At 38.2% G+C, this 144,179-nt stretch overlaps 1 protein-coding gene and 2 long non-coding RNA genes across 10 annotated transcripts; 2 read left to right on the forward strand and 1 right to left on the reverse strand.

Moving 5' to 3' along the window:
- Positions 1 to 5,923: 5,923 nt before the first annotated feature.
- LOC105492590 (uncharacterized) lies at positions 5,924 to 85,271 on the reverse strand. Of its 2 annotated transcripts, none has more exons than XR_011609719.1 (5): positions 85,169 to 85,271; positions 79,580 to 79,638; positions 71,107 to 71,154; positions 68,909 to 69,435; positions 5,924 to 11,374 (listed from the first exon to the last, which is right to left on the reverse strand). It is a non-coding gene; the product is annotated as an uncharacterized lncRNA (long non-coding RNA). The 2 variants fall into 2 exon arrangements; XR_011609720.1 differs by having other exon boundaries at positions 68,909 to 69,438.
- On the forward strand, positions 69,706 to 120,600 carry LOC105492589 (histamine N-methyltransferase). 4 transcript variants are annotated; one of them, XM_071072675.1, is made up of 7 exons: positions 72,469 to 72,735; positions 74,109 to 74,195; positions 75,509 to 75,561; positions 105,666 to 105,773; positions 106,799 to 106,929; positions 109,571 to 109,664; positions 118,098 to 120,600. In XM_071072675.1, the coding sequence occupies exons 1-7, from the start codon at positions 72,701 to 72,703 to the stop codon at positions 118,451 to 118,453; spliced, it is 864 nt and encodes a 287-aa protein (XP_070928776.1). In that variant the 5' UTR covers positions 72,469 to 72,700; the 3' UTR covers positions 118,454 to 120,600. The 4 variants fall into 4 exon arrangements, with proteins under 4 accessions (XP_070928775.1, XP_070928776.1, XP_070928777.1 ...); XM_071072676.1 differs by having other exon boundaries at positions 72,471 to 72,889; XM_071072674.1 differs by lacking the exons at positions 72,469 to 72,735; positions 74,109 to 74,195 and adding an exon at positions 69,706 to 69,927.
- An 18,658-nt stretch (positions 120,601 to 139,258) lies between these two features.
- On the forward strand, positions 139,259 to 142,319 carry LOC105492591 (uncharacterized). Of its 4 annotated transcripts, none has more exons than XR_011609526.1 (4): positions 139,259 to 139,288; positions 139,534 to 139,839; positions 139,931 to 140,097; positions 141,179 to 142,319. It is a non-coding gene; the product is annotated as an uncharacterized lncRNA (long non-coding RNA). The 4 variants fall into 4 exon arrangements; XR_011609527.1 differs by having other exon boundaries at positions 139,264 to 139,288; positions 139,534 to 139,562; XR_011609528.1 differs by lacking the exon at positions 139,259 to 139,288 and having other exon boundaries at positions 139,300 to 139,562; positions 141,179 to 141,321; positions 141,711 to 142,319.
- Positions 142,320 to 144,179: the final 1,860 nt, after the last annotated feature.

Raw genomic sequence — 144,179 nt, forward strand, 5'->3', positions numbered from 1 at the left:
AGAAATATGTTGCTGTCCTGCCTGAAATAAAACTGGGCACCCAAGGTGTCAGAGAGTTGTCTGATATGCTGTGAAATGAATGTCCCATATATATACATTTCAGCCTTTGTTAAATAAGGTAGAATTTTTTCTGGAAGATTAAAATCTCTCTTTCCAAATCATTGAATTAAAATATTTAGTCAATAAGTAAATCATTGCTATTTTAATCAATATTGGAGTTGTTTCTTCAAGTTTGTGCATTTTCTCAATTAGAAAAAAAGCCTAATTTGTTTAAATAATGAGAAGTCAACATTGAACTGTTGTCTACTCAATAGCCACAATTCCTTATTTCTTGTTTACAATGATCATAGATTGTTTATGTTTGTATTGTTGCAACAATTTCACAGAATATGGATTCCTCTCCCAATCTGAGAGGATGAGCCATGACTGGTCTAGGCCATGAATATTGTGGTAGATTGTATTGTGTGTTCATAATTCTTTGTTCTCCGGCCAGGTGCAGTGTCTCACACCTGTACTCCTAGCACTTCGGGAAACTGAGGCAGACAGATTGCCAGAGCTCAGGAGTTCAAGAATGGCCTGGGCAATATGACGAAACCCCTCTCTACTAAAAATACAAAGAATTAGCTGGGTATACTGCTGCACACCTGTAATCCCAGCTACTTGGGAGGCTGGGGTGTGAGAATCGCTTGAATCTGGGAGGTGAATGATGCAGTGAGCCAAGATTGCGCCACTGCACTCCAGCCTAGATGACAGAGGAGCAAGACTGTGTCTCGGGAAAAAAAAAAAATTAAAAAAGAGGATTCTTGTTCCCTCCCCATCCTTACCATGCTTTTATGAGGAAAGATAATATTTCCCTGTATCATTGACTTTGGGCTTGACTATGAGATTGCTCTACCCAGTAGAATTTGGGTAGGTTAATAGTAATAGAAGTAACTGAGCAGAACTTTAAAGAAGCTTCTCCTCTTCAACTCTTGCTCAGCATTATAAAAATCAAATGCCCTAAGTAGTCTGTGTCCTTCAACATGGGTCCAGGAATGAGAGTCTCCTGGAGCACACCTGAATCTCATCTGTAGTCTAAGGTAGAAGTGCTGCAACCAATTCACAAAATTCATGAGCAAGGAGTAAACGCTTGCTATTATAGGTCATTAGCTTCTGATCATGTTTCTTAAGCATCATGGGAGCAAAAGCAAACTAATGCAAACGTTAATGTAATTCCCTTTGCTTGTGATTGATTTAGAGATGAACATTTGTCCTGTTTCCAGCTAATAGAATGTGTTTAGGAAGAATGCCAAAGGAGGGAGCTAATTAGTAGGATTTTGACCTCTAATGAAAATGATGGCCAAATATATGAAATTTTTCTTTCTTTGGTTTTATTGTTTAAAGACATAATTATTTAAGTTCTGTTAGTTGTGTGTGATCTTATAACTGTGAGGAATTACATAGAATGAAAATGGAATGTGTTGTGGTGGCAGAACAGAAAGAAGTTGGGTGATTGAAATTGTTGAGCTGCTGCAGGAAATCTGGTAGTCTCCATTTCCAGAGGTATTGTAATGTAGAAAAGTTGAATAACTTTATTGCTTAAGTCACTATAAGAATGTCTTCTGTTACTTGCAACGCAATGCACTCAACTAATAAAATATGTTTCTAGAAATACACTTGCCTGCACTCTTTTTAAGACACACAGACCACATACACACAGATATTTTTAAAGGTCTCATACTACATAAATTATACTATTTTTTAATTTAAAAAGATAATATGGGCCAGGCACAGTGGCTCACACCTGTAATCCCAGCACTTTGGGAGTCCAAGGCAGGTGGATAATGAGGTCAGGACATCAAGACCATCCTGGCTAACATGGTGAAACCCCATCTCTACTAAAATACAAAAAACTAGCTGGGCATGGTGGTGCACACCTGTAGTCCCAGCTACTTGGGAAGCTGAGGCAGGGGAATTGCTTGAACCTGGGAGGCAGAGGTTGCAGTGAGCTGAGATCGCACCACTGCACTCCAGCCTGGTGACTGGAGCAAGACTCCGTTTCAAAAAAATAAAATAAAATAAAATATAAATAGATAAATAGAATAGAATATGATATTTTTTACATTGTAACACCTGTAGATTATAAGACTAAAATCTATCTCATATTTTAAAGTAACTGCCTAGTACTTTGTGCATGAACACCCTATGCCTTCAAATTGAATTTGAGGATCAACCTCAGTTAGCTATTTTCATAAAATAAATTTAAAAATACACAAAAAGATGAAAAATGTGAGAGAAACATTAAGTGAAATGGAATTTGAATTCATAAGTTGTGATATCCACCTAAATGAGTCACCAAGAGATAAAACATGAAAAATGAAAAACAAATACAGAAATAATAGAAGAAAACTTTAAAAGGTGAAGAATAAAGAAACACATAGTATAATGTCACTACCCACTCAGTGCTAAGTTAAATGGATTTCTTGAGAAGACTCCAAAAGCAGGTACAAATTTTGAGTATGTGTGTGCACGTGTGTATGTATGCGTGCACACATATGTTAAATGTGTACAAAATGTTTTAAAAATCACTTTTATTGAAATATTGCATAAGCACATCTAAGAACAAATTTTAAGCTTGATGAATTTTTACATTTTTAACACAGCCATTTAACTATCAGCTAAGACAGGAAATAAAACATAACCGGCAACTATCACCTTGTTTTATATTCACTATCAATCCTTACTCTTTTTTAAATTTGAGACAGAGTCTCATTCTGTTGCTCAGGCTGGAGTGCAGTGGCATGATCTTGGCTCATTGCAACATCCACCCCCTGGGTTCAAGCAATTCTCATGCCTCAGCCTACCAAGTAGCTAGGATTACAGGCACCCACCACAATGCCCAGCTAATTTTTTAAAATTCGGTAGAGACAGCATTTTGCCATATTGGCCAGGCTGACCTCTAACTCCTGGCTTCAAGCAATTTGCCCACTTCAGCCTCCTAAAGTGCGGGGATTACAGGCATGAGTTAACCAAGCCTGGCCCATTACTCTCTTTTTAATACCCCAAAGGCAACTAATATCCTAATTTCTCACACAAGAGATTGGTTTTGCCTGGGTGTTGAACTTTCTGTAAAGGGAATATCAGTATATTGTTTGCCATATTGATCTATGTTGTTTTATGTAACAATAATGCGTATTTATTCATTGTTCCATAGTATTCAATGTAGAAATAGATCACAATTTATTTCCTATTTCTTCTCCTAATGGATATATTTGGGTTGGTTTCAGTTATTATTATGAATATGATGCTTTAAATATTCTTGGATTTTTAAGTAAAAATATGTGCAGATTTATAGCTCAACAGAAAAAGCTCTTTTTACCTGGATATCTGGATTTTTTACTCTTGGTGAAGATAACCGCAATGAGATTTATCATGTATGATTTAAAGTCAGGAAATGCCTCCTGGTAACCTGCAGGGTCAGTTTTTCACTGATGGTTTACAACTGGCCTAATTGGTTTGACAAACCTAGCTTGATTATATGGACAAGGAGATACAGAAGGCTTGTTGAGAACTTCTCTTCCAAGCCCTCCTGAAAGCAAGACTGCTAGCACAGAATCTTGGTGTTTCACACTGGAGACAGAATGCACACTCTGTGTCTGTGAATACTTGTAGCCTTGGGTAGCTTTCAACATGGGATGTCTTTGAGACTCCCAGTCCATGCCTGCGCTCTCTTTCACTTGCTGCACCATATCTTTGCCTTTAAATAAAAGCCCCACGTAAATATGTTCCGTGGAATGTGGTGGTTCCTTTCAAATATCCAAACAAGAAGCTTTTCAGTATGTATACATTTCTATTGAGAATATACCTAAGAATGAATTTGCTATTTGCTGGTTCATAAAAATATATATATTGATATATTGATATTTAGACAAAATTTGCAAGTAAAATACACACAAAAAATTTCTTGAACCATTAGAGAATAAGTTACTGACCTGATTCCCAATTACCACCAGATATTTTGGGATTTATTCCTGACAAACAGGATTTCTCCTACATATTCACAACTATCAGCGTTGGTTGTATTCCCGCTAATACCCTGTTACTGTCTAATCCCAAGACCCCATTCAAGACCCTGGCACTCTACATTAAGCTAACCCCTGTGTGTAGTTACCCTTTTCACTCTACTCTGGCTCCAACACCTCATGCTTGGCCACCCTCATTCTTGGATGCCATCCTTGGGCTCCGACCTAACCCCTAGATTATTATCCATTTCACATAGATACTCTTCTCATCCTTCCTCAGCTAAACCCGTGGGGGTGCTCACCCAACCCTGCTCAGTTAGGCTCTGACACGCCAAACATGCTACATCACTGTGATGATGCCCTTTTCATCTTGCCTGGATTCTGCCACCACTTTTGCACGGACTCCTTCTCCTGTTCTTTGGCTTTGATACCTGGCACCTTGGAGCCCTCTTATACAGATGCCCCTTTCATTCGATTTAGACCAGAAAAATCCCACAATGATCTACCTCTTCTACATGCAAATCCTTTTTATCCCATTCTGTGCCATTGCCTTACATAGGTACTAATAGCCTGTTGAGTTTAGACACCAGGTGATGGATAATACATCTATCTGGATGCTTCCTCACTTTGTTTTGATTCTGACACCCCACGTGGGTCACCTACATGCATTGAAGCCGTTACTCAGTTGTGGCTTCAATCCACATGAGGCAGCCTTCTTCTGTAGACAGAGGAATTAACCATTTTTCCCTATTCCAAAAATTAACCATTTCCCCAAAGAGCATGGGTTTCTGCCATGGAGAAATAGTGTTTGGATACAAAGGTCTAGAAGCTAGGTGTTCTAGGTTTTCTCACTTCACAAAGCTAAGAAATACATATGCATATGCCAACCAAAGCATACCATAAGGGTAAAATGATGACCTTTTTGAGGTTGGGGGTCACTATCTTTCCATTCCTCTCTTCCTTAGAGTATTTCCTTGAAATCTTAATAGGTCCAAATAATTTTACTCTTTTAATTTTGCAATGGAAGAATGCAGACTTTCTGATCCTTGGAATTGTAAATAAATGCCTTCAAAACTTACTTGGGAGTTTTTCCCAAGAAGACTATCTTAGGATGTAACCCTTTGTCTCTTGAGGAGATGAGAAGTTATTTTCACTTCTGCTTTGCTAAATAAATTATGTGAAAGTCTCTATAGATTTTTTAGTCACTTTTGTAGTACCTACGAGCATAGAAATCTGACCATGTTCATGTAGTAATAAACTGTGTTCTCTTTTCTATGTTGGTTCAGAGAGGTCTTTGTTAGTATTATTTTATTTCCAACAAACACACACCCTATATTTCTGTATTGTTACTTTCTAGAGATGGATGATTTTGGATGGTTAAATGTTGATAGAAAGGCACTAATGAAAAGTAATTAAGAAAAAACGCATTTACAGATTTGGTGACAGGAAATAAAGAAATTTTTCATGTTGAGCTCTAATTATCTCTGAAAGGTAGAAGGGAAGTCATTAGTTGAAAGTATACATGGAATTGGAGGTGGAAGTTTTGAGAAAAATGGAGGCTTATAAAATTAAAATAGGTGTTTCCAATAATGTGAAACAGAACTGATTAAAGAACAAAGCAGACATGATTGCCGAGGAGTCTCTCAGATGAGTTCACGTTGATCACTGTAGTCTATTGTTTCACAATAACTCATTCCAAAGCAAGCTGCATATTGGATTCACCTGGGATCTTTTAAGTTATACTGATTCCTGGGTCCCACCTGCAGAGATTCTGTTGTAATCACTCAGGAGTCTGACATCAGCATGCAGATTTCAAAAGTTCCTCAAGTGATTTTAAAGAGTCTTGAAGATCAAGAACCATTGACCCAGACAGAATGTTCATCACCTTTATTGTTTTCCACAAAAACCTACCATGTAAAGAATTTGTGAAGATAGAAAAGTTTATTGCAAATTACAAATTGAGAGTTGAATTGGCAAACAAATTGAGTCAAATTAAATTCTGAGTTTTAAAACTTTCCTATGGCCACCCCAAGAGTCTGGAACCTTCCCTGGGCCTTCACCCCATTGTCTCCAAGGTCAAATCATTTCACTAACTCTTCTCCACCTCCCCAGTCTCTGCTTTCTGCCTGCCTTTACCTAGTCTACCTGACTCTGTGAACTATAGGTTGGTGCAAAGGTAATTGCAGTTTTTGCCATTAAAATTGATGTAAAAAACCGCAAATTACTTTTGCACCAACCTAACAAAACTTCTCACTCCATCACTCAGAGTGATTCAGCTCTCACTAACAACTTGGTGTTCTCAATTTTCCTTTAGCATGGACTACAGCTATTCATCACTTTTGAGAATTTTTAAGAAGCAACATTCTTGCATGTGATCTGGTTTATAGAACCAGGATAAAAGGTCAGTGCTGACTCCAAAGTTTCCCAGACCCAGGAGCTCCTCAGAAATATGTGGCAGAGACAGACCTGCAGGATAAAGACAAGATATGCATTATTTTCTCATTCATTCCATAGATAGCTAGTCCCAGCCTACCGTATCTCAGTATAGAGAGCTGGTCCCAGCCTTCCATATCTCTCAGTATAGAGAGCTCGTCTCAGCCTACTGTATATATCTCAGTATAGAGAGCTCATCCCAGCCTACATTTATCTATCTCAGCATAGAGAGCTGGTCCCAGCCTACTGCATCTATCTCAGTATAGAGAGCTTGTCTCAGCCTACTGTATATACCTCAGTATATTGAGCTCGTCCCAGCCTACCATTATCTATCTCAGTATAGAGAGCTGGTCCCAGCCTACCGTATCTATCTCAGTATAGAGAGCTCATCTCAGCCTACTGTATATATCTCGGTATAGAGAGCTCATCCCAGCCTACCATATCTCAGTTCAATGAAAGAAAAAAGATAGACAAATAGATACAGTAGAGTGTAGTCCATATAATGGTTTAGTGCACATAGGAAGTACGCAAGTACAGTAACATATGGACAAACCAGAGGATGGGAGAAGGAGGAAATTGAGAGAGCATTGCAAGAAGTGAAGAACCCAGGGTTTGAGCTAGCCTCTTGAATCCACATGTATAGAGTTGTAGAATTGGAGTACTATAAAGGATGTTAGAAATCGTCTAATGTAATCACCCTTTGTTACAGATTAGAAAATAGAAGTTTCATAACCTAGGAGTTGAACTGCATTGCAGAAAGTCCCATAACAAGTCAGGGGCAATGCCAGGATTAAATTGGAATCTGGGTTCATTGACGACTGGCCCAGTGATACTTCCTCAACAGGTGAATTTCTAAGGTTCTATGAGCTCTGCTACAGGAGGGAATAGGCCATCAATAGGGTCGCTGGTGGCAGTAGAGGCCTAAACCTGCATGGCTTACACCTGTGTCTGCAAAGTGACTGACTCATTCCAGTCCCATCTGTCCACTCTGCAGTACTTCTTCTCAGAAGTTACCAATGGGGGACATGCTGGATAGATAATTTGGCTTGAGCATAGGGTGTGAGGGAAGGGCACATACTGAAAATAGGAAGGAGAATGAGAAACCTGAAACAAGAACCAGCCTAACAAATACTATACCTTTGAATGGTAAAGCAGGCATATGGTATGGCTTTAGAAAATGACAAGATAACAAAGAAGAGCAAGTAAGACTAGAAAATTGTGACTTTGGGATCTTGTGTCTGAAATAAATGGAGAGACACTTTGGGGGAGTGGCAGGCAATGAAGACACATCTACCGTCTGAGGAGGTGACTCAGAGAAATTCAAAAGAGGTTTTCGTTTTTTTTTTTTGTTTTTTTTAAAGTCTGATTCAAATATAGTGAAGTGAAGGAGGGTAGATCATTCATTCTCAACTCACTGTGCTTAGTTTCTTAAACGCTGGCCGAATTGTAAAAAACATTTTTGAATGGGACAGTTCTGGTGTCAGCTGTTCTTTCTTTTCTTTTTATTTACCCACTGCTGAAGACTACCATAGAGACATTCTCTACATTCAGTTAGTTAGTTTGACATTTCCCAATTTTCACATTTTAAATTATAGCCTAGGAAACTTCTTTACTTGGAGAAAGATACTCTTATATTAAAACATAAAACTTTTCCCAAGCATCCACTAGTTCATCCAGTAAGCAATTTCTTCATTACACACCAGGGGTCAGTATTGGATTATTAATTTACATGAGCTATTAATTTTTACTTTCCCAGTAATAAAAATGAGAAACAAAGCACCAAAAATTGTTATTGTATTAGAGCTTTAGTGTTAGTTCCTTAAGCAAGTATCATCTGTGCAGACATGCATAGATCATGAACGGCTTAAGAAAAATACAAAAGAAAAAGAAAAAAAGCCATCACAACGAAGGCAGTCTTTGTTCTTGAGAAAGGTGGCCTTTGTTCTTTAGGAAGACATCCATGACTCATTCCAGGCACATTAATTATGCTGCTTTTACACAAAAGTTAGTTACTTTTATATGTGAGAATTGTTCACAACTAGTAGTATTAACAGACATGCTAGTAGTGAATTGGAAAGATAACGATAGTTTTTAGAGCCTCATTCAAATCTGCATATCTAAAACAGTGTATCAATTTGGGATGGCCAAAGTTACAGATAATTTGGAGAAATAAAATAGGGGCCCAGCAGTAAAATAATGACTGTATCTCCAGAAGCTTTAAAATTAAATGGAAAGAAGAAAAGACTAAAGGCAGATCAAGCTATTATACTGACTACAGACATATTAAAGGCTTTCCACAGAAAGAGAAAATAGATTAGTCTTGTTTTACTCTAGTCAACAGAGGGTAGAATTATAGAACTGGAGATTGCAGTTGCATATAAGATAGAATTTTTTTTTTTTTTTTTTTTTTTTTTTTTCCTGAGACGGAGTCTCGCTGTGTCACGAGGCTGGAGTGCAGTGGTGCGATCTTGGCTCACTGCAAGCTCTGCCTCCCGGGTTCATACCATTCTCCTGCCTCAGCCTCCCGAGTAGCTGGGACTACAGGCACCTGTCACCATGCCTGGCTAATGTTTTTAAAATTTATTTTTAGTAGAGATGGGATTTCATAAGATAGAATTTGTAAGACTCATAGCTATTCCAACATTTTTGTTTAAGGTGCTATAGGGAGTGCCAACATCTAGTATCAGAACAAACTAGATGAATGCCAAAATCTCTTCTATTTTAAGGTTATATGAGTAGGTGATTATGATGCCAAATCCAAATTCCAAACCTCCTTCCAGGCATATATATTCGGGTGGCACCTGCTTTAAGAAGTCTCCCTTAACCTGCCAGAATACAGTTTGCTCATGCTTCTAATACTATGAGCATAAATTGTCTTTTGTCACCTTTTGAACCATATTGTACATTTAGTATTATTTAACTTTGTGTTGTTATGTCTTATCTAAAACCAAGATTCTTCTTTTAGGAATATATGTTATTTTATCCTCTGTGACACCTCACGCAATACGATGGAGTTAGTAGATACTCGGATAATATTTGTAGTCTGAACCTATTTCCTTATCTAAAAAGAAATGAATAAAAACACCTACTTTACCTGCCTCACTGAGCTGTTTTGAAGATCAAATGAAATAATGTGCCTGAAAGCACTTTGAAAAGTATAAAACATTATACAAACGTAAGGCATTATTATTTCAGAGGGGGATTCTCTCAGTTATAACCTCCATGTCAGCTTGAACATAACAGCAATAAAGGAACATTTTTTAAAACTTAATCTGAAAAGAAACTTGTCCCTTCTGGGCACAAATTATAAAACTCCCCCAAAAAATGTTTGTATGCATTTTTGTTTGTTTGTTTCTAAATAGCATAATGAGCTATGGTCTTTCAGGGAAAATGTTGCTCTGATAGAAGCAATTCACAATGTAGAAAATTGCCCTTGTGTACTTTCAGGAAAGAATTGCAAACAAATGAGCTATTTTGTCTTCTCAAGCAAAGGGACTTCCCAAGCATGGGTGGCAGCTGTTCAAGTCTATCTGGTCAAGAATTCACTAAGATCATAATGTGAAAGTTCCTCAAATGCAGATTTGCATAACAGCCTGCAAATGTTCCTTTGGAGATGAAATGGTTTCTCAGGCCAATAATCTGCATATTTAAAAGTCTCTAAATACATGTTTATGGAATAATTCGTAACAGCTTAAAAGAACTATCATGGTGCACTGGGAAAGTCATCTATATTGCAGGATAGATTTCTTCTGTTGGTTGGTGAGCATTTGTTTATAGTCTGCCTTGACTGTACCACGATTTTATAAGCAGTTCTTTTATTTTTTCAAAAGCATCATTCTGGGACAAAATATTGTGAACAAATAGGGAATATTACTATATTTGTGAAACCCCTTGTTAATTTCCAAGTGATATTTTAAACCTTGAATAAGACATGTATGCTCATAAATAAGGAGGGAAAAGAAATAATTAACTCAATGTTCATAAGAGCTTCTCTTATGAATAAGAAAGAGATAAGTGATAGAACTATAATCTACAATCTACTCTGATAGTATATTTGCATCACATCTTAAGCTTTGTTTAGTATTTTAACATGCTGTTTCTTATTATATGTGAAGAATGCTGTGAAGTAGCATGTCAATGTTTTGCAGATGAATAAACTGATGCTAAAAGAGGTTAAGTGATGGATTTTGTACTTCCATTATCTCAAAAGTGCAACTAAAACTGCACTTAGGATTGCCACTCCTGTCTGGGGCCATGGCTTTGGTCCTATTTTTTGCAAGTCTCTGGATGACCTCTGTCCACCCACTGCCTCTGAGTGCTCTCCTCTCCTTGGCCTTCCTCCCTGGTTTCAGTCCAACACCAGTCACCGCTCTTCAGAATCCTCATGAAACTTCAGGAAAATTGACTGGGTAGGGCTTGTTTCAGAATTATCCTCCAGCGATCTAGGGCTGATTTAGAATTCAGAGAAAGAAGCAAAAGTGCTTATCAAAATGTCTGTTCTAGAGGTAAGCTCAGAGGCACCATGGCAATCCCCACATTTCCCTAGGATGTCTTCAGAAACACCTGATATTGCCATCTCAGGCCCAGATATCATCCATCAGCCAAAGGTCATGGGCAACATTCACATTTTCAGAGTAAAGATGGTTTTAGAAGTCCGTGGGCAATCATCAGTCATGCAGGGAGTTCCAGGGACCAGCCAGTTGTTCCTTTCATGAGTTAGGAGGCAGTAAGGACATCACTGTGATCATTTCCACTGAAGACACAAATTTAAGTCCACTCTGCTACTCAGCAGTTAATGCTGACTTTTGAAAATTATGAAGCAATTATCACCATGGTCTCCTTCTAGGTTTATCAGTGCAGTCAGCTCCATGGTCTCCTTCTAGGTTTATCAGTGCAGTCAGCTCAGAAAACTTTCATTACTTCAGTATATCCAGCTCCAGCTAAACAGAAAGGGAACAATGAAAACAGGCTGACATTTGATTCAGAGGTTCTGGAAAGAAAGTGGAAGTGGCAACAAAGTGACTGCACTTAAAATCCTCCAACCTAACATCATCAGGGTCCAGGGTAGACCATCTGGGGCTACAGGGGAGAGAAGCCAGTTTCAGAAGCTGTCTATTATAAGCAGCTCTGATTAACGTCTTAGGACCACAAGACAAATTATCATTGGTATTTGGAGGCGAAAGGTCTTGGATGCTCTGGACTTGGGTGAATATCTGGGTCTAACTCACAATTCTCAGAAAGGCCTTTTGGGTCCATTCCTGATGTATTAACAAAATGCCTGAAACACAGTGGGGTTTGAGCAAATGATAGAATGAATGTTTATGGAAGGACAATTCTTTGACCTCTTCTACTACGTCCTTTAAAGAAAGGTTTTCAGAATTTATGGTTAAAGTATTGTGTAGGTTGAGCATTCCTAATCCAAAAATCTGAAATTCACATTTTTTGAATGCTGACACGATGCTCAAAGGTCATGCTCAAAAGGAAATGCTCATTAAAGCTTTTCAGATTTCAGATTTTTGAATTTGGGATATCAACCAGTAAGTTTAATGAAAATATTGAAGATTTTTTTAAAAATCCAAAACACATCTTATCCCAAGAGTTTTGGATAAGGAATACTCAACCTGTATTTCAATTGTTTGCTTGTTTGCCCTGTCATCAAAAATGAGCCAGGTACGGTGGCTCATACCTGTAATCCCAGCACTTTGGGAGGCTGAGGCAGGCAGATCACTTGAGGTCAGGAGTTAGAGACCCACCCGGACAATATGGCAAAACTCTGTCTCTACTAAATATATATTAAAAAAATTAGTCTGGCATGATGGCAGACTGATTTTGTAATCCCAGCTACTCAGGAGGCTGAAGTAGGAGAATCACTTGAGCCTAGGAAGCGGAGGTTGCAGTGAGCCAAGATTATGCACTGCACTCCAGCCTGGGTGAGAGAGTGGGACTCTGTCAAAAAAAAAAGACAGACAGACAGACAGACAGACAGAAAGAAAAAGAAAGAAAGAAAGAAAGAAAGAAAGAAAGAAAGAAAGAAAGAAAGAAAGAAAGAAAGAAAGAAAGAAAGAAAGAAAGAAATTAAGTTTCTTCAGGAGAGAAATTGTACCTTGTTCATGTCCATCACTCCCATGTATAATATGGCTCCATAAGAACTCAGTCCTTACGAAACTCCATTCAGTAAGGACTCAGTTTTTTCAGAATGAACAGACCAAGTAAGACCAATTAATTACTTATTGTCATGTAGCTCAGATGAGGAAGGGCTGGGATTTGAGAAAAGGCTCTATTACTGAATAGGATCTGGGTGGATAGATTCCATCACAGATGTAAAGCGAGACTACACTAGCCTGTCCGACAAGATGAAGCGATAGTAGGTTGTAGTTCAGTTAAGTAGATACCCATGAAGGGTTACAAATTAAGTGTTGGCCTGTCCAAAGAGATGGATGCAGTATGAGACAATTCATCCTTACAAGAAGGATAGCAAATTGAAATTAGAAATATTTGGCATTTCAGAGGAGGGTCCCAGACAATGGTCTAGGATCCAGGACTGGGGTACCCTTTCCTGAGGGCAATGACACGTAACAAAAAAGAATCAAGCTGAGGAATCAGATTTGGGTGCTCAGGAATCAGACTTGGGTGACTGGAGAGCAGGAGACTAAGTAACAGACTGAGATCCACTTAGCAGAACCAGGGTGTTTTCTCGGCATTAGCTCAGAGACAAAGAAAAAAATGATGAAACCACAGCTTGTAGACATGTAGTCATGTACACCTCCTTAGCATCATTTCAGGATTTGTGCTGAAAGTTAAGGCAATGGTGAAGCTGCAGGAGGACTTTAGGTGGTCATAGCTCAGGAAGGAAGGGTCTTTCAGAGACTTGAAATTAGGCCTGAGCTAAAACATTTGCAATCTTGGATTTGCTTGCGGATGTTCATTCTAGTAACAAACACACACCAATTTAATTTCCTGATGTTTATTTCAGGAGATTTACAAGAACTAATTGCCTTGGAAGTGATTTTTTTAAACATCCATTATAGAAAATTCTTTTTCTCACTTGTGAACCCCTCTGAGAAAGAAGTATTATTTATGCAAGTTGATACCTGTTGAACTATTAGAGAGTTGCGGGGAAAAGCCTTCACAATGTTCACAAGAAAAAGCCTTCTCCAACTATGTCTTACAGATGTATTCTTAAAATAATGACTTGACATATTTATATGTACATCTTTAGTTTAATATCTTACCTAATTGTCCAAAAACTAATTCAATGTTGTTTGTGATGCATTAAATGAACAAAAGATAAACTGGGTAATAGAGAATCCAGAGAGCCTAGTGGCCCATGAAATCACTGGATTTGCAAAGTGATTTTCTCTTCAGTGCTGTGCACTATCTGAGAACAAAATCCGTTGGCAAAGCACTTTAGTGGCAACCAATGGATTAGCACACAGAGATATTAGGAATGCCACATGGGGTCCAACCAATGGGCCATCCAGGCCAGCTTAGTGCAAAGGCAACATGAGAGGATTTTGGAGAGTGAGGTTGCCCGATGTGGTATCAGTTTATAATGTTGGGATTATTTAATGTATCTTCCAGAAATCATTTTGTGAACTAACACGTAACTGTAATCTATCATTTTATATAACTCCCTTGACTGTCCCACAGCGCTCCCTCTTTGTGTTCCATAAATGTAATGCACAATATGTGAAGAGAAAATTAACATTCCCTTTTTTTCTACTTGCAGACTTCCAGACATTTCCTGAAACCTTAAACTCTTACTGATTCATTAAACTATCCCCATTCCACTTTTCTAAGCAGCAAGTAGCTCTCAATGTGTAGTCCTCAGATGGGCAGCATCCACTGGAAAAGTGCTAGAAATGCACATTCTCGGGCCTCACCCCAGATCTGCTGAAACAGCTCTGGGGTGGGACCCGACAACCTACATTTTAACAAGCCCTCCAGATGACACTGAAGCATGCTCAAGACTGAGAAGACTGCATTATGGTAAATTTACCCACCCACCCTCGGGCAAAAATAATGTGGAATTGCATTTACTTTTTAGTTTGATGAGTACTTATCTTGGTGTCTTTTAATTCACCTGATGTTTCCGTTGGTAACAAAACCAACAAAAACATTGTAAATTTGGTATACTGAAATACAAAATAAGAGTGAAGGAGAGAACACAGGTAGTGAAATCAACTACTATAAAGTAGTTTGGGGCAATTCAGTTTAGAGACAAGCATTATACCTCAAAAACCCAATGAGCATCACATTATAAAAGCATAGCTCCAAAGCTGATGATTTTGAGTGAGAATCCTTGAGTCACAAAGAGATTAGCTCACATTCATTATTTCCAAATTTCCCTCACCAAAGCGCAAATTACTAAGGCATTTTTGAGACATTTTTATCAAAATGAAAATAAATGTGTTTGACAAATAATGGAGCAAACTGAGATATATAAGATATTTACTTGTTGGAATATCTGAACATATTAGAAATGTGTCCTTAATTTACTCTATTTGTCTTATATGAAATGTAAAACAATTTTATCCATTAGCTTTTAAACATGTTCCAACTGACGCATGTTCCAACTGCTCCAGCCCTGTTGCATAGGACAAGACTCAGTTTTTTCAGAATGAGCAGACCAAATAAGAACAATTACTTATTGTCATAAAGTTTGTGGTTTTTGATCACATTTTATAAGGGCACAATATAATGTGTTTAATCATCATGGCGGCCACTCTTTATACATGACTTTTTAAAAACTTTTAAATGCAAACTTCAAAACTTTTGCCTCATCCTGAATGAGGCCTCATAACAAGCCCTCCAGATGACTCTGTACCAGTGGAAGTACTGGTACCTCAGTATCAGTAGAAGTCTGATTTCATATTCGATGAGTATTTGTTGAAGGAGAATATTTGTGCCTGTGTTCTGCTGGGCATTTCTGAAGGATATTGACCAGCACAGCATATAAATACTACGCTAGCTGTGTCATAGATTGGCACAATGGCAGAAAGAGTATCTCTGAGAATTTACATCCTGGCAGAGGCAAATTATTCAATCAGTCAACTAAGGAGCAAAACATTGTTAAATTCAATTGGAAAAAAAGTTGAAATTTTCTCATATTCTCTGTCATCTAATATCTGATATGTTTTTAATCTATTCAGTTACTCTTCTCTGGATTTCAAATAGAATTTCTAATAAAATGTGTACCAATTCTATCATCAAGCTATTTATGTTCTTTACATTTCTGTTCTTGATAATTATATGCTAGTCTTTGAATATGAAGATAATGCTTCTGACCCAATATTCATAATGCATGTGCCTCAAGTTGCTATGCTTTGCAAGAGAAATAAGTTTATATTGATCTGATGCACTCTCTTTCCCAGTCTTCATGTGACCAATAGCAGCAACTGCAAGACTGTCTGTCACCTGAGTGTGGCTTGCAACCAAGCACATGTGGGAATTCAGTGAAGGCCCTGGTCTTGGCCTCATTATCAACAAAAACCAGCCAAAGACAGTGGTCACTCTTTATCCATGTAAATAGACACTATAATTTATTTTCAAAAAATCCAAAGGACAAAATCTAAAACCATTGTAATACCAGAAATCTGCACTGTGGGTACTTGGATGATGACAGTTGATAAACCTGGGAGGTTTACAATGGCTAGATTGTCAGAAGGCATTAAATGTATGTTCTAATAATAAGAGAACAAGAAAAAAGAATGTCCTGGTGATGTGTAAATTTAAAATACAGTGGTACATGTTAGGAAAACCAAAAACCATTCCATGAACTTTGAAATGAAGGGAGATAGTTCTGAGAGAACTAAAGGAACTGGACTTGAGATCCAAGTTCACAATTTACTCAATTTATTTTTTTTTATACTTTAAGTATGGAAAATTTAATTTTATTATTATAGATAGTAAGGTATAATAGAGAATATAAAGTCCTTTAAATTAAAGTGGTTATAGATCCTGGTTTTCATGACACTCCTATATTATGCTGATGGTTCCTATGTCAACATTAACATTACCCCCTTCAATTTACAAGTGTCTTGCAGTGAGTATGCATGCACGTGTGTAGTTTTCATTTTTATTCTTGTTTCTTTTGCGAAAATGAAATGATAGCAAACATGTGATTCTGAAACTTTCCTCACTGAATATGTATCTTAGAATCTTTATTTTTCTTATTATTCAAAATAATTCCTTTTTTAACCTACTACTTACTCATCATTAAATATAGTTACTTAATCCTCTTTTAAAACCATTTGCATTGTTTTAAATTTTGCCCTACTGCAGATAATTTCACCACATTCTTTTAAGCTATAACTGCACATGTTCTAGTATTTCTGCAGTTTAAGTTTTTGGAAATGGTATTGGCTCAAAAAAATTAACATTAAAATCATAATGAATATTCCCAAATATAGACACATTTTTGAATCTCACATTTCAATTTAATCACTATCATAAAATTTCAACTTTCCTTAATAATACTTCGAGTTTAAACTAAGGAGTTTTAATTGTTTAAGACCACAAAGATTTCTATCAGAGGGAGGACAAGATGTGTAATATTTTGTTTTGTAATTCATCTGTTGCAGAAAACATCACTGCTGTTTGGAAATTGAGAAATTGTCCAAACAAGTACACTATGGACAACAAATGTGGTGAACTGCCCATCCACACTGAAGTTTCAGAGCCATGGGAGACTTGAGACATCTTCTAAGACAGTTTAAAGAAGTCTCATTTATTTGTCTTTTTATACAATGTAGCAAATCAATATATTAAATAATATAAGAACACCAAGTTTTCTTACATATAAAACTAAAATAACCTATCAAACAAAGCTGTTCCATGTAACTAAGAACTCATTAACCCTGAGGTTCTAGGACTTAATGAAGTCAGTGAAATAGCAGATGATAGTCTCTCATGTGCAACTAGGGCTGCTGATGGGAAAAATATACAATATCACAGATTCGTCAGCGATGTGGCTGGATCATTGGGTGTGCGAAATGCATCAGCCCTGACTCAGAGATGCCCTCTCTTGCTCATCTTCCTGTCGTTCTGGTGCTGAACACCTGTGCCCACCCATAGCGATCGGTGACCGAGGGCATGAGCACAAACACCTTCCCTTTCTCCCTTATTTCTTTCCCTCTTTTCCCTTTATTCATTTCTCTACCCTTCTTCCTCCCCTTCACAACCCCAACTCTTTTCATATCATCAACAAATGGCAAGTACAGGCCCTAAGGAAGACACAGATGACTAAGAAGCTTCTGCCCTTAAGAAGCCCATGATCTAGTCTGGAAGACTGACATATAATCTGAGGATCAGACAGCCTGATGAACACCATGATCATGTGCCTGACACCTTAGAATAAAGAAAATGCGGCAACTCATGTTGCTAGGAGGAATCGGGAGAGCTTTGCAGAGCATCTGGCATTTGTGACGTGTCTGGAAGTTCATTGTCTTTGAGTGTAGGAGACCACCGTTGGGGCACGTAGGCTGGACCCAGGAACCTTGGACCCTGCATCCAACACAGGCTGCTGAATGGAAGACAGGTGACATTCTCTCTGCCCTCAGTCACTGCCCTGGCTTGCCCAGAAGGCAAGAAATTAAAGTGTTATAGGTGGTGTGTACTTGTACCTAAAGATGTCACTGCTAGCTGAGGGGAAATAAGGCCCTGAAGATTGTTAGGGCAGTGAAACTATTCTTTATGATACTGTAATGGGAAATATATGACATAGTACATTTAGCAAATCCCATAGAACTGTACAACACAGAGACTACACCCTAAAATAAACTATGGATGCTAGTTAATCACAATGCATGAATATTCATTCATCAATTGTACCAAATATGCCACACCAACACAAAGTGTTAATAGTAGGAAAAACCAGAGGCCAGTGGGGGGACAGAGTGTACAGGAACCCAATATATTTGGATCACATTTTCTGTAAACCTAAAACTGGTATAAAAGTCAAAGTCTATTAATTTTTTAAACACTCTGATATAGTTTGTCTACGTTCTCTTAGCCCCTTGTCTTTGTGAAAATAAGAGCAGAATTTTGGTTTTCCTTCTTTAGGACAAGAATTACATTTTAAAAAGCTCCTCCATTACTTTTGATATATCTATTTTTTTAAATAACTGGTCAAACACTTTAATATTAATGAATGTAGAGCCAACAGGATATCCTGGTAGATTGGAAATGGGAGAAACAGAGGCATAAAGGATGATGCTGAACTTTTTGGCTTGAGCAAGAAGAAGCAGCGATGGTACTAGGGTGAGCCAAGTGAGATGTTGAGGGCATAAAATTTAAGGAGGACCTTGCGTAGCCATACAAAAGTAAGGCCAGCACTTTCCTGATGCTCCGAATGCCTTAAACGTTGTGCCCAACTGGCTGGCTTGCTTCACCCTTTTCCTAGTCCTGACTGGAACAATGGTGTCACGATCCACTGAGTCGGGGCAGGCTAAGCAGAAGCATGTTTGGGGAGGTTGGATTGAATATAGAAGCCTTGTTCTGGATATGTTGACTCTGAGATGGCCGTTGAACATTCAAGTGGAGACATCAGGTAGTCAGTTCATCTCTGAGTCTATACCTCAGGAAAGAGGCTGAGACTAAAATTATGTATTTATAAGCTATCACAAAACTAGATGAACCCATGAAGAAAGTGAATGCGAATGGATAGATAGATAGATAAGGGAAGAGTTTCAAGGCCTGGCCATGAAATACTTCTATTTGTCACAAAGAAAAAGAGGAACCAGCAAGGAACCTTGAAAAAAAGCAAGCAATAAGAGAAGGAACACTGGCAGTGTATATTCCTGGAAGACAAGACAATGCTTCAAGGAGCAGAGAGTAATAAATTCTGTTTCATGCTGCTACAGTTGAATTAGACAAAGCTTGAAACTAGAACTTTGGTGTAGCATTGAGATCATCGACAATGTTGACTAAAACAGTTTTAATGGAGAGATAACAACAAAAGGCTGAACAGTGTGCCCTGAAGAGAGGAGAGAGGAGAGAGGAGAGAAATTTGATTCTGCAAATACATACAACTCTTTCAAAGGCTTCTTTTAGAAAGAAGAAGGGGGAGAGAGAGAGAGAGAGAGAGAGAGAGAGAGAGAGAGAGAGGTGAGAGAGAAGCCAGGGGGGAAGAGAGGTCCAGAATTTAGTACTTTCCCAGTTTTTCCAACTTGCATCCCAACCCCTTATCTCTGGGTTTAGCAATGAATACTTTGAGATTTTAATATTTCTCTCCTCAGAAGGTGAGATGCAGAAGAGGAGATAGGAAATTGAAATAACAACTTTATCCTGATGGGTGGGACAAATTCTATATGAGAGTTTTTCTACCAAGACACTTGTGAAAGGAAGGGACAACATGTGGCAATTCATCTAAGATCAGCAACTTTTTTTCTCTGTTTGAATTTGTTGATTTGGAAATTATTTTTCTGGCTCTGCAACTGAATCATCATTTGCTCTACCAGTTTTTCTAAAGTTTCACATGCTGATGCTAGTTAAGAAAGAATACATTTTAGCCTGCCAACTTCTGCTTACCAATGAGGATCTAAAAATGTGTTCAAAGGTAATTTGAACAGACTCTTTCAAGATAGTGCATCTTTTACTAGATCCGCAGAACAGTAAATATAACTTGATAATCACGCCAAACATTTCTTTGCATTGTAAAATTGAATTGGCAGCTTTGCATAATAAAGGGCTAAAATTATGAACCACACAAGATTTGCCTGAAACTTGATGGTTCAGGCTCAAAACTCTCTACTGAATACTCTTGTGCTTGCTTTTGTATTTATCCATTTTCATGTAACTGCTTACAGCAGACATTTCTTTTTTAAATCTTTTTTCATAAAAATAAATTTTAATAAATATGCCAAACCCACTCCAATAGCATTCATCATATCATATGTATTATATAAATACATATTTTACCATTATAATTGACAAATCAACATTTGTGAACTTGGTTCTTTGTGGATGCATTAGGAGCAGTGTTTCTTCATAGTATATAATATTTTATAATTTCTTATTCTTTACTGCTTGCTGTGCTGTACAAACGTTTATAAAATGAGTTGCTTTTGGGGTGTGAAATGAGTAATCATCAGAGGAAAAGCATTAGGGACGAGATAGTGGAGTGAGGATCATGAAGCATTTGCATGTCTTTCTCAAGGTCATGGATAAATTTCAGCCCCATGGAAAATCTTGAGAAACAATCCAGCAAGAATGAAATCATTAAATGTTAGCTTTCCCCAAGTAGAAATTCCATAATAGAACTATAAAATTGCTGCTTGCAAATTTTATCTTCCAACTTGTATGCGAAATTAGGAAACTGAAAGGGCCAGGAGGGACCTTGGAACTCATCTAGTCTGAACTTATTGTGCATAGGGAAAGCTAAGCTGAGCCATTCTGCAAGCCACACTAATGTGACATAGAAAATACTAGAACCTAAGGTTCAGTATTACTGTTTCAGGTGTTCATCTGCTACAACAAACATTTATCAAACAACTAGTAGGTATAAGAGATCATTTAAATCCACCCCAAAGGAAACAAAGTTGAGGAAAGTATTCTTTGGCTTTGCAGAAATCACCATCTATTATCAAAGCATAGGATAGAAATTTCAATATCTAAAACACAAGATCTAATTTGTTAAGTGCCATGAAAATGATATAAGAATTTAAGAAGGGAGAGATACAATGAAGTTTGGGCAAGCCAGTATGTTTCTTGAAGGAATAATTGCGAAGGTAAAATCTCAGTAAAGAAAAATGGGGAAGAAGACGTTAAGCCTGGCAGAAGGAATATTATTAGCAAGTGCAGAAAAATATGCTGTAATAAAAAAGAGCAAGTAGCCTAATGTGACTGGATTTCAATTTACCTTTACATTTTTCTGTCATGTTATTCCATGCTCATAAATTATGGCAATAGTCTAAAGGAACTTGAATATCAGACCAAATTCCCTTGTCTTATATTGTAACCCACTCAACTCTCTAAGGAGGAAATAACCTGACCCCCATTCTCTGAGATTTGACCAAAAAAAAAAATGTGTAGCCTTCCTACAGTTTGTAATGCATTTCGGAAGGAAAGAGGAAAAAAGAACGAGTGTGTCCTATGTCCTGACCATGTGTTTTACTTGTTTGCTCTGAAAGCCATATCCTGCCCCATTTCCTGCTCAGCTCTGAATGTTGGTCTCAGAGTTAGGTTTAGCTAAGTGAAGGCAGAGGAGCGGGCATCCAAAGGGTGGAAGGCAAGGAGAAGCCAGACTATTTCTTCTCACTCTCTGTACTTGAGGTCGTATTTCTTCTCTGGTTTCGGTTCCTGTTGTGTAGTCTTTGCCATGGTTCCAGCCTGGAAGCTTCAGCATTTCCTAAGCAGTTCCTTCTCCATGATTTCAGGTCCTACTGAGGCCCCAACTCAGAGAATTCCATAGTGCCATAGCCTCCCTTTGACCTCCATTTCTGGTATGATAGAGACTTTCTGCTGTTGCTGAGTGCTTCATATTTCCTTATTAACCTTTGCGACTCTTCCAATATAGGATATTAAAGAATCATATTTCTGAAATGTTAAAAAGCATAACTGCCTTTAGATGTAATTAAACAAACGGCTTCAAACAAAGTCACCATGGGCCTCCCTCTTTCTCCCTATTCCTGGACTCTTCTTTGCTCTTTTTGCATTGTCTTTGCTGTCAGGTCAGTTATTTCTACATAGTTGGAAAGGTGACTTGTTTGGCCCAAGTCTACATCCTTATAGCTCATAATCCAAATGAAAAAGAGATTATCTATTTTCCAGAGACCCTGTATTAAATCTCAAAGTTGAATTTGATTGATTGGCTAGAGGGTAGGGAGATGAAATTCTCTGGTCTTGGTCATTGGAGGAGGGTAACATGTTATTTCAGCCTCATTCAAGTTTTATACTCAAAAGAAGAGATACTGGGCAAACAACAGCCATCTAAGACAGAGAGATGCTGAAAATTTTCCGTTTCCTCCTCCATATCCACTCTTGATCCTTTTCTAACCTGATTTTGTGCAAAGGAAGCTCACTTCCTTAGCCACTCTCTTCCTTTATCTTCTGACTTTATGTCAAGGGCAGCCAATGAAGCACACTGCTGTGGGATTGGAAAGCAAGAGGAAAGAGCCTTAGTGGGGTTTATTCCACCCCCACCTGGCCAGACAGTGATGTGGCAGTGGTGGTGGCAGTATCCCTCACTGAAGCAGCTCTTGCTGGGTGGTCTCTCCCATGTGCAAGTTCCCCAATGCTCTGATAAGAGCTCTCACCTCCCCCATCCCCACAGGCCTGATGGTGGGAATAGCCTTCACTACCACTAGTCCCTGGGCACCTCCCTACTCTTAGTGGGTTCCTTAACTTTGTCCACACCCTGAATCAACTCTTGATAAAACCCTCTTCAGGTAACCTTTTTTTAGCATGCCAATTGACCCAGCCAGGACTTGGTACTTATGGCTTAAATGATTATTTCCACTTTCTAGCTGACAAAGGCAAAGCTTAAACATTTTCAGAAACTTACTAAAGACTACACAATGAGGAGGATGTGGGGTTGGGACTGAAATTTTTGTTTATTTGCCTTCAAAGTCTGGATCCTAAAAGAACAATTTCTTCCCTTTTGACAGGCATAAACCCAACAGGATCTATGCCATTGTCATGTGCCTTGTCTGTCTATATTCTACTGAGTGTGATGGGCCAAGCAGGTGGGGATTTTTGCTTCCTTAGTAAAATTGTCTCTTAAGTTAAAAAGAAAATCAAAATAAGATGGAGAATCCCCTCTCTTACATTCACAACTTCATGGCTGACTCCAGTTTGCTTTTTGATAATGTACATATTCCATTTCTTTCTTTCTTTCTTTTTTTTCTTTTTTTTTTGAGATGGAGTCTCGCTTTGTCACCCAGGCTGGAGTGCAGTGGCTGAATCTCAGCTCACTGCAAGCTCCGCCTCCTGGGTTTAGGCCATTCTCCTGCCTCAGCCTCCCGAATACCTGGGACTACAGGCGCCCACCACTACGCCTGGCTAGTTTTTTGTATTTTTTAGTAGAGACGGGGTTTCACCATGTTAGCCAGGATGGTCTCGATCTCCTGACCTCGTGATCCACCCGTCTTGGCCTCCCAAAGTGCTGGGATTACAGGCTTGAGCCACCGCGCCCAGCCCATATTCCATTTCTTATACTCTGTGAGTAAATGGGCCCTTCATAAGCCCATCCAAAGGGGAACTTACAATTTTCATTCTATCCCCTCCCCTTGTACTTTTCTTAAAGTGAATTGCTAGTTAATGCCTGAGAGAGTAAAATTCCTGATCCAATTTTTTAAACAAAACGTGTAGTTTTATGTGGAGGAAAATAGGAGTCTAGAGGATACTGGGTCTCGATGAACTTTACTCTTCTGAGGAAGGTTAGCAACGGGGATAGGAGTCAGTAGAGTCACCCTCATTAGTCATCAGCTCTGACTGTAAACAGTGGAATAATCGGTTATCATTCTTTACCATAGAACTTTCTCTGGCACCAGATTCATGTAAGTATAATTCAGAAATACAAAGTGGATAACAGCTTATTGTCCAAGGCTCCCAGGGACCAAAAAAGAAGATGCAAAAACAAATGCTTAAAAGTAGCCAAGTAACTTTGACCTGGAGTGCTGAAGTTCATTCCAACATCATTTCTATAATATCTCCATACCCAAATGGTATCCCAAAATACATTAAGGAATTAACTAAGAAGTTAGATGGAAAATAATAGCCGGGGTAAAGTGCAATTAATGTCATAGGCAGGAAAGGCAAATACACTGATTTAGCTGAGATTTGACACAACTTTGGAATTCAACTTGGCAAAGTAAGAGGGGACATTGGAAAAGCCACACCTTGCTAAGAGAGAAAGTAGCTTTCTATTCTGAAGTCACAGAAGGCCCAATCCGTGAGAGAAATGAGCAGTGCAGTTTACGGGAAGAATCCAATGCAAGAAGGCATTTACATGCAGCTAAAGCACTGACCTTTAGCTTTAGGAAGGTCAGAAACCTTATTTAATGACAAGGTAACAGAAGCAGAACTAGTACTTTTAAAATTATTTTTAGAATCTTACTTGTGATGCATGCTAATGTCCCAGAGTTGTGTGGGCTTTCCTCCAGAAGTACAGATTCACAAAGGGTTATTTATTTATTTATTTTATTATGCTTTAAATTCTGGGACGCATGTGCAGAATGTGCAAGTTTGTTACATAGGTATACATGTGCCATGGTGGTTTTCTGCACCCATCAACCCGTCATCTACATTAGGTATTTCTCCTAATGCTATCCCTCCCCTTGTCCCCCATCCTGAAAGGCCCTGATGTGTAATGTTTCTCTCCCTGTGTCCATGTGTTCTCATTGTTCAATTTCCACTTATGAGTGAGTTTGGTTTTCTGTTCCTGTGTTAGTTAGCTAAGAATGATGGTTTCCAGCTTCATCCATGGTTATTTTGAGAAAAGTTTAGAGTAAAACAAAAGACAGACAAAAGCCCTCTGTGGTCAGAGTTTGTGCTCTGAGAGGGGGTCCCTTTCTCCATGGTGCTAGACAGTCACGGTGATGCACAGACAAAACAGAAATGACTTCCTTGTTTTCTTCAACAAAGTTCCAATTATTCCCAGCATCCTCACAATGGGTGAGAATGAACCTCTGTTGAGTGCAACATGCTCCGTGGTTTGTGTTTATTTACTTTATTTTTGCTGCAAGGTTGCAGACTCCTTTGTAGTCTACAAACACCTTGAGAACAGGGATGGTCTTTACTCATCATTGTTCTTATTCCTCAGCTCAAGGCGTGGACACATAGCAGGCATTTAATAAAGTGAGTTCTGTTAACCTACTCTTTAAATGTTGATGTTGCTTTCTTTTCAGGACATAAACTTATTTAGGTCACACACATACACACACGCCACATGCATTCACACTCCAGAAAACTAAATCTGACACATACATACACACAAAGAATAATTGATGTAAACATAATAATGGTAAATTGAAGGCAATAAAACATTCATTTTTATACTAAAATAAGATATGAAGAAAGCTGAGCATAAAAGAAGGACATGTTCAGAAGCTACAGGAAAACAGGCCCACAAAGCATTTTTTCATATCTCTATGTATTGATTTTTTTTTCTCTAACTTGCGGAATGAGGTAGGATTTCTATTGCCCCCCCCCCCCAACTTTCTGCTGGCTGCTGATGGCTACATTTTCTTTTGAGAATCTCACATATTGACCATAGATGTTGTTGTCACTAAACAAACCATAGGAATCATTAATCAAATAGGAATCAGTAAAAAAGAAAGAGGTATAATGCGTTGAATAATTTTTCCCTAAATTTCTGTACATCTGTATCTTAGTTCATTTGAGGGGCTACAACAAAAATACCATAGACTAAGTAATTTATAAACAAAAGAAAATTTGTTGCTCATAGTTTCTGGAGGCTGCAAGATCAAGATGACTTCCTATTCAGTGTTTGGCAAGGGTCTACTCACTGCTTCATAGATGGTGCCTTCTTGCTGTGCCCTCACATGGAAGAAAGGTTGACCAAGGTCCCTGAAGCCTCTTTATAGGGCATTAATCTAATTCATGAGGAATCTGTCTTCATGGCTTAATCACCCCCTCTGCCCAAAAAGCCACATCTCTTAATACTCTCATATTGGGAATCAAGTTTGAATATATGGGCTGGGCGTGGTGGCTTATGCCTGTAATCCCAGCACTCTGGTTGTGCTGAGGTGGGAGGATCACCTGAGGTCAAGATTTTCAGACCAGCCTGGCCAACATGGTGAAACCCCTCTCTACTAAAAACACAAAAATTAGCTGGGCGTGGTGGCATGTGCCTGTAATCCCAGCTACCAAGGAGGCTGAGGCAGGAGAACCACTTGAACCCGGGAGGCAGAGGTTGCAGTGAGCCGAAATGGTGCCACTGCACTCCATTCTGGGTAACGGAGCAAGACTCTGCCAAAAAAAAAAAAAAAAAAAAAAAGTTTGAACATATGAATTTTGGGGATATACAAACATTCAGACCATTCCAACCTAGAACATCAGAATGTGACCTTATTTGAAAATAGAATCTTTGTAGATATATTTGGGATACAAAAAAGATTCTGGGATAAAACCACCCTGGATTTGTGGTGCATACAAAAATCTAATAACTGGTGTCTGTATGAGAAGAGAGGAAAACACAGAGACCCTGGGGATAAGACCGTTTGTAAACCCTAGCAGAGATTGTAGTCATGCTGCCACAGACCAAGAAATGCAAAGACCCACAAGAAGCTGAAAGAGGCAAGGAAGGATTGCAGCTTTCCAAGGAAGGGTGTCCCTGCTAGCACACCTTGATTTTGGACTTCTGACCTTCACAACAGTGAGAGAATACATTCCTGTTGTTTAAGCCACCCAGTTTGTGGTACTTTGTTATGGTGGCCTCAGGAAACTAATATAGGAGGGTTTTTGTGTTACAGGATATTGACTTGAGTAGGAGCTCAGATTCCACAGAGAGACAGTTGGATGAGGTCTATGTATTAACACCATATTGAATATAAACTCTGTAAATGGGAAGCATTGTTTTCAGGAAGAGAAAATACCACATTCCAACCATATTTATGGTTGCTGAGTCAGGGAGATTCCTGTCAAAACTACCTTATCAGCAACTGTCTGGCCGAGAGGAAGAATAATCTTTTGCCTCCTTTATGTACAGATTTTATGTAGTTAATTAAATAAATGTTAACTTAATAAAAACCATACTAAGGCAATTTCTAAAAATATCTTTATTAGCCACTTTTTTTAAGGTCTTCAATAGAATAATCAAATCCATGAAAAATCCTAGGCCTTCAGGGTTTCATCGTGATATCATTTTGTCAAACTACAGGCTGAGGGAGAAACATTTTCCCTTAGAAGACCTGCTTTCGATCCATCTTTCCACAGAGGCATTTTTCAGGATTTCTGTGTCTAGATTTCACCCTGGGAAACCAGGGATAAAACCATCAGTCACATTAATTGCAGCCCAGGGAATGTTTAGCTGGCACACATGACTAGACCAGTGGTAGAAGCCAAGCAGGACTTAGAATTTTACATTTCTTTACATTTGACCTTTACATTTCTTGTTATAGATATTGTTTATTAATGTCACCATTTTACACTAAAAAAAATGAAGATCAGGATATTTAAGTGAATTGCTCAAGATTACACAGCTAGTAAATGGCAGACTCAAGTCCTGAGCCCAACATAGTCTTGCCCCAGGGCTGTGCACCATATTGCTTTTCTCAAAATGTGCTTAAGCCTATTTGCTTGATCACTCTCCTTCTTGAGCTCTAGAAGGGCAAATACCATCTGTCTACTGAAAACAAAATGAGAGCGCCTATTTTTTGCCAGACACTGTGAGAGTAAACAGTGGTTTATAATCCAAGCTCAAACAGTGTATTGGCTGAGTAAAGTTTAATAATTACTTTACATCATTTAGATAGTCTGCTTGGATGACTGGCAGTAATTTTCCTACGTTTTTCACTCTTTTGAGGAACAGCCTGGCCCTGGGAGATGGGAGATGGGATGGAGTGAGAAGGAAGAAAAGGCCACATAGCTTTTATAAATCTCATCAAAGTCAAAGGTCTTATGGACATACCTTTGCAATACCTCCCGTGGAACTGACTTAAGTGTTATATGTTTTCACATGCTCTTGTTTTAGTAATTTCTCCTTGGGAAAACAAACTCATGATTCAGTAAAATTTGAAAAAGTAAATCACCTAAAATTTCACAACAGAATTTCCCCCAAAATGGTGGTGGGAAGCCACCATTAGAAATAAATTTTGGTCTACTATTTTTCAACTAATTTTTTAAATAGTTGTAAAATACACATAACATAACATTTACCATCTTAACCATTTTTAAGTGTGCAGTTCAATCGTGTTAAGTGAATTTACATTGTTGTGTAATCAATGTCCAGAACTTTTCCATCTGTCACAACTGAAACTCTATCTCCATTAAACAACTCCTCATTTTCCCCTCTCCTCAGCTCCTGGCAAACATAATTCTACTTTCCATTTCTATGAATTTTATTACTTATAGTATTTATCTTTTTGTGGCTTGCTTATTTCACTTAGCATGTCTGCAAGATGTATCCACATTGTAGCATTGTGTCAGAGTCTCATTCCCATTTAAGGCTAAATAATATTCCCCTGTGTGTATATATATATATATATATATATATAAATTATTTTTCCATTCTCCTGTAGATGAACACTTGGGTAGTTTCTAATCTTGACTATTGACTATTATAAGTAATGCTGCTATGCACTCTACCTATTACTTTTAACCACAATTTAAACTCTTCCATTTTGAGAAAAGTTGTAAATTAACAGAATATGTTTTATTTAGAAATTTATCATTTTTATCCTCAGATATAATGAGAACAACACAAAAAAGTATTTTTTCTTTGAAGTTCATAAAGTGCCATTGCATAATTTATTTTTACATAAAAATACTTTCTGGGTTGAGCATGGTGACTCACACCTACGATCCCAACACTTTGGGAGGCTAAGGTGGGAAGATCACTTGAGGCCAAGAGTTCAAGACCAACCTGGGCAAGAGAGTGAGACCCTGTCTCTACAAAAACTTTAAAAAATTAACCAGGCATGGTGGTGGATGCCTGAGGACCCAGCTACTCAGGAGGCAGAGGTGGGAGGATAGTTTGAGGCCAAGATTTCAAGGCTGTAGTAAGGTGTAATCATACCATTGCACTCTAGCCTGGGCAACAGAGTAAGACCCTGTCTCAGGAAGAAGAAAAATGAAGGAAGGAAGGAAGGAAGGAAGGAAGGAAGGAAGGAAGGAAGGAAGGAAGGAAGGAAGGAAGGAAGGAAGGGAAAAGAAGAAAGAAAGAAAGAGAGAGAAAGGAAGGAAGGAAGGAAGGAAGGAAGGAAGGAAGGAAGGAAGGAAGGAAAGAAGGGAGGGAGGGAAGGAGGGAAGGAGGGAAGGAAGAAAGAAAGATGAAATTTCAGAGTACATTGTTGCTTTGAATTGAGTTGTGCATTGGGAAGCATCAGTCTCCCAGGGAGGAACAGCAAGCTGATAAGGTAGCATGCATTCTTCAAAATCTGTCCCACCCAGAGATTAATGTCCTAGATTTTTCTGACATGTTTCTGGAGGGTGATAATGCTGAAAGTCCCTCGCAGAATCATTTCCCATTACTAAATTCACCTGCTTTATTACATCTCAGGAATGAAATTTTTCAATTAAGTCTTGCCATTGTTTTTGTTGGGTTGTAATTACTTCAGGATGACTGCCCTACTTAGGGATGGTATCTTAGTCCATTTGCGCTGTTACAAAAATTTTTGTTACAAAAATACCATAAACAGGGTAGTTTATAAAGAACATAAATTTATTTCTTACAGTACTAGAGGCTCAGAAGGTTGAGATTAAGTCACTATCAGCATCGTTATCTGGTGAGGCTCAGTTTTCTGGTTCACAGACAATGACTGTCTTCTCACTGTGTCTTCTCTTACAATGGATTTCTCTTGCAATGAATCTCTCTTGCATCTCTTTAATAAGAGCACTAATCTCATTCACCGATTCATGAATCACTAATCACTTATGAAAGACCCCATTTCCTAATACCATCATATTGGGAATTAGAATTTCAATACAGGAATTTGGGGGGAATATTAGTCTATTGTTGATGGTTTAATGACCTAATTCTCATGGTGGTTTTAACCCCTGCTCTCTTTTAATAAAAATAAAATGTTGTAAAATTATATATTTTTTTCTGATGGACAGTTCCCTCCCTTCCTCAAACTTTATCCTCTAAAATCACTGATATATTTAGAAGATGATTTATTTTCTAGGCATTTCTGCAAATTGATTAGGTAGAACTTTTATTTTTCTTTGGCCATATTTTTTTTTTTTTTTTTTTTTTTTTTTTTTTTTTTTTTTTTTTTTTTGAGAGGGAGTCTCGTTCTGTCGCCCAGGCTGGAGTGTGGTAGCGCGATCTCGGCTCACTGCAAGCTCCACCTCCCGGGTTCACGCCATTCTCCTGCCTCAGCCTCCGGAGTAGCTGGGGCTGCAGGCGCCTGCCACCGCGCCCGGCTAATTTTTTGTATTTCTTTTAATTAGAGACGGGGTTTCACCGTGTCAGCCAGGATGGTCTCGATCTCCTGACCTCGTGATCCGCCGGCCTCCGCCTCCCAAAGTGCTGGGATTACAGGCGTGAGCCACCAAGCCCGGTCATCTTTGACCAAATATTATATTTATTTTCAAATATATGCATTCTATTTTGATCCTCCTGATCCTCCTTCCATTACCCCCAAAAAAACCTTTTAAGGATCATACCATTTTAATTAGGAATTTCTTTGGCTACATTCAAAACATGATTTTTCTTTGTAAAATTGGACTCCAGTTTGTGCAGACCACGTCTGAAGAATGTTACAAACATGTGTGAACTCTGTAAGGCTCCCAGTCCAACTTTCTCTGTGTGTGTGTGTGTGTGTGTGTGTGTGTGTGTGTGTGTGTGTGTGCGTGTGTTTTGAGTCAGAGTTTCACTCTTGTCACCCAGGCTGGAGTGCAGTGGTGTGATCTCGGCTCACTGCAACCTCTGCCTCCTGGGTTCAAGTGATTCTCCCTACCTCTGCCTCCCGAGTAGCTGGGATTACAGGCACGCACCACCACGCCCAGCTCATTTTTGTATTTTTAGTAGAGATGGAGTTTCACCTTGTTGGCCAGGATGGTCTCAATCTCTTGACCTCATGATCTGCCTGCCTTGGCCTCCCAAAGTGCTGGGATTACTGGCGTGAGCCACTGCGCCTAGCCGCAGTCCAACTTTTATTTCTTCATTTAAATCTTTCCTAATCCAGCCTTGTGTCGGAAGCTTCTTCAGATTAAGCCAAGTACACCTTAGGTCTTCATGTTCATATGGGGACCTTAATATTGATATGGTGCTTGTACACTTTAAAATATTTCCATATATGTTAACCTTGTGGTGATTCTCTGAGGCATGACAGATACTATTTTCCTTGTTTCATAGAAGAGAAAACTTGAATTACAGAGAGGTGAAGTGACTGCCCTGAAGGCTTCCTCAGGTAGCAAGTTCAGGATAGTCTGAACTGGATCCCAGATTCCCTGGCTTCCAGTCTGGTACTCTTCCTGCTATTCCATGCTGTGTTCTCTGATTGGAAAATAATAAGTCTTTGGTATTCCTCAGCTTGGTCATATCTGTTTAAAAATCACTTAGTCCACTTTTGTCTGAGTCCTTTTGAACCAAGTGATCCTTTAATCTGCCTTACTGAGTAAATGCTCCCTTCCTGAAGTAAGTGAGTGCCCTACAGAGTTAGATGCCAAGCTGAGTTGCAGTCATGGGTTATTTATTGCCAATCTGGCATCACCAACACTCCCTTCTAAGGGTTCCTCTGTCTTTCAGAGAAGTTGGGAGCTATATTTGTAGAATTCCCTTCCGCATATGCTTACAGGTTGATTGACCAAGAAGTCCCTTCCCTTGCTGAAGATTTGGAAGGCTGAAATGAACAACAGGCTAGAGGTGGTTATAGGCAGAAATGTGGACAGCCGTGAGATTCTAAGAGGCTCCACCAGAAAACAATGCCCTTCATCACTGCAGACTGTGATGGCTGAAGAGAAATGTCTAGAAGTTCAAGGATAATGGACAATGAACAGGGAACTCTTCAGTTGGGAGCCGAGGCTGAGGTTGTCTACCATGGCTTCGTTGACCTCAGTTTCCTCCAGTTTTCCATTGGTTGTGTAGGCTTCTCGACATCTGCATTAAACCTTTTTAGTTTGGACTATCTAGAGCAATCAGTTTTTCTTGACTAAACCCTGACTGATAGAATTATTCCCATGCTAATTGCTAACATTTTGATTATGACTTTTATTCTTATTGCTAAAGTATAATTTCAAAAGATATAATTAGGACACCGATGTAAATATAATATGAATACATGGTAAGGATATTGTTCAACTCATTATTAGATGGAGAAACAATTAGATATTAAGAATAGTTCACACAGTATTTGAGGAGGTGGGTATTTATAGAACATTTAATTTTAAAATGTTAAGATATTTGGGTTATATATAAAACTTCTTAATATCTTACAGAGCAATACATAATAACCTTTGGGGTTATATTTTCTGCCAAATCATATGCCTTTCATGGGATAAAAATCAATATGTTAAAGTAAAACTTCTGGGACTTTCAATAGATATATGTATTTTTATTATTATACTTTAAGTTCTAGGGTACCTATGCACAATGTGCAGGTTTGTTACATATGTATACATGTGCCATGTTGGTGTGCTGCACCCATTAACTCGTCATTTACATTAGGTATATCTCCTAATGCTATCCCTTCCCCAACCCCATGACAGGCCCCGGTGTGTGATGTTCCCCACCCTGTGTCCAGGTGTTCTCATTGTTCAATTCCCACCTATGAGTGAGAACATGCGGTGTTTGGTTTTCTGTTCTTGCGATAGTTTGCTGAGAGTGATGGTTTCCAGCTGCATCCATGTCCGTACAAAGCACATGAACTCATCCTTTTTTATGGCTGCATAGTATTCCATGGTGTATATGTGCCACATGTTCTTAATCCAGTCTGTCATTGATGGACATTTGGGTTGGTTCCAAGCCTTTTCTATTGTGAATAGTGCCGCAATAAACATACGTGTGCATGTGTCTTTATAGCAGCATGATTTATAATCCTTTGGGCATATACCCAGTAATGGCATGGCTGGGTCAAATGGCATTTCTAGTTCTAGACCCTTAGGAATCGCCACACTGTTTTCCACAGTGGTTGAACTAGTTTACAATCCCACCAACAGTGTAAAAGTGTTCCTATTTCTCCACATCCTCTCCAGCATCTGATGTTTCCTGACTTTTTAATGATCACCATTCTAACTGGTGTGAGATGGTATCATTGTGGTTTTGATCTGCATTTCTCGATGGCTAGTGATGATAAGCATTTTTTCATGTGTCTGTTGGCTACATAAATGTCTTCTTTTGAGAAGTGTCTGTTCATATCCTTTGCCCACTTTTTGATGGAGTTGTTTGTTTTTTTCTTGTAAATTTGAGTTCTTTGTAGGTTCTGGATATTAGCCTTTTGTCAGATGAGTAGATTGCAAAAATTTTCTCCCATTCTGTAGGTTGCCTGTTCACTCTGATGGTAGTTTCTTTTTCCATGCAGAAGCTCTTTAGTTTAATTAGATCCCATTTGTCAATTTTGGCTTTCGTTGCCATTGCTTTTGGTGTTTTTGACATGAAGTCCTCACCCATGCCTATGTCCTGAATGGTATTGCCTAGGTTTTCTTCTAGGGTTTTTATGATTTTAGGTCTAACATTTAAGTCTCTAATCCAACTTGAATTAATTTTTGTATAAGGTGTAAGGAAGGGATCCACTTTCAGCTTTCTACTTATGGCTAGCCAGTTTTCCCAGCACCATTTATCAAATAGGGAATCCTCCTCCCCTTTCTTGTTTTTGTCAGGTTTGTCAAAGATCAGATGGTTGTAGAGGTGTGGTATTATTTCTAAGGGCTCCGTTCTGTTCCATTGGTGGTATATATGCCTGTTTTGGTACCTGTACCATGCTGTTTTGGTTACTGTAGCCTTGTAGTATAGTTTGAGGTCAGGTAGCGTGATGCCTCCAGCTTTGTTCTTTTGGCTTAGGACTGTCTTGGCAATGCGGGCTCATTTTTGGTTTCATACGAACTTTAAAGTAGTTTTCTCCAGTTTTGTGAAGAAAGTCATTGGTAGCTTAATGGGGATGGCATTGAATCTGTAAATTACCTTGGGCAGTATGGCCATTTTCCCAATAATGATTCTTCTTATCCATGAGCATGGAATGTTCTTCCATTTGTTTGTGTCCTCTTTTATTTCATTGAGCAGTGGTTTGTAGTTCTCCTTGAAGAGGTCCTTCACATCCCTTGTAAGTTGCATTCCTAGGTATTTTATTCTCTTTGAAGCAATTGTGAATGGGAATTCACTCATGATTTGGCTCTCTGTTTCTCTGTTATTGGTGTATAAGAATGCTAGTGACTTTTGCACATTGATTTTTTATCCTGAGAGTTTGCTGAAGTTTCTTATCAGCTTGAGATTTTGGGCTGAGACAATGGGGTTTTCTAAATATACAATCATGTCATCTGCAAACAGGGACAATTTGACTTCCTCTTTTCCTAATTGCATACCCTTTATTTCATTCTTTTGCCTGATTGCCCTGGCCAGAGCTTCCAACACTATGTTGAATAGGAGTGGTGAGAGAGGGCATCCCTGTCTTGTGCCAGTGTTCAAGGGGAATGCTTCCAGTTTTTGCCCATTCAGTATGATATTGGCTGTGGGTTTGTCATAAATAGCTCTTATTATTTTGAGATACATTCCATCAATACTGAATTTATTGAGTGTTTTTAGCATGAAGGGCTGTTGAATTTTGTCAAAGGCCTTTTCTGCATCTATTGAGATAATCATGTGGTTTTTGTCTTTGGTTCTGTTTATATGCTGGATTATGTTTATTGATTTGCATATGTTGAACCAGCCTTGCATCCCAGGAATGAAGTCCGCTTGATCATGGTGGATAAGCTTTTTGATGTGCTGCTGGAATCAGTTTGCCAGTATTTTATTGAGGATTTTTGCACTGATGTTCATCAGGTATATTGGTCTAAAATTATCTTTTTTTGTTGCATCTCTGTCAGGCTTTGGCATCAGGATGATGTTGGCCTCATAAAATCAGTTAGGGAGGATTCCCTCTTTTTCTATTGATTGGAGCAGTTTCAGAAGGAACGGTACCAGCTCCTCCTTGTACCTCTGGTAGAATTTGTCTGTGAATCTCTCTGGTCCTGGACTTTTTTTTGGTTGGTAGGGTATTAATTATTGCCGCAATTTCAAAGCCTGTTATTGGTCTATTCAGGGATTCAACTTCTTCCTGGTTTAGTCTTGGGAGAGTGTATGTGTCCAGGAATTTATCCATTTCTTCTAGGTTTTCTAGTTTATTTGTGTAGAGGTGTTTATAGCATTCTCTGGTGGTAGTTTGTATTTCTGTGGGGTTGGTGATGATATCCCCTTTATCGTTTTTATTGCATATATTTGATTCTTCTCTCTTCTTTATTAGTCTTGCTAGCAGTCTATCAATTTCATTGATCTTTTCAAAAAACCAACTCCTGGATTCATTGATTTTTTGAAGGGATTTTTTGTGTCTCTATCTCCTTCCATTCTGCTCTGATCTTAGTTATTTCTTGCTTTCTGCTAGTTTTTGAATTTGTTTGCTCTTGCTTCTCTAGTTCTTTTAATTGCGATGTTAGGGTGTCAATTTTAGATCTTTCCTCTTTCTCTTGTGGGCATTTAGTGCTATAAATTTCCCTCTACACACTGCTTTAAATGTGTCCCAGAGATTCTGGCATGTTGTATCTTTGTTCTCATTGGTTTCAAAGAACATCTTTATTTCTGCCTTCATTTCGTTATGTACCCAGTAGTCATTCAGGAGCAGGTTGTTCAGTTTCCATGTAGTTGAGCGGTTTTGAGTGAGTTTCTTAGTCCTGAGTTCTAGTTTGATTGCACTGTGGTCTGAGAGACAGCTTGTTATAATTTTTATTCTTTTACATTTGCTGAGGAGTGCTTTACTTCCAACTATGTGGTCGATTTTGGAATAAGTGTGATGTGGTGCTGAGAAGAATGTATATTCTGTTGATTTGGGGTAGAGAGTTCTGTAGATGTCTATTAGGTCCACTTGGTGCAGAGTTGAGTTCAATTCCTGGACATCCTTGTTAACTTTTTGTCTTGTTGATCTGTCTAATGTTGACAGTGGAGTGTTAAAGTCTGATTTTCTTTTAATTAGCACCATCATCATCATCATCATTTGCTATACACTTGATAGGTTATAAACACTACAGTAACATGTTCTCAAAGAAGTAATTGTCCTTTCAACAATTTTGTGAGGTACATATGGTCACTTACATTTTAGAGATTTGGAAACTCAGCCCAGTGAACCTAACTGACCTCCTCAAGGTCATGGACTGTGTTAGAGCTAGGATTTAAATCCAGATTTGTCTCACACTGAGGCCTGTGATTTCCTCCTGGTTCACTATAACCTAATTAATTCAGATACTCCTGACCCTCTCTGCATTAATTAATAAAATCAGTTTGGAGAATAACAAAGCTGAAAACTAAGTGAAAGGACATAACTGAATACAAAGTGTTATTACAAAAGATTAACTGCCTTGAAAAGTAAAAGCAGTATGAAGTAAGCCAGGTAAACCTTAGGGGGATAAGGGCCTTAGATTATTCAAAAGATAAATATATTCGGAAAAATTTTGACAACTGAGATTAAAAATCCAAAGTTGCCATTTTCACCAGATTATTTTTTCATAGTCTGTGATGTGCCAAGTATAAAGCATAGGAGTAACATTAATGCAGGCTCACGCCCTTGAGCAGGCCCCAATCAAGCAGAGTCTCTCAAACTTGAATAGAATATGGAACCTTCTTAGCAGAGGGAGTGAGGGAGAGAGATTTCTCAGACTCTGAGCCCATGCCCTCTCATCCCAAGGTCTAGAGAGCACAGTTTGCGAGATTCATGGTGAAAATAGGCCTGATCATTTCTGGTTGTAGAATAAGATAAATTGTGTCTTTCAATTAACATTTTTCTATTTGCAATATTCTTAAGTCATCCTCCGCAAGTGTAAAAATCAAAGTTTTATTGTAGGTTAAAGAAAATAAATGAAAACATGGACAAAACAAACCATAAATGAATTAGTATGAGTAGTGGTTAAGGGGATAGACTCTAGAGTCAGAATGTCTGTGTTCAAATCCTGACTCTACTGTGTCCTGTGAAACTTTGGGTTGGTCACTCAGCCTCTCTGTGCCTCAGGGTTGTAACCATCCAGTGGGTTTACCTCGCCCACTGCCTAGACAGAGCCAATTGATCAAGACAGGGGAATTGCAATAGAGAAAGAGAAAATTCACACACAGCCGGCTGTGCAGGAGACTGAAGTTTTATTATTTCTCAAATCCATCTCCCAGAGCATTCAGAGTTTTTAAGGATAATTTAGTGGGTGGAGGAAGGCCAGTGAGTCTAGAGTGCTGATTGGTTAGGTTAGAGATAAAATCATAGGGAATTGAAGCTGTCCTTTCTCACTGAGTCCGTTCCTGGGTGGGGGCCACAAGATCTCACTGAGTCCGTTCCTGGGTGGGGACCACAAGATCTCACTGAGTGTGTTCCTGGGTGGGGGCCACAAGATCAGATGAGCCAGTTTATTGATCTGAGTGTTTCAGTGAACTGGGTGCCAGCTGATCCCTCAAGTGCAGGGTCTGCAAAATCTCAAGCACTGATCTTAGGAGCAGTTTAGGGAGGATCAGATCTTGTAGCTTCCAGCTGCATGACTCCTAAACCATGACTTCTAATCTTTTTTATTTATTTATTTATTTATTTATTATTATTATACTTTAAGTTCTAGGGTACATGTGCATAACGTGCAGGTTTGTTACATATGTATACTTGTGCCATGTTGCTGTGCTGCACCCATCAACTCGTCAGCACCCATCAACTCGTCATTTACATCAGGTATAACTCCCAATGCAATCCCTCCCCCCTCCCCCCCCCCCCCCATGATAGGCCCCGGTGTGTGATGTTCCCCTTCCCGAGTCCAAGTGATCTCATTGTTCAGTTCCCACCTATGAGTGAGAACACGTATGTTTATTGCGGCACTATTCACAATAGCAAAGACTTGGAATCAACCCAAATGTCCATCAGTGACAGATTGGATTAAGAAAATGTGGCACATATACACCATGGAATACTATGCAGCCATAAAAAAGGATGAGTTTGTGTCCTTTGTAGGGACATGGATGCAGCTGGAAACCATCATTCTTAGCAAACTATCACAAGAACAGAAAACCAAACACCGTATGACTTCTAATCTTGTGGCTAACTTGTTAGTCTTACAAAAGCAGTCTAGTCCCCAGGCAAGAAGGAGGTTTGTTTTGAGAAAGGGCTGCTAACATCTTTGTTTTACACTATAAAGTAAGTTCCTCCCAAAGTTAGCTCTACACCCTACACCCAGGAATGAACAAGGACAGCTTGGAGGTTAGAAGCAAGATGGGGTTGGTTAGGTCAGATCTCTTTCTTAGTTATGATTTTGCAATAGCTATTTCAGTGTCTCCATCTATAAAACAGGGATAATAAGAATTATACCTCATAGATTTCTATGAGAATGAAATGAGCTAAGAGTCATAAAATGTTTGAAAAATTAGCTGGCCTAAATAAGTACTCTTATTTTTTAAATATCTGTTAATGAAGTATTAGTTAGCTTTTGTGTGTGTGTGTGTGATAATCTTGGGTGCTGACCCTAAGGAATCTTTTGCACTAAGGCAGAGTTTGCATATAAAACTCCAGCTTGGGCCGGGCGCAGTGGCTCATGCCTGTAATCCCAGCACTTCGGGAGGCCGAGGTGGGCGGATCATGAGGTCAGAAGATTGAGACCGTCCTGGCTAACAAGGTGAAACCCCATCTCTACTAAAAATACAAAAAATAAGCCTGTCGTGGTAGCGGGTGCCTGTAGTCCCAGCTACTCAGGAGGCTGAGGCAGGAGAATGATGTGAACCTGGGAGGTGGAGCTTGCAGTGAGCCCAGATAGCGCCACTGCACTCCAGCCTGGGCAACAGAGCAAGACTCCATTTCAAAGAGAAAAAAATCCAGCCTGTACATTTTGAGAAAAAGGATATCACACACTTGATTACCTCTGCACGGTCTTTGTATCAGAAATGTAAACACTAACTGTTGTAAGAGATAAAGCCTGACATCTCAATGACTTAACAAAAAAAAAGACATTTATTTTTCATCATGTAAAATTCAATCTGCAACAAGGATTGGGGCGAGAGTAGGACCTATGGTTGTATCAGTCTGCTCAGGCTGCCATCACAAAATAACCATAGACTGTTTGGCTTAAACAACACATTTTAAAATCACAGTTCTGGAGGCTAGAAAGCCAAGATTAAGATGCTGTCAGGGTTGTTGTCTAGCAAGGACTGGCCTCCTTCTCACCATGCTCTCACATCATCTTTCCTGTGTGCTCTCAATGCTAGGCAGGGGGAGAGACAGCATGCTCTGGTCTGTCTTCTACTTATAAGGAGAAGAGGAGAGAAGGGTTTAGAGAGTCTTTCAGAGATCCAGGCTGAAAGAGGATCCGCCATTTTCAGCATGGAGCTTCTGGGATCTCCCTGAGTGTCAATAATCAGCAGCAAGTGAAGAGAAAGAATTGTACACAGGAGGGTAAGTGGCCAAGGTGAGTAATCACTTCTGCCCACTTCCCACTGGCTGAATGCAGTTGTATGCCACCTAACTGCAAGGGAGATTGGGAAATGCTATCTACAGTGTGGAAGGAAATAAATTTTGTGAATAACTAGCTATTGAATAGTCCTATTGAATCTTCCTCACAGTCCATGGACCTCCTAGATATAAGGGGGAAAAGAGTGCACCTTTTCTTAACTCTTCCAGAGTGTTCTCTAGTTCATGCTACTTTCAAGTTCTTTCCCCAAGATTTTCTCACCTGTTTGCCTATGGGGCTATGTGACTTGAAAGTTCATGGCAATGTGTTCTTATGAAGGAGTGTAGGGCCACTTTTGGTTTATGTTTTAGCTCTAGAGGATGAAGGAAGAGCCAACATGTGTCAGTTTGAGGATGGATGTACAGGAACCATGAGGGGCGTTTTCCACCTTGAACGCATGAGCGCTCTTGAGACCCTCCCACTGCACATTCAGAGTTACCAGATTTGTGCATGATATCTCTGCACATACAAGAAAAGAGTTCCTTTGATTGCTCCATATTTTCTGTCATGGTAAAAATGAAGAGCAAGAGAGCTAAGGCCCTAGGAAAAGGCAATGGCAAAGCACAGATATGTGCCTCTCACCCCTGCCACTATCTTTCCAGAAAATCCCATGTAAACCTTGAGCACACTGCAAAGTCATGGTTTGGAAGGTTTCTTTCTCTAGTGAGAAATCCCCATGCCACCCTGCCAGTTCACTGGGGCCTCTCAGGCACCATTCTCAGCATGAGCTATTGGTTGGGTCAGGTATGTAGGGGAGCTGCCAGTGCCACTGACGTCATGGGATAATTGTGGGCTCCTGGCCAGGAAGCAGCTAATCTAGTTTGGGGACAGGGTGGGCAGGATGTGCCATTGATTCCCTTATGAGAAATTCCTAAGAACCTACTCTCCATCTGCAGTTAATTCTACCAGGAGAATTAAGGGATTTTTTTTTTCTCTCTCTTCTCTAAAGGGAACAAATAAAGGCCCAATTATTTTTCCAGCATTCTGAGTTTAAGAGTCTACAAACTCTAATTTTTTGTTTCCTGGAAACAGTAAAATTCAATTGCCATTTGTTTTCTTCTTTAAAATCCCCTTTACTGCACTTTCAAAGTAAGCTTTTCTCATAGCCCTGAAGAGCCTTTGTCTTTAGGTTGTTAGTAAAAACAAGTTGGCCCCTTTGACTCAGTTGGTTGAGATATGAGTGCACTGAAATGTGTCCAACAGGCCATTGCCAAAGTTGTGGTTTTTCAATTTATATTCGAGACGAAAGAGTCCAAGGAGAATTCCACTTGTGTAGGTTGCATAAGAGCCGACAAACAAAGCTGAACTGGATAAGAGTAAAAAGAAAATAAGAGAAGCAAAATGTGTGATAGAGGCCACAGATACTGCCGTAGAGAGTGAGATGGTGACAAGGTGAGAAGGGGCTGCAAATTTATTAACTGGCTCAGCCCTTCCTGAGAGCTCTGCACCATATCTCCTCCACACAGGTGCAGATTTTGCATTTAGTTTGACAAAGATTAGAGCAAGAAAGAAGCTGCTTTTAAAACAAGAAGAAAAAAATCAGTTTCAGTGCACCATCTTGTGTAATATTACATCCTATTGTACCCTGTTGTGGTTTAGGTATCACTGTATTCTCTCATTGTGTCATGTATATATTAAGAGCTAAATAAATGTCTGTTTCATTGAATAGTTCAGCTCTGCTCTCACCTCTCCTAATTAAACCAACACCACATGCCACTTGCTACCTCCTGAAGAATCATTATTTTTGTTTCTTCATTTCTCCAACAAACAGCTCCAAAGATGTAACGTTCAGCTCTAACATTAACCCTGTTGCTTCTAGAGGCTCTGCACCCATCTCTCTGTTATGCCACAGTGACATTTAGACCTACTAGATGACAATCCTTTGTCCTTCCTTTTTGTCTCCTTACAGGTCCCAATCAGAGTCCCTGAAGACAAAAGGCACATTGCATACCCAACATCGATTACATTTATCTTCCTTCATACACAAAGCGTCATATGTTTCCACATTCAAGAAACAAAGAAACTCATAAGTCATCATGGGAAGAACATGATATTTAGATTCAGACTGATCTATATGCAAATGTGAAACTAATTTCACATTACATGTCCAGCTGTAAAACTGGGAGTAAAGTATATGACCTCTTTGGATCTGTTTTTTTCATTGGAATAATAGGAATACTTACCTTGCAGGTTTGATCTGGGAATTCAATGAAATGACACACGTGCAGTGGAGCTGCAAATGTGCTCATGTTAGAGTCAAATGCGGGAGAAACAGGGGCCTTTTAGAGTTCTATATGTAGACTAGTCTTTGTAAACTTGCACCCCCATTGATAGTGGAGGCAGTCGTGTGATCTTGGTTTGATCTAGTAATTGACATGTCATTTAGTTAACAGAATCTGTTTTAGATGCTTTTCAGACTTTCAGATTCTCTCTCCTACCCCTGAACTTCCCTGGAATGACACCAAGGTGTATGAGGGGTTTGCTCTGTCCTTGTGATAGTGGAGAGAAAAAAAATCAGATTAAGCGGTGTTCTCAGATGCCCTCTATGCCCAGCTGTGGACAGACCGGTCGACCTCTCCTTGTCTGAGGACTGCTGAGCTCTGCCTGGCTCTGCCTATCCTTTTGGAGTGAAGCTTTGGCTTCCTGGAATCCAAGGTTTCAGACATTTGTGTGTATTCAAGTCCACCCTCACTTTATCCTATCCACTCTGACTCCAGGCCTCTGACAGGTTGCCTACTCCTTTCTCGACATTTCCGCATCCCTTCTGGAGCATTTGGGAAATCTTAAATCCCTGTCATAACAACTGCAGACAATGGAGAGCCAGAGCTTCATTGTGGACTCATCACCTGAACCTATTCTGCAGTCTTCCCGCAGAATTGCTCTGGAGCCAGAATGGATCTGGCACCTGGCTGAAGGCACAAGTTGTTCTAGGTGCCTGCAGGCTCTGCCTTGGAAAATAATCTACTCCTCTGATATTTGTGTATTGCTCCGTACTTACTTCTATGTTTGTAAAAGACATTTTTGCATTTGATGTATGATTCTTATGTGGGGCAGCGGGAATAAGAACCTTTTTGTTCTACTTTTTTTTTTCTGCCTCCATTATCTGACAGGATGGGAAGGGGTAAGATTTTCTGTTAGTTTCCCTTCCTGTCTGAATGCAACTGTCCTATATCATTTTCTCCTCATTTCTTTTAAGATTTCAGTCTCAAAGTTCAGCCCAAATGATGAAATTGGCTATATCTTAGTTTATTCCAGCTACTAGAACAAAATACCATAGAATGGGTAGCTTATAAAAAACAAAAATTTATTTCTCACCGTTCTGAAGTCTGGGAAGTCCAAGATGAAGGCACCAGCAAATTCCATGTCTGCTGAGGGCCTGTTTTCTGGTTCATAGTTGGTGCCTTCTCACTGTGTCCTCACATGGCAGAAGAGGTGAGGGCTTTCTCTTGAGTGACTTATAAGGGCACTAATCCCATTCATGTGGATCTGCACCCATGACCTAATCAGCTCCTTAGTCTTCACCTTCTGATACCATCACCTTAGGAGTTAAAATTTCAACATAAAAAATTCTTAGGAGGCAGAAACAGTCAGACCCTAACAGGGTGCAAGGAAAGAAATCTGTCCAACCATAAGAAAACTTAGTAAGAAAATACTTCTAAAACTTTATCTCTGTTATAGATGCAAAATACCTGGTGCAGAGCCTGGAATCTTCTACGAACTTGGATAGGTGAATAACACTGTACTACATGGTGATATATGTGAAAGATCGAAGTGTTACACTTAGAACTGACAAATTCAAAACATTTTATAAGACGAACATTGGGCTCATTCTATCCATTCCACAGTCTATAGGCTGAACTCTGCTAAACCTAGCTGATTAAATAAAGACATCCGTAAAAGTCTTAATGATGGTCACACTACAAAGCTCTTTGAGTAACTAATCCCAGTGTTAGCCAGCAATGTGTCTTAGGGAAGTTCTTCACATTGACCTGGAATCCAAATACCTAATGAAAAAGAGCAAGTATCAAACTCGGAGTATGTGTCTCTCTCTTCCTGTTTATTTGTGAATAACTTTTAGTGATTAGGAAAATAACAAAAACTATAAATGCAGCCTGTCAACCACAACAATGTACCTTTTCAACTTTTGGCTGATCAAGACATGAAAAGGTTATTATTTCACTACTTTTTATATAAACATAACTGCATATTTTCACAGCTTTGCTTTAAGACTTAAGCTCCTCCAGCTGATCATAAATTGCCAGGAAATGTCTGCCTAGTCTATCACAGTGTCTTAATTAAGCAAAGGCATAGAAATTATATGGGGGTCTTGGCCCATGGGACTCACCAGGTGTAATGAATTCTGAAGAAGCAGTAGTTACAGATTTCCCAGGGCACGCTAATAATAAATACCAGTTAAAGGACAACAGAAATAAAGAAGTTTTTTCTCTTTTCTACCAATATCTTCCTTTTTAAAAAGATAGCAACTATTAGATCTTTAAGCCTCAATTTTGATGCCATTTCTTTCCAGAGAATTTCTTGGTTTCTCCTTTCCACACTCCATTATAGGCTGTGCTAAGGCACCCTCCTCTGCACTCCTATTGGTAAACAACATTTTTATGGCAGTATTCACACTTGCTATAATTGTCTTCTTACATATTTGTCTCCCCCAGTAAGTCTGTGGCCTTGCCTTGCAGTTATTTTATTCATCAAAATATCACTAGAATTATAGAAAATATGTGGTCCCTAGTTATTTCTCAAAAAAAGATCAAATAAAACATACAAAAATTACCTTTTTAAGCTCCCAGAGCACTTTAGTAACCATAGATGCAGGGAAGTTACTTATTTTTTGTTTTTATTTTTGGCTATGAACGAGCCTTCAGTGAGTAAACCTTCAGTTAGTTCGCTACCTGTTTCTGCCAAGCTGGGAACTAAAAGATTTGCATTGTATTTTCTGTGGATGCTTGTGTTTCCAATAATTCACTCCTCAGAGGGCTTTCCCAGGGGGCTGGGGGCGGAGAGGGGCCCACTGATAAACAGCAGATGTCCAGCAGGCCTGAGGCATGTCTGACACATGGATGATGAAGGAGATGGGACAAAAGGAGCAGCAGCTCCTGGGATGACATATTTATGAGCCCAAGGAGGTGCGTTGCTTTAAAATTACCGATCATAAGAAATAGCTCCTGCAAATGGTGTGGGGTATGCACCCTTCTGTCCATGCCAATTCAGTTGGTAAACACACAGAAACAGAATTCTCATGGAGTACTTGAAGCTCATAGAAATGTCAAGAGTAAAAGGAATGGGGCAGTTGGAATTCCTGTGCAATTTGAAGCTCTCACTTGAAAATGAGAGAGGTACAAGGAGCCAGGAGTGAACAAACTAGGGGATCAAGCAGGAATAATATATGGTTCAATACTTGTCCGAAGTAAGAGAGATGAAATATTCACTACCTTAGAAAAAGTAAAGTGCTCACCTTTCTGAGGTCATGGCCTTCCAAGAAGAGATATTTTAGTTTCAATAAATGAGCTCTTTCCACATGAGGCTGAGGGTTAACTTTCTTAATACTGCTTAAAAAATTTAAAAAATAAAAAAAATTAAAAAGAGACAGAGAGGGAGAGAAATAAAATGCACCCACTGATGTTCAAAGAGGAAGAGCAAAAGCCTGAACCTGCTATATCAATGACTAACTACAGAGTTATTCAATGGAATAAGATACATAGGATTTGCATCCCAAGAGAGGGCACTGACCCTGTTTGAGAAAGATCATTTGGTTAAGAATTGTTTAATTTCCTTCCTTTTAGAATTTGAAACAACAGAATCTATTAAGCAAATAGTGGTAAGGGAGCACAAGATGCAGGAGACTTTCTTTGTCCCGAAGTACCTTACAGACTTGTTGAGAAGATTGTATAAAAAGGTGAAAGTCACCAAACAATGGCATATGTGCTTGGCATAGAGTGAGCAACTGGTTAATATCTATATAGATTGCTGCTTAGCTAATGAAGTCTATGGTGTATTTACTAGCCTTAAGTACATAATGTTGACTAAACTGTGCTCTGCCCAGACAGACAATGAGGGCTGGTCTCAGCTGACCCAACCTTGGGCCTTTACAATGAGTCCCTGAGCTCCCCGTCCTCAGGAGCCACTGCCCTTTGGTCTTGTGAAAACTTTCAGACCACAACCCTTCTGCCCTAACCTTCTCACTTAATTGCCGCAATTCTAGTTTATTTGCCAAAGGAAACTAATCTGTGTGATTATGAAAGTAAGAAGTAATATGAAGTAATATAAACAAGTGGGATAAGGTGTGATGATTTTGTATTTAGATGAGAAGTTAATCAGTTTGAATTACAGAGGGAAGGTAGTGCCCTTGAAGTCTGAAGTATAAACTGATGATCTAAGTGTGCACCCTTGAGCAACTCACCAATTCACAAAACCCGAGTTTCCTCATGTTAGCAGAGAAGGGATCCTAACTGTAGCACAGGCTTTGTTGGGCCAGTGGGGTGAGCCCAGCTGGAGTGAACAGCCTTAAGTCATTTTGCATGAACAATGGCTTGTTTGAATAGAAATGCTGGTAGGACCTTTACTGGTGGTGAGAGAAGGCAATAACAAGTAGAATGTAAGTGATAGTCAATCAATTATTTCAACTCACTGGTGACGGTCATTTGGGAAATGCAGGTTACATACAACTGGGAGGTAATGTAATTTCCCTCATAAGGTTATTATGAGGATTAACCAGCAACCACAGTATCCAACAGAGGCTAACGATTTTGTTTGTACATTATTTGAATCTTCTATTTTGCAACTAAAATTATTAAGGAAAAACTTCTGTTGATAGTAAAAATATAAGGCTTAGAGTGAAGCAAAGTAATTTGGAGTTTGTATTCTTAACTCCATGATGGTGACTGCACACATTACATTCCTCTAGAGGTCACCCTAGCTGCCAGCTTCCAGTACCTTGAGGCATAGACTCTATCTTATTTATCTATATATATGCCACAGCATCTAATAATGCAGCTTATTGCACTAGAAGCTCACTATGGATATGCCAAATGAAAAATGAATAAAATTATAATTGGAAGTACATACCAGAAAGGAGCAGCAGTACTGTGTTCACTGAGGTCTTATTTAGTAACCCACAGTTTGGAAATGCTATGCTCATGGGGTGCAACATCAATTAATGAACAGCCATGTGCTGACTTCAGGAACAGCAGAAGACAATTATACCTCTGCTGGTGCAGCAGCTCTTTCATCCACATGTGAGCTCTGCATAAAGCCTTGGAAATTTCCATTATAATAAAAACAACCTTGGAGGATCACTGGAGACAGGAGAATCTGTTCTTTATCCCCGACAGTATGGTTGTCTCCTAAAATGAGGTTTTGCCAGCCTGATGCAAAATCCTTGTTGCAAGTTTTGTTTTACATTTACAGGCCACCTCCCAGTGCTCCGTAAAAGAGATCAGATAGAGGTTATGGACATTAAACTCCCACCAAGCCTCCTTTCATGCTGATCTGAGCATAATTTGATTTTAGTCTTAGGTCAGAGGAAAATGGGTGATTGGGGCAAATTGGTATTGATCCAGGGACTTTGTTATATGACTTAGATTCTGAACTCAGGTGAACTTGACCTTGCCCACAGATTCCCCATCTCTTCTAGATCTCTCCTATCACTTGTGTTGTCTCCCCCATTACTAATGGCTCTGGGCACTCAGGAGCCCAGTCTGGGATCCCTTAGTCATTATGTACTTCTTGATAAATCCACTTACGCTTTTCCCCTTAAATATGTCGCTGAAGATCGCAGTTTTCAGCAGTCTTTACAATCCTTTGCAACTCTGAAAGAAAGGATCCTTACTCAATAATTATTTGTGCATTGGTGGGAACTGAACACCAGTGGTGTCTTTGTGACTGACATCAAGGATTTAGCCAGAGATGAGCTGGCTAATTGACAGCATTTTTGTTGTTTATTGTTATTGTTTAAAAACTGTGCATAAAGAATTGAATCAAGATAATTAAGATTCATGTGTTAAAAAGTCACAGAAGTGCATTGAGCCCCAAGGGGGCAGAGTGGGAGGGAGACATAGTACAGGTCCTCTTTGTCTGTATAATAATGCCAAAGAAGCTCTTGGGGGTCAGCGCGGACTGTTAGTGTTCTTGTCAATGCTGTCTTTATTAGGGGCTAAGGGCGGGACAACTCCCACCTTTAGGGCAGCCTGTGTCTGGGATAACTCTATGACACTCTGGCATCCAGAGAATCAGGAGCCAACAAGGAGTTAGGACTGCAGTGAGCAGAGATGGCTGGATGCGGAACAGAGACTATGGGAAGGATAAACTCCTGGGGATCAAGGATTAAGGATGAAGGGCACAGGACTAGAGTAAATGTGATGAAACCACCACTGAAGATAATGAGTGGCAAATGCAATATGATCCTTTTTAGTTTTCTATGGCTGCTGTAATAAATTACTACAAACTTAGGAGCTTAAAACAACCTAACTTTATAATCTTATAGTGCTAGGATCAGAAGTCTAAAATGCATCTCACTAGGCTCACATCAAGGTGTTGGCAGGGCTGCATTTCTTTCTGGAGGCTCTAGAAGAGAACTGATTTTCTGTTTTTTTTCTGTTTTCTAGAGGCTGCCCACATCTTTCAGCATGGCTCTTTCATCAAGTTTTTCTCATAATGCCATCTTTCTGGTTGTACTCCTTCTGAATCCCTCTTCTACTTTTTTTTTCTTTTTTCTTTTTTTGCTATATTTTTAAGAGATATCCTTAATTTTATCTCCTAACCCTTTTACTGAATCTATCTTGGCTATTGTAATTCAAATTTTAAATTTTCTTTTTCATAGCATTCTTGTCCTCTGGATATAAACCTTTTCTTATCAATTTGAGATTGCTCTTGGTAGTATTTTGCTTTTCAATCTTTATTTCTTGGACTGCCTCTGTTTCCTCCATGTTCTGAATACTTAACTTCAGGCTTCTCGGACATCCTCTTTTACCTTGTAACCAGAACGTGGATAGGTGGTTGGGAGCTAAACCTCTGGTAAAGATGGAGGCGTTCTCTATAAAGAAATGGAGGAGCCCCAGAAACTATGTCTACATGTTGTTAATGAATGGATCCTCAATAAAAGAGCCAAGCCCTTTGTTATCCTTCATGATGAAACTCACTTGTTAGGTTTCTGAGCTCTAATACCACCTATGTTTTCTGAGCCCTGAGAAACTGATTAAAAGTTCAGGGTTCATGAATGTTACAAGTATGCAAACTCTTACAGAAATTCTGCATTTACCTCCTACCCCTCATAAAATTATATGTTCTCAAGGTCTGTCAAATGCTTATTCAATTTCTCCCTAGAATTGTCATCCTGGAGGGTGGGATAGAGGCATTGTCTACTCTAGTAGCCATCAACCAAAAGAATATCTGGAATACAGATTTGAAAGACACAGTGTTTGATCCTGAGAAGGCTAAAGTGCAGTGATACTGATACACATTTAAGCAGATGTTGTACATGCTATGATTCAAATGTGTCACCCCAAAATTCACATGTTGAAACCCTAGCCCCAAGGTGATATTATTAGGAGGTGGTGGCCTTTAAGAGATGATTAGATCACATGGGAGAAACCTCATGAATGAAATTAGTGTTTTTATAAAAGAGACTTCCCTTGCGCCTTCCACAATGAGAATACATATTTAAAAGGCTCCGTCTATGAAAAAGCAAACTGTCACTGGACATGGAACCTGCCAATGCCTTGATCTTGGACTCCCTAGCCTTTAGAACTATAAGAAATAAATTTCTATTGTTTATAAGATACCTAGTTTATAGCATTTTATTATAGGGACTCAAACAGACTAAGACAGTACATGTTGTTTAGATAGGAGTATAATGAGGGTTTAGTAAGAATACAGTATGGTGAAAACAAAATGCAACCAATTGTGGAACACAAGGGAGAAATGTTGCCTCTGCTTGGAGAGAGTGTTGGAAGCCTTTATAGCAGGGGTAACCTTTGAACTAGGGATTTCTGAAATAAATGTGTACAGAAAAGAATTTCCAGGCCGCAGAACGCATTAAGAAAAGCATCAAGAAGCTGTAAAATAGCTTGTTGTTGGCAAATGATATAAAGTTATAGGTGAGGAAATGTTGGTCGTGAGAGGGAGTTTCGTTCTCAGAATCAAAATCAGTAGTAGCTATGTGTACTCATCCCACAATGTTGCTTCAGAAAAATACAATTGTAAACTTATTCCTTGAAATATTGCAGGCTGCTCATTTTTCCTGGCTTTCTCACTGTGACTGTCTCTCCACCTATCACTTCCTCTTTCCTTAGCTACTGTGCTTGCCATATCTTCTATTACTCAGTAACTCAGGAGAGAGATATGGGCTTAAACTACCAAGGTCTAACAGGATGGGAGACATGAGGCTTGTTGAATCAAAAAAAAAAAAAAAAAAAAAGGAGTAATTCAACATACATGATGGGATTTGAAGATTTTAATTCATGTCAGAATTCTTTCTGGATTCCAGCTTTGGCTGCAAATTTCATAAGAAATCATTAAAGTATAGGTATTTTTAGTTAATGGATCTCGATGGACAAGATGTATTATGGTCTTTAACCTCTGTGCTCCAGAAACTTAGATCCCTGGTGTTCCAGGCCAGTGTTCTTTTTATCCTGTTTTATCCCTGCTTAGGTCTGCAAAATCAAGACCAAACAGGGTTTCTTCCTTCAGTGGAAACAGGGTCACAAGCCACCAGGTGGCAGTGGTCGTTAAAAGTGGATACAAGTTACTGGACAAGAATATTCTGTACTCCTTCCTCTTTTCATTCTGTCTGTATTGGAAAGGTTTTTCATGTTCTAAAATTTCACTGAGTGTCTCCAGCTGGATCCTACTTTTCTATGGGCAAAGCCATTCTTTCAGTTTCTCAAGTTCATGTATTTTTTACCTTTCTAATTACTTATTTTTTAATGCAATTACTCTGCTTCTTACTAACACATTGTTTTTCATCACATGAATTTTCTCAACTTGCAATGGCTTCTTAGCAACTACTTTGTTCTTGGGAAGTTGCTGTGAAGTTGTTAGCAATTGCTTTGTAGTTAAGTAGTTTTCAAGCTCTTCAGGCTAATAACCAAAACTCATACAACCTAGACCAATCCACCTTTACATAAAATAAGTATAGAATCACACAGTGTTGTACATTGAAAGTACTTAATAAAATTCATAGAAATTATAAATGTACAAATTAGTAAAATAATCACTACACATAAAAAATATATAAATGTTATTCAAGTCTATCAAAATATGTATTTAAAATACCAACCATTGAAACGGCATATAATTGATATTTGTATATAATTATAAATATACACATGTATACAAATGAAAATATAAGGGTTTTGGCACTTACATCTTTTATCACAAGTAAGTCACTTAAAGCTGTCAACTGAAAAGTGAAATAACAGGCACTAAAACTCAGAAAAATTATGGTTAGGTATATTTTGAGCCACGTTTGAGGTCTTAAGCCTGGAAACACAGACTCAGTGCAGAGTGAGAATGAGTCTCCAAAGTAGGTTCCATGAGGCACAGTATATAATTTCCTAATAGAAGGATGCAGGTGATACAGAAGGTGGGAGAAGCAGGGCCAAGAAGCAGCAGTTACATTCCTGTGATTCTGACTGGTGCTCAGCGACACTGAGGGAAGACAGAGACCTTCTCATATTGTTTTATATTGTTTTATACTCAGAAAAGGAAAGAGAAGTGAAACTATAGGCAGGTAGCCCAGTGCCTAGGAACCAGACCCCAAACCAAGGAACCAGGCCTGGGCCTACCTGACCTAAGCCTGGTAGTTAAAATTTGACCCCTGACCTAGCAACTGATGTTATCTGTAGATTCCAGACATTGTATGGAAGGACATTGTGAAATCTCCCGATCTGTTCTGTTTCACTCTGACCACCAGTGCTTACGGTCCCTGTCACGTACCCCCTGGCTTGCTCAATCAATCATGACCCTCTCACGTGAACCCCCTTAGAGTTGTGAGCCCTTAAAAGGGACAGAAGTTGAGCGCCTGATGAGCTCGGATTTTCAGATGCTAGCCTGCTGATGATGCTCCCAGCTGATTAAAGCCACTCCCTTCACTATCTCAGTGTCTGAGAGGTTTTGTCCGTGGCTCATCCTGCTACAACACTATCCATAGAAGATATATATATATATATATCTTATATATATGATATATGATGATATATATATCATATATATATGATATATATATATCATATATATATATGAGGTGTACATGCAGTTGAGCAGGTAGGACTAAGGTTAGTCACCTGACAGGGTGACTGATTCCATTTTGTCTTTGTTCTACCTCCGATACACATGTTTATAACCTGTACCTGTCAGTGAAACACTGAACAAACTCCAGTTACACAGGTAAGAGGTCAAATTTACTTTATAGGCCTAGGATTTATTACCCATGTGCCTGACTGCAACCATTGCAGCCACTGTCAAAATTTTCTTTTTTTTTTTTTTTCTGACAAAGCCTGTAGGCCCTTGAGGTTTAAAGATTACACATTATAAAATTTCAGCAGGGTACACTGGCTCACGTCTGTAATCCCATAGCTTTGGGAGGCTGTGGTGGAAGGATGGTGGGAGGCGAGGAGTTCAAGACTAGCCTGGGCAACATTGAAAGATCCCGTGTCTAAGAAAATAAAACAAAACAAAATAAAACATCAGTGTCATATCAGAATTTAACCACAGAGCTGTAGTATAAGTCAATGCATCCTCCTGTGAAAAGAGCTAGCTGTTTTTACATAGAATAGACTAGCTTAATTCATTCACATCCAGGAAACAAGCTCACCAACTGATTTAAGATTTTATACTGTAATAGTTATAATAGTTTCATCTTGTATGTATAGAATAATTTATAAATGCATAAGGTGATACTTATTAGATCATTTGAGCCTCATAGGTATCATATGAGGTTGACAGAATAGTATTATTCATGTTCTATTTTACAGAGAGAAGAATTTAAGTTCAGCAGAAGTAAGGTATTTGTCCAAAATGAGACAGCTAAGAAGTGGCAGAAATCAGACCCAGTCTCCAAGACCCAGGTAACAAAGAGAAGCAGGACCAGCTCTGGCTGCTGAGGAGATAGCAGGCAGCTGCTTGGACTCTTTACTACTAGATCTTCCATGGGAACCTGGAGGACTTGGGTCTGAAAGGCTCTGTGTTGGTATCCAGAGAAAGTCTAGAAAAAGTCAAGAAAGATAAAATAACTTCTTTCCTGTCATCCGCATGTAGTTTCCAGACCTTTTTTTTTTTTTTTTTTTTTTTTTTTTTTTTTTTTTTTTTTTTGGTGTAGCAGAAATTCTTTTTCACAAGAAAACTAAGTTGATCTGCTCTGGTTGAAGGAGAACCCAGGAAGCTGCTGGCTTGGGTTAACTCTACCCTCTCCACATGGCTCCTGAGAGACCTGCAGAATGGAAAGGTCCCAAGAAATACGGTCAGAAAAAAATTGTTTAAAAACACTATGGTATTCAGGATCCCCCTTTATAAGCAATAGAAACAGACGTTAGCCCACCTAGGCAGAGAAGGCATTTATCTGAATCCTCTGAATGATTTTGTTTCACTCTCAGCATCAGGGGTCGACCTGGAGAAGTGGACCTGGTAGCTGCTTGCCGAACAGAAGCCTGAAACAGCACCTGGAATAGGTGTGGTGAGGAGACCTCTGCTTCATGTCTTGTTCTCTATTGGGCTTTAGTGCTTTGAGCCCATTCATATCTCTCCCCTGAGTTACTGAGTAATACAAGACATGGTAAGCACAGTAGCTAAGAAAAGAGAAAGTAATAGGTAGGCAGAGTCACTATAAGAAAGATAGGAAAAATGAGCAGCCTGAAATATTTCAAGGAATAACTTTAAAAATTGTATTTTTCTGAAGCAACATAGTGACATAGATACCCAGTGGCTACTGACTTTGATTCTGAGAATGAACGTTTCCTCTCACAGTCAACATTCCATCATCTATAACTTCTTATCATTTCACAAGAGCAACAAGCCTTTTTTTTTTTTTTTTTTTTTTTTTTTTTTGACAGACTCTTGCTCTGTTGCCGGGGCTGGAGCGCAGTGGAGCGATCTTGGCTTGCTGCAACCTCCACCTCCTGGGTTCAAGCCATTCTCCTGCCTCTGCCTCACAAGTAGCTGGGATTACAGGTGCATGCCACCACACCCGGCTAATTGTTGTATTTTCAGGAGAGATGCGGTTTCACCATATTGGCCAGGCTGGTCTTCAACTCCTGACCACAAGTGATCCACCTGGTCTCCCAAACTGTTGAGATTACAACTTGGCCTCCCAAACTGTTGAGATTACAGGCATGAGCCACTGCACCCGGCCTAAAATTTCTTGATGTCTTTATTTTTTAAATGTTTTTAAAATTTCAATAGCTTTTGGGATACAAGAGGGCTTTGGTTACATGGATGAATTGTATAGTGGTGAAGTCTGAGATTGTAGTGTGCCTGTCGCCTGAGTAGTGTGCACTGTACACAGTATGTAGTTTTTTAATCTCTCGCCCGCCCCCGACCCTCCTACTTCTGAGTCTCCAATGTCATGCCTTTGTGTACCTATAGCTCAGCTCCCGCTTATAAGTGAGAACACGTAGTATTTGGATTTCCATTCCTGAGTTACTTCACTTAGGATAATGACCTCCAGCTCCATCCAAGTTGCTGCAAGATGTTACTTTGTTCTTTTTTATGGCTGAGTAGTATTCCACAGTGTATATATACCACATTTTCTTTATCCAATCATTGGGAGATAGGCACCTAGGTTGGTTCCATAACTTTGCAATTGTGAATTGTGCTTTAAAAACGTATGTGTGCAGGTGTCTTTTTGCTATAATGACTTCTTTTCCTTTGAGTAGATGCCCAGTAGTGGGATTGCTGGATCACATGGTACGCCTTCTTTTAGTTCTTTAAGAAATCTCCACACTGTTTTCCATATAGGTTGTAGTAAATTACATTCCCACCAGCAGTGTATTAGCGTTCGTTTTTCACCACATCCACACTAACGTCTGTGCAGGAGTAAGATGGTGTCTCTTGATGCCTTTCTTAATGCCTCCTGCTGCTTGGAAATTCGACCCTGCCACCTACACATTTCTTTCAGAAACTCTTAGCTCAGAGGTTACCCATGGTGAAAAACATAATTCATACCTCAAGCCAAACTTTCACATCCTAGTCTCGTGACCATTGGCAATTCACTGTTCTGGGCCATGGTCTTTTCATCTGGAAAATGCGGCAATGCAGGTTGATGGAGTATTAAAGAAGTTAATTGAAGATGACTATAAACTATAACACAGTTTACAAATATAAGGTATGATTATTATAATATCCTCCTCTTCTTCCCTCTGTTTAGACTCACAGGGTTCTTGCAGAAAATAAAAAAATAATAAAAATAAAAGAGTGAAAGTATGCCCCTCTCCCACCCACCCACACTTTCCCTATGATCTTTTTCCATCAGCACATTCTCCTGACTTTTGGAACATTCCTTCTCAGGCGTGAATTCTTTAATCACCATGATTAATCTGAGGCCTTGGCTCTCAAAGTTGGTGTTTTTCTGTTTGTTTTGTTTGTTTGTTTGTTTGTTTTTGGTGTGTGTGCAAAGGAAGAGAAGTCAGGAAATCCTAGAAAAATTTAAGGAAGTGAGAAACTGAGGAGAGGTGGGAAGACGGAATTAGGGAGGTGGAGGGGACAGGTTAAACGTCAAGCCTCCTGATGAGCCTGTCTAACCTAAAGCAAAACTGACACACTTTTTCAAAGTTTCCAAGTTGACAATGCTAATTTGTTTATTTTTTAAAATTTACATACAGTAAAATCGTTTTTGGTGTACAGTTCTAGGAGTTTTGACAAATGCCAGTGAGACGAGAAGTCTTCTCCCGATTGAAGGTCTTTTCTCGATCCAAGGGTTCGTGGTCTCACCAGCTTCAAGGAATGAAGCCGACTGCAGCAGCGAATGTTATAGCTCCATGAGAGAAACGCGCGGATCCAAAGAGTGTGCAGGGCGACAAGATTTATCAAAGTGAAAACGAAGGTAAAACGAGAGCGAAAGCGGTTTCCTTGTGTGCCCTGGAAGGCTAGCCCTTTCTGGGTTAGGTGTCTTATGCTTATATCCCCTTAGGACCCCTCCTTTTTTCCTTTTTTTGTCCTATAGAATTAGCTTATTTTCTATCCACTCGTGGATTGGCGGGCCTGATTGGTTAAAAACATCAGGCTGCAGCCCAGAGCTTAAACTCCCTATATGATTGGTTGAAGTATCACCTAGCTTGCAGCTGTGACTAATTTTGGCTTAGGGGAAAGTCTTCTTTGATTGGTTGAAGTTTCAATCCCTTAGCTCGCAGCTATGACTCATTTTGGCTTAGAGGAAAGTCCCCTTAGGGAGGTCCCTATTGACCCAGGAAGTCCAGCCAACTTAGCCAATTAGTCCCTCACCACCATCATGTTCAGAATGCAGAATGGTGCCATCTCTCCATACAGACTCCCTCTTGCTGTTCTTTTGTAGCTCACCCTCCCACAGCCTTTAACCCCGGAAAGTCACTGATCTGCTCTGGTTCTCTCTCGGAATTTAAAAGTTGGAAACGAAAATGTTTTATCTGAGCAGCAGATGTGATTTGCCTCTTACCTCAGTATTGCCTGTGGTCTGGCTTTTGTCGTACTGTACTTATAGTAATAAAATTTAGAGACGAGCTATTGTCTTCAGAGCATTCCTATCATTATTTTGGCAAATGCTGTCCTGTCTGGGTGCTAAAGGAAGGTCCTGAGGGCAGGGAGGATATATTGTGTTTGCAAAAACGAACAAGATCTCATAGAAAGGTCATTTTCAGCACAGAATTGCAACCCTGGTCAAAAATTAAAATTGATTCTCCATGAGAAACAACCTTTATTAAAGTAAGAACAAATTCTTTCAGGAGAATCCCAGGTTTGATATAATTTTTAATTAAATTTCTCAAAAGCTGGAGCTCATTTATTCTTCCCTCTGTCTGCCACCTAGCAGCAGGTGCAACACCCTGTATTCATGGAGATCTTGCTTTGAATTCTAATTCCAAGTTGAATTTTCATACATGATTTTGGCTCATTTGAAATTTACTGAAATTATTTTCTTGAATATCATCAATATCTACTTTCGGCTCACATTTTCACTATGGAAGTCTCCCTGGATATGGCTATTAAGAAGTTTGAGCTGTATCGCCTTTCAATACCAGATTGCAGTTAGTATTTTAAAACAAATTAAACGAAATGAATTCCCCAAACAAATTAAATTCCAATATGCATTAATTTCCTATCCTGACTAGAGATAAAATGGTGATAAAAATGAAACTTAGAAAAATGATTCTAGCAGCAATATTATGAAAAACATGAGCTTTTCACTGTTTATCTGACTAGTAAAAGACCAAATATGTACTGTGAAAAGTTTTAATTAACTTTGACATTTTGTTTCTGGTCCAAACTCAGGGTAGGGCAGCTATTTCTTGTGGGCCAAAAACAAGATGCAGATGAATTGGGGAGAAAATGAAAAGAGTTTTTATTTCCGTAACCAGTTACAGGGAGAAGGCCTGGATCACCAGACCAACTCAAAATGACAAAGTTTTCCAAAGCTTATATACCTTCTAAGCTGTATGTCTACATGTAAGTATGCATTCATCTAATGATGTAAGTGATTACCTTCTTTTAATCTGTACCTAAGGCCTGAGTCCTGAAGACCTTTCTCTGGAGCCTCGGTAAATTTACTTTATGTAAATGGGTTCAGGTACCGGTGTGATTACCCTTACCTTGTCTCCTGCTAAATCATGTAGTTTCCCGGAGTTCCCACAGACCTCCAATAAACTTGTTTGTGGAGGTCTGGGGAGTTGCTTCAGACCCACAATAAAACTTGTTTAATCCTGAATAGATTCTGTTAAGAGTTCCTTTGTTATTTTGTCATGTTTTAAGGCCCAGGAAAGGCCTAAGCAAAACTCCTGGTGGGTGTTTGTTACATTCCAGCAGTTATGTAAGGGTACCGGCTTCTAATATTTAACTTAACCACTCAGCCAGTACTGAAACAGTTGCTATGGAGGCCTGCATTAGTGAGGCCTGGCCAGCCAATATTTCAACTAATTTCATTAGGCACCATAACTAGAAACACAGTATAAAACAGAGCATACATTTGTGAGAGACAAAAATCACTGTACTTTAAGCAATTGTCTTTTCTTCCTTTTTTTTTTTTTTTCTGTTTTAGTAGTATGGAGTTTTGGAGACAAGATAATCCACAAATCAATTCAGAATTATCGAAAAGCAAATTTTCAAAAATTATTGAGTTAATCTCCATAAACTTTCACCATCTCTGACCCAATCTGCGTTTCACTACTGCTAGAACTGCACCAGTGGAAGTATTAATTTGGAGTAGTAGAGCAGAAAGGCTTTAAATACACTTTTGGGAACATTACGCCTCTGTTTTTAACCATAAATTTGTGTTTATTAACTGCAAATTTCACTCGATGGCACAAAATGTGTGCCAAATTGATAACTCTGAAATGTATTTTGCCAGAGATGATCTTTGAGCTACTTGAAGAGACTGACACCCCATGCATCCTGGTAGAAGAGCTACTACTTCTATTGGCATTGACTACATTTAAAAACAACTGCTTTGGGAGGCCAATGCAGCAGGATTGCTTGAGGCCAGGAGTTCAAGACCAGACTGGGCAATACAGTGAGACTTCCCAACTCTACAAAAAAAAAAAAAAAAACATAGCCAGGCATAGTGGCTTGTGCCTGTAGTCCTAGCTACTTAGGAGGCTTAAGCAAGGGGATTGCTTGAGCCCAGGAGTTCAAGGCTGCAGTATGTGATGACTGTGCCACTGTACTCCAGCCTGGAGACCCTGTCTCTAAAGACAACAACAATAACAACAACAGCTCTTAGAGTCCTATGTAGGAAATAATAAAATAAACATTGAATACATATGCCTTTTGTTTTTAGCCATATTGATAAACAGACTTTAATTATTTTCTACTGCCTGAGAACATATGGGTAATTACTTTGATCCCCTTATGTTTTCCAAATTGTTAGTGCATCACAATCGTATAATCTATGCTTAGAAATGCAAAGTAGCTTTGAATTTGTATTAGGGAAGGAGGAGCACCAAAGAGTCAGAGAATGAGACACATCGAGTGCCAAATGTCTTACAAATGGCATCCATAATTCCAGCCTGAAATATGAGCCGTGTCTCTGATTAACAGCTGTAAACTCAAGTAATCTTAGAATTTTAGAACTGGAAGTGAATGATGGCATCGAGTTCTCTACAATTGAAGAAATTCAAGGCAACTGAATTAAGTGCTTGCTCAAAGTCACACAGGAAGTTAGTAAGCAGAGTAACATGGAGAAACAGGAGTGGGAGTCGCCCATTAATCTATCTCCTGATCCCCTGGGAGCACAGGAGGAGAAAGGGACAGACAGCTCTGAAATTCTCACATCTGAAAAGGAATCCCATCATCATGGGACTCCTAATGACCTCCCATTATCGGGTGCCCACTGATGAGTTTCCCAAAACCCTGATAGATTCCCAAGAAATAGTTTTCAGTCAAATACCCTCATCAAATAAAGGCAGTCTCAAAGAGTTCATGAGTACTAGTCCTCAATGACCTGTAGCTACCATAATAGTCACCTTTTGTTTTCACTATTTTATCTGGCATTCAGTGAGTACTTAATACATTCTTGGTATTTTGCTTTATGCTTTTTTTTTCCTTTTTCTTTTTCCACTCTCACAACAAATTAATTTACTATAGTAGGCAGTTGTTCTGATTATTGCCTGTTTGATGCTAGATACCATTCTGGTCCTTCCCATCCTCTACTAAGTACTTCAAAAAGTTGAATCCTGCAAGTTATATCACCCATGCTTTTTTGCCAATTGGGTTTCAGCTAGTTTTAGGAAAGTGGAAAAATTGGTAGAGATGAGGGGTAGGAAGAGGAGACACTGGGTACTTCTGCCCATGTCCTGGTGTTTCAGGCAGCATCCTCAAGAGTGCTTGTGTCCCCTCCATTGTTCTACCTCCCACTAGGCAGCTTGAGCTCCAGATAACACCTGCTCCTACAGGTGGTACAGGTGGCAAGGGCATGCTGTCCTGAGGGCTTGCTCACTTTCCTTGTTTGCTTTTCAGTTCCAACACCTTTATCATGAGCTACCCGTATTAAAAATTATCTCTGGAACCCTGGACAGAGATTTTGCCATTTGTATTGAAACCTGACTAATACAGCATTACTGTGTTCATCCCATAAATGAAGGAACTGAAAGTTAAAGAAGTCAACCTCACACCAGAGAGTTTATTATATGCCAGGCATTAGGCTGAAACTTGATACGTATTATTTCTTTTAATCCTCGCAAATTTTTATGAGGTAGGAATTATTATCTCTATTTCATAGGTAAGAAAATAAAGCTCAGGGAACATAAATAACCTGCTCAATGCCATACTAGTAACTGGTAGACATAGGAACAATGATATCTCTGTCTCTAGATCATAGCAAGGGTACAACCAATTAATTAAGAGATGCTGGAAGATGGCACCTCCCCTTCCGGTGGTTCCCACATACAGTCATTAGCCACACGCTTCAGGAAGTTCATGCTGGAGACTGGAGAAAGGTAGCCTGTATGGCATTACCACAACTCAGCCAGTTTAAAAGAAGGTTCAGGTTCTCCAAAGCCACTTTGCAAATAACCACAGGGCTAAAAACAATAGTGCACTGCTAATTGTTTAACAATCTGCTCTCCAAGGAGATTTTTTTTTAAAAGATCTGATTCATAGAGTTTTCCAGTCTTCATGGTGTAAATGTAACTGGGCAGCTTAACTTCAAAATGCATTTTAAACTTTTTTTTTTTTTCCTTTCTCTTGGGTTTTAAGATATAACCTTGCAGCAAACTGCAGAAGCCTTTTTCCTTAGTCTTAAAATATACTTCATGTCCCTTTTTTTCTCACCATATACTCCCCTTCACATTTATCTAAACTGGACACTAGTATCCAAGTATGTGCCTTCTTAGAAGTCCCAGGGGTTAGTCATGAGATAGACCAAGTCTGAAGACCCAGTTGCAAAATTCTAGAGACATGTCAAGGCCGCTAGTTAACAACTGGCCATTGTTGAGAACACATCTGCCAGAGATCAAGGTGGACCAGGACTCAAGATAGCCACTAGAACAAGACACACAGACACTGTACTCAGGCCAATTCTTGCCTGCATTCCTTAGTAAGTTTTCCTTCTTTAAATTCCTGCCTTCCCACAAAAAATCAATGTGGTTGCTTTATATGGGAATCTGGCCACTTCCACTTTGCTCGTATTGGTTAACAAAGTCTCTATTTCTTTCTACCAGATATTGCTCTTGTTACTTGGACTCTGCAAGCAGTGAGCATCCAGAACTGTGTTCAGTTACATAAATACTCCCACCATGGCTCATTTCAAGCTACTCATGTGATATCAACCAGCTCACAAAGTTCCTGAAATTCTAACAATCAGCTCCACCATACCATTGGTTAAAGATCTAAAAGGCAGTCAGTATTTGTTGACTAAAATATAGACACTGCTACATACTCTCAGAAGGGTAAAGCAAATGTGACTGGCAATCCAAAAAATGTCCTATGACACAGCAATTTCACTCATGATAATAGAAATGAGTGCATATATCCACAAAAGACAGGTGCAGAAATGTTTCTGCCAGCATTGCTCCTAATAGCCCAAACTGGAAGAAAGAGTGCCAATGCCCAATTAAGTAAAAGAAAATGGTTTTAAAAATTATGGAATATTTATATAATGGAATGTGTATTGACATGAATGAACTGTCGATGCACAAAATGTGGGTGTATTTCAAACATATTATGTAGAGCTAAAGAAGGCAGACACAAAAGACTGTAGTATGCATAGTACTCTGTATGACCTTTTCATATGATGGTCAAGACAAGCAAAACGTATCTGGGAAAGTTAAAGTCCAAATGGTGTTTGTCTCGGGGTGGAGAGAGTATTGTTGATTGCAGACATGAGTTAATCCTCTAGGAGACTAGAAATGTAAATATTATAGAAAGGAGACTTGATCTGGGCAATGGTTATATAGATATATACATATATGAAATTTCCTCCACCTGTACCCTTGAGATTTGTATAGTTTATCATATGAAAATTATGCTTAAAAGTTTTAAAAAGTAGTCTTTGGGCCCCGCAGGCATATGTTCTCAGATCATGCCCAAGCAAGGTGTATTAATCTGTTTTCACGCTGCTGATGAAGACATACCCAAGACTGGGAAATTTACAAAAGAAAGAGGTTTAATTTGACTCATGGTTCCATGTGGCTGGGGAGGCCTCACAATCATGGCAGAAGGCAAAGAGGAACAAATTACATTTTACGTGGATGACAGTAGGCAGAGAGAGAACTTGTGTAGGGCAACTCCCAGTTTTAAAACCATCAGATCTAGAGAGATCCATTCACTATCATGATAAGAGCATGGGAAAGACCTGCCCCTATAATTCAGTCACCTCCCACTGGGTTCCTCCCATGACATGTGGATAGTGGGAGTTATAATCAAAGATGAGATTTGGGTGGGAACTCAGCCAAATCATATTACAAGGCATCTCATATAAGAATGTTCTAGCCCAGGAGAATGTTCTAGTCCTGAGGTTTCATAGACTATATTTTTTGGTATATTGAGCACATACTTCTTCACCAGATGCCAGAGAAGTTTGCTTACCACAATCCCTCTATTTATAAAATTCCTTTTACATGAAGCTTTTCCCTTCACCAGATCCCCACCTCCACACTACTGCTACCCCTTACAGTAGTCACTGAAGTTTGCATCATCTGTAACAACGACAGTGAGGCAAAATCTCAGTTCACGAATTGTATTATTGTAGTTTTGTTTGTTTTTTTGTTTTGATAGCTGTCCAGTTCTTGCTAATTTTTCAGGTTCTAAATACTTACTGACCTTTACCTTTGAGAGGAGATCTGGTACTTTCAAGGTGACTTAAAAATTTTTTTATTATTAAATGGAAAGTTAGTTCACAGACTCTTTTTTGTTGTGCCTTATTCTTTGTTCACATCCTAAATATTTCATATAAGCTTTATATCTCTAGAATTTCACTGATTACTCATTATGTCTTTTAACAGGATTTGTCTGTCCATCTTCTCTCTTCCTTCTCAATTAATTATCATCCAAGTATTTCATCTGCATCACAAGATGGTTTGGTTTGTCCCTGATTGGGTATTTTGGGCCTTTCTTGTTTTAAGTTAATTAAAACGAAACTATCATAAACTCCACATTAATAAAGTGTAATTGAAACAACTAAGTTATTAATAGTAACAAAATATATGGCATTATTACCAGCTGTGTGACCTTAAGCAACTCACATTGGTAAATTTGCCTAATACCATAAAGTCAAGGGGCTTCTTACCCAGAGACCATCTTTAGGTTACCATTTACGATTTATTGACAATCTTTAGATACAGTGGCTCTACTAGCTATGAATATATATACAACTACTTTTAGTTTCACAAGCTCACAAAAACTTATCTTTTTAAAAGATGGAAGGCATTTAACGAGAACTTCAAGAAAGCTTAAAGATCATCTCACCTCTCATCTTTCCACATATTTTTTATATATGGAAAAAAAAGTTTAGAGCAGATTTACCTAGTAAGAGGCAAGGCTTGTATAGCATTCAATTTTTTTGCTTCTTATTTCCATGTTTATGAGAAACTTACCTAAGTCTCTTGTGGAATGTAAGATTCCTGATGCCTATTATATTTTACTGAAATTACCAGTCTAATCAAGCTCTAAAATTTTATGTGCTATAATTCCAATCCTTCCTTTGAGACCACAGTTGGATCAGTCTTCCTGATAAATTTCAAATAAGCTAGCAGATCAAGTAAATCAATCAATTTGTATAAAATACTGTCTTCCTCCATTCTTGTCAAGTGAAAAGAAAATGGGATTCTTTAACCTATTTGACTAAGATATTTTAGCAATATTGTTGTTAACATATACCTACTATGTATTATGCTATTTAGATGATCGGACATAAGAATAAGAAGCTAGACCAATGAGTACGGTGTTCGGAAGACTAAAGACCAGGATGAACAGAAATATTGGAACAATGCTGTGCAGAAGAAAAAGGGTCCTGAAGCCTTTGCTATTGTTTTTTCTTCTCTTTTATTCATTTGTTTATTTTTTGGTATACCACATACAGAGGAAGAAGAATGAACAAGGGAAAGCCTTTGTTTTTTGACCTAGCAAAGATGGTGTTCCATTAAAAGGTGATAGAAAGAACACAGAATTATTCCACTTTTTCTTTGCTCCTATCTGCTGTAACATGGAAAATAATCTTCATGTTGGAAAGACACAGAAAGGTGAGAGGTAATATGGTATAATTTTTTTAAATGAGCCTTGGAATCAAACATTAATTTGAACCCAGGCTCTTCTCTTAGGACTTATGAGGTCTTATACTATTTATCTGCTCTGAGTCTCACTTGATGGTATCAATAGTTCCATCCCCCAGAGTGTTAGAAGTATATAAGGCACTTTGACACAGTAACAGCTTAATAATTGATATGTAATAGGGGATGGATGTCCAAAATAGGTAAGAAAATAAATAAGAATTTTAAATTAGGTGATAATTTAAAGTCTAAAAAAATTACATTTCAGTGTGCTGAAAGAACTCGTAAAAGCAATACTGATGTCATTGCTGGTAACTTTTGAAAAGTCATGGCAAATGATAGATGTGCTAGATTGTTGCTTCAATTTTCAAAAAAAAAAAAAAGGGAAAAAAAGATTTTCAAGATTCGGTAATTCCAACCAGCCAGCTAGAAGGAAATTCCAGATGCAGTATGGATTATGAAACAGATATTCTATATGCAATTTTAAAAGGAAGTTTTGATTGCTGAAACCAGCACTTAATCAAACACAAATCATGCTGAAAGCAACAAGATTTCCTCTTTTTTTTGGTCTTTTGAGGGACTGCAAGATTAATCAGAGAAATGTCATAGCCATGATATATTTGCATCTGAAGAGGACATGTGACAAAGGTTTTATGAATCTTTAATATACTAATGTGCACTATAAATATCCAGAGGAAGCTACTCAATTCAGCACTTTTTAAATTATTTGACTGTGGAACCCTTTTTTTTTGCAGAGTAAAATCTGAAAGAAGTTGGGTTGGGTGGAACTTTGGGAAACACTAGTGTAAGCCTGGAAAATACATCTCCACTTTTTAGGTAGCTTTGGGGATATTGTGTTTATTTTCAAACATCACCATTTAAAGGAACCCAGACAAACTAGAGTATTTCCAAAGGAGGGGCCAGAGTAATGAATTACATAACGCTATATTGCAGAAGAAATAATTAGGAGCTATGAAAGAGACACTTTGGGGAGTAAGGTTGTCCTGATGGTTGATTTCAAGTTTTTTAATGGTTGTTATATGGAGAAAGAACTGAATTACTTCTGTTTAGTTTAAGCAACCAGAAATAGGAGTACTATCTATTACAGGGCAGCAAGTTTTGGCTGAATATAAAGATTTTTGTGAGAGCGCTAGTCCTGGGATTTGACAGACCTACAATACAACACCAGTCCTGCAGTTTTTGGCTAGGTAGCTTAATCTCTCAGAAACTTGGTTTTCTCATTTGTAATAGGGGGAAGTTGATGGAGGTACTACAAAGAGTAAATCCTTGGATATACTCCAAGTAAATGTAGGATTTACATTAAATTTTATAAGGTCCATACAATTTCTGGCACATAGTAAGTGCTCAAGAAATGGAAGTCTGGTGTTATTGGTAACATATAGAGCTACTCAATAATGAAAAGGATGGAGGACATCTGATAGCAGACAACATCTCAAGAGTGTAAATGCTCAAGCACATTCTTAATTATTTAAAAAAGAACTGAAAGTCTACTTTGGGCAACACATCAGGGAAGTAGCTGTGACTCAGTTCCTGTCTTTATGAGCTAAGTCACATGGGGACAAGCAGGGGAGTTAAGGCGAATATATTAAACAACAATAACACAAGGATGAATGCTTGCAAGAATATCAGAAATTATGAGCATGAGTGCTGAATTTTTTGAGGGAAATATGGAAGGATATATGAAAGTGGTAGCATATGAAGAATAGAAAATTTTTCAATGGATGTGGTAAGAAAGGAAGCAGCATGTTACAGAAGGAACTATTGTGAGGAGAGGCTGTAGGCAAAAAAGCATAGGAACGTATCCAGAGAAGCAGCACAATTTGAAGGGGATATAAATGCAAAATTAGAGATAAATGAGACACAATTCTGGATAATTATTGGGGGAGCTGCAGAGTGGATCTTGTACTTGACTTGGGGGTCAGTGGGGAGACTAAATATTATAAGAGAAAGAAAAGAGTGTCTATCTAAACTTACTTAAAAAAAAAAAAAGAAACATGAAGTTGACATGGCAATAAAATTGGTTAGGATCTGTGTGATTCCTAAAGCAGGAAACCCAATTAACAAAACAGCACAGTATAGGATAACTGGCCAGAAAAATGCAGAAGGTTGAAACTGCACCCCTTCTTTACACCATATATAAAAATTAACTCAAGATGGATTAAAGACTTAAATATAAAACGCAAAACTATAGAAACCCTGGAAGACAACCTAGGCAATACCATGCAGGACATACACATGGACAAAGATTTCATGACGAAGACATCAAAAGCAAAAGTTCACAAATGAGAACTAATTACACTAAGGATCTTCTCTATAGCAAAAGAAAACTATAAACAGAATAAACAACCTACAGAATGGGAGAAAAATTTTGCAAACTATGCACTTAACAAAGGTCTAGTATCCATCATCTATAAGGAACTTATATAAATTTACAAGAAAAAAAACATTAAAAAGTGGATAGAGGACATGAATAGATACTTTTCAAAAGAAGACATGTATGCAGCCAACAATCATATGAATAAAAAGTTCAACATCACTTATCATTAGAGAAATGCAAATAAAAACTACAATGAGATACCACCTCACACCGGTCACAGTGGCTATTATGAAAAAGTTAAAAAATAACAGGTGCTGGCAAGGTTGTGGAGAAAAGGAAACACTTATACCCCATTGGTAGGAGTGTAAATTAGTTCAACCATTGTGGAAGACAGTGTGGCGATTCCTCAAAGACCTAAAGACAGAAATCCCATTCAACCCAGCAATCCCATTACTGGGTATATACCCAAAGGAATATACATTGTTCTGTTATAAAGACACAAGTATGTGAAGGTTTATTGCAACACTATATGCAATAACAAATACATGGAAACAACCTAAATGCTCATCAATGACAGACTGGACAAAGAAAATGTGATATATGTATACCATGGAATACTAAGCAGCCATAAAAAAGGATGAGATCATGTCCTTGTGGGGACATGGATGGAACTGAAGGCCATTATCCTTAGCGAACTAATGCAGGAACAGAAACCCAAATACTGCATATTCTCACTTATAAGTGGGAGCTAAATAATGAGAAAATATGGAAACATTAGATGGGAAAAACACATACTGGGCCTATTGGAGGTGGAGTATGGGAAGAAGGAGAGAATCAGGAAAAATAACTAGTGGGTACTAGGCTTAATACCTGAGTGGTGAAACGATCTGTAAAACAAGCCCCCATGAAACATGTTTACCTATGTAACAAATCTGCACAGGTACCCTTGAACTTAAAAGTTTTTTTTTGTTTTTGTTTTGTTTTGTTTTTAAATAGCACAATAAGTGAAAAATAAAGAAAATCTCAAGTAGGGTGGAAACAGTGGGAATGGAAAGGAAGTCCTCAATGGGATCCACATGAAGAACAGGCTTTGTTGGAGAATATCTGACAGCAGACAAGGGAGGTGATAGTCTCAGAAGACCAAGTTTCAGTTAAGGGAGGTCTTAGCAGCAGCTTTCCAAGAGAAAGTCATGTCAGGAGTATTCCTCAGCAGAATAGCCAACAGCAACTCTTACTGAACATTTATTCAATAGATTAATACATTATTGGCCATTTTTGGTTTGGGTTAAAATGAAACAAAAACAGATAGATGTACACATGAATGAATGAATGAATGATTTGAGTTGAGCTCTAAAGAGAAAAATGGAAGATGGTAATACAAGCAAAAGTTTGTCAGAGCCAATCTGAGGAAATGGAAGGCTGGTTGGATAGAGATGTGAGTAGAGAACTAGCAAAGACCTTATCCAAGGATGAGTGAAGGGCAGAGGAGCTAAATCAGGGCCTGACCAAATAGGGCCTGTGGCCGAACCCAGCCCTACCCACCTGTTTTGTGCAGCCCATGAGCTACCAATAACTTTTATGTTTTTAAATGGTTAAAGTAAATTCAAAGAAGGATAGTATTTCATGACATGTGAAAATGATATGAAACTCAAATTTCAACGTCCATGAATAAAGTGACGATTGTTTTTGTTATTTTATTATTATTATTATTATTTTCTGCGGAAGGGACTGGCTTGCACTTTTTAAACATTAGTTATGTTATTCTCACTACAACCCTATGAGATAAAATTCGTTGTTCCCATTTTACTAATGAGCAAACTGCAGCTTATATTTCAGCCAAAGTCACATAGTTCATTAAGGACAGAGTCATCCATGGCAATCTGCCTATCCAGATGTTCCATTTTCCCCTAGGGTAAAAGCACTGGCTCTAAGAATAGTGAGAACAAAACATACTTATAAAAGAGAGTTGGGGGAGGGGGTTGGGGGCTGGGCATGGTGGCTCATGCCTGTAATCCCAGCACTTTGGGAGGCCAAGGTGGGTGGATCACTTGAGGTCAAGAGTTCAACCCCAGCCTGACCAACATGGTGAAAACCCATCTCTACTAAAAATATAAAAATTAGCCAGGCGTGGTGGCGGGTGCCTGTAATCCCAGTTATTCGGGAGGCTGAGACAGGAGAATCACTTCAGCCCAGGAGGCAGAGGTTGCAGTCAGCGGAGATCGCACCATGGCACTCCAGGTTGGGCGACAGAGCGAGACTCCGTCTCAAAAAACAAAAACAAACAAACAAACAACAAAGGGGGTTGGGGAGTGTTTTGAATGCTTAGAGGGCAGTTTGGGAACTCAATTAGAAGGGGACGGTTTAAGCAGACATATTTCTAAGAGACTTATAATGAGTTAACTCATTTGATCCTCACAACTCCTCCATGAGTTGGATGCTATTATTAAAAACTCAGTATTAGATAAAGAATTAGATACCTTCTTAAAGACCACTTCCCAGGAGAAAGACGGTGTGTGAGTACTCTGAAGCTTTGGGTCTTCTGGTGGGTGACACCACTGGGTTTCCAAAGGCTCAACCAGCCAAGCGAACTGTCTTTGACCTCGTCGTGTTCAAAGTGCTTAGGGAAGGATTCTACGGACTGGGCTTTTACCCTGGTGTCCTGCATTCTTGCTCCAAGACTTCTCTCACCACTCTCAATCCCCTAAATGCAGCTTCTGACAGCTTCTAGCTACGAGTTCTTGGGCTCCTCCTTGGTGACTTCTTCTTAAGATAATTTGAGTTACCACAAATCAGCATTTGAAGAAATGCAACAGATAAGTTGAAAATTCAAGTGCTGAGGGATGTAAAGGCCAAAACAATCCTGTAGAAAGCCCAGAGGCAGATGACAGTCTTTCGTCAAAGATTTCACTGCTGTAGATTTCTGAGAGTGCTGTGTAGCTGTCCTTTTCATCCTGCATTTGCCACTTTGAACAGTCACTTTCCCACTTGGAACTTACTTGTGGCTCTGCTGGCAAAACAGGAAGTGATTTGAATACAGTCTGTTTTTATGACCTTTCAACATCAGGAGTTTGAAAAGTTTTAGCAGTGTATTTACAGCCTTGCTTTAGTACTTCTATTTCTTATAAAACAACCGTGTAGGGGTTAAAGTATCAGTGCAAAGTGCTGTTCAAATATTGAGTCAGTAATGAGCTCTGCACGCCAGCCTTTGGTGCATGTTAAATTCAAAACAAGCTTAGCGTTTTTTTTTTTTTTTTTTTGGATAGAAACTGGTGGGGGTGGGGAAAGAATGAGGGAACTGGGAAGAGAAGGAGGGGAAGTTAAACCTTGCTTCCCACTCTGTCTTTCTCAGAAAACCAAACATGGCATCTTCCATGAGGAGCTTGTTTTCTGACCACGGGAGATATGTTGAATCTTTCCGGAGGTTTCTCAGCCATTCCACGGAACACCAGTGCATGCAGGAATTCATGGACAAGAAGCTGCCAGGCATAATAGCAAGGTAACAAAAGGGACGTTGTTGTCAAAGGGACAAGCCTGAGACTCGCTGTGCGTCAGTGATAGATGGGTCTAGCTCAGCCTAGCAGGCTGGGCACGGGGATAAGGGCGAGTTACTGATAGCAACTCCCCCTCGTCCCCCTCCTCGCTGCCCTGCCCTGCCTTTCTCCTGCAGTGCTTTGGTTCTACGTTTGCTTTAAACACTTAAAGCCTCCCTTTTGTGCTGTATTTCCAGCTGCATACAGATAAGTGTTAACCATTTGAAGGCACAAATCCATGTTCATTTGGAAAAAGATAAGATGCTAATCTTCGAACTCAGACTTTTCAGCCCTTCTCCAAATTTTACATCCCCGAAAAGGCCCAAAGGGAGTCTGGTATACTTTTCATTAGAATCAAATATAAATAATTGCCAAAGTAAGATTTGCCCTGAGGACTGAGTCCCTCAGTTCTCATAATATCCATTTAAATTCATTTTCCTTATCCATTGTTATAGTTATCACTCTCTTCCCCAAAATTGTCTTTTTCTTTCAACTTAATATTAGCAACGTGTTCCTTAAAAAAAGAACCATTTTCCCATTATCAGTGAAACTCACTGGTTCCTATCCTTCTTGCAGAGTTCTTTTTTGGGGTGATTAATGTATTCAATTTGTGTCAGAGCTGATAAGCATTATGAGAGTAACAGATTCCACATGCTAAAGATAATCAAATCACCTATCTAGGGGTGATTTGCTGTAACTCACTCTGCTTCAGGAAATAATAATGGAAAACTGGGAAGAAATGACTATGGATCCAATTTGCAAACAGCAAAGGAAAGTGGTATTTTATCTTTTGCTAAATTTCTCTATTATAGGCCTGAAATTCTTTCACCAGGGCAGTACCTACGTCTGACCAGAGCAGGCATTATTAGATGTATATAAAATTTTATTTCCCTTTCTATTTAACATGATTCAGATTTTAAATGTTAGCTTTAAAAAAATAGGATACTATATATTAAAAATTAATATATAATAGGATAAGGATGCCAAACATCAAAGCAGATGGCAAATACAGATAACTTCTTATCTAGGAACTAATTATAGTTAACCTCTTTGGGTTTCCTTGCTCACTTCTAAAGTTAAAGGTAATGAGCTAATTTCTCAATTCTTTTCCAGTACCAAAAGTATTGCTCATGTCTGTAGCTTACCAGATCCTTGGTTTTCTTCAGCCATACAGAGTTTGGTTTGAAGAGGTGCTGTGGATGGAGATAACGTAATAAATGATGAATGACCCCTTCCTTATCTTCAAAGTTTAAATCTAACTGGAAATATTATAAAATCTGTGAAAGACTAAAGAATTTTTAAGGGCACACTGTCTTTTAACAATAGTATATAGTTAGGAATGATCAGACTCAGTGTCATTTATTTAAAAAGTAATTTTTTCCTGAAGGTAGTGTTTGAAATAAGATTTAGCTGAAGAACCTTTAAAATTGTTGCTTAAAGTTGTCTATGAGTTATGAAGTACCAAAACGTGATTAGGATACGCTTTGTGTATGTTAGGGCAGGGTTTGTTGAGTTGGTGGCTCACTGTGCTAATTGAGTATGGAGCGAGCCTATTAAATTTTTATTAAAGCAAGACGTGCTCATATTTTAAAACATCAAATGGTTCTAAAAACAATCAAATGGTTCTAAAGTGGGTGGGGCCTATAACAAATCCCACCCACTCCATTCTTGATTCTCACTCTCCAGAAGCAACCACTTTCAGCACTTTGAAATCTTTTAGTTATTTATGGAATTTTCTTTCATAATTCAAAATAACATGTTATTTTTCTATTTCTTCATTTTGCTGTACTAAACTAGCTAATTAGCATGCGTATTTCCCACCCTTTCATGTCACTATATTTAGTCAAAATTTTGGTTAAATAATTTGAGTGTTTATGTTATTTTGCCTATGTACATATTATTAATAATTAAGCAATATATTATACTATGCTTACATTTCCTTTTATGTACAACTTTTTGTTTTCCCTAGAGTTGACTATTGCCTTAATTTTGGTTTCTTTTCTTAGTTCTCTATGTACCTATTACTACCTTGATTCCGAAGCAGATATACTAATCTCATCTCAATATATGCAAACATATCAAGGAATCTGTTTATTTTACCCCAAGGGAACAACTTTTCTGAAGCCTTCTGTTATTTTTTTCGGTTTAGGAAGATCTGCTTTGGCCTGCTATACAACTATTAAGGAGGGGGGTTATTTTACTTTCTGAGAATCATTTTCTTTCTGAAGTATTTGATTTCCTGATTCTGTATCTCATGCCTTTCTTTTCTTTGTTTCCTCAGTCCTTTGTTTCCTGAACTAATTCTTTAAAAGCTTTAAGAGTGAATGAGAGGTAAACTTTTTGAGATTTTGGATGTTTAAAAATCCCTTGGTTCTATGTTCATCGGAGTTAGACAGTTTGACTGGATATAGAACTGTATACTGAAAATGGTTTTGTATCATACATCTAAAGGTACTTTTACATTGTCTTTTAGATACCAGAATTGCTGTTAACAAATAAAATACTGGCCAGGTGTGTTGGTTCGTGCCTGTAATCTCAGCACTTTGGGAGACTGAGGCAGGAAGATTACTTGAGCCCAGGAGTTTGAGACAAGCCTGGGCAACACAGCAAGATCCCATCTCTACAGAAAAAGTAAAAAAAATTAGCTGAACAAGGTGGCGTGCACCTGTAGCACTGGCTACTCCAGAAGCTGAAGTAGGAAGATTGCTTAAATCCGGGAGATCAAGGCTTCAGTGAGACATGATTGCGACACTGCACTCAGTCGAGATGACAGAGTGAGACCCTGTCTCACACAAGAGAAAAAAAGAAATCAAATGCTACTCAAAATTCTCATCCTTGGGTTGTGGAATAACTTCACATTATGTGTTTTGTTTTCCCTATTTTGAACTTTTTAGAATCTTATCTCTAGTACTCTGAAATTTTAAAATAGTGAGTTGTGAAATGGTTCCTTTTCACCCATTTTGTGGGTACTCCCTGGGCTATTTCGGTTGAGATTCAGAACCTTCAGTTATGAGGAACTTTGGTAATCATTCCTCCCCTCTGTTTTCTTTTTCTGAAACTTTTACTCATCAAATACCTCCTGGATTGATTACCTAATTTTCTTGTATTTCCAGTTTGCTATGACTTTCTCTTTCAGCCCATCTATTAATTTTTTACTATTATACTTTTAATTTCCAAGAATGTTTTCTATAGCATTCTTTTCATCATTCTCAGACGTAATACCTTCTTATTCATTACAAAATGTTCCTCTGCTCTCTCTGCCTCTTTCAGTCTCTGTTTCTTATGTTTGACAGCTCCCCAACTGCCTAATGAGCCTTGGTTTTCTGTTCAATCAAATAATGACGCACTAAAAGGTAGTTAGATTCTCTTTGTGTAAGTCAGGGCAGGGTTTGTTGAGTGAGTAGCTCACTGAGTAATTGTGGACTCAGCTCTTTCCTGGGTGATCCTCAGATATAAAATCATGTTAACTTTATTACTGAGATGATTTGTTTCCCTATAGAGGAATTCTTCAATCCCCTATTTGGGGGTAGATGGTGGGGCAGAGCTTGGGGGCAGGAAAAATTATAGTATATAACTATAAATAGTAAACTTGGTTATTGGTGCTGCATATAAAACTTTTAAATCCTTGGCTAGAAAATAGTAAGTTTTCAATAATTATTTGATGTCATTATAATATGTGAAATGGGATGAATAATAGTATCTAACTCATAGAGGAATTTTAAGGATTCAAAGAGGTGATTCACATAAGTCACTTACATGTGCCTAGAATCATAATAATTTCTAATATATGTGGAGTGCTTGTCATGTGCAGTTACATTTCTAAGAACTTTACATGAATTAAATAATTGAATCCTCACAATTTCTCCATGAATTAGAAACAGTTACTAATAATCCTACAAGAGAGGTGATATTATTATCTTATTTCACAGAGATGTCAAATAACTTGCTCAAGGTAACATATCAGTAACCTGGGATTTCAACTTGGGTCCTCTGCTTCATAGCCTCCCTATGCTGTCATAGATGTAAGCATTTTAAAGAATGAACAAAAGGTTAAGATAGAAATGGATGTGTTAGGATGCAGGATTATGAACTGGAGGATAATTAGAACTGAAAAAGGCAACTCATTTATAGGTGTTCTTGATCCTAGATTTTGCAAGATTCCTTTAGAACCTTACTTCAACCTTTGTTCCCATCCTGTGACTGTGCAAGCTTTTGCAATGAAGAGAAAACACAGGTTTGTTTACCACCCCACAGTCCAAAGAAACAAACACCATCCTTTTCCCTTCATGGTTCCCCTGTAACAGTCATCTCTTTTCCTTCTCTCTTTCATCCTTTTTCAACAGACTCCAGATCTGCTTCCTCATTTTTGAGCTCACTTTTAATCCCATTGCCATCTGACTGCAGTCTTCAGTCTTCTTTTAAAACTGCTATTATTAAAGACACTTATATTGCCAAATTTGGTATAGATTTTTCCTTTTTTAAGTAGTACACTCTGCTGCTTTTGCCACGACTAAGGGCTTTCTCTGCCTCCAGTTACTCTAGTACTTCTCTGTGCTTTCTTTTCTTCTCTGTCTTCTTTGTGTATTCTTCACAATCCAGTTATCTTTAGAAGTTGGTATTGCATCACCATCCACTACTACTCTAACTCTGCAATATCTTTGGGTGATGGAATCTACTCTTCTAGCATTGACCATTACTTTATGATGATGATTCTCCAGAATACATCACTGACCCTGATTTCTCTTCTCCCAGCTTAAATCTTGCAAATTCAAATGTTTGCCGAATTCGTGTTTATTTTTTTAAAAAGCCCTGACAAAACATAAGTTTGCTGCCAAACTATATTTCTCAGCTTCCTTTTTGGCATCACCCTCTGCCCAGTCATCCAAGCCTGAAACAGGGAAGTCATTGCACGCTCATATTTTTTTTTTCTTACGTCTTCACATCAATCTAACAGCAAGTTCTACTGGCTTATTTCCCAATCTATCTACTTCATTCTATTTCTAGTATCTGAGTCATAATTCAGGGCTTTATTATCTCACATTTCATTTTGAGAGCAAAGTGATATCTGTTTTTTTAATGCCTAGGATAGAATACACATAATACATGTTTAATAAACATTTGTTCATTAAAAGGAAGGTTAAAAAAAAAGGGGTGGGGGAGGAAAGAAGGCAGACATTATAGATAGTGGGAACCACCTGAGCCTTTTCCCTGTCTACGATGGGTGGCTTATTATATTACCAGACTCAAAACTCCACTTTTTCTATTCTTGTTCTCCAAACAATATTCAAACAAATGGCATTTTCTACCTCTGAGATGTAATTACTGCCATTTCCAAGTCTCCCAGTTCAAGATTGTTAATGAATATAACCTGTATTTTGAAATATACTCTAAAGATGGCAATGTAACTGGTATAATTGGGAACTTTCATGTTGGCCTAGTTTTCATTCATTGTATTTTTAGTCTGTTCTCTTCAACACTAGACTAGATAATCAGATTTCACAAAGCACCTAACACATTTTTCTAAAACTACATAATTTTTTCTTTCAGGATTGGAGACACAAAATCAGAAATTAAGATTCTAAGCATAGGCGGAGGTGCAGGTATGAATAATATATTTTTAAAGTTTATATTTCACTTCAAACATTATGCTGTGTGATGACAATATTGTTCATTTTTTAAGGAAGGTTTCTTTTTCTTTTTTTTTCTTTTTGCTGTTGGAAGAAATCAGCTTATTAAAACTAGCAATATTACTTCAACTAACATTAATGCCCCCAGAGATTTATAGGGTATAGGATACTAGCCTTCATTACTATCTCTATTGTGAAAAAGGGATGTGACTTATTCTTTTGATAAATGAAAAATCAAATAGGATAACTTTAAGGATAACTCTTATCCAAAATGATTAAAATACTCGCAGGAAAGGAAAATCTCATAAGAAGCTTCTTAAGCTTCTGCCACTTAAAGCCTTGTTCATGGACTGGTTACTGCTTTTCAAACTGTTATTTGTCCATGTGAAGATTAGAAATATGCACTGGAATATAAACTGGAATATAAACGGATGCATAGCTTTTTTCATTGAGAAAGTCTCACCAAGGGGAAAAATTGTGCTCAACGACAGAGTTAATTTATACTCTTGTGGACACATTCTTTGAGTGCCATGGGCCTAATCTGTTCCCTTCCTCTTAGTTCTAAAACTGAATGCTTAGAATTACCTCTAGCATTCAGAACACTCCTAAGCACCCGCCAGTTTTTTTTTTAACGGAGTCTCACTCTGTCGCCCAGCCTGGAGTGTGCAGTTGTGCAATCTTGGCTCACTGCAACCTCCACCTCCCGGGTTCAAGCAATTGTCTTGTCTCAGCATCCTGAGTAGCTGGGATTATAGGCGCCAACCACCGCACCTGGCTAAATTTTGTATTTTTAATAGAGACGGGGTTTCACAATCTTGGCCAGGCTGGTCTTGAACTCCTGACCTCATAATCCACTCACTTTGGCCTCCCAAAGTGCTGGGATTATAGGCGTGAGCCACCACACCCAGCCCTAAGCACCCTTTTACAGGCATTTTATAGTCTCATTACTTTTAGATCCAGCGTTTTCATTCTAGGGGAAAATTGAAAGTCTGGAAAGGTAGATGAACACAGGTAACTCAGCCTCCAATGAACTGTATGATCTTGGCTGAAACATCAGTAAAATGAGAACAATGAATTTTATCTTATAAGGTTGTAGTGAGAGTGATATAGGTAGCATTTACAAAGTGCTTAGGACATCTTATTGCTTCTGGAGGGTGAAGGCTATTCTCTTCTGCAAAAGTGAAATAAGTTTCATCTCAAGACTTTTCCTCATATCAACTCCTGAACAGTGTTTGCTTCATTTTTAAGTTGCTACTCATCTGGAAGTTTGGGTTAATGCATTAATGTATCAAATATGTAGATATATTATTGATATATTTATCTTTAGTTATTTTATTTTGCCTGAGTGATAGTTCAATAATGGTTACAATTTAATATCAAGTGGACCCTATTGCCACTTGTAACTTAATGCCAAGTGGTAATCCCTTGAACCTCTTAAGTATAAGTGTTCTAGTGCCCCATGAATGAGTTGAATTGTGGCTCATATTAACACAAAGATAACTAAGAGCTCTCTAATGAAATGAGATCACTGATTTTTTGTTTTTTTGTTTGTTTGTTTTTTGAGATGGAATCTCACTCTGTTGCCCAGGCTAGAGTGCAGTGGCATGATCTTGGCTCACTGCAACCTCTGACTCCCGGGTTCAAGCAGTTCTCCCTGCCTCAGCCTCCCAAGTAGCTGGGATTATAGGAACCTGCCACCACACCAGGCTAATTTTTGTATTTTTTAGTAGAGATGGGGTTTCACCATGTTGGCCAGGCTGGTCTTGAACTCCTGACCTTGAGTGATTTGCCTGCCTTGGCCTCCCAAAGTGCTGAGATTGCAGGCATAAGCCACCATGCCTGACAGAGATCACAGATTTGTAATGTCATTATTTGTTAATTTTTCTTGAAATACACTGTGATATAGTGTAATAAGAACTAATCCTTCAAATCATTTTACTTTATTATCATCTTTCACCAAGAAAATAGAAACCAACAAAGACAGACAATGAAGGGGATTGTCATGAACAATACCATGGAGGGTATTTAAGCTTAAATACTTTGTTATTGGTTACGGATACTTTAAGTCCCCAAAATTATAATACTTATGAATTGTCTAAAGAATGTCTTATTAATTCACTTAACCAAGACAGTTATTTCCTGTGTGTTTTGGATATGAGTTTCAGGTAACCAACAGGCAATGAGACTATCATTTGATAGTGTCACTTGTGCTTGGACAAGAAGAGAAGCCCTACAAGAAAAAGTAATTAAAAACAATCTCTATCATGGCCAAGTTAATTGACCTTTTAATATAAAGTTAATTGAATTTCTAATGCAAATTTATCCAGATGCTTATAAGCTATCTAGAGAAAAGAACATTTGGCCTGCACGGTGAGTCCTTACATAAAGGTGCACATAGAAGCTGATAGAGAGAACTTAACAAAATAAAGGGAGCAACTTTTGGAGTTCTTCCTACTGAGCCCTACTAACGTATTAATAACAAGCTCTGCCTTGGGGAGAATGTGGGTGCCCTTTAAGGTCACTTTTCATAAGAAATCAATCAGAAATGTAAAAAAAACTCCAAGAAAAATTCAAGTTATATATACTTAGCTTTCACTACCCAACTAAGTTATATGAAATCAAAAGCAATGCATTTAAAATCCCTAGGTCTAGGTGTCTGTTGCTTGAAAAACCAGTGTTTTGAGAGGAGAGGACACTCTACTTCAGTTAGTTTGAGTGCTCATGTAGCAACTGAGAGATGGTTATCTAATCACCTATTATTGGCCTGACTGCAAGCATCAGGCAGAACAATGCGTTACTATACAGCAAGGAACTTTGTATCCTTGCCTTAGAGAAATGATCTCCCCACATATTTTATGATCTACAGGGTGCCTGAAAGTTTTGTATTGTCCCATGGCTTGAGTATCCTTCCAAATCATTCATTAAACTCCAGTCCCTAGCAAATGAAGCCGTTGATCCTGTTCAGTCCTTTGTGCTCAGCTCCTGTAATGCATCTCATAGGGTCCCATTTCTGTCTTAGTTTACAGGTTTTACTACCTCAATTTTCTTTCCTTGTTTGCACAGATAGGTAGGCACATGGCTTTGGTGCAAATATTCTCTAAGCATTCATAATGGTGCTACCACTTCTCCCACCGTGCTTCAAAAACACACAAAAGCAAACCAGCTAAAAGCCTTCCTAGATGAAATTGCTACTTTTATACCACTTAATTATCATGTTTTGAGGTGGGGGGGTCTATTTGATTTTTTTCAGAAACATGAACAGGGAGGGGATGCACATATGCCCTATCAATTAACTTCTCTTGAGTCTGGTGTTTGTGTGGAAAGAGTTTTCATAGTTTAAGAGAGAATGTAAGGTTTTTGCAAAAGCTGCTTGGCACTTCAGTTTAGAAGCCAAGCAATTATTAGGGCTCTGAGAAATTCAAAAGAAAGGAAATAAATGGCAAACTCTTTGAGTCATCTTCCATAGCAATAAATATAACTGATAAATAACACTGTTATCCATAGATTTTGCATTCTAATGTTAGGAAAATGTATGAAATAAATATTATATGAACCCAATAGGAATAAAGAGAGGAAAACAAACCATGAACAGAAAAACAGACCATGTAACTTTTACAGAGAACAAACTGGGAAGTGTAAAGTTATGCATGTATGTTCATGTATATGAGCTTGTGTGCTTTAATGAGACACAATGAGTGGCCAGAATTGCTTTATTCAGGGTCTTGAAGTATTCATGTTGTTAATTTCTGCAATTGTTTTTAGGTTTTGAGAGTAATGCATATATTCTAAATCTCATAGAACATACTTTTGGGTCCATCAGCATTGGTGGTCCCATAAATAAAACCACTCAATGGGTGTTCATTATATTCAACTTGTAATGAGTGTTGCCTTCATGCTAGATGGTACATGGGAAAAAAAAAAAACTCATATTCTTTTTGGTAAGAGAGAATTAGCATTCTTTAGCATTAATTTACAGTGCATATATTTATACCTGAAACAATGTTCCGGAAAGCAGTCATGGCCAATGTGTTCTCCTTGCTCTGGGCTCTGCTGAAAGGATAATCGTTTTATCTTTCTCACTATTTGGTTCTTATGTTCAAATGCCAGAAAATTTTTTAAGAGAAAGAACTACAACTCAAATAATCACATTTAATCCAGCTTCCTGCTTCTATTTTCATTAACCTATTGTATACTAACTCAGCCACTATATCATTGCCATACCAATAATTGCATTTACATTTATAATTTTTTAATCCACCCAAGCAACTCACATATGAAATACAGGTGTTATCAACCCTCATAATATTTTTTGTCAAAATTTTTCTGACATATGTTGAGAGCAGTTTGATGGTTCTCTTGTTCTGCAGCATATAGACACCAGCATTTCTACAGGCGTTAAAACCTAAAAGAAACTTAAGAGACCATCAACACTCTCACTTCACAAATAAGAAACCTGGGGACCAACAAGGCAGAACAAAACCCAGATCTCTTGACTTTAGTGCAGTCCAACAAATTGCACTAAACAGATTTAATAATTAATTCTTAACTTGCTAAGGGAGAAAGTGTCTGAGACAGCTCTCTATCAATTTAGAGGTTTATTTTACCAAGATTGAGGATGCAACTGAGAAAAAGAGACACAGGTTGCAGTAGCATCTGTGATCTGTGCTTTTTCCAAAGAGGTGTTTGAGGGCTTCAGTATTTAAAGGGGGAAAAGAAGCAGGAGAAAAGGAGGAAAGAAAGTAATAGGGAGGGTAGGTAGTGAGGTAAGTGGTCACTTTCTTGTGAGGGTTTGATTAGTACTCACTGAATCCACAAATTATATGTAAAAGGAGGGTGGCCACCTGGAGAAACAGTGGTCTTCTATCATTGCACCTATCTGTTTACATACAAAAGGGAAGGCAGATTTTGCGTGACCCAGTTCTCAAGTGTAACTCTTCCTTTTAACATAGTGAGTTTGGAGTCCCAAGATTTTATTTTCCTTTCACAAAGAGAAATTAGGTATTTAGCAATGACTAGCTATTTGACAATCTAACCTTATCAGATTATTAATCTTGCCTCCTTTCATTTTTTTTTTTTTTTTTTTTTTTTTGAGACGGAGTCTTGCTCTGTCACCCAGGCTGGAGTGCAGTGGCCGGATCTCAGCTCACTGCAAGCTCCGCCTCCCGGGTTTACGCCATTCTCCTGCCTCAGCCTCCCGAGTAGCTGGGACTACAGGCGCCCGCCACCGCGCCCGGCTAGTTTTTTTTTTTTTTTTAATTTTTAGTAGAGACGGGGTTTCACCGTGTTAGCCAGGATGGTCTCGATCTCCTGACCTCGTGATCCGCCCGCCTCTGCCTCCCAAAGTGCTGGGATTACAGGCTTGAGCCACCGCGCCCGGCCTAATCTTGCCTCCTTTCATAAATGACATGTTAAGGTAACACAGAAGCTTAATACTTTAAGCTGATTGGACAACAATAGAATGAATGTAATTCAAGTAGGAACTGGAAGATCCAGTGTGTCAGGTTTAGAAACTAGGAGGTGGCAGGAAGCAAAGGTTAATACTTACCAGTGATCCATAGTAAGCCAACAGTACAGATCAACAAATTTAAAATGTGTGAGAAAATGTAGGGAACTGAGGTATTTTTTGCTTGGAAAAAAGAATTTGATTGTGCTTATTGCCATTTTTGTATATTTTCTGATGGGCAAACAATAGAATATTTGCCCTCAAAGGGCCAATGGTTGAAAGCTTCAGAGACTGATTTCTTGGCTCAGTGTAAGAGCATGTTGGCCGGGCCTGGTGGCTCACGCCTGTAATCCCAGCACTTTGGGAGGCCGAGGTAGGCGGATCACCTGCTAGGTCAGGAGTTCGAGACTAGCCTGGCCAATATAGTGAAACCCCGGCTCTTCTATAAATACAAAAATCAGTTGGGCGTGGCGGCACACGCCTGTAATCCCAGCTACTTGGGAGGCTGAGGCAGGAGAATTGCTTGAACCCGGGAGGAGGAGGTTGCAGTGAGCCGAGATCAGGCCATTGCCCTCCAGCATGGGCGACAGAGCAAGACTCCATCTAAAAAAGAAAGAAAGAAAGAAAAAGAGCATGTTAATGATGAAACCTGTCCATAAATAGAAAATAACTTCCACTCCTTGGGAGATAAAAAGTTATCTGTCATTCTAGTGGTGTCAGCATAGGTTGGAGAAATACTTTACAGATATGTTATGGAAGGGACTCAGGCGCTGATTTCTTGTGTGTTTGGGCCATTAAATGTGCTTTGAGTCTTGAAATCTTCTTTATGAGTCACCTTCTAGAGAAGAGGTAGGAATTTTTTTCAGAGTAGTGTGGCTATTACCATGTTTGTTGTATTGAGGAAGTGGTATTCTAGTGGGGTTTCTAGACCTGCAGACAACTTTGGGAATGGATTTTAATTGCTTATAATGAAAAATAAGTAAAAACTAATGTACTTATACACAGCATCATAGCAGTTACTCCTTTATCAGAAGGTTATAGATTATAATCATAAACTAATCCACAAGATTTAGAACTACTTTAGATAAACGCAGTTATAGTTTGGGGCATCATTTTATTAAAGGCATTTATTAAATATATAATTAGAAATAAAATATTCTTCATAAACAATTTTACCAAAATTGTTTACCCCATTGTATTGTATTTAAAACTTTCAGTGAACATTGAGGTATTGTTAAAGACAGATGAGTTACAGATTTTTTTTTTTTTTTTTTTTTTTTTTGAGGCGGAGTCTCGCTCTGCTGCCCAGGCTGGAGTGCAGTGGCCGGATCTCAGCTCACTGCAAGCTCCGCCTCCCGGGTTCACGCCATTCTCCGGCCTCAGCCTCCCGAGTAGCCGGGACCACAGGCGCCCGCCACCTCGCCCGGCTAGTTTTTTGTATTTTTAGGAGAGACGGGGTTTCACCGTGTTAGCCAGGATGGTCTCGATCTCCTGACCTCGTGATCCGCCCGTCTCGGCCTCCCAAAGTGCTGGGATTACAGGCTTGAGCCACCGCGCCCGGCGAGTTACAGATTTGAGAGAATGGAACATAGTGTTAGAACACCAGAGTGATTGTCATTAGAAGTAGAGCAAACAAGATTGTTTTGGCTAATTCAATAAGGTTTGAAACAGCATAACAAGGGATAATGAACCAAGTGAGGACAAAACTATCATTGCAGATTAAATGACTGTATACTTACAAAAGCAAATAAACTTAGTTCTAAAGCCTTAGAATTAATAAGAATGCAGCAATGGGCTTATACAGGTGACACAGAAAAAAAGCAATATGGTAGGTTCTCATTTTGTTTTGTTTTTGTTAATGTTAGAGTGTTTTCCATTCCCAATTTTGATTATTTACAATCTACATAAAAGTCCATGGCATGTGTTTATCTGTAATTTTGCTGAAGGACAAATTTGTATCTTGCCAGTTTTTGTGCAATTTTGGTCTGCGGTGTCTTAATTAGTGAGTAAGTTTCCTCTTGACAGTCACACTGAATAAAACTTTGCAATTTAATATACACAGTCATGTAACTCTGGTATAGGCGACCTGTTGTTATCTTCATTTTATAGATGGTGAACCTAATAATATATGCCTGAAGGGAATTGGGGAGGTTACAGGGCTTGAGATCAATTCCCTGGGTCTCCTTCAGCTTGATCTCTTTTAACAATAACAATCTAAGAAAAATAATGAAAAAATATTTGGTTAATTAGCTAATAATATATTTATTCAAAATATTAAAAAAGGAAAGTTCAAATGTTTACTAAGAATAATTCAAGAAGACTTAAAAATCAATAATATATAATACTGATGAGGTTACAATGATATGGAAGCTTTCATGTGCAAAAGGTAAGGATATGAAATTAAAATTTCCCTGAAAGTAATTTGGCATTCTATGGCAAGAACAGTTCTGATTTTCATCTAATATGTCCTGGCCTGACCCTGCTGGTTGTTAAAAATATTGAAATTCTTGATAAACAGCTACTTTTCTTCCATATTACCGCAGTCCCAGATATTGCTTCAGTGCTTTCTCCTGGACATCCTGACTTGCCTCCCCACCCCCCATCTCCAGAGCTCCAGCAACTGGCCTGACTTTGCCAGTCCAGGAGGGCTGCTAGGACTGTGCTACAGTTTTTCAGCCTGCATCCTTTCTGAGCACCTGCCACCGTTGTACTTGGGCTTTTTGTTGTTGTTGTTGTTGTTGTTTATCACTGTTTTTAAAAATATCATCACAGATCAAGAGTCTTATTCCAATCATTAATTTCCATTATGCGGATTAACTTTAAAAAATTAATATTTTTGCAAAAAAATTTATGGCTGATTTTCAGTCTCCTCACAATAGCAAAACATCTAAAAGTATATATGAGACTGACGACAGTCAATTTTAAGTATATTTACATGTGTTTATATTAACTATACTATAGTTATATGTGTCTATATTACCTATACTATACTATTTATAATATAATTATATAATATAGCATTATATAATTATAATTATATAATGTCATTATATTTATATAAATATAAATAGCATTATATAATTATTATATAATATATAATATAGTATTTTATAGTATAATTATATTATATAGCATATATAGTATATATTACATATAATACTATATATACTATTTTATATAGTATAACTATATTATATATAATATAGTATATATAGTATATAATATATACTATAGTTATAACTATAGTATATAGTATATATTATACATAATACCATATATAATAAATAGTATATATAATATATACTATATAGTATATAATATTATATATAATACTATATATACTATATATTATATATAGTATTATATACTATACTATATTGTATTATACATACTATTATATAATATAGTATATAATATATAATAGTATTATATAATACTTTATGATTATGTAATATAATTATATAATATATAATATAGTCTTATATAATATATAGTATAAAGTATACTCCATATTACATAATAGGTAATATACACAAAATAGGTGATCTATTATATTATATATAAGTAATATATTATATAATATATAATTGGTAATACATTATATAATATACTTATATCATATACTGCATAAGCATACTATATTATATAATATAGTATATTGTATAATATATAGTATAGTTTATATATGTTATGTAGTATAGTTAGTATATATTATGTGTTATATATAGTATATAATATATAAAGTATAGTTTATGTATATATAAGACAAATTAAATGTAAAATTATATTTTCACATATAAACATATATCCATATATATTTCCATGTATAAAGTATATATAAATACAAATATAAATGTATTTTACATAAATGTATACTTTTATTTATATTATATATGAAAGGTTAATGATTAAATGAATTATTTCACATGTCCATTTAAGGCCTTAGTATAGCCACTACAAATAACACATTAAAATAAATTTTGATATATTCATAGTTTAACACTCAAGAGAAAGGCAAAATAATTTATATACATCATAATAATCTCACCTAGATAGACTAAGAAAAACCTTGATTTGATCAATGGAGAAAAATAAAAGTTTAGGGAGCAATGAGATGTTTCTTTTCTACTTTTTTACCTTTTTTTATGTCCCGAGTTTTCTGCATTATTAATTTTTAGCCAGAGAGAGAAAAAAACAAAACTATAGTTTTATATACGAGAGATGATGGTAGGGACTAGACCCCCTGGCCTCCCCTTCATCTTCAGCTAATTAGCTGAAGCCCAAAGCCCTGCTCCAATAAGTGTGTTTTCCTGACAGCTTTTCTTCAGAAGGTTTTGATTCACCTGTAACGGGTTTTTTTTGTTTTTTTGTTTTTGTTTTTGTTTTTGTTTTGTGACGTAGTCTACCTCTGTCACCCAGGTTGGAGTGCGGTGGCGCGATCTGGGCTTACGGCAAGCTCCGCCTCCCAGGTTCACGCCATTCTCCTGCCTCAGCCTCCCCAGTAGCTGGGACTACAGGCGCCCGCCACCAGGCCCGGCTAATTTTAAATATTTTTTGGTAGAGACGGGGTTTCACCGTGTTAGCCAGGATGGTCTCGATCTCCTGACCTCATGATCCTCCCACCTCGGCCTCCCAAAGTGCTGAGTTTACAGGCGTGAGCCACCGCGCCCGGCCCTGTAAAGGTTTTATACCTGTGCGAATACTTAAAGAGCTATCTCAGCTATGTTGTAGATTAGCAGAGCTTTTCTTCAGAGCCCCTAGATTGTCAGTGCCTAGAACCGAGTATTCTTCAGCTCTGAGGATGGTGAGGATGATGCTGATCAAGAGAATGGTGGTTATCCTCTGTTTCTTGAGGTATCTGATGTATCTTTTCTGAGTTTTCCTTCAAATATCTGTACATTTCAATCTTCAGCACCCTTTGAAGCATTTTCTCTAAGTGTGTGTTTTGTAGAACATTTTTTCCTGCAGTTGCAAAACCCTTAGGCAGTAGATTTCCTGGGCCAAGGGCCAAAAGACACGTGAAAACAAATGGCAACAGCCTTTTGACGAAGAATTTATATTTATAATCTCCTTCTTGAAACTCTATAGTTATTTTAATATTTTATACTCATATTTTCCTACAGACAGACTGCTTCAATACTGAGGTACCAGGGGATTGGAGGGAGAGAGAGAGAGAGAAAGAGAGAAGTAAAGAAAAGAAAGGATCTTGTCAGGAATCTTCTATCTTTCACATTGCAGTTCACAACCAGATTATTCTTGCGCTGGCTGCAAACCCACAGCTGAAATTATCTCTCATCTCCAAGCACGGAGTTACATGAGCAATCGCTCTTCCTAGAAACCATTTTTTTTACTGCCTGATATTCTAGTAGAGGGAACAAAAATGATAATAATCTTAATGCAACATGTAATAGAATTAATTTTTTCCTGCTGATAATATATATTTTGATATGAGAAATGAAGTAGGGATAGGCTGAAATAGAATGGCAGGAGATATGGCCACAGTCTTTAATCCCCTATTTTCTTGACCTGCAGATTTTCTCATCTGGGGAAGCTCCAGGGTTCTCAAGCAGAATTCGTGTTTCATTTTGTGTAGGACCTGTCAGAAAGACAAGCCAGGCATGAGGATACATGATGAGCACTCTTCCGAGTTGCCATTTGGAGCTGCCCGTTTAATAAGGCACATCTTCCTTTCCCTCATTCCTAGTTTCCTTTAGCCTCTTTTAAGTGTCACCTTTTCCTTGAAGCCTACTTGGCCACACAGTTGAAAATTGCAAAGCCTTCACACTGCAGCTTCCCTTTTCTTTGTTGCTTTGGTTTTCTCTGTGGGACTTCTCACCATCCATAAAAAATAGGGGTTTTTTCTTTGCCGGTTTTATTCACTGCTACATCTCCAGTGGTTAGAACCTGACATTTAGTAGGTGCTCAAAAAATTGGTTGAATTAATGTATAATAGCTTCACTTTCTTGAGTAATTACTATATATCATGAACTGTGTGGTAAATTATCTCCATATAATGCCTGTAATATTTACAATGCCTCTAACTCTATAACATAAACCATTTTATATCCATTTTACACATATGCAATTTAAAGGACAGAGAGGCCCACACATTTGCATAGGATAATTCTGGTGAATAAGAAATTTGAGTTGTTTTGTCTTTCTATAGGCTTCTTCTTATTATTATTATTATTACTATTTTGAAATGGAGTCTTTCTGGGTCACCCAGGTTGGAGTGGAGTGGCGCGATCTAGGCTCACTGCAACCTCTGTCTCGCAGGCTCAAGTGATTCTCGTGCCTCAGTCACCTGAGTAGCTGAGATTACAGGCTCACGCCACCACGCCCAGATAATTTTTGTATTTTTAGTAGAGAGTTCACCATGTTGGCCAGGCTGGTCATGAACTCCTGGCCTCAAGTGATCCACCAGCCTAGGCCTCCCTCCCAAAGTGCTGGGATTACAGGCAGGAGCCACTGCACCCAGCCTTAATTTTTTCTTTTCACAATTTTTTTTCCATTTTAAATTAAATGTCTTTGGATTTAAAAAAAATGCAGCATTTCTCTTCTATCTTATTAAATGTATCCTTGAACTTCAGGGAGTGGAGAATAGTTGTCTGGAAAATGAGACACTTCCTTTTCTTTGTTTTTGAACTTACAAGTTCCACATTCAGAGATCTCAATTATCCGCCCTTCACTGAATGTAAGTATGATGCATTTAAAATACGGCTTTTGTGAAAGCAGGATATTATAACCACAAAAATATCTGACTTTAAAATTAAGTAAAATACTCAACATAGCCCAGAATGGAGACACGGGAATTAATTCTATGGCTGTGGCAGATTTGAGGGACAGGGTGGTACCAAAAATTGAGATTTACAGGGAAGGAGATTTTTAAGAATTCAGTTTTCATTAACTTCCCAAATAAAAAAGCCAGCATATTCTGTTTGGTAGGAAATTACACAGGAGTGAAAAAAAAAAATCCACAATTCAGCTGATTAGAAAACAAGTTTTCATTAAACTAAAATTTATTAAATTTTTAAGAAATTTATAACCAGCTAGCTTCCAAAAATTTGCTCCTCGATATTGCTTAGTAAAAAGTTTTCTTTCCCTTTATATGCTATAATAACATAAACTGCCTACGTGCTATCTATTTTGGAAGCGGAATCACAGAGGGGCTAAGAGTTACTGAAGGCTTATTATTTTCCAGACACTTTGCTAGTCACTTGACATATGTGATTGCATTTTATTCTCATGGAGACTCTGTGGGGACTTCCTTTAAAAATGAAAGGGTTGAAGTTCAGATATTTTGAGGCTCAGATGGTTTAAGATGCATTTCATCATGTAATAGATGGTGGAGCCGATCTCCAAGCCCAGGTCGGATTTTTCCTGACGCACATGATTTTTTCCTATTATCCCAAAACCTCATCCATAAATATCATGCAGAACCTATGTAGTTGCTCATGATTATTATAGAGAAAGTTCTAGAGCCTAAAGTAGTCTAAAGTAAGTCACCCAAAACCAGGAAGAGAGCTAACAGTAGAATACACAGACTTGCCCAAGGGGTATATCCTCCATATCCTCCACAAAGTATTTCCTGCTCTTCTCCTTGGACTCAGCCTCCCTTGTCCTCACTACAGTCACTAACTCTGGCTTTGTATTTTCACTCTTTGCCCTGAAGAATTCCGTTATACCATTGTTATAATTTATTGCACTTAATGTGTTTTATGTTTCCCATTACCAATTTGTACATTTTTATTCTCCTATTGTATATTTTTATACAATATACATATAGTGTATACAATATACATATACAATATGTATTGTAGGGAACAAAAAAATTTCCCCCTCAACCCTCATGAATTCTTAGTTGGGATGGATCCCTATAACAAAAGATAGATTAATAAGATGGAAACAAACATGTTTATTAACGTTCAGTGCTCATCATATGGGATAAACCCCATGGAAGTGTAACTCGAAGTGGTGGTTTGGAACTCTGGCTTGTAGAGCACCTTCAAGAAAAAATAAATTTGTGGGGAAATGACAGGACAAAGGAAAATTATTTTAGGCTTCCAAGGCTGGGAAACTGTGGGAAGGTAAATATATGAGTGGAAAATATGAGTAAGTTTGTTTGCGGATTCCTCTGGTGCTGTCTCTGGGCTGGTAAGAGTTTAGAGTTGTCTCCAGTAAAGGAGAATTTATATCCTGCCCTTAGGCAGAAAAGCAGGAGGATAGGGAAAATTTTCCCTCCGTTTGCTGCTTCTTCATTGCCTTTAGCTCAAAAATAATTTTCTTGTCAAAGAGGCAGATGTCGAGGTCACCTATTCTGGTTTCCCTCAATAGATTACTCTTTCTTGCATTGTCACTAAGTACTATACCCTGAAGATTACCTGTATTGCTAAGTATTGATCTGATCTCTGCATTCTGACTGTTACAGAATATTGAATGTTGTGCATCCACCACAATTTTTCTGCCTTATAACTTTCCATCTAACCCCCTTCTATCCCAAGCAATGCTGTAGTAAACGTGGTTCGATATCTCCTTATCCACCTATGTGAGAATTTCTTTGGCTTATGCATTTTTATTACATTCTCAATTCAGAACTCCTGGGTCATAGGTTATGCATATATTTAATTTGAATAAGTATTACCAAATTAGTCCCCATCGTGGCTGCTCCAGTCTATATTCTCAGTGGCCTCGATGAAATTTCTCTATCTGAATATCCCTGTCATTACTTAGCATTCTTTAGCTTTCCGATGTTTCACAAGTCCAACGAGCATCAGATGATATTGTATTGCCATTTTAATTTTCATCTCTGATTATTAGTGAGTTTGAGCAATGTCAATGTGCCTATTAACTTTTAAAGAAATTATCTCTGTAAGCCCAACAGTGGGCATTTCCTGGCATATAATGGATCCTTAGTGTATGATTGAAAGAAAGACAGTATAGCACACAAAATTCCCAAATTAGTCTCAGGCTTTGATTTTTGGTTCTTGTTGGTTATCTCAAAATCTGAACAATAAGTAAATATTGGAATTAAATTTTTGAGGTAATTAACTATATTAATCAGTTGTCCTGATTTTACAATAGAAGACTGTCGATAAGTTTGGCATAGAGAAATTAAACTTAAAAAATTTATAAAAATAGCATTTTTTAAAAGTTACCATATGATGTAAGGAGTGACTGTGAGTTATATTTTCCCATTTTGTAGATGAGCAAATGAGTTCAGGAGAGATTTAAATACCCTATGAAAAGCATGCAGAATTCTGGTAGCACTATAAGGATAAAGAAAAAAGATTGGGCCATTTAGCTAGGGCTGGCATGAGTTAATTATAATCATTATGTGATTAATAAAACGATATAACACCAATCATGTCATGAAGTTCTATTCTCTGCCTTTGAATAGTAGTAAACTAGGATTATAAATTTATAATGACAGACCAGTTTAAGACAGAAGAGACATGACACATAAGACTCTCAACTTCTCACTATCTGCCTAAAATGTGCATGGACAAAATTGGTGTGTGCTAAAGGCAGTGCCACAGGAACCGAAACTAAAAGAATAAAAAGAATTAAGAATGTATAAAACCGCTCTAACTCTATCCCTTGACTGCCTTGGGATCTCAAATAGCAGAAATGCATGTCCATCAAAATGTAAGTGGAAGTGTATGTTCAATTTGAAGCCGTGTCCTAAGAGTAGGATTTCACATAATGTGCTAGCTAAAGAGTAGAGGATTGGTAGAGCTTTTGTTAGGGATTTCCTTCCAGCCTATCTTCACATCCTACCCTTTAAACATGCTTTTTTAAATGTCACAGCAGAGCACCTAGAAAACCTATTTTTCCAAGTTATGACTTCTCTCTTTCCTACATACGTTTATTCTTCTAGTCATCCCAATTACTATCTTACTAGTAGCAGTCTGTGAGTCTGTCTGTGCATTCATGCATCCATCTAATCAGCTGTCTACCTACTTATCCATATATTTTAAGCAATAAAAATTTCATTTTGTAGCCTCTTTTACTAGTGCACTTACCCAGAACAGAAAGTCTTCCACTCAGAAGACCAGTTCTTGGAGTCACCAGATAAAGTTCATATATGATATAAGGTATAGTCACATCATCAGTATACTAACGTTTACTATAATACAGCCATGCCTTTTAAAATCAAATACATGTGATTTTATAAAACCAAATGTAAGCCTCCAGGATGTGAGAGAACAACTCTCATTGCAACGTATCCTTGAACCCAGGAGGTGGAGCTTGCAGTGAGCCAAGATCACGCCACTGCGCTCCAGCCTGGGTGAGAGAGCGAGACTCCATCTCAAAAAAAAAAAAAAAAAAAATTAATTAAAATAAAATAAAGATGTTTAATTAGATACTTAGTGGTAAATGTGGTACTAGTGTTAGTGGTAAATATGGTAATTAGTGTAGAGAGGTTAAATGATTACAGTAAGCTAAAGGCCAAATTGTTGCTAATGTGAGTTGTTTCATATATGTTGATAAATGCCTTGGGATAGTCGTTTGCATGTAAAATAATAACAGAATAAATTTAGACCTGTAGTAATTAGTCAGGGTTCTCTGGAGAAGCAGAACCAACAAGATTATATATATGTATATATCCTGTATATAGTATATATTTATAAAATATATTATATATAATATATATACATAGATATATATACACACACATATATACACACACACATATATACACACACACACATATACACACACACACACACACACACACACACACACACACCCCTTAATATGTAAAATAAGGAATTAGCTCATGTGATGATGAAGGCTGACAAGTCCCAAGATCTGCAATCATTAGGCTGGAGACCCAGGAGAGCCCATGGTGTAAGTTCCAGTCTCAAAGCCAGCAGGCCTGAAGGCTTGAGACTCAACAAGGGTGGATATTTCAGTCTGAGTTTGAAGGCCAGAAATGACCAGTTCCAGCTCAAGCTGTTCTCTTCTGCTCTTGGATTGATTGCATGAGGAAAGGCAGTCTGCTTTACTCAGTCTACCAATTCAAACATTAATCTCATCCAAACACACCCTCACGGACACATCCAGAATCATGTTTAACCAAATATCTGAGCACCCCATGGCCCAGCAGAGATGACACATAAAAGTAAGCATCACAGAAAGGTTTTCTAACTGGGAGATGAACACTTCGAGAATAATTAATTTGAATAAATTTTTATAGAAACATTTCAAATTATAAACAAAAAAGAATTAAAAATAACCTACAATTCTGTCACCATTAGATAACTCTTGATTTTAATTTGGTGCATATCTTTCTAAACATTGCTTATTGAAATTAAGTGCTCTGTATCGCATTGATTTATGCTGATACATATTTGGATTTGCCCAACTTTGCTAAAATTACACACATGGGATCAACTGAGAAAATCAGTTGCATCATCATCACAAGCACAGACTGAAAAATCATTAATTTGCCTTGCTATTCACAAAAGGGGAGAAAAGAAAAAAAGAAAGAAAATACTATGCTATGTTTGAATAGAGTTTGTTTAATCATCAAAATTATTTCTTTATTTGTCACAGAAAATTCTGTAGACTTTGTTTCTTTAGGGAGAAACATTTAATGTCACTTCTTAATAGGGCTTTTGTTAACCCGAACAGCTGTTGGTGTGTTTGTATCTAAAGGCCTTAGGAGGTCAAAACTAAGTAGTCCTCAATCATCAGAGTTATGACCAAGCAATGACCATGAGAGGTCACATGTCGGAAGAGACTGACTATAAACTGAGCATGTATTGCCCTACTCTCCTTAAATGCCATTTTCTGGATCTCAAGTTTAAGATTCCTAGAAAGTTTTGCAATGTACAATAAAAGTAGATTGTTGCCTTCCACATTTTTTTCACTTACCCCTGAATGTGTTGAGAATTTCTGAATTATTTGACTCAAGTCTAGTTTACTTTCTGCCATTATTTTGAAACATTAGTTTGGCTTGTGTTCTCTCTGAAAGCATTTGTAGAGCACTTCATACCTGATACTGGAACATATTCATAACCTTGTGGGTCCTGCTCTGAAGGATTCAGTTAGAAAGGACAAATGGCCACTGTTTTTTGTTTTTTTTGTTTTTTGTTTTTTTGTTTTTACTTTGAATCTCTTATTCTGATGGCTCATGGTTCTATAGGGTATAATAACCTCTCATATGCGTGCAGTGATTAATGATCAAACCAGCTCAGTTATTCAATCCAGCATTTAAGTATCCTTAGTTATTTTTAACAAACTTATTGAAACCAAGCCTTTGCTAGTATATCATATAAATGAAGAAAAGCAGTAATTTGGATCAGTAAAGACAAGTGTGTTTTATCTGTCTTGCCAGCTCCAGCCAATTGATGGGTAGTGTCTGGAGGATTCTCATGCTGCTTCTGGGCTCTGTGGGAAAGACCACTAAGATTATCAGCTATGAGTGGTAGAGTTTTAGATGTGTAGGAGTTAGCCAGTTGAAGTGAATAAGTGAGGGAGAGCTTTTTAGGCAGAGGAGAAAGCATGGGAGAGGATGGTACATAAAGGAAAGAGGGTAGAATGCAAGCAATTCAGGGCTTCTGGAGCCACAAATTTCAGAATATAAAACTGTGAAAGATGAGAATAAGGGCCAGGCAGATAGTCTATGTTTAGTGGAGCAGCTTGACCTTCATGCATTTTATAGTCACTAGAAGATTTTAAGCAGGGAAGTGATGGGTTTGCTTAGCAGTGTTTAAAATGGTTGTCATGGTAAGGGCTTTGAGGAATACAAGACCAGAGGTAGGCTGACCTTTTAGAATATTATTGCAGTCCAAAGATGAATAATCTTGGCCTGCATAAGGGCATTGCCAGTAGGGACAGAAGAGACAAAGTAAACTTCTTGATGGCCAGGAAAGGAAGATAAAGGAAGAAGAAACTTTGAGTGATGATGGATGGCAAACAGCATGGGTGAATGTTTCAAGAAAAGATAATACTTAAAACTAAATGAACTAAATGTTAAATGGTTAAACAAGACTATAATATGACAGATCTGAACTATTGACCCCCCTTTCCTTTTTATAGGCAAGAGGATTATATAAATCTTTTGGTTGGCGAGGCATGATTACTCACGCCTGTAATCCCAGCACTTTGGGACGCCAACGTAGGCAGATCACCAGAGGTCAAGAGTTCGAGACCAGCCTGGCCATTATGGTGAAACCCCGTCTCTACTAAAAATATGAAAATTAGCCTGGCATGGTGGTATGTGTCTGTAATCCCAGCTACTTGGGAGGCTGAGGCAGGAGAATCACTTAAACCTGGGAGGCAGAGGTTGTAGTGAGACGAGATCGCACCACTGCACTCTAGCCTGGGCAACAGGGCAAGGCTGTCTCAAAAAAATAAAAATAAATATTTTTGTCCTTGTTGTTTTATTTTAAAGAAAGGTTTTTTAAAGAGAAGTTTAGGGTTTGCAGATAAATTGACAGCAAGGTACAGAGATTTCCCATACAACTCCTGCTCTCAAACATGGATAGTCTCCCCATTATATATATATTCCCTCCCAGAATTACAGTCTGCTACAATTGATAAACATTCATTGACACATAATTACTAGAAGCTCATAGTTTACTTTAGGGTTTACTTTTGGTGTTGTATTCCATGAATTTAAACAAATGTATAATGGCATGTATCCACCATTATAGTATTATATAGAGTAGTTTTACTGCCCCCAAAATCAACTATGCTCCATCCCTTCACCTCCACCCCTCACCCCCTGGCAACCACTGATCTTTTCACTGTTTCCATAATGTTGTCTTTTCCACAGTGTCATCTAGTTGAAATCATACAGCATGTAAGCTTTTCAGATTGGCTCCCTCCAGTTAATGATATGCATTTAAGTTTCTTCCATGTCTTTTCATGGCTTAGTAACTCATTTCTTTCTTGTGCTGAATGATGTTCTATTTTCTGCATGTACCACAGATTTTTTGTTTGTTTGTTCTTTTACTTATCAGTTTATATGCTGAACGACACATCTTGGTTACTTCCAAGCTTTGGCAATTATGAATAAAGCTAATAAACATCTATGTGCAGATTTTTGTGTGACTATAAGTTTTCAACTCCTTTGGGTAGAAACCAAAGAGCTTGATTACTGAATCCTATGGTAAGATTATGTTTAGTTTTTTAAGAAACTGCCAAATTGTATTCCAAAGTGGCCCCAGATTTACCTTTCCCACCAGCAGCGAATGAGGGTTCCTGTTGCTCCACATCTTCCCCAGCATTTGTTGTCATTAGTGCTCTGGATTTTGGCCCTTCCAGGGGTGTAATGGTATTTCGTTAATGTTTTAATTTGCATTTCATTGATGTCATATGATACGAAATATCTTTTTATATATTTATTTGTCATTTATATATCTTCTTTGGTGAGGTGTTTAGGTCTTTGACCCAATTGTTAATTGTGCTGGTTGTTTTCTTATTGTTGAGATTTAAGAGTTCTTTGTATACTTTGGATAATAGTCCCTTTTCAGATGTGCTCTTTTCAATTATTTTCTTTCATGGTTGTCATCTCGTTCTCTTGACATTTTCTTTTGTAGAGCAGAAGTTTTTAATTTTAATAAAGTTCAGCTTATTAATTACTTATTTCGTAGATGATGCCTTTGGTTTCTATCTAAAAAGTCATCGCCATACCCAAGGTCATCTAGGTTTTCCTGTATGTTATATTTTAGGAATTTTACAGTTTTATGTTTTACACATAGTTCTATGATTCATTTTGAGTTAATTTTTGTGAAGGACGTAAGGTCCGTTGTCTAGATTCATTTTTTTGCAGGTGGGTATCCAGTTGTTGCAGCACCATTTGTTGAAAAGACTATCTTTGCTCCATTGTATTGCCTTTGCTCCTTTGTCAAAGATTAGTTGACTATATTTATGTGGGTCTATTTCTGGTCCCTCTATTCTGTTCCACTGATCTATTTGTCTATTCTTTTGCCAATACCAGGCTGTTTTGATTAATATGGCTTTATGGTAAGTCTTGAAGTCAGGTAGTGTCAATTCTCCAACTTTGTTCTTCTCTTTCAATATTATGTTGGAGATTATGGGTATAAATTAGTTTTTAAAAATATATGTCTCCTATTTCTGAGGGATACTGAAAAGCAAATCATATAGAATACAATGTCAAGGAATATTTTATTTTATGATTTTATATCTTATGGATATGTATATACACACATGTATTTATATGTACATACATATGTATATATTCTGAGGGAAAAACTCAAACTTTTTCCTCTGCTCTCTCACCACAACAATCAACACTGAAGACTTCTGTGACCAAATGCATGAAGTTTTTTTCTCCCAACACCAAGCAGCAGATACCATTAGGTGTCTTCCAATTCAATTCAATTCTGATGCTGTCTTCCTGAAAATAATGTCAGATCCCACAGGTTGAGGGCTCAGTTCCACAAAGACTGTCCCCTTTTCAGACACCAGTTGCAAGTTTGGGCCTCCAGAACTTCTGAGCAGCCAGCTTCAAGTTGAGGTTTCCACAACTCCTCTTTGGGTTTGATTAGTTTGCTAAAGTGGCTCACAGGACTCAGGGAAACTGGCTTACATTTGCTTGTTTATGATATAGGATGTTACAAAGGCTACAGATGAAGAGATGCATAGGGTAAGGTATGAGAGAAGGTACACAGAGCTTTCATGCTCTACCTGGATATGCCACCCTTCAGGAGCCTACACATGTTCATTATCTGGAAGCTCTTCAAATCCTGTTCTCTTGGGCCTTTTATGAAAACTTCATTGGATAGGCATGACTGAAGCATGGACAACCGTGTAGTAATGTGATTGGACAAAAAGGTTGTAATCTAATGCTGATAGACTGAGTGGGGAAACCTAGTGAGGCCTATCTGTTCAGATTCTTCTTGGTCTCTCTGTGCAGCATTAATTCCTCTAGAATATGGGACAGGACCTCCTCTGAAATGAGGTTTTATGACCCTCAATCAGAAAGGTGGAAAAATGTTTTAGTCCTGTCTTGTGTAGGTGAAAGGTTTTCTAAGATCTGCTCCTGATGCCAAAAGCACCATAACATTATAATAAAAGACTATTAGTAAGGGCTATGGGAATCATAAGCTAGGAGCCATAGATAAAAACTAATATATATAGATATAAATAATATCACACATATTGATATATGCATTTCTATAAAGACACATATATGTATGTAAATAGAAGTAGATATTTATATAGCTAGCTATAGATATAGATGATTGTATTATTTCTTGCATATATATCACAGTAAGAAATACTAATACCTATTATAAAAATAACACAGGGCGGGGCCAAGATGGCCAACTAGAAACAGCAGCGTTTGGAGGCTCTCATCGAAAAAAACCGTAATAAGCTTGTGAATACTTCACCAGCAACCAAGGCATCCAGATTCTCTCATCAGAACTGACTAGGAGGCTGGCGTGAACCACGAAGAGAAAGAAGAACGGTGTGGTGTGGCGGCCCACACAAGAGCCCCATGGGATGGGGGAGTCCCCTCCCACCAGCCAAGAGAGGCAATGGGTGAGCGTGCTTTTTCCACAGAACTGTGCAACCCACAGATTGGAAAATACCACTCGTGAACCCACACCACCAGGGACTAGCGTCCCAACCCAAGAATGCACAGACTCTTAGTCTCTCAGTTGGAAGGAATCTGTTTAAGCCTACCGAACTCCTGGGGGGAGGGGTGACCAGCACTGGCTGTGGCTGCCTGCTGTCAAAGCTATTTGAGCTCCCTGGGGGAGGAGCAGCAGACAGCACTGGAATTCGCATCTGCCTGACACAAAGCTCCCTGGGCAGCGGAAGGGCGGCATCCATCTCTATAGCCCCAGGCTGTGCTTTTCCCCTGCTGGAGAAAGGGAGGCTGGACAGCTTGGTCCCAAGACTTGTCCGTCCCAGTCCAACACACTGGCTGTGGCAGTCTGTGGCCAGAGTGCCTCTTCAGGCCTGACCCTGACCCATCCTTCCTCACTGGGTGAGTCTTCACCACCTGAACTCCAGTAACACCAGCCAGAGGCTCAGGGACAGAACCTGGATCTCCCTGGGCCTGAGTTCACTTTGGGGAGGGATGGCTGCAGTCTCTGTGGACCAGCAGACTTAGCCTTTCCTCTTGGTAGTTCTGAGGAATCCAGGCAGCCCAGACAAGTGGGTTCCCCCCAAGTGAGGCACTGTGTTCAACAGGTCCTGTTCCCTATGCCACCCAACTGGGTGAGACTCTTCAATAGAGGTTGTCAGACACCTTATACAGGAGTGTTACTACTGGCATCAGGCTGATGCCCCTCAAGGTCAGAAGTCCCAGAAGAAGAAACAGGCACTCAACTTTGCTTTCTCTAGCCTCTTTGAGTAACATCTCCAGGGACAAGAGCGAATCAGAAAAATAGGTCCTGAAGTGAACCCCCAGCAAATGGCAGCAGCCCTACAGAAGAGGGACCTAAACATTGAAAGAAAAACAAACAAGCAGAAAGCAACAACAGCAGCATCAACAACAACAACAACAACAAGTCTCCACAAAAACCCTGTCCAAAGGTTAGCAGCCTCAAAGACCAAAACTAGACAAACTCAAGAAGTTGAGAAAATATCAATGAAACAATGCTAAAAACCCAAAAAGTCAGACTGTCTTTACTCCTCCAAATGATTTCAATGTTTCTCCATCAAGGTCACAGAACTGGAGGGAGGATCAGATGGACAAATTGACAGAAATAGGTTTCAAAAGATGGGTAATAAAAAACTATACAGATCTAAAGGAGCATGTTCTAACCCAATACAAAGAAGCTAAGAACCTTGATAAAATGTTAGAGGAATTGCTAACTAGAATAACCAGTTTAGAGAGGAGCATAAACAATGTGAGGGAGCTGAAAAACACAGCCCAAGAACTTCCTGAAGCGTACACATATATCAATCGCTGAATCAACCAAGTGGAAGAAAGGATGTCAGAGTCTGAAGACCACCTTCCTGGAATAAGGCATGCAGATAAGATTAGAGAAAAAAGAATGAAGAGGAATGAACAAAGCTTCCAAGAAATATGGGACTTCATAAGAAGACCAAACCTACAATTGATTGGAGTACAAGAAGCAGATGGAGAGAATGGAAACAAGCTGGAAAACACACTTCAGGATATTATCCAGGAGAATTTCCTCAACCTAGCAAGACTGCCAACATGCAAATTCAGGAAATACAGGCAACATCATTAAGATACTCCACAAGAAAATCATAATAAGATACTCCCCAAGACACATAATCATCAGATTGAAGATTAAAATGAAGGAAAATTGTTAAGGGCAGCCAGAGAGAAAGGCCAGGTCACCTACAAAGGGAAACCCCTCAGACTAACAGCAGACCTCTCAGCAGAAACTCTACATGTCAGAAAAGTTTGGGGGCCAATATTCAACATTCTTAAAGAAAAAAAAACTCAACCTAGAATTTCATATCCAGCCAAACTCGCTTCATAAGTGAAGGAGAAATAAAATCCTTTCCAGACAAGCAAATGCTGAGGAATTTTGTTGTCACCAGGTCTGCCCTGCAAGAGCTCCTGAAGGAAGCACTAAATATGGAAAGAAAAAGCCAGTAGCAGCCACTGCAAAAACACATCAAAATATAAAGACCAATGACACTATGAAGAAACTGCAACAACTAGTGTACAAAATAACCAAACAGCAGCATGATGATAGGGTCAAATTCACACATTATGATACTAACCTTAAATGTAAATGAGCTAAATGTCCCAATTAAAAGACACAGACTGGCAAATTGGATAAAGAGTCAAGACCCATCAGTGTGCTGTACTCAGGAGACCCATCTCATATGCAAAGACACACATAGGCTCAAAATAAAGGGATGGAGGAAAATTTACCAAGCAAATGGAAAGCAAAAAATAAGCAGGGGTTGCAATCCTAGTCTCTGACAAAACAGACTTTAAACCAACAAAGATCAAAAAAGACAGGGGCATTACATAATGGTAAAGGGAACAATTCAACAAGAAGAGCTAACTATTCTAAATATATATGCACCCAATACAAGAGCACCCAGATTCATAAAACAAGTTTTTAGAGACATACAAAGAGAGGTGTACTCCCAGACAATAATAGTGGAAGACTTTAACACCCCACTGTCAGTGGGTGTTATCAGTAGATCAATGAGACAGAAAATTAATAAGGATATTCAGGACCTAAACTCAGCTCTGGATCAAGTGGACCTAGTAGACATCTGCAAAATCAACAGAATATACATTCTTTGCAATGCCACTTGGCACTTATTCTAAAATCGACCACATAATTGGAAATAAAACACTCCTTAGCAAAAGCAAAATAACTGGAATCATAACAGCCTCTCAGACCACAGTGCAATCAAATTAGAACTCAGGATTAAGAAACTCACTCAAAACCACACAATTACATGGAAATTAAACAACCTGCTCCTGAATAACTCCTGGGTAAATAATGAAATTAAAGCAGAAATCAAGAAGTTCTTTGAAACCAACAAGAACAAAGAGACAACGTACCAGAATCTCTGGGACACAACTAAAGCAGTGTTAAGAGGGAAATTTATAGCACTAAATGGCCCTATGAGAAAGCTTGAAGATCTCAAGTTGACACCCTAACATCACAATTAAAAGAGTTACAGAGGCAAGAACAAACTAATCCAAAAGCTGGCAGAAGACTAGAAATAATTAAGATCAGAGAAGAATTAAAGGAGGTAGAGACCCAAAAAAACCTCAAAAAAAAAATCAATGAGTTCAGGAGCTGGTTTTTTGAAAAAATTAACAAAATAGACAGACTGCTAGCTAGACTAATAAAGAAGAAAAGAGAGAAGAATCAAATAGACACAATAAAAAATGGTAAAGGGGATATCCCTACTGACCCCACAGAAATACAAACTACCATCAGAGAATACTATAAACACCTCTACATTATAAACTAGAAACTCTAGAAGAAATGGTTAAATTCCTGGGCACTTCCCCCTCCCCCATTAAGACTAGACCAAGAAGAAGTGGAATCCCTGAATAGACCAATAACAAGTTCTGAAATTGAGGCAGTAATTAATAGCCTACCAACCAAAGAAAGTCCAGGACCAGATGGATTCACAGCTGAGTCCTACCAGAAATACAAAGAGGAGCTGGTACCATTTCTTCAGATACTATTACAAGCGATTGAAAAGGAGGGATGCCTCCCTAACTCATTTTATGAAGCCAGCATCATCCTGATAACAAAATCAGGAAGAGACACAACAAAAAAAAGGACACTTCAGGCCAGTATCTCTGATCAGTATCGATGGGAAAATCCTCAATAAAATACTGGCAAATGGAATTCAGCAGCACATCAAAAAACTTATCCACCAGGATCAAGTCGGCTTCATCCCTGGGATGCAAGGCTGGTTCAACATACACAAATCAAAAAACATAATCTATCACATAAGCAGAATGAGAGACAAAAACCACATGATTATCTCAATAGATGCAGAAAAGGCCTTTGATAAAATTAAACATCTTTTCTTGTTAAAAACTCTCAATAAACTAGGTATTAATGGAACATATCTCAAAATAATAAAAACTATTTATGATGAATTTACCCAACCAATATCATATTGACTGGGCAAAAGCTGGAAGCATTCTTGTTGAACACTGGTACAAGACAAGGATGTCGTCTCTCACCACTCCTATTTAACATAGTATTGGAAGTTGTTGCCAGGGCAATTAGGCAATAGAAAGAAATAAAAGGTATTCAAATAGGAGGAGAGGAAGTCAAATCGTCTCTGTTTGCAGACAACATGATGGTATATTTAGAAAACCCCATCATCTCGGCCTAAAAACTTCTGAAACTGATAAGCAGCTTCAGCAAAGTCTCAGGATACAAAATCAATGTGCAAAAATCACAAGCATTCCTTTACACCAACAATAGACAAATACAGAGCCAAATCATGAATAAACTCCCAATCACAATTGCTACAAAGAGAATAAAATACCTAGGAATACAGCTAAAAGTGATGTGAAGAACCTCTTCAAGGAGAACTACAAAGCATTGTTCAAGGATGTAAGAGAGGATGCAATCGAATGGAAAAACATTCCATCCTCCTGGATAAGAAGAATCAATTTTATGAAAATGGCCATACTGCCCAAATTGATTTATAGATTCAATGCTATTCCCATCAAAATACCATTGACATTCTTCACAGAATTAGAAAAAGCTATTTTAAGTTTCATATCTAATCAAAGAAGATCACATATAGCCAGGACAATCCTAAGCAAAAGGAACAAAGCTGGAGGCATCATTGTACCTGACTTCAAACTACAAGTCTACAGTAACCAAAACAGCATGGTACTGGTACCAAAACAGACATAGAGACCAATGAAACAGAACAGAGACCTCAGAAATAACACCACACATCTACAACCATCTGATCTTCAACAAACCTGACAAAAACAAGCAACAGGGAAAGGATCTCCTATCCAGTAAATGGTGCTGGGAAAACTGGCTAGCCATATGCAGAAAACTGAAACTGGACTCCTTCCTTACACCTTACACAAAAACTAACTCAAGATGGATTAAAGACTTAAATGTAAAACCTAAAACCATAAAAACCTAGAAGAAAACCTAGGCAATACCATTCAGGACATAGGCATGGACAAAGACTTCATGACAAAAATGCCGAAAGCAATTGCAACAAAAGCCAAAATTTACAAATGGGATATAATTAAACTAAAAAGCTTCTGCACAGCAAAAGAAACTATCATCAGAGTGAACAGGCAACCTACAGAATGGGATAAAATTTCTGCACTCTACCCGTCTGACGAAGGTCTAATATCCAGAATTAACAAGGAACTTAAATGAATTTATAAGAAAAAAAAAAAACACCCCATCAAAAAGGGGGCAAAGGATATGAACAGACACTTCTCAAAAGAAGACATTTATGCAGCCAACAAACATATGAACAAGTTAGGACCAAAAAACAAAAGCAGATGGACACTAAAACAACAGGTATAAAATGGAAATGTCCCTGACAAACAAGTATGGTCACCCTACTTATGAGGTCAGAAATAGATTTTATGTTCTAATTGACTCTTAAGGAAATAGTTGCATTATCGCCTCTTCTTAAACTTAATTTATTTTTGCTAGGAATCCAGCACACATGGGCTTACACTCTAGAGGGTGTTATGCAAACCAATGGTTTCCGTATGTCAGTTGTGATTCTAGCATTGTGTCCTCTATCAGTGCCCCAGGAAGAGGGACTGCCTGGCTGTGAACATGTTCCAGATTGTGCTAGATATATTTTGCCAACCAGGCCAACCTGAAATATCTAGGTCCATCTTTGGAGGAGAGCTCATCAAGTCCTGAGGGAATATAATTGCATTTCAGTTATCTTTTTCAAAATGTCAAATTTGAGATCCTCAAATTTTTCATTTAAAATGTGTAGCTAGGTTAATATGAGGCAAGAATAGAAAATTTTGGTCTCTAGTCTTTTGGGAGCAAACTAGAATCTATTTCCCATTAGCCCACAGCTATTCTTATCAGGCTTTTGTCTTAGTTATCTTTTTTTCCCTTCAAAATGGTCGCTGAACAGAAGAATAAAAGGCTTTTCATGTCTTTTTAGTGTTTGTTATCTTTCTACTTCTTATATGAAGTAGTTAGAAGAACAAATATTGTAGATTTAGACAAATGTGACTTAAACTTCAGGTATATCAATATCCCTTGAATGTCAACATAATCAAATCACCTAATCCAGTTGGGAATATTAATAATATCATGGAACTTGCTGTCAGGATTAATGAGATATTCCAGGTAAAGAGCCTAGCACAGTGTTTGGCAATTAGTAGGCGGCCAATAATAAATGGCAGCCATAGTTATCAATGAAGAAATACACGATTTTAAGTAGGTAGAGCTGGCTGTGAAGAAAATGGTCACATAAGTGACTTCATACTCTATTTCAGCTTCCTTCCCACTCTCCCTCCTTCCCTCCACACACACCATGTATGCCATCTCCTATTGCCAGTATTTGGGACTCTCATATGCTTCTGGACCACTGTCTTTTCCTAGTCTAGCATCTTCTATTCCTGGTTTATCTTCCTCATCTCTTTCCTTCCAGACCTCCCAGTCTTATGACCTCTGCTTTTGCTTCCTGCCATGTGCAACCTTGGAAAGGTTCTGTTAATGTCATTTATGCCAAATGTTAAAGACTAACATCATTTTCCTATGCTAATCTTGCCAGGAGGTATTTCCATTTTAATGAAGGTCAACATCGTAACCTAATTGAATAAAAGTGCAAAGCATAAGTTGGAGGTATCAGCAATAGGGAGAGAAGAGATTTTTTCAAGAGATGGACTCAAGATAACAATAAAAATAATGAACAGCTAACATTTATTCAGTGCCAACTTTATTTTGCACTGTGCATTATATGCATTACTTCATTTAACCCTCACAACTAATAAATTAGGTACTCTTATTATTTTTATTTTTCTAATTAAAAAAATGAAGCTTGGAGAGGTAAAGCAAATTGCCCAAAGTTGTATATACCGAGTAAGTGAAGAAGACAGGTTTAAAACTCAAATCCATCTGATTATTGTCATCTCTCTTACACTATCCCTTACAGGCTGAATTTTCACCAGGGCAGGTATCTACTGACCCTTATAATCATTCTGTAGAGCCTAGTGCAGTGCCTGAAACATGGTATAATATGAATAATATATGCGAATAATATAATTATTATATTATATTCATATAATAATATGAATAATATAAGTATGAATAAATATCTGCCTTGCTCATAGTCACCTCACCATACCTTTCTGGAATCACCTCTTGCTTGGAGGCCCTGCCTTGCTCCATATTCTAAGAAATCCGGACTGCTGGTAGTTCCAAATACATTCTTCTATTTTCTGTGTGTGTCTGTCATCTTGTCCCCTATATCTGCAATCCCTCATTTCCCCACAGTTTCTGGGCTAACTCCCATTTACCCTGAGAGTGACAGAGTTCACGAGTGATCTTCCCCCATGAAGCACCATCACCCTGGCCTCATCTCTCATCCTCTCCCCACATGTTCTCTTCCCCTTTCCTACCTTGATTCAACTGAGCCAGGGCTATTTCTGTGTCTGCGTTACAGATAATAGTGTTTATGAGGGCAGATATCTGACATGTTTTTCTTCTTTATTTTACCTGACTTATTTGTACCCTGTTTTAATCTGACTTTTTTTTCTTGTACTCTTCTGACCTAGCCTACTCTACCAATTCTGAGGTGCATTTTTTTTTTCATATTTTAATACCTCTGATATTGTTATGCTGTCCAGCTGATAAAATCTTAAAATTATAATTGACAGTGGCTTTTTTCTAACTTGGTGAAACAAAAATAAGGGTTAATTTCCTTCTACGATCAACAGCATCTTTGATTTGATGAAATATAGTGATAGATGTTAAAGATCATATGAACGAATGAATGGCACTCACAGCCCTCCTTGAGTCACATTACTATGCCTACTTAGAACCTAACTGTTCAGCATCACAGGCCTCATGGCAGGGCAGCAGTTGAACATTATTCTTTATTTATGCTAGGCTTTCCTAGTAAAGGTAGGGCAAATAATAAATCAGCTAAAATTGTTTTTAATCATTTCTTGCTGGAATGATGTGACCTGTCCCATATGTTTATCTTCCAGGTGAAATTGATCTTCAAATTGTCTCCAAAGTTCAGGCTCAATACCCAGGAGTTTGTATCAACAATGAAGTTGTTGAGCCAAGTGCTGAACAAATTGCCAAATACAAAGGTACCTGTAACTCCTGGTCCTCTACCCCAGATCCTATCCCAAAAGACTTAAGTCAAATTGTTCCCTTGAATGATTAATAATATAGTTACTGTGGTATGCTTTTCATAAGCTTAGTGGGAGAAGAACTGAATTAGTTCTTGGCAGGCATGACTAAACATCTCAAAATGTGAACAGTGAATAATAAACTCCCTTTTCTATTGACGCTTAATCCATTCCCCAGTTGTCGTCAATGATTACCTTTTGATGTTTATGCTTAGATAGAGATTCATTCATTGATCCAGAATTATTTAAACCAACCTTAAAGAGCTTATGTTTAGTGGGTTACAGTAAAAGTTCACAAACTTTTCCTGGCAAAGACCAAATAGGAAATATTTTAGACTCAGAAGTTCAGCCCAGTCTCTGTCACAACTAATCAACTTGCCATGTGCCACAAAGGCAGCCAAAAAAAGGTAAACTAATGAGCATGGCTGTGTTTGAATAAAACTTTATTTGTAAACACTAAAATTTGAATTTCATATCATTTTCACATATGAAATAGCATCTTTCTTTTGTTTTTTTAAATCATTCAAAAATATAATGACGTGAAACATGAATGGCAGTGACACAAAATCAGGAAGTAGAACAATTTTTAGCTTGCACTTCATACAAAAATAAGTAGCAGGCTAGATATAGTCCCTGGACAGTGGTTTGCCTACTCCTGAATTATACAAACATATCATCTGTTTCCAATTCACTTTCCATTGATAAAATTCACCGGTTGATTCTTCATTAATACTAAGACAATATAACCTATGTCTGCCCAGGGTTCTTGTAATTATTTCTTACTGACTCTTTCTTTCACCTCTAATTTCGTTAAATACTAGAAAAAAAGCAGTATGAACTCTCTGGTCTCCCAGACATAAGAAAGAAAAATGTTCTTTCTACCTGTTTGTATATAACATTGATTGCATTAAAATTCTAAATGGAAATGGGTTCCACATTTGCAATTAAAATTGATGGTGTGTCACCTCTTCTCTGTATTTTAGAGCTTGTAGCCAAGACATCAAACCTTGAGAATGTAAAGTTTGCTTGGCATAACGAGACATCATCTGAATATCAAAGAAGAATGTTGGAGAAAAAGGAGGTTCAAAAGTGGGACTTTATTCATATGATTCAGGTAAGAATATGTATTATAAAAAGAAGACTTTTCCGATATATATAATATAATGAATACCTACTATTCTAACTTTTAAAAGGAAAATGAAAATCTTGTGATTTCTAATTTTACAAGTGATCATGATCTGCTGAAATAAAGGATAAAGATGTTTATAATACTAAGATTCTCTTTAACATTCAAAAAACCAGTTTTCTCTAATCAAAATACCTCTACAGTTATCCATTGTTAAAATGTTGGCTTAATTCTTATTTCTTTTTTTGAGATGGGAGTCTCGCTGTGTCACCCAGGCTGGCGTGTGGTGGAATGATCTTAGCTCACTGTAGCCTTAACCTCCTGAGCTTAAGCAATCCTCCCACTCCAACTTCCTGGTTAATTGAGACCACAGGTGTGCACCACCACACCCAACTAATTTTTTTATTTTTTGTAGAGCTGCGGCCATACTATGTTGCCCAGACTGGTCTTGAAATCCTAGGCTCAAGTGATCTTCCCACCTCAACCTCCAACAGTGTTGGAATTGGTGTGAGCCACTGCACCCAGTCTTTAATTTATTTTTATATCATTGAATGTTTATATAGAGATTTGAGAATGATAACATCATAACATATTCTCTAGTGACTCTAAAGGTTTAGGTGGACCAATGTCCCAGAGTGTTTCTATAGTGGACATATCGTCAAAGGGGCAGATTAAATGATGCCTCAGTTCGATAAATTTGTACTTCTATCATCCAGATCCAACAAACTGACTCACACATGTTATAGAAAAGGAGTGACTATTGAGTAGATAACATGGGGCTGGATTTCCAGAGATAACTAATATTTCTGAATAGCATAAGGGATGTATGGGTTTTGGATGCTGGTTACCATCGGGAAATGTACATATTTTGGCAATACCACTTGATTAACAACAAAACACTATTTTTCTTCCTGGTCTACAATGATAGTCACCCCAAAAGAATAAACTTACTACAAGTCAAAGGAAGAAATACTCCGATTTCGTCATATACAGGCAATTCTATGTCTCTGCTTCGTTAGCTGATGAAATCTTTTGCCTGTCAGGTAGTACTTATCACTGTCCAGAATGCCAAGATATTTCTCTACCAGATTTGCTTTTGGTCCCACTTCCTCACATAACTGTTTTATAACTCCCCTCTCTCCTTACTACTCCTGCAATCTCTCCCAGATCATTCGTTCTGAACCGATGACCTCACTTCACAATGTATAGAGAAAATAGAAACTACCAGATAGAAACTCATTTTTCACCTGCTAACTTTGCAAACATAACTGCATTTGTGCACCATCTCCTTCTTCCATCTTATTGCAAAAACCTCCTTTTATCAAAAAACACTCCCACTGCTTAACCCTGGATCCTATTCTTTTCTCTGTTATAAATGTTGTGATTTCGGGAATCAACTTCTCTTTCCTATTTCTCTTAAAACTTCCATGTTTGTTCCTTTTTTCTTACAGCAATTCTGTTTCCCTCTGCATCTCTATCCTGTTCTTCTCTCTCCATCTCTGTCTACGCCCCATTTTTCTGTGCAGCATCTCTGCCTCTCTATTACTCACTATAGTCCTCACACTGTCATGATACTTTTACAACCTCACTGTTAATTCAGAAAATTTCACTGTCTTTGAGAAAAATTTAAGGGATCTTCTATGGGCCACCTCTGCATTTCTAGCCAGGTCATATTGCAGATTATTAGTCATCATATTGATTTGCTATATCTGGGTACCTGCCTGTGGTCCCTGTGGTGAAAAATGTGGAGTGTGGCCCCTAAGGCACCATGAGCCATGCACAGGTCAGGTCCATTTTATTTCATTCATTCATATGAAAGAGCCATAGCTAAAGTACTTTTCTTTTGTGCAATGAATTCTCTAAGGACAAGCTATATGGAACATTGAATTCTTGTCCAACAAAGATGAAGATGAGATATAAGAAGTGTCTATGGGGGTGGGATCCAAAGATGCAAGCCATGGGGAACAATTTCCCATTGTCAATACCTAAGTCCAAGCTCTGTGTTGGATGGAAAGGCCTGTATTTCACTAGAGATTGGTCCATAATTATTAAAAATGGGTGGCCTGACCCCTAAACTCCCTGTGGCCAAGCAGATAACCTCATGCTTTATTTAGTCCAACTTCCGACAGAATCTGTCATCATCAGAGCCTGTCACATTTTCTGTGATTTTAAAAAAGCATCTGTGAGCATATGGAGAAGCTAGTGCAAAGGGCTTAATTGTAAAGCAACGTTCCATGAAATGGGATCTGTTTTTATGGTGCCGAAACCATTTTCTCCCAGAAGAACTGCAATTCAGAAATTATAGAATAGGCATAGGATTCATGTCCCTATGTGGAATGGTGACTAAGTGTCTTCAGCTATAAATGTGTGTGCTATGGAAGCCAGAAAGGGTAAATTTAAAACCATTTCACTCTAGTCGAACAAATACCATACTTTTCCATTTCCCCAAATATTTTCTCACATTATTGTTCTATGTCTTTATGCAACGTCTTTTATTTTTAAATTTCTTAAGTGTTTTCTTCGATAAAAATTAACTCAACTAGAAAATCAAACTTTCTAGGAGTATCTAGCCCAAGCAATAAAGACTTCAACATAAAGAAGCATCTCATTTCTTTTTCCTCATTTCTAGATGCTGTATTATGTAAAAGACATCCCAGCTACCCTGAAATTCTTCCATAGTCTCTTAGGTACCAATGCTAAGATTCTCATTATTGTTGTGTCAGGTAAGTTATTTTCATTCAGCCTGAATTTAAAAACAGCAATAGTACATGTATGCATGGATCCCTGTGTTTGAAAGAAGCCTATATATTTTGTCTTCATTATGAAATTCTTGCCTTGGCCTCTAATCATCACCAACTAATTTTCACAGTATTAGGGAAGTCATTCACAACAGTTCTCAATTTAGAAGGTATAGTGGAATTAAACATTTGTTTACTTCTTTCTTTTGGTAAAATATGTCTTTCTCTTCTATATAAGAATCCTTTTTGTAAAGCTTAGAGTAAATTCAACTGACAAAAGATTTTAAATGAGACCAAAAATAGTAAACATTTATTTTACCTACTTTGTGCCATTTGAATGTTTCTTTTCCCTCTGTGATGTTTATTAATAAATAAAGGTTTAAATATTTCAGATATCATCAAATTTAATTAACTTGCATTCTTAGAGCCATGATCAACACTGCTTGCTATAGGTTTTTTCAAATCAAAAACATTTAATTTGTTGTGTTTTGTGTTGGTGTTTTATTTTCTAGGGAGGCATGTGAGCATGACCAGTTGCTGCCAGGGATCTAGTGTCACACAGAGAACACGAGTAAACATTTTTAGATAATGAAACATTGACATTGTTGAGGACAATATTTATTACTTCTTTCATTCAGTAATCTTTATGGATTGTCCACCAGTAGTTATGGGTTGATTTTAGTTACACAGCAGACTCTGTCTCCCTAAGGTTATACCAGACCCCATACTTGGACACTGTATGTCAAAAAATTGATTTGTTCTTAAATATGAAGAATTGCTTTAAAGATGGCAAACATGGTTATAGCTTGTAATCCTGGGCTTGACCTTATGTGAAAGTTTGGCAATAGAGAGCTCCTGTACACAACCTCTCCCCGAAGGGAACATTTAGATACACTATTTTTATCTCTAATTCATTAAAAATACTCATTCATGTGGGAGAGGTCTTACTTCCCATTTAGAAGGGCTTATGGAAACTGGATTCATCCTACTAACCTCTCTCTGAGCTAATAAAGTGCTATGAACTGCATTTAGAATTGCAAAGTAAACTTAGTTATCAACATTGTAGGCAGCCTATTCTTGATGATATTCATCAATCATGCAGAAAAAGTATTGTACACAGAAATAGCAATTCATTGAGAAGTCATATATTTTTTATCTTAGAATATGTTTCATCTCAATGGTAGGTCTAATCTCTTATTTATATTTGGTTTATTTCAACATATTTTCAGAAGTTAACTTCTGAGCACCCAGAAGTTAGCTTTCTATGAGTATATATTACCAATAAGACAAAGCCAGCCTGAAGTTTAGAAGGGAGCATGAATAGTCCACATGTAACTGAAAAGTGACTAAGTGCCCTTATGGCTACAGTATTCTGCTGGCTGTATCATGAATGAATTAATTGATGATTATTGGCATCAAGAAGCTTGAAGACCAAAATAAACTCAGTGAAATGTGTTGTATGTTAATACACGGAGCAAGAATACTGAGGCACTTCTAACTATGTGAATTTGGTCTCTGCATCTCAGTTTATTCAAGGGCTATTTCTGGATAACCATATCTGCATTATATTACATCTTTTCATATATGTGGTTCATGAGTACCATCTGTAAATAAACATTCATCATTTAAAAAATCAAAAGAAAGGGAGTAAAGACTCAAAAATCAGTTAGCTTTTTTTGAAAAGTATTTTGAGTCAAAAATTATTTAATCAATGTTTTTGATGATGGAAATGTTTTATTCACTTTCTCAATATGCAGTTAACAATTCTTCATTACTGCTTATAGCACAGGAGATAGCTGTTCCAAAGAGGAAAACGTTGTTAATAGACACAAGAATGCAATGAATAACATTTGACAGATTATTAAAGAGATTTTGATGACCTCCTTCCTTACCATACGCACTTCTTAGAAGAGATTTACACAGCTATAGCCATCCATTTTTTCCTAAAAGAAAAACCACTTAGCAAAAGTAGAAGAAAGATTTAGATATTTTATTTGGGGTTTTCTGCTTCTCTTTCTTCTAAGGCTAAGAATGTCTTGGCTTTTTTTGCCTCTATTTGTCAGAATGCTAAGTAAATAAATTAATTAAATATAAGTTAATTTTTTAAAAACCCACTTTTCACATTAATGATTACTTTGCAGTGAAAAATAATTCTACCTGAAAAGAGAAATAGAATTGTGAACTATGTTGATCATTGTCATCAATTTAGTATAACTGGAATGTCCCCAGATTCTCCAGTCCTATGGGCATGTCATACTTAACTCTTAAACATCCAGAGTAAATGACGGAGCTCTCATTTCAAGTAACTTGGGTAATCCATCCCCTCATCACCATTCCTTTACTCCTGAGGATTCCTGGGGTCAGACTTAAATGTTCCTGGTGATTGCCATCCACTGCCTGCTCCAAGTTCAACTTTTGATTTCTTCTCTCCAAATCTTGCATGTGACGCATCTGCCCTTTCTCATCTTGTTTCACATTGCCCTAAACATGGACATAGTCCTACCTCCTTCCTTCTCCAAAACACCATTCTTGCTTTTGACAGATGTTGAGACCTGTTGGGGAGAAAGAGGAACAAAGAACAGAATTCAGCATTAAGGTCCCACCGTGACTCTCTTTCTCACCTTTCTCTTGCTCAGTCTGGACTCCCTTCCATTGAACCTGTTCTCATAACTTCTCTCAGTCTTCCCTCATATCCTCTTAGTTCAGTGCTGAGATGCCACCTCCTCACTTTCTATTGCAACCCTCTTTTTTAACTTTTATTTTAAGTTCGGGGGTACATCTGAAGGTTTGTCACATAGGTAAATGTGTCCGGTGGGGGGGGGGGCGGTTGTTAAACAGATTATTTCATCACCCAGGTATTAAACCCACTACCCAATAGTAATCTTTTCTGCTCCTTTTCCTCCTCCCACCCTCCTTCCTCAAGTAGACCTCAATGTCTGTTGTTTCCTTCTTTGTGTTCATCAGTTCTCATAATTTAGCTGTCACTTATAATTGAGAACATGCAGTATTTGGTTTTCTGTTTCTGCGTTAGTTTTCTAAGGCCAATAGTTTCTGGCTCCATCCATGTCCCCGGAAAAGATATGATCTCATTTTTTTTTATGACTGCATAGTGTTCCATAGTGTATATGTATCACATTTTCTTTAACCAGTCTGTCACTGATGGGTATTTAGGTTGATTCCATGTCTTTGCTATTGTGAATAATCTTGCAATGAACATTTATGTGCATGCGTCTTTATGATAGAATGATAAATATTCCTCTGGGTATATACCCAGTAATGAGATACTAAACTATACTATAGGGGGGTACAGTAACCAAACAGTATGGTACTGGTACCAAAACAGGCACATAGACCAATGGAACAGAATAGAGAAACCAGAAATAAGGCCACACACCTACGACCATCTGATCTTTGACAAAGCTGACAAAAACAAGCAATGGGGAAAAGACTTCCTATTCAATAAATGGTGCTGGGATAACTGGCTAGCCATATGCAGAAGATTGAGGCTGGACTCCTTCCTTATACTCTATACAAAAATCAACTCACTATGGCTTAAAGACTACCCAAAACTATAAAAACCCAGAAGACAACCTAGGCAATACCATCCTGCACATAGGAACAGGCAAAGATTCCATGACAAAGACACCTAAAGCAATAAAAACATTGGCAAATGGCATCTAATTAAACTTAGGAGCTTCTGTACAGCAAAAGAAACTATCAACAGAATAAACAGACAACCTACAGAAAGGGAGAAAATATTTGCAAACTATGCATTTGACAAAGGTCTAATATCCATCATCTATAATGAACTTAAATTTACAAGAGAAAAACAACCCCATTAAAACGTGGGCAAAGGACATGAATAAACACTTCTCAAAAGAAGACAGAGATGTGGCCAACAAACATTTGAAAAAAAGCTCAGCATCACTGATCATTAGCAAAATGAAAATCAAAACCACAATGCAATACCATCTCATACCAGTCAGAATGACTATGTATTAAAAAGACAAAAAATAACAGATGCTGATGAAGTTGTGGAGTAAAAGGAACACTTATACATTGTTGGTGAGAGTGTAAAGTGGTTCAACCACTGTGGAAAGTAGTATGGCAATTTCTCAGAGAGTTAAAAGAAGAACTACCAGTTGACCCAGCAACCCTCTTATAGGGTAGTTTAATTCCCTTTTATTCTATTTCTGTCACCTAGATAAACCTGTGCATACATGAACTTGTCTTAATAACAACACATTTCCCTGAGATAAATTATTTTGCTCCCCTCCCTGAGATGAGCCTCATCTCATTCATAAAGCATCAGAAGAAGAGTTCAGTTCATGTCTATCTCCCTCAGATAAGGTATATGATGAAGGTGACTGTAGTTTCCTATTTTTTAAAAATAGCAATAGTTGCTTTGTTATATTAACATACCCAATACAAATATATTGGTTAGCTTTTGGAAAAATAGATAAAATCTAGTTTCCAACATTGGGAACAAATTTGATCCCAAGAAATTTCTAATCAGACATTTTCATATCCATGTCAGTGAACAAAATAATTCTTTAAACCCCATTTTTCATTTACTCAACAGATTGAAACATTTCCTAAAGTTGAATATTGACCTAGAACTTGGAATATCTATACCACATTGGTTTACACTAGGTTCTGTTTTTATCAAGATTCTTTGGGTCACTTTCTCAATGGAATTTGCCTCATAATTACCTAAAAGGGAAGATGCTTCTGTGTATGTTCATTTGTTGCAGGGTAATATTGTCATCCATAGCTGCTCTGCAATGCACAAAACTGAGTACTCATGGTATACAGGGAGGCATATAGGGAGATTCATCTCTGTTCCTAGATCTTTGTAAAGACTTTGGCACAGAGACAATACTCAGTAAACATGTTTTAATTGAACTGACTAATTGTTTATTATTTCTGCCCTATGATATCAGAACTACAATAAGCTCTGAACATACATCCAAGGAAAAAGAGTATATTTCAACTAAAACTGACTTGATGAAATCAGAGAACACAGGAATTTCTGGATATTTGCAGATGGAGTTTAATAAATAGGAATAAAAGACTCAATAAAAAAGACACACACACACACACACACACACACACACACACACACGCACTGCAAATGGAAGTAGCCAGACAAAAGCAATGAAGAACAACTAAAACTAATTAGGGAAAGAAAAATAAATTGAAATCAGAATTAAATGACAACATTTACTGGTCAGCTTATTGAAATTTATGTTGCTTGATGGAAATCAACCTTTCCTCTGTGTTTGTAAATATCTATTACAGAATTACCCCAACTCAAGAGATAGTCATTTAGTGATAACTAGTAGAAGTTCCTGATAATGGAGATGAAAGAAATTTGATCTGGGGATAAAAAAGAAGAGACATAAGAACAAGGGAGTTGGATTTCTCAAAAAAATGTGGAGTATCCCACACTAAAAATGTATCAAAGAAATGTTTTTTCTGCAAATGTTATAGCCAAACATCAATTGGGAGGGTTGCTATTTAAAAGGCAGCCTGTCTGGTTAAGGGAGATGAGCCAGAAGGAGATCTCCTTCTGAAGAAGAAGATTCAGAGACTGAAGCTTCTGTCTGTCCTCTCCTTACCTGAGTAAGGAAGGAGGCAAATCATTGTGTGTTATTTTTAACGCAGTGAAAAAAAAAATCTGGTTTACATCATGTTGAAAACAAAAGTAACACCATATGTCGTGCCCACCGAGAGCCATTATGATAATGCATCAGTCGGGAAGTGCATAATTGCTCAGCTCAGAAATGGCACCAAGTCACATCACTGACACCAGCACATTTTCTGCAGTTAGTGTTTGGTTCTTTTTTCTCTGCCAGGTTAAAAATAATAATGATGATAATAGAGCCTCTCTTCAGCCACCGAAATGCTGATTTTCTTGTAATGTCTTGTTTGCCGGCAAACTCTTATTTAGGAAGAAGATTCATTGTCTTTGGAATAAAATATTTTGTAATAAATACTCACAACCCTCATTTATTTTCATTGAACGGAAGTTTTATTCTTTCTACTTCATTCCAATTCCACCTTCTCCTAGAGCATATCCTATAGTTACCTCTCCCTCTTCTGAAATATAAGTAGAACATCAATTATCCTAGGCTATTTATTATTTAGCCTATTATTTGTCTTGGTTCATCTCTTGGGTTGAATTAAATCAGGGAACTTTAGCTTAATCCATGCATGAGAGTCAAGGGTCTTTGAGCATTCTATAATCATATGCAAAACTGTGTGGGTATGTATTGTTTGTGTATTTTTCTGGAGAGTCAGTTACTCTCACTAAATCATAAAGGGGACTTGGGAACCAAAAGTAGCTCAAGACATTTAATCCTAGAAGCACAAAGAAGGTGTAAGTTGTCTCTCATACTGCTTTTCCCAAATCCAGTTTAACACTTCAGTAATGTTAACTAATGTGTCATGGTTCTAAGGGCCTTTACTTTATTAGCTCAGTGAATCCTTGTAGCAGTCTATGAATGGATTATATTATCACCCCTGTTTTACAGATGATAAAACTGAGACAGGTTCATAAAGTTGGTAAGAGGGAAAGCCAGGCTTCATACTCAGGCAATTGGGTTTTAGAGACCATGGTCTTTATTACTGCCTGTACTGACTGTGTATGTAATATGCATGTATTAGAAGGCCCATAAATAGAAACTCATTATTATTGTAGATTTCTGAATAGCAGGTTTGCTTTTTAGTCTCAAGATTACAATCAGTGAAAATGCACTAGCAGACTAATTCATGTATTTTATAAGCACTTATTACACATCTTTCATCTGCTTACCATTGTGCAATAATTCACTTAAATTATCTCATGTAACGCTTGTAGTTGCATTCAAGGTAAGTAAGATAATCCACATTTTACAGATGAGGAAATTTAAGTTCTGAGAGGCTCATGTCACAAGCCTCATCTCATTCATAAAGCATCAGAAGAAGAGTTCAGTTCATGTCTGTCTCCCTCAGATAAGGTATTCCTTAGCTTCTCTGCAGGGTTAGAATTTCAGTTAAATACTACAAACATTACTAAAGGGTCTTCTGAACTTGGGGACAAGATTTATAGAAATCCACCTATTGTCAGTCCAAGGCAGCATCTTTTTTTATATAGAGACTAGAGTAAAAAATCATTTATTTGAGAAAAATCACCATTACTGTGCTCTTTTTTTTCCATTTTAATTTTTACTGTTAAAGATTCTTGTCTGAATTCCAGACTAATAACTACCTTTCTCATGTCACCACCTGAATGTCCACTAAGTATCTCAAATCTATATTCCTGAAACCAGAGGCCTGATGATACAAAACTGCTCGTCCCTCATTCTTCTCCTCTCCAATAATGGCAATTCTGTCTTCTCAGGCTCCTATGCAGAAATCACTGGGGTCATCACTGATTCTTCCCATTTACCCATATCCTACTTCCAAACTGTTGGCAAGCCTTGTTGGATCTAGGAGTATAATACATAAAAACTCCCACCACTTCTCTTCACCTCCCAGCTCTCTGGTCTATGGGACCTGCCCCCACCTATCCCCAGGTGATTATAGTAGCCTTCTCACTGTTCTCCCCACCTCTGCCCTTATGCTCCAGTACTCTCTTCTCATCTGTGTGGCCAGGGTGACCTTATTAAATGTATATTGAGTCATCCTAATGTGCTGTTCCATACAGAAACCATGTTTTGGTAGTGAAGTTGAAACTGTAATTAATTTAAATGAATGCAACTTAAAATTCAGGTCTTCAGTCATACTTGAAACTCAAGTCCTAAACCACCTTTCAAGTGCTCCATAGCAACAAGTGGTGAGTGACAATCCTGCTGGACAATGCAGATACAGATTGTGTCCATTGGTTCAGAAAGTTCTATCAGACAGCATTATAGTGGTTTCCCATTGGGCCCCAAGTGATCTGGGTCCTTCATCCACTCCCCACCGCTAATCTCTCTAACCTCATCTCCTTCCCCTCTGCCATCACTCATTCAGCTCCAATTTCACTGGCTTCCCAGCTAGTTCTTTAACGGGCCAAGTATCATCCTGCTTCAGGTCCTTTGCAGCTGCTCATCTGTCTCCTGGAGTCATCTTCCCCCTGATATCTTCATGGCTTGCTGTCAGGTCTCTGCTCAAATGTCAGGTTATTAGAGAGACTCTGTGACCACCCTAGTTAAAACAGCAACCCATCAAAGTCTTTAACCCTCTTAGCACTTACTCAGATTACTTTTTCATTTAGCATTTATCACCATATATTTACTTATTTTTCTCTCTCCTCCCGTACTCCTTGAGATATGAGCTGCACAAAGGACAAGATTATTATTTTGTTTTATTCTAAGCATCTAGTGTACTTTCTGGCAGACTGCAAATGAAAGAGAGAATAAATGAAAGCATGAATTGTGTTTTATTGCACAGGAAGCAGTGGCTGGGACAAGCTGTGGAAAAAGTACAGATCACGCTTACCCCAGGATGACCTGTGCCTATATGTCACGTCAGATGACATCACTCAGATGCTGGACAACCTAGGGCTTAAGTATGAGTGCTACGACCTTTTGTCCACGTTGGACATATCTGATTGCTTTACTGATGGTAATGAAACTGCAGACCTGCTTTGGGATTTTTTGACTGAAACCTGCAACTTTAATGCCACAGCACCACCTGATCTCAAAGCAGAGCTTGTGAAAGATCTACAAGAGCCTGAATTTAGTACTAAGAAAGAGGGGAAGGTTCTTTTTAATAATAATCTGAGTTTCATAGTGATTGGGGCATAATTATCAATCACAAAAGTATATTCAAAAATTATATTTTGAACAACTCTGATTGCTCATTTATTTCCATATTAAAATTACAAACACATACATTAATGTAGATAAAGCACTGTTTGGATATGAGAAGTAGTGAATTCCAAGACATTATTGGACTTCCATTTGGAATCATATGGGATACTGCTGGTCTTATCCTGTCCCTCCTCCGGGAAGAGAGACCACATGCAGGCTCAACATAACATAAGCTAGAAAAATTAGAAGACTGAATTTCTATGGCATATTGATAATAAAATTCATTCCATTTGCTGATTGTCTGAAATTTTCTAGAATAATAATAAAATATATACTATAGATTCTTTATTAGTGAAGTATGCACTTATCAATACTTTGAACACAAAGCCTGTGTTACTGATTTGGCCATTTTGTGAAGAAATATTTCTCTTTGTACATTCTTCTATTGTACTTTTTATCTCACTTTTACTAATTTTTAAGAGTAAGCACCTTTAAAATATTAAAAATTAATTCTTTATCATGTGTTGTCATTTCTTCCCATTGTGTTTCTCTTGTAATTTTATCTGTGAATTAATAGCTTTTTGTTTGTATTTTTGATATACTGGAGTTTTCTATTATATTCAGCCAAATTTTTTAAAGTCTGGGCTTTGACACATTTTAAAAGAGCTTCTAAAACCAAGGTTTTAGAATACTAACATTTTATCAAAATATTATAGTTTTGTTTTTTTCAAAAAATGAAATCTTTAATATGTTTGAAATTTAGGTAAGTATAACAGTGAGAACAAACTGTTTCCCCTCAAAATAATAGCCAGATGTATAAACAAAATTTATTGAAGAACAAAAAAACACAAAACTAAAACCTGTTCTAGCTTAAAATGCACCTTTTACCAGATTTCTAGGAATTGCATAAATGCAAGATTCTAGAAAACCTTCAATGCATGTTGATACTTTATAGTTTCTTATGTCACTCTTAAGACCTCCTGTAAGACCAAGAGTCATTTGGACTGTAGGATTTCGGGGGGGGGTTGAAAACATATTTGATGTTTCTTATTTTTAATAATAACCCTCTATCATTTTTTACATAAACAGTACATATCTTTAGATAAGTAAATAGCTAATTTAATAATTAATAAATATTTTAAGTATACAAATAATTAGTACTCCCTGTCAGAAACAAAACAAAAGTAAGGTTTTACTAAACAGCTCATGAGCCCTCATTCTGCCAATGAGGAAGCCTTCAACACGGTGTGATACTCACTCTTTCATGTAATAGGACTTCCATGTAATGCTGATGTATAATCACTCTAAAAACTTAAACGATCCCTCTCAATCACCTAGTTTATCCCCAGGGAATATACTGGCATAGAGAGCCTATTTACACTAATAAGCTACCAAGCTTTGTTGTTCATAATAAGTAAGATGGACTTGCATTGCTCTCTCTTTTTTTTGGACAACTTCATCAATGATTTTTGAATTATATGTTCCAACAAATGAAACCACAGGTCTCCAATCAGATTCCTGAGTATGAACACTGAATCATTAATCATACTGATATGTGCTACTGACAAAGGAAATCTGTGAGGCACATATGATTGATGGGTATGGGGCCATGAAGACCTGGAAGAGCTTCACCAGAAATATGGAAATCAAGACTTTACAGAGTCTTTTGTATAAAGCACACATGCAAAAACAAACAAAAATAGAACTAACAATCCCATTGAAAGATGCAAAACAATTGCAGTCCATAGATAGGTGTTTGTAAATATGGCCTTTTTCTCGTCCTTGTTAAACCTTTAGTATACAAGGATAAATAAATTCTCACCTGCTTAATTTTAATGCAATTGAAACACACAGCTTTTTTAAAGACAGAAATTCCGGGGAAAACCTACTAGTTAGCAATGGGAAGCTATATAATTTCAAGGGTTAAACCTATCCCTGATTTCTTCTTGCACTGTACGATATTACCAAAATTTGGGGCAGTCACATACTGACTTTTCAGGTTTGTTCTTGTGTTTCAGAAAAAAGTGCTCGGGGTGAATTTGGAATGTTGTTTTATGTATCGTGGATCTCTCAGTGTTTAACATGGTGCCTTGGTAAATGTTAAGTAAAGGGGCATCAATAAATTCTTTCCTTCTCAAACATTTATTTTGTACCTTGTGTGTTCATATTATTATTATAAACAGAGCTCAAGAAAGCCAACAAAGTTATGTGTTGCCATTAGTATGAGTGTAAACCTTAACTTATTTAGGACTCTTTCAGACACTTTTTTGCACGTATTGTTAGGGCATATTGCCAAAACCCAAAGAGAAAGCATGATATGGAGCACAGCATTTTAGGGCTTGATATTTGCTTATTATAAAAATTGGTGACTTTCTTAATTAAAAACCCTGCCATTCTGGGCCATAAAAATTAAGTAATTTCTAATGCACATCCATAAAAAGAGATGCAAAGGCCATAGAGAATACTAGATCTTAAGTCTGTGGAACTGCACAGACCCAAATGTATATTTAATGTATTTTAAATGTTTGTTTAATGAGAATAGCTTGCACATAATACTTTATTATTGAAATCATATTTGTATGTTTCACCTCATCAGAATGTTACTTCTAAGAAAATGTGAACTTCTTGCGAAGTCCCACAGTGGAGTGAGTGGATTAAAATAAATAAAGCTGAAAAGCCGGACTTAACTGGGTACAAATTCTGGTTGTATTAATTACTCACCAAGTGACATTAGGCACTTTATTTTCTCTCTATTCTCATATTTCTTCATCTGCAAAATGAAGTGAATCATAGTATCTACCTCAGAAGATGGTTATGAGAAGCCCAGGAGTTAAGCTTCATAAATATGCACATAAAGTGTTAGACTCATCAGGAATACTCAAAAATATTAACCACTGCTGTTATTAGTTACTCATGGAAACTCAATACAAAATGCAGAGTCAATAAAAAGGTTAAGAAAAATTACAACTAAGGCCAGAGAGCTAGTACTTGTAGGATCTGGCCTAGTTTCTGACCTTGAGATTCTTAGCCACAGGAAGATGGCCCTCTGTGTCTTTCAGAGCTAAGCTGGTCGTCCGAGAGACTCAACATGCCTTCAGGATTGCACCATCCAAGCCCCAACTTAAGGGATCTGCCTCCCTTAGCTATCCATGCTCTAAGTGCCTGTGCTCAGTACTATGTGAAATGGCCCCATCTCAACCCTGCCTAATGAGACTGTCCAGCTGTCACATGGATAGAAACCTATAAGCAGAAATTGATGAAACTGTCTTTCTGAAAATTATGAAATGCATCCATTAAAAATTCTCTTAAAAATTTTAAACTACAAATCTGGGGCAATGAGACATTCATTCACTTATTCGTGATATATACAGTTAATCAGTATCTATTGAGTTCCTCTTAGGTGTGAGGGAGTTTTCGAAGCAAAGGACATATCACAGGAAAACAACAACAACAACAACAACGAAGTTCCAGACCTCATTGACCTGATTTCTAATGGGTGAAATAGACAAAAAATAAATATATGGCAGAGAATGATAGGTGGTATTAAGAAAATAAAAGTAAATAAGGGGAAAAGAGTACCAGATGGTGTAATATTAAGTGGAGTGATCAGGGAAGCTATCTTTAAACAAATGAGATTTGAACAGAGATTGAAATGCAGTGAAGGAGCAAACCATGCATAGAGTTGGGAGAAGAGCATTTGAAGAAGTGCGAATACAAAGGCCCTGATGTGGAAATGAGCTTGACATATCTAAAGGACAATAAGGAGGCGAGTTGGCTTTCTATAGTAGCTGAGCTGAAGGGTCCTAAGATAGATTCAAGTCTAGAGTCGCCACTGTGGGCCACATGTGGGAGGACCTCACTGGGTTGCCATGGTTTGAAGGTGAGGCATGGAACCAACTTGCAGAGAGAATGAGAGATGCCAGGAGTGTAGGACCACATGGGCTTGGAATGGGAGATGAGCTTTGGCTGTCTCAAGGAAGGGTCCTTGCAATTTCTATTCCCGTCTGTGTCTAACCTGAAAACAAATACCATTTTACTCCAGGTGTCCTTGTGGATGTCTGCTTCTTGCCTCCCAAATGTCTTAGGTAGAGCAAAATAGAAGATCTTATTTGGTTCTTATCTCATGAATTAGAAAGATTATTTATTATTATCCTATTTCATAGGTGAGGAAACTGAGATACTAATACATTGAACAATTTAACCCAACTCCCAAAGCAAGTTGATAACAGGAAATTAGTCAAACCCTATATCTACCGACTCACACTGTATATCTACATATTGGACAAGTTAAACATGTGATAATCATTCATCTTAGATGCAGAGTATGACTTCATAGAACTAAATTACCATTGCCCCCATTTGCACATTGAAGGGGATCTGATCATAAAAGGGAAGAAGAAGCAATTAGAGGATCAGAGTACTATGAAAAAAAATCACCTCCTTGAATAACGAGGTAGGACTCTTTCTAAATACTACACTTCACTAACAAGTTCATTTTAAGCTTGTCATAAATGTCTGATTTTTCCATCCCATTGCCTTGACTTTTGCCTGTATTTCTCTGCCTCACCTCCTACCAGGTCCCAGACATCACCAATTTCATGTTTAATTTATCTGTCATCCATACCCTAGCTCCCCTATGATACATAAACTGTGCAATACACATCCATAGTATGCGATCAACTAATGCAGGATAGTTAAAGCTAAGGATCCTGTAATCCATTTCTCAATGTGATATACACCATAAAAAGGCAACTGCAGTTAAAGGGGGGTTGATTTAAGAGGCTCCCTGGCTAATGACAGTCACAATTTCTAAATGTGCCAAAAATTAATTAGGACTCTGAGTCAGACTGTAGTAATCTCTGTGGCAATGGATTAATAAATACAACAAGACACTGTTCTGGAAGCTGCACTGACACACGGGGATACTCTGTATAAGCAGTGTCTTTCCATGATCATATTCTTCTCTTGAAGAATTATCTGTGTTTCCTGATTTGTCTTAATGATACTTGAAGGACTTTGCAAACAACCTGCTTAGGATAGAAAATGTTGAAATAAATCACAGGAGCCATCAGGTATAGTCCAAGTTTGGTGAGTTCTCCAAAGACATTTGCTATAGAAGATGCAGAAAAGTGTCAGTACCTTTATTTATGTTCTACAGCTAATTTCATGCTAATTTCATTTCTATACTGTGATTCCTTTTTCTGCATGTGTTGATATATGAGTTTCATGAGTTAATTCTCTGGTTTTCAATGCAGGCAGACTGGACATAAATCCCAGGGTTTTGTAGAAGAGGCAGTTGTTCCATGCTGCTTGTTATCAGCATGAGCACACTGCAGCCTTAGCTTATTTATCAAGATATTGCTGCCATGCTGCACATTTCCCAACAGACTTCATCTACCCCACAATAGCCTTTAATGGAAGGTGCATTACCCTCCTCGTGGTTTGTTTATAATTATTTTTATTAGGGTTTTTATTTCTCCAGGACTGACTGGGAGAAGAGTTTGGACTTATTCCTCATTGTATAAGTTACCCAGGCAAGGAAATTAGCCAGTGCTTACTAATCCAGGAGAAGCCTCATGGCATGAATTTGTTTGGGCAAGGTTGGCAACTTTTGAGTTTCCCATCTGTGTGTCCTAGGAATGGTGGAGCAAAAACTGGCTCTTCAGGTTGGCTGCTTCCTTCTGTTTTCTTTGGCCAATCTAATTCATAGTTTCCAGCTTGAAAAAGAGTTAATCATGGAGGAAGATTATTTGCTAAATAAAACAGACCATAGGGGATTTAAAAGACCCCATTTTAATAATAGTTAACATTTATTGAGGGCTTATTATGTGTCGTACTCATGTTAGGTGTTTATAGGCATTATACAATCTAATCCTCATAACAAGCTTATGAGTGAGTTAGTTACAATTTCTATTCCAGTTTCACAAAGAAGGAAACTGAGGTTTAAATTGTATATTAAATTATATAATGTGTGCCACATTCTCACATCTTTAGGAGCCAGAATTCTGATACACAGGAATTAACCCCAGGGCCATGTTCATAACCACTACATTTTGCTGCCTTTAATGTTGACCTTCATTGACTCTCTGTCCCTTTTCCTCCTCTTTAAGTTTCATATAGGAATTATCTCCTAGCTTCTTAATTTGTATTCTATTTCCCAGGATGGATCTCACCTGGTCACTCTAGTATAAAGATAGTACCTGTTTGACTTGATCAGCTTTGGCCCAGAATATATTATCTTCAAGAGGCAAAATACATTATCTTCAAGAGGCAACTCCTGTATGATTGTGGCTTGGTCTCTTGGGCAAGAAAGAACAATCTCAGCGAACCGATCCATTACTTTGACCTTGTATAAATGTATCCTCAGTTACTGAGTATCTGATAACAAGAGCCTATTTTATTTTATTTTATTTTATTTTATTTTATTTTATTTTTATTTATTTTTTATTTTATGAGACGGAGCTTGCTGTGTTGGCCAGGCTGGAGTGCAGTGGTGCAATCTCGGTTCACTGCAAGCTCTAACTCCCAGGTTCACATCATTCTCCTGCCTCAGCCTCTCAAGTAGCTGGGACTACAGGCGCCCGCCACCTCGCCTAGCTAATTTTTTTTGTATTTTTAGTAGAGACAGAGTTTCCCCTTGTTAACCAGGATGGTCTCAATCTCCTGACCTCGTGATCCGCCCGCCTCAGCCTCTCAAAATGCTGGGATTACAGGCGTGAGCCACTGCGCCTGGCTGCAAGAGGCTTTTTAACAGCAAATATTGAGCCCAGTGTAGCTCCAGCTGGACAGAGTCATGAGGTGAGGTGGCAGAGACTAGCCCCCTCTCCCTTCTTTCTATGGTAGTAGAATGTCTAATTTTTAACTAGCTACAAGCCTGCCCAGATAAGACTACATTTCTTATACGCCCTTGGAGTTTGATATAGCCATATGACTAAGTTCTAGACAATAGAATGTGAGAAGAAATAACACAATTTGTGGAACATGATGACAAAGGAAGAGATAGCTTTTCCTCTTCTACTTTCTTTCCTACTGGATGGCTGGAATGTTACTGTGGTAGTCAGCTATGTCAGACCATGCAGACAAGGACAGCAACACCCTTGGAAATGTGGCGGAACAAGGTACAAGAAGCCACATCCCTGGACCTGACAGAGCAGAGTTGCCATTTTGGGGTGGACTGCCTGCCCTCTGAGTGTTACCTGAGAGAGAAAGGTCATTCTACCTTGTACGTACGACGTTAACTTTCTTAGAGTTACAGCAGCTGAAACCACGCCCAAACTACCATAGGTAGCTTAATCTGACCCACGTATTTCCCATCTGTTTCAGAATCTTTTTTGTAATCCGCAAAGGAAGCCAAAAGAAATATTATGAAAATGGTAAAAAAAAAATTGGAAAATATAACATAAGTTATATTGAGGGTAGCAAAGTGGATGACTGCACTGGAAGAAAAACGTTTTTTCAAAAGGGGCCAAAATATCAAGATGAGAAGTGCACTCATCTTACCTGTCACCTGAGTCCTAGACATTTAATCTGCATTATGTCAAATACCCAAAAGATGAGCAGATGACTTAGTCATTCATCACGGTATTTAGTTAGATTTCAATAAAACATAAAAATACGAACATTAACAGATTCTATGCATGGTGCCCATGCACTGCTTTTAAAATTTCTGTGGACTGAAGAAAGACCTGGGAGGCTTTTTAGATACGTAAATTTCTTGGTTCCATCCCAAATCTGAACCATGTGTGCAGTTCAGGAATCTGTCTTTGTGAACTAACCAGGTGATTTTCTGGCTCACCAAAACACCTAAACCTGCAATATATTGAGGTTTGCAAAGAATATTATAACAATTAAAAATAGTAATAATTATAGAAACATTAAAATCATATGCTTACCTATCTCGACAAGTATTTATCGAATTGCTGCAATTAATAATAATATTATCTACAGTGAATGGAGTATTTATATTTTCGGGGGACTATATAAAATTCTTGACTTATTATTTCATTTTGTTTTCACAATAAAAAGTCAGTCTTTAAAATTATCATTTTTCAGATGAAGACTCTGAGGTTTAATAAGTTTAGATAGACTTGCTCACAGGCTAAGTTAAAAAGTGATAGCATGGGGCCATTTCTGGATTTTTCTCCCTTCACAGTCCAGGGGTTTGACTCTTAGACAGGAAGGTCTTTCACGGAATCTTGGAGCCATCATCATTCAGAGAGAAAAATCATGGCTCAAAGGTTATTCAAGTAAGCAGTAGTGAGCACATAGGTGTTCAGCATGTCTGTACCTGCCATTTGCAAGATATCATATAGGATTTGTGAAAAGACGTGAGTTCAGGGATTAGAATAAAAGAGAGAACATAAAAACACATTTTCTGAGTTAAAAGGCCAAGCTTTGTATAAATCATTTTAGCGATTTTAAACACACACACACACACGTGCACACGCACACACACACACACACAGACTTTAGAGATGTAAAAATACTTACAGTGGGTTCCCAAGATTGTGACAACTCTAGTTTCAGAATTTTAAATTCATAAGGATTTAACAAAATCTTGTGAATAGTTTCAAATTTATAGTTTAATTTTATTGATTTTTTTGTCTGCGTTTGGCTAAGTTATGGTCACATTTTTCAATTTTTTTTTTTTTTTTTTTTTTTTTTTTAAAGATGAAGTCTTGCTCTGTCTCCCAGGCTGGAATACAGTGGTACTATCTCAGCTCACTGCAACCTTTGCCTCCTGGGTTCAAGGGATTCTCGTGCTTCAGCCTCCCTAGTATCTGGGACTACAGGTGCACACCACCACTCCCAGTAAATATTTTGTATTTTTTGTGGAGATGAGGTTTTACCATGTTGGCCAGGCCAGTCTCAAAATCTTGACCTCCAGTGATCAGCCGGCCTCAGCCTCCCAAAGTACTGGGATTACAGATGTGAGCCACCACACCTGGCCTACATGTAATATCTGTGGGTGTGTGTCATACACATCCAGACATAAAGACACACACAAATCATTTATATATGCACTTCCACATTTGTATCCCAGCTCTATAGTGACAGAAAGCATGACGTGGATTACAAATCCATTTTAATTTAAGATGAATACTTGTGTATTTTCTTAATTTAAAATAATACTTGCATAAGGACACCAGTATACATCAAATTTTAATGGGATTCTTAATTACAGAAGGAAATTAAACAAAGAAATTAACATAAAAGATGTTACATTTAACTCAAAGACCTCAATGTATTTTATGCTTTTGTTTTATAGTAAGAATTTTTAACCAACCGTACTACCAGGTAGAGGAAAAAAGTCTTCACTTTCAATAAAAATAAAAATGCTAGAATTAAATAGATTAGTATCTAATATTATACCTTCATTTATTTTATGTGCAAAATTATCTTAAATATTTGTTATGGATGAAGTGGCTTTCTACCAAATTGGGCCTTTTCATAGTAGAAAATGTTAACATAAATTGTAGCATAAATCATTGCCTCATAGAATACCAGAAGGCGCATATAAAAACCCATATCTTTACTGCACATATTTTCCATTAACCATAATCTATTAGTAATTGAAGTTCATTACAAATTCTTGTAGACTTTATTGCTACGATGCGGCATGACATACCGGACCTGGCTTGCATAACAAGAAGTCCTTGCTGGGAAATATCCTATTAACAATGACAGTGCATTTGTCATTGTGATAATAAACCTGAGAGCTGTCTGTAGACTATAAATTATCAAGGCGCCATTGTGCTGCCCTGGCTTGAAGGTTTGTCAGTGTTTCCATTTTAAACCCTTGATTTTCAGTGAGTTGTAACTCAACTATCGGAATCTGCAGTGAGCTGCAACTTTACATCCAAGGACTCAGCTCGTGACTTTTTTGAAACAATTCTTAAATATGACTTACATTTTCCTATCAGGAAGAACAGAGGTCTGCTGGCTTGAGCACAATAGTATCAAAGAGATCTGCAAAACATATTCACTTCTGGCCAAAAAAAAAAAAAATATATATATATATATGTTTAGATCTGGTCCAGAATACCTATGGATATTTAAAATCAGAGTTTGTAATGGTCCCTTTTTTATGCCTTAAAAGGACATTATTTATTTTTTAGAAGGGTAACAACTAAAAGCAAATGTCAGACTTTCAAGGTAACTACATATGTCAGGGGATTTTTCCTTTCATGCAAGAGCCTCCATTTCCATCCCTTTCAGATTAATAATTTGAAAAATAGAAGAATTTACATGGAGCAGTGAGACACATTGCTGTCAAGGGAGGGGAACATTTGAGAAGCAGATGTATATTTGAAACAGAAATACTAATGATTGTGTAAATAGATGTGCCTTTGGCTTGGAGGTGAGCTTTACCAGTCTGTGACATTTCTCAGCCAAGGAGCTGGAAGCACGCAGAACCAGAAAATGCTTTCTGCATTACATGAAGGACTGGTTCCACAACCTGCAATCTTTCTTGCCTCAAACTGGGCTGGTAGACAATTACAATTACTTGAAAAATTTTCCCAATTCCCATATTAAGGGCATTCACTTCTATGGATACACTGACAGCAACTAAAACTCTCGAGTCTTAAGGTTCTATAGAGGGTGATTAACTGATCTGAGTATTAGGACACCAGTTGCATACAAGCCTGGATGCTGGGTACCACATGAAAGGGAAAAGTGAAGAAAAAGACTGGCTTCAGCTCTCAGAAAGGTTGCTAATTCCTAAGGAAGACTGACAAGTAAGAACACAAATATTATACAAGACAGAGTGAGATGTAAATGGAAAATTGAGCTGTAAAAATTACTTGAGGAAAGGTAAAGCGATTAATTTTTACTAGAGGCCTAAAGAAACAGACTTCATGGACAGGACACATTTAAGCAGTATCTTCAGGAGTGTCATCATTTTAGAGACCACCATACTCCCCGCTTCCACCCCTCACCCCACCATGTAACACAATGCCCTTTCCTGGGATGCGTTACAATGTGAGGAGAATAAGACATTCCTACTATAGGAATGACCTAGACTAGCTTGGATGGGGTGGACTAGCAGATATTTGCCCAACTTCTAACAATTACAAATACAAAATAATTTTCAGAGTATACCAATTGCTTAGAGTGATTGGGAACAACCAAAGCGTAGCCAGCTAGAATAAACCTTCTTTTATTTTAGGGAAATCCTAATGTCTGGGTCCTTCTAGATCCCTTTTAACGAGACACTGGGCCTTCAGTTTTACTCAGTCACTAAGTGAGAGAAAACACAGCACATATTCGTTATATTGAATTTATTCTCAAATGTGTTAAAGAAAAATTAAATAGTTCAGACAATATCAAATCAGTGCTTTGGGTAGATAATTAACTGAGACTACATAAAAAATCCCAAATCTGTGTCCCAGACACTATGCTAAATGATTGCAAATCATGAAGTAGGTTTTAATATTTCCATTTTATAGAATAGGAAACTGAAACTTAGGCAAATGATAAGTTCTGAGACAGGTTAAGATTTGCCTAATACTAAAGAGCTATTTGAAGGTACCACAGAAATTCAAGCTTTGGCTTCCTGACTGCATGGGCAGTCAGACCATGACCTCTAGCCTCCATACACTTCCACTGTTGTCTTTTAGTCTCAAATAATAAATAGGAGAGAGCATTAAGAATGTTAGTTCTCGCCCTCCAAAACTTAGTTCCTATTACCAATTAAATATCTTTCAAGTTTTTTCTTTTCTTTCTGAAATAATTTGACTGATGCTCTTCAGATATGTACCATTCTGCTTCAATTTTGTCCTCAAGAGCTATTTCAAAACAGTGATTTCATGTCAATATAAAAGCAAAATAGGCCGGGCGTGGTGGCTCATGCCTGTAATCCGAGCACTTTGGGAGGCCGAGGTGGGCAGATCACGACGTCAGGAGTTCGAGACCAGCCTGACCAACATGATAAAACGTTGACTCACCTAAAAATACAAAAATCAGCCAGGCATGGTGGCACGTGCCTGTAATCACAGCTACTCAGGAGGCTGAGGCAGGAGAATCACGCGAACTCAGGAGGCAGAGGTTGCAGTGAACTGAGATCGCACCACTGCACTCCAGCCTAGGCGACACAGCAAGACTCCATCTCAAAAAAAAAAAAAAAAAAAAAAGGCAAAATAAGTAAAATGTTATTTTCTCATAAAGGTTATTGATTATATCAAAATAATGTAATATTCTCTGACTTATTTAGAACAAAATTCATAATTCAGAATCCAATTCTCTTTTGAAAATAGCTCTGGTCTTTGGGACAATCATGCATATAAAATTTGCTCACATCTAGATAAAAGTTCCGCCACTTTAAATTCAAACTCCTTCCTAGTGCTCTAATACATTACATATTTTTTTCTATCAAGTTTAATGTCCTTTCAGAGTGGTGAACATGACTTGCAGAGTATACAATGCACTGAAAGATTCTCAGCTAACAGAGTATGGTCATTTTGATTCCAAATGTTTGCCCAGGCAATAGTTTGCCATTTGGAACCAACCCAAAAGCCAGCAAAAGCATGATGGGCCATCTGCTCATTCTTCCTTTCTTGTTTTCAAGAATTTAAAACAATTATTTCCATTCATAGAGCTTTTTACTTTCAAAGCATTTACCAATTCCTGTGCATATAATTTCATTTGTCAACTTAAGCTTTCCACTAAAATAAAAATAGATAATTCAGGGGAAAGTGAAAATCTAACATTTCTCTTATCCAGTGATATCATCAGTTTTTTTTTTCTTTCTTTCGTGGAGAACCAAAGAACAGGGGCATCAAATACCCCTCAGGGATAAAGCACATGACTTCAGTAAGTAATGTTTTGCTCTCCCTGCCTGGCCAAGTTCCTATGCCCTCATGAGCCAAAGATGGTTCAAACTCAGAATAGGGAGGAGAGGAATTGGAAAAACAAGAATGTTAGATATAAGAGGGAACAATTGCTTGTTGTTGAGGGTTGGGAGAGAACATATGCTCAACTTTATGCCTTCATGTCTAAAACACCAAAAGCAACGGCAACAAAAGCCAAAATTGACAATTGGGATCTAATTAAACTAAAGAGCTTCTGCACAGCAAAAGAAACTACCATCAGAGTGAACAGGCAACCTACAGAATGGGAGAAAATTTTTGCAATCTACTCATCTGACAAAGGGCTAATATCAAGAACCTATAAAGAACTCAAACAAATTTACAAGAAAAAAACAAACAACCCCATCAAAAAGTGGGCAAAGTATATGAACAGACATTTCTCAAAAGAAGACATTCATACAGCCAACAGACACATGAAAAAATGCTCATCATCACTGGCCATCAGAGAAATGCAAATCAAAACCACAATGAGATACCATCTCACACCAGTTAGAATGGCAATCATTAAAAAATCAGGAAACAACAGGTGCTGGAGAGGATGTGGAGAAATAAGAACACTTTTACACTGTTGGTGGGACTGTAAACTAGTTCAACCATTGTGGAAAACAGTGTGGCGATTCTTCAAGGATCTAGAGCTAGGAATACCTTTTGACCCAGCCATCCCATTACTAGGGATATACCCAAAGGATTATAAGTCATGCTGCTATAAAGACACATGTACACATATGTTCATTGCGGCACTATTCACAATAGCAAAGACTTGGAATCAACCCAAATGTCCATCAGTGACAGACTGGATTAAGAAAATGTGGCACATATACACCATGGAATACTATGCAGCCATAAAAAAGGATGAGTTTGTGTCCTTTGTAGGGACATGGATGCAGCTGGAAACCATCACTCTCAGCAAACTATCGCAAGAACAGAAAACCAAATAGCGCATATTCTCACTCATAGGTGGCAATTGAACAATGAGATCACTTGGACACAGGAAGGGGAGCATCACACACCGGGTCCTATTGTGGGGAGGGGGTAGGAGGGATAGCATTAGGAGATATACCTAATGTAAATGACGAGTTAATGGGTGCAGCACACCAACATGGCACATGTATACATATGTAACAAACCTGCACGTTATGCACATGTACCCTAGAACTTAAAGTATAATAATAATAATAAAAGTTTAACATAAAAAAAACTTTATGCCAAATATGTGCAGTAACACAAAAGTCCATTTTAAATTTAGAGATATGATAGCACAGCATATCTGGCTTCCATGCTGGGTGAAGCCCAGGAAGATAGCAAACTTCACGAAGAAATTTTTCTGTCATCACGGGCAGCTACTGTAGAGTAAAACTGTCACTTCTAATATGGCATAGCCAAGCCTGAAGGGGAAGGGAGGAGCCACAGAGGACACTACACTCCAAGGTGTGTATTTCTACAGGCTCAAATGTGTCTGAGACAGCATTCCAAAGATTCCTCCCACTGTACCTACTGCCACCCAAATGGGTGCTGTGAAAGGTCTGAGAGGTTCCTCAATGAATCTTATGTTTATGATGAGGAGATGCAGCCCTAGAGGGCAGAACTGCTGGGGTACACTAAACCTTCTAAAGTCCTTTTCAGATCACATCTTCTAACTATCCTCACTTCCTAAAACTCTTCCACTGTGAATTTTAGAAGTTCTTGTCGCTTATCATTAACAGAATTGGTATTCTCCATCCCCTGTGTTCCAGAACCTGGTCCTGTCTTGAGGATACCATTTTCCCCATAGCCCTTTCAAATGATAGCTCTTATCCCATTGCATTGTTGTAAGCCTCGCTTGAAGGAAGGATGGTGTCCTCTTATCTCTTCATTGTCACTTCCTTCCTATCTTCTCTTCTTTCTCCATGAAAACAATCGACTTTGAATCTCAGGTCATCAGCCTATTCCAAATACCAGTCCTCCTTGTTTCTGTTATTAACTCATACTTGGAGACCATTTTCTCTTAATTTTTGAGGATTTTTGATCCTGGCTCATTGTCCCTCTTTTTCATACCACTCCTGCTTTTTGGTGATTTCAATTTCCCTCCAACCTAATGTTATCCTGCTAATATCCTGGCTTCTAAGTCACTGACCTCCTCTCTTCCTGTGTTCCTCTCATCTATATTTCTCAGCCATTTGCTCACATTTGCTCTCTTGTCTTACCCTAACCACGTGCCCTCCATATTTTCCATTTCCAGCATCACATTCTGCTATGTTTCCAGCCCACTCCCTCCAGGAACTCCTCTCCAACCTCCCTTTGACCCCATAAGAATCTACAATTTTTCAGTGATATCAATTTACACTTTTCCTGGCTTGCCTTCAATTCAATCCTTTTGTAATCCAGCTTAAATTCTGGTGACCAATAATTATAATCCCTCCCTTGCATGTATCCACAAATTTTTGGTCACTCTTTCACTTCATCATAGGCAAAAACACAGCCCTACTTAAATCTAACTCTTTGTCTGCTCCATGCCTGCAACTGTGCAACTGAACACGACTGAAGAAAAGCGTAAAACCATGGTGAATGGCCTCACTTTAAATTCATGACCACTAATCTCAAGTGGGCTCTTAATGTTAACTGGAAAATATATTTCCATATCCATTTCTCTCTCACTCTACCAGTGGAGTATGTCATATTTTTAGTTCTTTCCTTAAACCTTCAATACCTCTTCCTCCATCCTTATTAGTTGGTGACTTGGTTCCTTCTTCTCAGCAACATATTTTACTGATAAAATAAAAGTAACCAGAAAAGAACTTCTGTAAACTCCAACCACATCTACTCGCTTGCCTGCACCTGTGCCTGTTATACTCTACTTTTCCTTCTGGTGCTGATATGATTCCGATAACTGGAGGAACACCCGGGTTCTTAGTCTGGCACCGATTTTGATAGTGACACAGATCCTGTGGAGTGGTTTTATGGAGCAGAGAGTTTAATAAGAAGGAAAGAAGAAGCTCCCCCATACAGAGACAGAGGGAGGGGAACTCCAAAGCTGCACGAGGAAACCCTGTGTGCTGTGGAAAAGTGACTGCTTATATAAGGAGGCTGGAGGAGGCAGTGTCTGATTTGTGTAGGACTCAGGGTATTGGTTTGACTAGGTATGGCCCTCCCACTCTAGCCTTTTGATATGCAAATGCAGGCCACCATGATGTTCTATACACCTGGGGATATGTGGGGGAGGCATGTTGTCAGGCACATGTTGGGCCAAGGGCCCAAGAAGACTGCAGAAATCGCCTTGTTTGGGTGGACCCAGTTTCTAATGGCTAGCATGGCCCATCTAAGAGCTGGGTTTTTCCTGCTAGACAAGAAACATTTCTGGAGTTGCTTTAAAAGAAACAAAAGCTTCCCAAGGAACCCTTTTCCTCTCTATCTGCCAAAAATAACTTCTTAATAACTCCTATAACAGTACCATAGATGCACTATCCATGCTTCTAGCTGATATGAGTGTCTCCACTTGTGCACCAAGTCCCAATTCCTCTGCACTGTCTGAAGACATCATGGCAGCAATTATACCCTCTTTTTCCAAACCATGTTTTTCTTTTCTCTATTAAGTCTTTCTCTCCAACATAATAACTTGCTTTTTATTCTTCTACCTTCTTTTTACCTCTACTTCATTCTTGAGCCACTATTTATTTCTGCCTTTCCCTTTACAGAAACTTTCCTGGAAAGTGTTTTCTGTCTTTGATAGGATTCATTTTCTTTCTTAATTCTTCCTTGATTCCACCCCCTGTTTTCTCCACACCACTCCATTAATGTTGCTCTTGGCAGCCCCATCAACTACCTCAGATCCAGTGGTAAGTCCTTGGTGCTCACCTTATTCCATCTACTAGCAGTATGTTTCATGGTCTATCTTGAAACACATTCTTCAATTGACTTTCCGGACACCCCCTACTCAATGTTTTGCCTCACACCTCATTTGCCACTACCTCTAAAGCTTCTTTTCGAGTTTCTCCTCATCTTCCTAACCTCTTAATATTGGAGTACCAAGGACTTCATTTTGGAATTTTTATTTTCCTGTTTATGCTCACTTTCATTCTCTTGGGGCTTTACATACTGCTTAAGTACTCGTGATATGCTGACAACTCTAGGATCTCTCTCTCTCTCTCTCTCTATGAATTCTAGATTCATAGAAGCAGCTACCTATGTCACACCCCCTGTTAAATGTCTAATAGGCTTACCAAGTTTAATGTGTCTAAATATTAAGCTTCTAATCTTCCTGACCCCATCCCTAAGCAAATATCCTCTATCTCATCTTTGCCCCATTTCAACTAATGCCATTCTTCCAGAAGCTCTGGCCAGAAACCTTGAATTCTTCTTGGAGTCCTTTCTATTTGTCACATCCTATCCCAAAATGATGCTAAATCTTTTCCACCTCTTTTCCTGAATGTCCTTTACCCAGAAAACTCATGACTCTCTTCTTTACCTCCATTGGCTCTTTACTTAAATGCCACTCTGAGGCCCTCCCTGACCTTGTATTTAAAACATCAACACCCTATTCTCAACACTTACTATCCATTTCCCTGCATTATTTTTCTCTGTAGCATATATCACCATTTTAAAAAATGTTATTTATTTATTTTGTTTATTGCCTGTTTGTCTCTCCCATCCTTCCACTGTCATATTATACACTCTTTGAAGATAGGGCATTGTTTTATTTGCTCACTGCTCTATCCCCAGTACCTAAAACAACATAACACATGGTAGGAACTCACTAATAGTTATAGAATATGTTAGGAATACCACTTTCAAGTAACCATTTTGAAGTTTGCATCCCCATCACCCATCCTGAATATCACAAGGTCTCTTGTCTACTCCCTGAGCGACAGGATCCCTTTGCTTTCCTGCTGAGAGTGAAGCAGTTCTGGAACGGGAAGCCCAGTAATGTACTCTTGCATGAAAGAAAGCCTGTGGTTTTGATGTGTTAAGGGCTTAGGTATGATGGTTCGCTAGCATTGAAGTGGTGGTGAATAATTCTCTTCCTCCCTGCAATGCAGCATTTTGGTAGATAACGACATCTTATTTTCAGTCTGAATCATTTCTGATGACCTGTTCATTTCTAACAGCATGCTCATTTTTCTGCATACCACAGTCAAAGGTTTTTGTTCATCTCTGCACTGCCCCGCCCCATCCCACTCACCTTTTCTAAAGTCAGCCTTGATCAGCCAGGGTCCCACTAGAAGTACAGAACCCACTCTGAGGAGTTAACACAAACACAGAGAATTGTTTCCACAGCTATATAGAATGCAGGGAGGATGCTGAGAAAGCATCGAGTACAGAGGGAGGCAAATCAGAAATGAATGATGGTAGGAAGATCCTACCCTAAGTCTGAAGGGACCAGAGGGGAGTGTTGTTACTGGAGCACTAGGGTGACAGTCACCTGGTGAAAAAAATGGAATCAGGGCTGCTCATCACAGGGTTTTCTGGAGACCAAGAAGAGAAACAGTGGCTTCTGGGAATCATACCATAAACGTAGAAGTGGGAATTTCTCCCTCCTTCCCACTAATGGAACATCCAATCTTCCATTAGTACCTTTCTTGGCATAGGATCCTGGAAAACACAGTCTGCAGGGGTCAGCTAGTCTTCTCCCTTCACTGCTTCCCCACCCTTTGTGAAACAGCAGAGCAGGGGTAAATTCGAGAAACAGATCTTAAGGTAAACAGCTCCATGAGCAGGCACGCAAGTTGGGATTTTGGTCATTTCTAGCAGTCAGAAGTTAATTGCCCCAGACGATCTGAAGATGCCTATAAGAATCTTCAAGATATGAAGTACAACCAAGCTTACTCTTAACAGCTTGGGGTAAGGTGGTGAGGTTTTGTTGTGGGGTGCTGACAGAAACTTAGGATAGTGCAGAAGGGGAGGAGAGGAGGGCCTCCAGCTTTGAGGCTGTTTCAGTTCCCACTAGGGTCATCCCTCTCTCACTAGGGAGCCCATTCTGTGGGAGGTCATGTCTGGGACTTGGGCACCAACACTCAGTTTCCCACTCACTTCCCATGTTCACAGTTGTTGGCAAACTTCCTTTGCATTAGTGGGGCTCTGATTTTCAAGAATCCAGAAATTCTCAAAAGGACTATTAAGCTATTAACTATAGTTCTAAAGGATCATATTGTGAAAGCTATAATTGCCTACAGTAGGTCCCAAATAGAAAAGTAAATATGAAACTTTCTTTTACAAAAAGTTAAATGATGGGAAATAACTAATTTTGATTAGTTCTCTGATTAACCTTTATCTCTTGACTTACTATCTGAGTAGAATGACAAACTGAATTGCAAACTGAGGAGAATCACATGACTTTCTGGATGGAACTGTACATATATTTTCATCTACCTGCAAAAATAGCATGTATGTTTATTACATCTCCCACCTAATAACAGATTATTTTATAGCTACTTTTTATTTAGTTAAATCTCAGCATTGACAGCTGGGTGCGGCCAGGAGAGGAACACAAGCTTAGAGGAATCCTAAAGAAGTTGATCATTCCCTACCTGTTCAATGCTGTGTTCCCAGCCCAAGGCAGATCCAAGCTGGCGGAGATAAAAAGCTTTAAACAGTATAAGTCAAAGATATTAAAAGTGTGGATGTTGCACTGGATTGGAATTTTTAATATCTGAGAGAAGCTGAAGAAGCAATGGGATTATCCAGTGGGGAGGATAATGAGTCAAAAGATCAAGGTTAATAGAAAACTGTTTTCTGCTTTCATACACCAAATCTAGCTCATTCAATAGTTAGGTTTTTCAGAGAACAAATAATCTTGTAGATTGTGATTACTGCTGTGAACAAGGTGAGATCAAAAGAGGTCTCTTTCAGGCAATTGTCTTTGAACCTGAGACCTGAGTGATGAGAACAAACAAAATAAACGGAGACCTAGAAAAAAACGTTCTTAGCGGAACACAGTGGCTCATGCCTGTAATCTCAGTGCTTTGGGAGGCCAAGGTGGGTGGATCACTTGAGGTCAGCAGTTTGAGACCAGCCTGGGCAACATATGAAACCTTATCTCCACTAAAAATACCAAAATCAGCTGGGTGTGGTGGCATGCACTTGTGATTCCAGCTACTTGAGAGGCTGAGGCAGGAGAATCACTTAAACCCAGGAGGCAAAGGTTGCAATGAGCTGAGGTCACACCACTACACTCCAGTCTGGGTGATAGAGTAAGACTCTATCTCAAAAAAATATATATATATAGTATTCTCATTTCATTAGTGGAAATAACATGAGTGAAAGTCACAAGGCAGAACCTTCTAGTGATATAGGTATGGACCAAAGTACTAGAAGCATCAGATGCATAGTATATCAGAGGGAGAGGTCATTGGAGAGTGCATTGGAGTCAGGGGCCTAATGCCACAGTGGCACTGAGCACTGGGCCTTGATTTTGAAATTAGTTATAAAGGAAATAAGAAGACATTAAAGCATTTGGAGCCACCAGATTTGTGTTAAAAAAAAATAATAATCCTGGATTTTCTGAGGTCAGTGTATTGCCGATGAGTAAGGTGGACATAGAGGCATGTGTTGGAAGCATTTTACTAGTTGAAATAAGACGTGGTAGTAGCTTGGCCTAGTGATAGTGGCAGAAGGCAGACAGGAGAGGGTCCCCTGTGAGACCTTCCCTTCAAGCTGAGACAGTTTAAAGCCTGGAAGCCAAGCTACAAGTCAAATCCATGGACTGGATTGAGAGTCTCCTTTCCCATTTGGTGGCTTTCTTCTGATTGATCCTCACCCTTTACCTATTTTACATATACCTACCCTTCCCTAACTGGTTTTCTACACTGTCATGCCCACCTTTGAGTGGTGCCTTTGTTTTAACCTTTTTTGCATACACATATGCACAAACCAGTTAGCATGTACTACCCATTCTGAGCTCATAAAAGCCCTGGACCCAGCTACACTGGGAGGGAGACCACCCAACTTAGGGTGGGGTTTCAGGGATGGTGGATATCAGGGAGAATTGGTAGGTAGAACTTTGACCACGTAGTGTGGGATTAATTAAGAAGCTATACCCTTGCAGACATTGGCAGGTCTGTGCTCCCTCTGAAGGCTCCAATGGAGAGTCTTTTCTTGCTCTTCCAGCTTCTGGTCACTCCATACATTCCTCAGCTTGTGAGGAACTGAGAGCTGTTCTGTCACTCAGTAGAATTCTTCTCTGCCCTCCTCACCCTTTGATTGTCAACATAACCTTATTCTTCTTGGATGCAGGACAAGGACATGAGAACCACCAAACACGGGTACGAGCCATAACACAGGCGGGCGGGGGCATGCCCAGCCCAGCCGCAGGCTGAGCATGGAACCTGCGGTGAGTGCAGGATCCAGGCTGGTGTGTAAGCCAGGTGTGGCCCAGCAGTGAATGGGGTACCTCCTGTGTCAGGCCCAGGACTGAGCAAGGCCCAGGTGGGGACATCACTGACTGTGGAGGTCCCTGGCTGGTAAAGTGACTGAGAAAAATCCTGCACACTAGGTTATTGGGAGAAGAAATAGAGAGATGGTGGATATCAGAGAGAATTGGTAGGTAGAACTTTGACCACGTAGTGTCGGATTAATTAAGAAGCTATAGTGGATGTTATTGATGCCCTGTTCTTGCCTTCTCTCTTGGCAGATTTCCCCTTTTTCCAGCTGCTGTGAGTGCTGGATGCTAGTTGCTCATAGCTGCCACCTTCTCTGGAGCTTTTCCCCAGCAAGACACTAGCTGCAGTGTTGGGGAGGTTAGGTCCTACAACCTCTCACTCCTGAGGAAGCTGGAAACCTGACATGTGGTAACAAAAGGTCAGTCTCCTTGCCTCAAGGTGGGATCAGCTGAGTGCACAATTTGCATTCCAGAGCTTCCTTATGGGATCATGTTGAATCTAGACTCACTCACATTTTTTGCCCAGCCCTCTCCTGTTTTTCTCGCTTCCCTTCTGAGAGGACTAATTAAATAAATCACTTGACTATCACTAAATCAATTTCAATATTATAAGTTACTTGAGAATTCTTGTCTGAACTTCTGCTTTTAGGGAACCCAACCTAAAAGAGAATTAATTTTCAGCAGATTACTTTTGACATGACTATGAGGTATCCAAGTAATGACATTAAATAAGTAGATTGATATAGGACTCAACCTTAGAGAGATAGAGTATTTTGGCATTAGTAGCATGTGAATAATATTAGCAGCCAGAGGAATGGATGGAATTTCCAAGGAGGTATGTAACTAGATAGGAGGGTTTAGGGCTGAGCCATGAGATCTCTGACATTTAGAGGTAGAAGTTAAGGATTCAGCAAAAGAGAGAGTGTCGTGTCTTGGAAACTGAAGAAACTCTATGTCTAGATTTTGAGGTTGTAATAGGGTTCTATCAAATGAAATTATATAAAGTATTAGACTAACTAGTGGTCACTGACTGTCTTCTTTAATATACAATATGCAGAAAATTCAAGAAATGTGATGTTCTGTTGAAGAAACTTTTAATCATTGATACCTGCAAACTGATACTTTCAGAGTCTTTATAATTCTAGGTAGAGTTATTTTATGTTAACTGCACAATTAACTTATGTCATCAATGAAGGTTTTTTCATTTGAATTAAGTCCCCAGTCCCTATAAAATGAGAATTTTCCTCATTTGCTGAAGTCTTCCAATTACTTTCTAAGTTGAATTAGTAGTACACTAAACTTTTATTTCCAGAGAAATGAGTTCAAGTAGAGGTCATCCATGCAAACGAGTTGAGTGATCTCAAACTAGCTTTTAAGGGTGTCAGAAAGTTCTATCTATATTGGTTTATTTTTAAAGGCAAAGGAAAGGTTAAAATATGGATTTGATGTATTTATTTAAAGTGAGGTTTGAAAATGACTGTACTTTTGTCTAAATCCCAGCACCCATCCAGCTACTTATCAGGGAGCAAAGTTCATGACAGGCCTGAGAATCCCAAGATGAACAGGCAACAAACCAAAGGTGTGAGGCAAGTATCAAGATCCCGTGAGTTCAAGACACTATGGACAGTGAGGCTATAAATTATGTAAGTTTACATAATACCAACATATAAGGCTTTTATTACTACAAAACCCAAAGCTCTCAATTCTTGTTTAGTCTCTGCAATATTTTGAGTTAGATGGTATTTTTTTCAGCTTAATAATGGTGCAAATGATTTTTTTAAAAAAAGCAAAGCAACTGGAATAAATCATCTTGCGAAAGTTGGCTCATGGTAGTTACCAATATACTAGTGTGGTGGACTAAATGGTGTTTCTCAAAAAAATATGTCCATGTCTTAATCTCCAGAACTTGTGAATGTGCCCTTATTTGGAAAAAGAATCTTTGAGGATGTCATTAAGTAAAGAATTTCAAGATGATATCAGCCTGGGTTATCTGGGTGTGCCTTAAATTCAGTGACCAGTGTCCCTGTAACAGGCAAAACAGGAGAAGACAAACAGAAGAAATCCACATGAAGACAAAGACAGAGATTAGAGTTTTGCAGCCACAAGCTGAGGAACATATGGAGCGACCAGAAGCTGGAAGAGCCAGAAAAGGCTCTCCACTAGAGCCTTCAGAGGGAGCACAGACCTGCCAACATCTTAATCTCAGATATCTGGCCTCCAGAGCTCTAAGAGAAAAAACTTTTTTTACTGTAAGCCACTATGTGTGTGGTGATTTGTCACAGCAGCCACAGAAAACAAATATAAGTAACAGCATTTAAACTGTATGATAACTATAACACAAATAATAGTAAAACATGGAACACGTACTCTGTGAGAGAGGTTACTGAGCACCTACGCACGTTCTACCGGCACTATGTACTCAGAACTATAGGTTCTTTTTGTCAGCTCAAGCTTATGAAACCCTAGGCAAGATTATCCCCATTTTACAGCTCATGAAATGGGGGTTCGAAAAGGTTAAAATATTTTCCAGAAGGCCATGACAAGTAAGTGAGACAGTGGGGATTTGTGTCCAAGTCTGTCTAACCTCAAAACCTTTGCTCTTTCTAATATACCATTTAGCTTCTTCCACCTGGGGCTCATTTATTTTAGACCACTTTAAAATTACAGTAAACTGTTCTCATAGCTAGATTAGTCTTATGCAAATATTGGCTGCCAGACAGAGATTTAATGTCATTAAAGGCACTGTAGTCATCTTTCTGCCTGAAAACATTTTTTTTCTGACATCTTCATTCTCTTTCTAGAGAAAGGTTACACGTCAACTATTGCCGAGTCGGACTTGCAACCTTCCTTGCTTAACATTGTCAGAAAGATTTTTAGAAAGCTGAAAACAAGTCCTGAGACTGACAAGTCAATCATAAGTAGTTATCAAAAAAAATAGGCAAAAGTTATATTTGTTGGGTATGAGTTCCTTGTATAACCTGTTAGACTAAGTTTGTCAAAGTCTGACCTAAACGCTTGGCGCGTTTGGGGAAGATTGAAAAAGTTTCCCTGTTTATCATTGTCAGAAGATGGACATTCCTTGCACTAGAAATTGCACCAAAAAATACCCTCTTGAAATAATAACTTTAAGGAAAATAAGATAATGGTGTAACCACCCCTCAAAAGCCCTTCCTAAATTGTTAATGCACTCCTGGTTTTCCTCAAACAAAGTGGGCAAATTGCTGAGACTGAACATTTGTTATTGTCATAGCAGAAGGTAAACTATTTTCATAAATACGCAAATATCTCCTACTGGGCTTCTATAATACTTCCAGCAACTCTGCTGCTGCGTATGTCTATTTCAAATTTGATGATATTAAAAAGGAGGAGAAAGTGCAGAACATGCAGCTTGGAATTATTTCTGCCCAGGAAAGCTGGCAATTAGAGCCGGGATAGGCAAGCAGGCCTGGGGTAATGGACAGTACCAAGATAACCTGCTTAATTTGATCTTCCTCAGAGCCTGAAGATGTTGCAAAGTAATTAGTGTTATTTCTGCATGAAAAAACAAAACAAAACAATAACAATCTTTTTATGATTTCACTGCTGATATACTGAGAGCTTTGCAGTCTGTAAAAGAACAGTGCTATGAATTCAGATCGAAGACAAGAGTCCCTTATCATTACTGGATTGTATTTGCCTGTTTATTTTTTGCAGTATTGGGGCCTTTCTCTTTACCTTTCTGTGAGCTTGTGGAAGTCAGAAATCCCTGAAGGGTATTCCCTCAGGATGTCCACATGCTTAGCCACACTGTGGAAGCAGTAAGGACAAGGCTCTCCTTAAGTGACTTATGTGTAGGTTAAATGAATGAATGAATGAATAAGAGAGGGAGACAGATATAATGGCAAGAATAATTTTCTCACTATATGACAAACTACTGGGGTTAAGACTGGGATTCAGTCCTGGGGTTCGGTCCCGGCTCCACTTGGACAAGAAAAAACTCTGTGCCTCAATTTCCTCACCTAGGATAATGTCTGTAACTCACCAGGCACTGTGCCTGGTTTATGTCAGGTATTGGATTCATGGCAGCTGTTATTAACTTCTCAAGATGGTGAGCTCCCTGACGGACCTTGGAAGAGTACGCTTAGAAAGAATTTTTTTTGTTGTTGAAAAGATATTTTTGAGCACCTCTGATGTGACAGCTGCTGCATCTGTCTCTTGAAATACACCGAAGGTCCCTACTCTACCTAGTGGAGAGATGTGCCCCAAAATAGATAATAATAAGTGTAAAATGTATTATCTATTATTATACAAATTATTCTTAGTGTTGAATTATTCTTAATATTAATGTGATAAATATTACATTTATCACACGTGAAAAAAACCTGAGTTAAGATTGCGGAGCATTCAGGAATTATAACTATGACTAAGCATTGCAAAGATGCAGAAGCAGTTCCTAGTGTTCCTAGAATGGCTGTAAAATCAGCTTGCCCCCAAGATGCAGGATCATCTTTCTCCTGCAGAT

This window comes from Macaca nemestrina, chromosome 11 (assembly GCF_043159975.1).
Source record: "Macaca nemestrina isolate mMacNem1 chromosome 11, mMacNem.hap1, whole genome shotgun sequence".
In the NCBI taxonomy this organism is placed as follows: domain Eukaryota; kingdom Metazoa; phylum Chordata; class Mammalia; order Primates; family Cercopithecidae; genus Macaca; species Macaca nemestrina.

Bases quoted from the DNA above. Each gene is read 5' to 3' on its own strand.
- LOC105492589 (XM_071072673.1), top strand. From the start codon at position 74,023: ATGGATGTGTTAGGATGCAGGATTATGAACTGGAGGATAATTAGAACT. The intron at 74,196-75,508 runs GTTTGTTTACCA...TTTTTCTTTCAG, and splicing joins GCAATGAAGAGAAAACACAG to GATTGGAGACACAAAATCAG. The intron at 106,930-109,570 runs GTAAGAATATGT...CCTCATTTCTAG, and splicing joins ACTTTATTCATATGATTCAG to ATGCTGTATTATGTAAAAGA.